The following is a 144,179-nucleotide window of genomic DNA, read 5'->3' on the forward strand; positions in this document are numbered from 1 at the left end:
TAATCCGGCCGAGACGACCTGAACGCACCTTCCCGATTTCAGTGGCAGGACTCCTGGGGAGGAAGATAGGATCCGAGGGTGCCTTCCCAGCTTCAGTGGCAGAACCCCTTGGAAAGAAGACCGCGGCAGTCAACATCATGGACAGGGAAAAGATGGCATCCAAACCACGAGGTGCAGCGCTACTGGAGCAACAACACATGGTTCCAAGCAAGGAAAACGATTGGGGTAAAAGTAGTAAGGCCATTTTAAAGGAGGCCAGCAACTCGCCATTTTTGAATGGTTACCAATTTCAAGCAGTTCAATGTAAAAGTCCAGTTGTAAGAGCAAAATGTTGTTGAGCGATGTCGGGTGCAAATTGCAATCAGCCAATGTAGCGGGCGAACACCTAACGGTCGTACACATGTCCAGCGGGCTACCCAATGCTGCAGCCTGCGTCCCAGGGACCAAAACGATGTATCATAAAGTGTCCCCACAGCTGACAGAAGTAGACAAGCCGCAGAGTAAACGATCCCCGAGAGCAGAGGCACCGGTAGCGATACCCTGCCTCAGATTGCTTCAACATTGCAGGCAACCGATGGCATAGAAACATAGAAAATAGGTGCAGGAGTAGGCCATTCGGCCCTTCGAGCCTGCACCGCCATTCAATAAGATCATAGCTGATCATTCCCTCAGTACCCCTTTCCTGCTTTCTCTCCATACCCGTTGATCCCCTTAGCCGTAAGTGCCATATCTAACTCCCTCTTGAATATATCCAATGAACTGGCATCAACAACTCTCTGCAGCAGGGAAAACCACAGGTTAACAACTCTCTGAGTGAAGAAGTTTCTCCTCATCTCAGTCCTAAATGGCCTACCCTTTATCCTAAGACTGTGTCTCCTGGTTCTGGACTTCCCCAACATCGGGAACATTCTTCCCGCATCTAACTTGTCCAGTCCCATCAGAATCTCATGTTTCTATGAGATCCCCTCTCATCCTTCTAAACTCCAGTGTATAAAGGCCCAGTTGATCCAGTCTCTCCTCAAATGTCAGTCCAGCCATCCCGTGAATCAGTCTGGTGAACCTTCGCTGCACTCCCTCAATAACAAGAACGTCCTTCCTCAGATTAGGAGACCAAAACTGAACACAATATTCCAGGTGAGGCCTCGCCAAGGCCCTGTACAACTGCGGTAAGACCTCCCTGCTCCTATACTCAAATCCCCTAGCTATGAAGGCCAACATACCATTTGCCTTCTTCACCGCCTGCTGTACCTGCATGCCAACTTTCAATGACTGATGAACCATGACACCCAGGTCTCGTTGCACCTCCCCTTTTCCTAATCTGCCGCCATTCAGATAATCTGCTTTTGTGTTTTTGCCCCCAAAGTGGATAACCTCACATTTATCCACATTATACTGCATCTGACATGCATTTACGCACTCACCTAACCTGTCCAAGTCACCCTGCAGCCTCTTAGCTTCCTCCTCACAGCTCACACCACCACCAAGTTTAGTGTCATCTGCAAACTTGGAGATATTGCACTCAATTCCTTCATCTAAATTGTTAATGTATGTTGTGAAAAGCTGGGGTCCCAGCACTGAGCCCTGCGACACTCCACTAGTCACTGCCTGCCATTGTGAAAAGACCCCGTTTATCCCGACTCTCTGCTTCCTGTCTGCCAACCAGTTCTCGATCTATGTCAGTACATTACCCCCAATGCTTTGATTTTGCACACCAACCTCTTGTTTGGGACCTTGTCAAATGCCTTTTGAAATCCAAATACACCACATCCACTGATTCTCCCTTGTCCACTCTACCAGTTACATCCTCAAAAAATTCTAGGAGAGTTGTCGAGCATGATTTTCCATTCATAAATCCATGCTTACTTGGACCGATCCTGTCACTGCTTTCCAAATGCGTTGCTATTTCATCCTTAATAATTGATTCCAACATTTTCTCCACTACTGCTGTCAGGCTAGTTATCTCTCTCCCTACCTTTTTAAAAAGTGGTGTTACATTAGCTACTCTCCAGTCCATAGGAACTGATCCAGAGTCGATAGACTCTTGGAAAATGATCACCAATGCACCCACTATTTCTAGGGCCACTTCCTTAAGTACTCTGGGATGCAGACTATCAGGCTCTAGGGATTTATCAGCCTTCAATCCCATCAATTTCCCTAACACAATTCCCCGCCTAATAAGGATATCCTTCAGTTCCTCCTTCTCACTAGACCCTCAGTCCCCGAGTACTTCCGGAAGGTTATTGGTGTCTTCCTTCGTGAAGACAGAACCAAAGTATTTGTTCAATTGGTCTGCCATTTCTTTGTTCCCTAATATAAATTCACCTGAATCCGACTGCAAGGGACCTACGTTTGCCTTCACTAATCTTTTTCTCTTCACATATCTATAGAAGCTTTTGCAGTCAGTTTTTATGTTCCCGGCAAGCTTCTTCTCGTACTCTATTTTCCCCCTCTTAATTAAACCCTTTGTCCTCCTCTGCTGAATTCTCCCAGTCCTCAGGTTTGCTGCTTTTTCTAGCCAATTTATATGCCTCTTCCTTGGATTTAACACTATCCTTAATTTCCCTTGTTAGCCACAGTTGAGCCACCTTCCCCATTTTATTTTTACTCCAGACAGGGATGTACAATTGTTGAAATTCATCCATGTGATCTTTAATCTTTGCCGTTGCCTATCCACCGTCAACCTTTTAAGCATCATTTGCCAGTCAATTCAAGCCAATTCACACCTCATACCATCGAAGTTACCTTTCCTTAAGTTCAGGACCCTAGTTTCTGAATTAACTGTGTCACTCTCCATCTTAATAAAGAATTCTACCATATAATGATCACTCTTCCCCAAGGGGCCTCGCACAACAAGATTGCTAATTAGTCCCTTCCCATTACACATCACCCAGTCTAGGATGGCCAGCTCTCCAGTTGGTTCCTCCACATATTGGTCTAGAAACCCATCCTTAATACACTCCAGGAAATCCTCCTCCACCGCATTGCTACCAGTTTGGTTTGCCCAATCAATATGTAGATTAAAGTCACCCATGATAACTGCTGTACCTTTATTACACGCATCCCTTATTTCTTGTTTGATGCTGTCCCCAACATCACTACTACTGTTTGGTGGTCTGTACACACCTCCCACTAGCGTTTTCTGCCCTTTGGTATTCCGTAGCTCCACCCATACTGATTCCACATCATCCAAGCTGATGTCCTTCCTTACTATTGCATTAATTTCCTCTTAATCCCTAAATGCCACCCCTCCTCCTTTTCCTTTCTGTCTATCCTTCCTAAATGTTGAATACCCCTGGATGTTGAGTTCCTGGGCTTGGTCACCCTGGAGCCATGTCTCCGTGATGCCAATTACATCATAAACCTACACGGGCCAGAAACAGTAAACTGCGCCTATGCTCGTAGTCGGCTACTATTGCCCACCACCCGGGTGGAAAAGGCGCAGCCCACAAACCCACTCCCCACCATGGCAATGCCCAAGAACGAAGGGTCACCCGCAACGGCTCCTCCGAACGGGACCTGGACCAGCCAGGATCCCAAACTAGAGAGTGCTCACAATGGTGCCCTCAAGGAAAGAGAGTCAGCAGTCCTCTGCGAACTGCTAGACAAGACGAGGCAGTCCCACCGTGGCTTAGACGAAATGCTCACTCGCTCAGACCGCTTCTCAGGGAGCAGCAGCAACACTGTGCAAACAAAAAGGACAGGGAGATCACAGGCACATCAGCTGTCTTTTGGGCCTGCCCAACACTAGGAGTAACGGCAAGAGCCCTGAGCTCCGGCAATTTGAGCAAAATGTGCTCACCTCGCCCACAGACCCACTAGCATGGGGCGCAGCGCTGCCACCAGACGACCCGGATCTCATCCGGCCGTGCTGGAACTAGACTGTCCTTGTGTACCTGTACTGATATACCTCTACTGATCCTGTAAATGTACCACACAAAAAGAAACACAACTGTAATCCACCCAATAAATATATCAAGATGTAAATGTAAAACCCATGTGATGAACTTGAATGCAACTTGCATGTAACGGGCCATTAGCCTGATCTCTGTGTGGGGGGAAGAATGGAATAGTCATGGACTCACAACCAGCAACCACGGGGACCTCCACTGGCAACAAATCTTACTACCAACCCACCCAAGCTAGAAGCGACCCTCCAATGGTCATCCAGGAAGAGCAAAGCCCAGGTCACCGTCAATGTACGAGTCAATTTGCATTCGTGAAGACAAAAGTAGGTCCCTTGCAGTCAGAATCAGGTGAATTTATAATGGGGAACAGAGAAATGGCAGACCAATTGAACAAATACTTTGGTTATGTCTTCACAAAGGAAGACACGAATAACCTTCCGGAAATATTAGGGGACAGAGGATCTAGCGAGAAGGAAGAACTGAAGGAAATCCTTATTAGTCAGGAAATCGTGTTAGGGAAATTGATGGGATTGAAGGCCGATAAAACCCCAGGGCCTGATAGTCTGCATCCCAGAGTACTTAAGGAAGTGGCCCTAGAAATAGTGGATGCATTGGTGATCATTTTCCAAGAGTTTATCGACTCTGGATCAGTTCCTATGGACTGTAGGGTAGCTAATGTAACACCACTTTTTAAAAAGGGAGGGAGCGAGAAAACGTGGAATTATAGACTGGTTAGCCTGACATGGGTAGTGGGGAAAATGTTGGAATCAATTATTAAAAATGAAATAGCAGCGCATTTGGAAAGCAGTGACAGGATCGGTCCAAGTCAACATGGATTTATGAAAGGGAAATCATGCTTGACAAATCTTCTGGAATTTTTTGAGGATGTAACTAGTAGAGTGGACAAGGGAGAACCAATGGATGTGGTGTATTTGGACTTTCAAAAAGCTTTTGACAAGGTCCCACACAAGAGATTGGTGTGCAAAATTAAAGCACATGGCATTGGGAGTAATGTATTGATGTGGATAGAGAACTGGTTGGCAGACAGGAAGCAGAGAGTCGGGATAAACGGGTCCTTTTCAGAATGGCAGGCAGTGACTAGTGGAGTGCCGCAGGGCTCAGTGCTGGGACCCCAGCTATTTACAATATACATCAATGATTTAGATGTAGGAATTGAATGTAATATCTCCAAGTTTGCAGATGAGACTAAGCTGGGTGGCGGTGTGAGCTGTGAGGATGCTAAGAGGCTGCAGGGTGACTTGGACAGGTTAGGTAAGTGGGCAAATGCATGGCACATGCAGTATAATGTGGATAAATGTGAGGTTATCCACTCTGGTGGCAAAAACGTGAAGGCAGAATATTATCTGAATGGCGGCAGATTAGGAAAAGGGGAGATGCAACGAGACCTGGGTGTCATGGTACATCAGTCATTGAAAGTTGGCATGCAGGTACAGCAGGCGGTGAAGAAGGCAAATGGCATGTTGCCCTTCATAGCTAGGGGATTTGAGTATAGGAGCAGGGAGGTCTTACTGCAGTTGTACAAGGCCTTGGTGAGGCCTCACCTGGAATATTGTGTTCAGTTTTGGTCTCCTAATCTGAGGAGGGACATTCTTGCGATTGAGAGAGTGCAGCGAAGGTTCACCAGACTGATTCCCGGGATGGCAGGACTGACATATGAGGAGAGGCTGGATCGACTGGGCCTGTATTCACTGGAGTTTAGAAGGATGAGAGGGGATCTCATAGAAACGTATAAGATTGTGACGGGACTGGACAGGTTAGATGCAGGAAGAATGTTCCCGATGTTGGGGAAGTCCAGAACCAGGGGTCACAGTCAAAGGATATGGGGTAAACCATTTAGGACCGAGATGGAGAAACTTCTTCACTCAGAGAGTTGTGAACCTGTGGAATTCTCTACCGCAGAGAGTTGTTGATGCCAGTTCATTCGATATATATTCAAGAGGGAGTTAGATATGGCCCTTATGGCTAAAGGGATCAAGGGATATGGTGAGAAAGCAGGAAAGGGGTACTGAGGTGAATGATCAGCCATGATCTTATTGAATGGTGGTGAAGATTCGAAGGGCCGAATGGCCTACTCCTGCATCTATTTTCTATGTTTCTAAAGACTTGGGAGGAAGTGATCGCATGTATGTAGACCATGTATACTAACTTTATAGTCACATAAGGTGTGCCACCAGAGGGCACTGTGGTGAGAGACCTGAGGGTCACCTGCATAGGTGTGCAGGGCCCAGTATAAAAGGCTTCCCACCATGCTTGTCCTCACTCTGGAGTTACAATAAATGGGACTAAGATCACAGCAGCTCAAGTACAAAACTAGACCTCGTGGAGTCATTCATAAGAGTATTCAAGAAATAACAGTTAGTGGAAGTAATATTTTCATTTATTCAATGGAATTGCAATTGTAAATGTGACCATCTGTATATGTCCCACCCAGCAGAAAGACACCCTCCCTAAAAAGTGATATTTTCATCTTTGCAGAGGAAGGTGGCACACAACAAAAGGGAAAGAACTCGAACAGGAGGAGCAAATCTACACGCACTGACACCCTCAGAAGAGAAGGTCGCTGCTTTGATGGGTCCTGCCTGGAGAAAAGCAACCACCACTGCACAAGCTGGGCCCACACTTGAGGGAGAGGGTAAGTCCTACAAATTCCACAGTCTGGCTTTGCTAAATGTTAAGTACTGCGCGGGCTAGCCATGCTTCGGTTCATGGGGATGTCTCTGTCAGCTACGTTTCGGTTGATGCAATGTGCTATCATTCATCATGGTCCTTCAAATGAGCCTGCTGCCTGCGCTGTGTGTGGCTACTGATAACACCCTGCCCCTCCTCTGCTGCTAACCATTTGTCTGTTCTGTTATATTTTGCAGGACTTGAGGCTAACCCTGACGAGGCTGAAACCGATGCAAAAGAAGATTCAGACGAGAGAACATCTTCCAGACCAGGGAGGTGATGGATGAAGCCCACACTGTTGTACTCACTCTGGAGGAGGTGCAGGTGCCACCCATTGAGTTGCCCGGCCCTTTCCTGAGTGGTATGAGTGTTGGTGGGACATTCCAAGGCTATGTGGGTACAATCAATGCAGCCCTGTACCTTTGGGAAACCAGCAATCCTGGGGAGGCCCATAGCCCTTTCACGCATTGCCTGGATGGTCATGGAGGACTTTATGTAGTCATTCCTGTTATGTATGCAACCCTATGTAACCAGCATTCTACCGCCACCAGGGGGCGTACCTGTTGGTGTCCCAAGGGATCCCAGCATCCCTTGGAAGCACTGTATATAAGCAGGCCTCTCATGCTGTACGAACACTCTGGAGTTAGAATAAAGAGACTAAGGTCACACTCAAGTCTACAGTACTCAATCACATTATTCTATTCTGGACGTAACAACTGGCGACGAGATGACGAACCATCACGCGAAAATGCAGAGAACTGTTGGTATCCTGAAGAAATTCTCAGAAGGGGACGATTGGGAGGCCTTCGTGGAGCGACTCGACCAATACTTTGTAGCCAACGAGCTGGAAGGGAGTATGAACGCTGCCAAACGAAGGGCGATCCTCCTCACCGTCTGCGGGGCAACAACCCATGGCCTCATGAAGAATCTTCTTGCTCCAGTGAAACCAACAACCAAATCGTATGAAGAACTGTGCACACTGGTCCGGGAGCACCTAAATCTGAAGGAGAGCGTATCGATTTTATACATGTCAACGGTCTGAAGGCCAGGAAGTGGTGAGCTACTTGCCGAACTAAGGCGCCTTGCTGGACATTGCGAATTTGATGGATTCCTGGAGCAAATGCTAAGAGATTTTTCTGTGCTTGGCATTGGCCATGAGATTATCCTTCGCAAACTATTGACTGTTGAAACACCGAACCTGATCAAAGCCTAACGATAGCCCAGCCATTTATGTCCACCAGCGATAACACAAACAAATTTCACAGCATAAAGATGTTTCGGCAAATAGTGTACACAAAGTAACATCGTTTTCAGGCAGGAATGCCTATAGCAGAATGTACATGCCTGCAGCTGCATGACCTCAGAGGACTCGGAGTCCGCCATCAAGCGGTAATGCGAGGCAGTTAACACCTTGTTGGCGCTGCAGAGGTGATCATCGAGCCCATCAACGCCGCTTCAAACGCTATGCATGCAAAGGCTGTGGAATAATGGGACACTTCCAGCGAATGTGCAGATGAGCTGCAAACCCTGCAAACCACCATGTTGCAAAGGAAGACCGATCCATGGCAGATCAAACTGAACTAGAGACTCAAACCGAGGAGGCAGAGGTGTACAGGGTGCACAGCTTCACCACGAAATGTCCACCGATCATGTTAAAAGTTGAACTGAACGAAATTCCAGTGTTATGTATGCATGCTTGTATTGTTATATGATGTCTGTAACACTGAATGTACCTTACACTGTACGCACCTTACTGTACACCAGAGGGTGCTGCTGCTGGAGACCTAAGGGTTACCTACACACTGCGGGTAACCCAGTATAAAAGGGAGCTCACAGCTTGGTGTCCTCACTCGAGGAGCTGCAAATAAAGGACTACAGTCTACACAGTTTAAGTACCATACCCTGCCTCGTGGCATCATTACCCCGGCCCGGAAGGTGGAGTTCGGACACTACATCCAGTATCCATGGAATTGGACACTGGTGCGAGTCAGTCCATCATGAGCAAAAAGGCCTTCGACAGGCTGTAGTGCAACAAGGCACACAGGCCCAAGCTGAGCCCCATTCATACCAAGCTGAGAACTTACACTAAAGAGCTGATCCCTGTAATTGGCAGCGCAGCAGTAAAAGTCTCCTATAATGGAGCAATGCATGAAACTACCACTATGGATAGTACCAGGAGATGGCCCCACACTGTTCGGCAGAAACTGGCTGGGAAAAATCCGCTGGAACTGGGTCGACATCCGAGCGCTTTCGTCCGTTGACGATGCCTCATGTGCCCAGGTTCTGAGTAAGTTTCCGTCGTTTGAGCCAGGCATCGGAAGTTTCTCGGGGGCGAAGGTGCAGATCCACTTGATTCCCGGTACACGACCTATACAACACAAGGCACGGGTGATGCCAAGTAGGATGAGAGAAAGTGGAGATCGAGCTAGACAGGTTGCAATGAGAGGGCATCATCGCACTGGTGGAGTTCAACGAGTGAGCCAATCCGATTGTTCCGGTTCTCAAGGGCGATGGCACGGTCAGAATTTGTGGGGACTATAAAGTAACGATTAACCGTTTTTCGCTGCAGGATCAGTACCCACTATCCTATTTGCCACGCTGGCAGGAGGGAAGACATTCACCAAGTTGGACCTGACTTCGGCCTACATGACGCAGGAGCTGGAGGAGCCTTCGAAAGGCCTCACCTGCATCAACACGCACAAAGGTCTGTTCATCTACAATGGATGCCCGTTTGGGATTCGATCAGCTGCGACAATTTTCCAAAGGAACATGGAGAGCCGGCTAAAGTCAGTTCCGTGCACTGTGGTTTTCCAGGACGACATACTGGTCACAGGTCGGGACACCATCAAACACTTGCAGAACCTGGAAGAGGTTCTAAGTCGGCTAGATCGTGTGGGACTCAGGTTGAAACGCTCGAAGTGTGTTTTCCTGGCACCAGAGATCGAGTTCTTAGGGAGAAGAATCATGGCAGATGGCATCAGACCCACCGACGCCAAGACGGAGGCCATCAAGAACGCGCCGAGACCACAGAATGTGACGGAGCTGCGGTCGTTCCTGGGACTCCTCAATTATTTTGGTAATTTCCTACCCAGGTTAAGCACCTTGCTAGAACCTCTACATGTGTTGCTACGCAAGGGAGATGACTGGGTATGGGGGAAATCACAAGAGACAGTTTTTGAGAGAGCCCAAAATCTGTTATGTTCCAACAAACTGCTTGCCCTGTATGATCCTTGTAAACGTTTAGTGCTAGCTTGCAATGCGTCTTCGTACGGGGTCGGGTGTGTGTTACAACAAGCAAACGAATCGGGAACATTAGAACCAGTTGCTTATGCGTCCAGAAGCTTATCCAAGGTCGAAAGGGCCTACAGCATGATTGAAAAAGAAGCTCTGGAATGTGTTTATGGGGTAAAAAAAATGCATCAATATCTGTTTGGGCTTAAGTTCGAGTTAGAAACTGACCATAAGCCGCTCATATCGCTATTCTCAGAGAACAAAGGTATCAATACCAATGCCTCTGCTCGCATCCAAAGATGGGCGCTCACGCTGTCTGCATATAACTATGCAATTCGCCACAGGCCAGGCACAGAGAACTGCGCTGATGCTCTGTCGGCTACCATTGCTCACCACCGGGGTGGAAATGGCACAGCCTGCAGTCTTGCTCTTGGTGATGGATGCATTTGAAAACGAAAAGTCACCTGTTACAGCCCACCAGATCAGGACCTGGACCAGCCAGGATCCTTTACTATCCCTTGTAAAAAAAACTGTGTCCTCCATGGGAGCTAGTCCAGCGTGCCAGCAGAGATGCATGAAGAGATCAAACCGTTCCAGCGGCGTAAAGACGAAATGTCAATATAGGCGGATTGTCTTTTGTGGGGTAATCGCGTAGTTTTGCCCAAGAAAGGCAGGGAAATGTTCATTCGCGACCTACACAGTACCCACCCAGGCATAGTAATGATGAAAGCCATAGCCAGATCCCATGTGTGGTGGCCCAGCATCGACTCCGATTTGGAGTCCTGCGTGAGTCAATGCAACACTTGCTCTCAACTGAGCGATGCACCCAGGGAGGCACCGCTAAGTTTGTGGTCATGGCCCTCCAAACTGTGGTCTAGGATCCACGTTGACTTTGCTGGCCCGTTTCTGGGCAAAATGTTCTTGGTTGTTGTGGATGCTTATTCTAAGTGGATTGTATTATGTATGTAGGCTACTTGTTAATGATCCACGAGGCAGGGGTATGGTACTTGAACTGTGAAGACTGTATTCCTTTATTTGCAGCTCCTAGAGTGAGGACACCTGCAGTGTGCAGGTAGCCCTTAGATCTCTGGTAGCAGCACCCTCTGGTGTACAGGTAAGGTGTGTACATGGCGTAGGTACATTCAGTGTTACAGACATCATATAATAATACAAGCATGCATACATAACAACACTCCCCCAAAGCATTTTTCAAGTCCTTATTGCCATGATCTAGGGAGGTGATCAGTAGTGGGCTGTGGGAGGTTGTGGTTGTGGTGTCCTTACACCTTACTATAGAGTCACACGAGGCATGTACTGCAGACAAAGTCACTACGTGATCTGAACCTTTATTCCCAGGACCAAGAAGTGCTGACCTTGTGTGGGACCTCCCTTTATATACCTGGATGACCAGGTGAGGAGTGTCTCCCACAAGTTCACCCCCTGTGGTCAAGGTGTGCATTACTTAGGTGTATACAATGTACAGTATTGTTACATAAGGGTTACAGTTATGTGAAGGTTATAAACATGACATCACCTCCCCCCAACGTCTTTGGGTCAAAGATTGAGTCTTTCAGGTGGTCGACGCTCTCGTGGAGTGCTGCAGTTGGGGCTCTAGTGGTTGGGCCTTGGCATGCGTCTCTGTTGCCTGAGATGAATCCGGCCTGTCCGGGCTGGCCGCAGGGACTGTGCATGCTGGTGAATGTCCTTGTTGCTCGTTCACTGGCAGTGGTGTGGGTGACATCTCATGATCTTCCTCAGGTTCCTCAGTGTCCATGCTGAACCTTTTCTTTACTTGGTCCAGATGTTTGTGGCATATCTGCCCATTGTTAAGTCTGACCACTATGACCCTATTCCCCTCTTTGCCAATTACAGTACCCTCAAGCCACTTGGGTCCCAAAGCATGATTGAGAACGAATACAGCGTCATTGATTTATATGCATCTCCCCACTGAGTTGCGATCATGGCACTAGATTTGGGACTGGCGCTTGCCCTCAACAATGTCTGACAGGGCTGGATGAATGCTGGACAGCCGAGTTTTAAGCGTGCATTTCATGAGTAGTTCTGCGGGCGGGACTCCCGTGAGCAAATGCGGCCGGGACCTATAGGCCAGCAGGAGGCACAATAGGCAGTACTGAAGTGAGGGTCCTTGAATCCGGAGCATGCCCTGTTTTATGATTTGAACCACACGTTCTGCCTGGCCATTGGAAGCCGACTTGAACGGTGCTGTCCTGACATGTTTGATGTCATTACCCGACATAAACTCCTGGAATTCATAGCTAGTGAAACACGGGCCGTTGTCGCTAACCAGGATGTCCGGCAAGCCGTGGATCGCAAAGGCCGTACACAGACTCTCCACTGTGGTGGATGTCGTGCACGAATTCAATATGATGCACTCGATCCATTTTGAGTATGCATCGACAACAATCAGGAACATTTTTCCCATGAACGGGCCCGCATAGTCTACGTGAATACGTGACCATGGCCTGGTGGGCCATGGGCTGAGCGGGGCCTCCCTGGGGGCATTTCCCAGCTGAGCACACGTCGTGCACCTGCAAACCCAGTGTTCCAGGTCTGAGTCAATTCCCAGCCACCATACATGTGACCGGACAATGGCCTTCATTAGCACGATGCCTGGGTGCTCGCTGTGGAGTTCCCTGATGAATGCTTCCCTTCCTTTCTGGGGCATAACTACCCGGCTGCCCCATAGCAGGCAGTCGGCTTGGATGGAGAGCTCATCCATCCGTCTGTGAAACAGCCTGACCTCCTCGGGGCATGCTCCGTGTGCAGGCACCCAATCCCCGGTAGGACACATTTCTTTTTCAGGGATAGGAGGGGATCTCTGTTGGTCCAGATTTTGATCTGGCGGGCTGTGATGGGGGAGCCTGCGGTGTCGAAAGCCTCAACGGCCATGACCATCTCGGCGCTTTGCTCCGATGCCCCCTCGGTGGTCGCCAGTGGGAGCCTGCTGAGTGCGTCAGCGCAATTTTCGGTGCCTGGCCGGTGCCATATGGTGCAGTCATATGCAGCCAGCCTGAGGGCCCACTGCTGTATGCGAGCTGATGCATTGGCATTGGCAGCCTTGCTGGCGGACAACAGGGATGTTAACAGTTTGTGGTCCGTTTCTATCTCGAACCTTTTGCCGAAAAGGTACTGGTGCATCTTTTTCACCCCGTAGACACATGCTAGTGCTTCCTTTTCAACCATCCCATATCCCTGTTCTGCCTGGGAGAGCGACCTGGAGGAATAAGCCACAGGTTGAAGTTGGCCCTCATCATTACTCTGCTGCAACATGTACCCAACCCCATAGGATGATGCATCACACGTTAGAACCAGTTTCTTACAGGGGTTGTACAAGGTCACCAGCTTGTTAGAACAAAGCAGATTCTGCGCTCAATTGAAAGCCCATTCTTGACAGTCCCCCCAAAACCATTCACAACCCTTAGGCAGGAGCACGTGCAGCGGCTCCAACAATGTGCTTAAGTTCGGCAGAAAGCTCCCGAAGTAGTTCAATAGTCCCAGAAATGACCGCAACTCTGATGTGTTGCCGGGCCTGGGCGCACGACGGATCACCTCCGTTTTGGATTCGGTAGACCGGATCCCATCTGCGGCAACCCTCCTGCCCAAAAACTCGACCTCTGTGGCCAAAAACACACATTTGAACTTCTTTAGTCGCAAGCCTACCCGGTCCAGTCGGTGTAGCACCTCCTCCAGGTTGTGGAGGTGTTCCTTGGTGTCTCGACCCGTGATTAGGATGTCGTCCTGAAATACGATTGTTCTGGGAATGGATTTGAGCAGGCTTTCCATGTTTCTTTGAAAAATCGCGGCCGTTGATCGAATGCCAAACGGACACCTGTTGTAAACAAACAGTCCCTTGTGCGTGGTGATGGTGGTCAGTAGTTTAGATTCGTCGGCCAGTTCTTGGGTCATGTAGGCTGAAGTGAGGTCCAACTTGGTGAACAGCTTGCCACCTGCCAGCGTGGCAAAAAGGTCCTCCGCTCTCGGGAGCGGGTATTGGTCTTGTAGGGACACCCGGTTGATAGTGGCCTTGTAGTCGCCACAGATCCTGACCATGCCATCCGCTTTTAGGACAGGAACGATGGGGCTCGCCCAGTCACTGAATTCAACGGGCGTGATGATGCCCTCTCTCAGCAACCGTTCCAACTCACTCTCAATTTTCTCCCGCATCACATACGGCACAGCTCTGGCTTTGTGGTGCACTGGTCTGGCGTCCGGGGTGATGCGTATCACTACTTTGGTATCTTTGAACGTCCCGACGCCAGGTTGAAATAGTGACTCAAATTGCTGTAGGACCTGTGAGCATGAACTTCGCTCCACAGATGATATGGTGTGCACATCCCCGATTTCCAGTTCATCTCAGCTAACCAGCTCCTCCCCAACAGTGCAGGACCATTGCCCGGGACAATCCAGAGTGGCAGCCGGTTCACCGATCCATTGTGTGTGACCGCCAACATTGCACTGCCTAGCACTGGAATGATTTCTTTGAATGTACATCTGTAATTGCATCTCAATGCATTCTAGTTTGGGTCTGCTGGCTTTGAGTGGCCACAGCTTTTCGAATTGTTGAACACTCATGAGTGACTGGCTGGCCCCCGTGTCCAGTTCCATGCGTACAGGGATGCCGATTAATAGGACTTTCATCATCATAGGTGGCGTTTTGTTATATGAGCTGTGAACGTTTGCCACTTGAACCCGCTGAACTTCAGCGTCCATCGATTTGCCCCAAGCGTCATCCTGCCTTGCAGACCCCTCATCTGCTTCATCCGCCTCGTATATTAGTCTGGTTGTAGGCTTTCTGCACATTCTGGCTAAATGGCCACTGAGATTACAATTTCTGCAGACGAACTGTTGAAACCTGCAAGTCCTGGCAGCATGTCTGCCCTCACACCTCCAGCATGAACTGAGATTCCCTTTGTGGTGAACAAAAGAGCTGTTGCAAAGCATTCTTCGCTGATTGTCCCTTTGACTGCTCTTGAGCACCCTGTTAGTGGGTGTCAGTGGCCCCATCCCAGGCCACATTGTCCACTGGGGGGGGGGGCGTAAATGTCCGTTCAGCCTGCCATTGTCTCTGTTGGAGACTTACTCTTGGGTCTATTGCTGCCTGGGGTGTCTTGAACTGCCCTTGCCTGCCTGCAGGGCTCTGTGTCGCGTTTATGATATTGACTCCCTGATCCGTCGCCATGTTGGAGGCAGAATTGCGCGCGTATATTATCTTGGTTTCCTCCTCCCCCACCATGAAAGTTTGAGCCATCAACGCCGCCGCTTCCAAGGTCAAGTCCTTGGTTACAATTAGCTTTCTGAAAATCCTAGCATGACCGATGCCCTCAATAAAGAAATCCCTTCGCATCTCCCCCCTGCAGGTGTCTGTGAACTTACAGAGGCTGGCGAAGCGCCGGAGGTCCGCTACGAAGTCCGGTATGCTCTGTCCTTCCCGACGTCAGTGGGTATAGAATCTGTGTCGGGCCATGTGTACGCTGCTCGCCGGTTTGAGGTGCTCACCGATTAGTTTGCTGAGCTCTTCAAAGGTTTTGTCCGCCGGCTTCTCGGGTGCTCGCAGGTCTTTCATGAGCGCATAAGTATTGGGTCCACAGCTGGTCAGCAGATGAGCCCTTCGCTTGTCGGCCGCTGCGACTCCCAGCCAGTCCTTCGTGACAAAACTCTGCTGGAGCCTCTCAATGAAATCGTCCCAGCCCTCACCAACACAGTACCATTCATCTGTGCTGCCGGTGGCCATTCTCGTGGGTCGTGGATTCCCGTTTCTCGTCGCTAATCTAAAGTCCTTACACAATACCACAAATCCACACGAGGCACATTCTATGGACAAGGTCACTCCATGACCTGAACCTTTATTCACAGGACCAAGAAGTGATGACCCTGCGTAGGACCTCCCTTTAAATACCTGGATGACCAGGTGAGGAGTGTCTCTCACAAGTTCACCCCCTCTGGTCAAGGTGTGCATTTCTTACTTATATACAGTATTGCAGTGTTGTTACATAAAGGTTACATACATGACATACATACTATTGTTTCTTGGGAACTTAGCTTTAAGAACATCTGTTATATCACTGGAAGACTTCCATAAAATAAAACCTTGTGAGAATTTGCCATTTTCATTATAAGAGAGAAGGGGAGAGAAAGAGAGGATGTCCAGAAAACTGAAAAACCTAAAGATGAGGGAGGACAAAACATTTCCCCGATACTGTATTGCTTTTCAGTTGACAGATTGATATTGCTCTTGATCTGCTGTTTCTAAACAAAGGTGGGTTTCGGGCCAGGACTGCAACCTATGATAAAGATAAAGCTGTACCTGAGTTTCAGTGGTGGAGCCCTTTTATAGCATTTGAAAAAGGAAAGGCTGTATTGTTTTATATGTAGCCTCCTATGATTCTCTAGTTGAATATTTTCCCATTTACTCTGTCATTTGAATCACTCACAGGCTTCAGTCACAAGTTTCTTATTGCTAGCTTGCGAGATCTCAAGCTCCAGTTTAACGGCGCTTATATTGACGCACCTCTTATATCTTCCTTCTCTGGCTCCCATGTTAACTGACATTGTTAACAGTTCTCTCTCCTCAGGTACTGTCCCCCTCTCCCTCAAATCTGTCATCATCACCCCTCTCCTCAAAAAACAAACCCTTGACCCCACTGTTCTTGTTAGCTACCGCCCCATCTCCAACCTCCCTTTCCTCTCGAAAGTCCTTGAACGTGTTGTCGCCTCCCAAATCCGTGCCCATCTTTCCCGGAACTCCATGTTTGAATCCCTTCAATCTGATTTCTGCCCCTGCCACAGTACCAAAAAGGTTCTCATCAAAGTCACAAATGATATCCTTTGTGACTGTGACAAAGATAAACTGACCCTCCTCGTCCTCCTCAACCTGTCTGCAACCTTTGACGCAGTTGACCATTCCATCCATCTCCAACTCCTCTCCACCACTGTCCAGCTGGGAGGGACTGCACTTGCCTGGTTCCATTCTTATCTATTTAATCATAGCCAGAAAATCTCTTGCAATGGCTTCTCTTTCCACATCTGCATCGTTATCTCTGGTGTCGCCCAAGAATCTATCCTTGGCCCCCTCCTATTTCTCATCTATATGCTGCCCCTTGGCGGTATCATCCAAAACCACGGAGTCAGTTTCCACATGTACACTGATGGCACCCAGCTCTACCTCTCCGCCACTCCATGGTCTCTAAATTGTCAGACTGCTTGTCCGACATCCAGTACTGGATGAGCAGAAATGTTCTCCAATTGAATATTGGGAAGACCAAAGCCATTGTCTTTGGTCCCTGCCACAAACTGTGTTCCCAAGTCACTGACTCCATCCCTCTCCTGAGCATCTATCTGAGGCTAAACCAGACTGTTTGCAACCTCGGCGTCATATTTGACCCTGAAATGAGCTTCAGGCCACATATCCGCGGCATAACTAAAACCGCCTATTTCCATCTCCATAACATTGCCCACCTTCGCCCCTGCCTCAGCTCATCTACTGCTGAAACCCTCATCCATGCCTTTGTTACCTCTAGACTTGACTACTACAATGCACTCCTGGATGGCCTCCCACATTCTACCCAACGTAAACTTGAGGTCATCCAAAACTCGGCAGCCCATGTCCTAATTCACCAAGTCCCGATTACCCATCACACCTGTGCTCGCTGACCTACATTGAATCTTGATTAAGCAACGCCTCGATTTCAAAATTCTCATCCTTGTTTACAAATCCCATCATGGCCTCGCCCCTCCCTATCTCTGTAATCTCTTTCAGCCTCACAAGCCCACAAGATGTCTGCGCTCCTCAAATTCTATCCTCTTGAGCATCCCTGATTATAATTGCTCAACCATCGGTGGCCGTGCCTTCAGCTGCTTGGGCCCTAAGCTCTGGAACTCCCTCCCTAAACCTCTCCGCCTCTCTATTCTTTAAGACGCTCCTTCATACCTATCTCCTTGACCAAGCTTTTGGTCATCTGCCGTAATTTTTTCTTATGTGGCTCGGTGTCAAATTTATTTGTTTTGTCTTATAACACTCTTGTGAAGCACCTCGGGACACTTTACTACATTAAAGGCACTATATAAATAAAAGTTGTTGTTGGAATGATCACTGTTCTGGTTTATATGTCCTCCTTGCATTGTTATTTTTACTGGATTGTATAAAAAATTAAACAAAGAAAATTATGAATGGCAAAATTTAGTGTGGCCAAGCCACAACAAACCAGCTTTGCTCTGATGGTGTCGGTTGTCAGTCTGTAGACATGTGTACAGACTGCAGGAAAACAGAGTTACAATATGTGCTCTGAAATGGTTCAATCATTGTGTTATGTAACAGTAAAACTTCAAACGGGCATTGATATGTTTGAGAGGGTTCAGGGAAGAGTGACAATGATGATCCTGGGACCAAGAGTTCAAATTGATAACGACTTGCATTTATATAGAGCAGTTAACATTGTAAATGTACCAAGGTGCTTCACAGGAGTGTAATCAGACAAACATTGACACAGAGAGGCGTAGAAGTTTATGGAGGGAATTCCAGAGTGTAGGGTCTCGATGGCTGAAGGCACAGCAGCCAACGTTGGGGTGAAGAAACTGGAAGAACGCAGAGTTCTGTGAGTGTTATAGCTTTGGGAAAGGATAGGGAGGGACGAGGACTTGGAGGGATTTGAACACGAGAATGAGAGCTTTAAAATCAAGACATTGATGAACTGGGAGCACAGGCATAGGTGAATGGGACAAGTTAGGACATGGGCAGTAGAATTTTGGATCAGTTTAAATTTATGGAGGGTGGAAGATGGGAGGCTGGCCAGGAGTGCATTGGAATAGTCAAGTCTGGAGGTAACAAAAGTATGGATGAGGGTTTCAGCAGTGGATAAGCTGAAGCAGGGGTAGCTGAGACAGGCAATAGTAAGGAGGTGGAAGATGGTCTTTGTGATAGCGAGTATATGGGGTTGGAAATTAAGGGTCAAATAGGACTCCAACATTGTGATCAATTTAGTTCAGCCTGAGATAGTAGCCAGGAAAGGGGATGGAATCGGTGGCAAGGGAACGGAATTTGTGGTGGGGGCCGAAGATAATGGCTTCAGTCTTGCTAATATATTACCCTTAAACCCATGAGTCCTAATTTTGTGTAATAACCTCTTGTGTGGCAACTTATCGAATGCTTTCTGAAAATCCAAATACACTACATCCACTGGTTCCTCCTTATCTACCCTGCTAGTTACAACCTCCAAAATGTCTAACAGATTTGTTAAACACTATTTGCCTTTCATAAAACCGTGTTGACTTTGCCTAATCATATTATGATTTTCTAAGTGCCCTGTTACCACGTTCTTAATAATTGATTCTAGCATTTTCCCTACTACTGATGTCGGGCTAACTGGTCTAAAGTTCCCTATTTTCTCTCTCTCTCTCCATTCTTGAATAGCAGGGTTAAATTTGCTCCCTTCCAATTCCTGGGGACCGTTCTACAATCTAGAGAATTCTTGAAGATCAAAACCAAAGCATCCACTATCTCTATAGCGACCTCTTTTAAAAGCCTAGAATGCAGGCCATCAGGTCCTGGGGATTTGTTGGCTTTTAGTCCCATTATCCAGTACTATTTCTTTACTAATAGTAATTTCTTTAAGTTCCTCATTCTCACTAGACCCTTGGTTCACCACTATTTCCAAAATGTTTTTTGTGTCTTCTTCCGTGAAGACAGATACAAAGTATTTATATATTTTCTCTACCATTTCCTTATTCCCCACTATAATTTCTCCACTCTCTGCCTGTAAGGGACCAGTATTTACTTTCATTAACTCTTAAGAACATAAAAACATAAGAAATAGGAGCAGCAGTAGGCTATTTGGCCTCTCGAGCCTGCTCCGCCATTTAATAAGATCATGGCTGATCTGATCATGGACTCGGCTCCACTTTCCTGCCCGCTCCCCATAACCCTTTATTCCCTTATCACTCAAAAATCTGTCTATCTTTGCCTTAAATATATTCAATGACCCAGCCTCCACAGCTCTCTGGGGCAAAGAATTCCACAGATTTACAACCATCTGAGAGAAGAAATTCCTTCTCATCACAGTTTTTAATGGGCGGCCCCTTATTCTGAGACTATGCCCCCTAGTTTTAGTTTCCCCTATGAGTGGAAATATCCTCTCTGCATCCAACTTGTCGAGCCCTCTCATTATCTTATATGTTTCGATAAAATCACCTCTCATCCTTCTGAACTCCAATGAGTACAGACCCAACCTACTCTAGCTATCTTCATAAGTCGACCCCCTCATCTCTGGAATCAACCTAGTGAAGCTTCTCTGAACTGCCTCCAATGCAAGTATATCCTTCCTTAAATACGGAGACCAAAACTGAACGTAATACTTGAGGTGTGCCCTCACCAATACCCTGTACAGTTGTAGCAGGACTTCTCTGATTTTATACTCCATGCCCCTTGCAATAAAAGCCAGCATTCCATTTGCCTTCTGATTACTTGCTGTACCTGCATACTAACTTTGTGTTTCGTGCACAAGGACCCCCAGGTCCCTTTGTACTGAAGCACTTTGCAATTGTTCTCCATTTAAATTATAATTTGCTTTTCTATTTTTTCTGCCAAAGTGGAGAACCTCACATTTTCCTACATTATACTCCATCTGCCAAATGTTTGCCCACTCACTGAGCCTGTCTATATCCCTTTGCAGATTTTTTGTGTCCTCACAATTTGCTTTCCCACCCATCTTTGTGTCATCAGCAAACATGGCTACATTACACTTGGTCCTTTCATATAAGTCATTAATATAGATTGTAAATAGTTGGGGCCCCAGCACCGATCCCTGCAACACCCCACTAGTTACTATTTGCCAACCGGAAAATAACCTGTTTATCCCGACTCTCTGTTTTCTATTAGTTAGCCAATCCTCAATCCATGCTAATATATTACCCCCAACCCCATGAACTTTTATCTTGTGCAGCATCTTATCGAATGTCTTCTGGAAATCCAAATACACCACATCCACTGGTTCCCCCTTATCCATCCTACTTGTTACATCCTCAAAGAACTCCAGCAAATTTGTCAAACATGATTTCCCTTTTATAAAACCATGCTGACTCTGCTTGATTGAATCATGCTTTTCCAAATGTCCTGCTACTGCTTCCTTAATAATGGACTCCAGCATTTTCCAACGCCAGATGTTAAGCTAACCAGTTTATAGTTTCCTGCTTTTTGGCTGCCTCCTTTTTTAAATAGGGGCATTACATTTGCGGTTTTCCAATTCGCTGGGACCTCCCCAGAATCCAGGGAATTTTGGTAGATTACAACCAATGCATCCACTATTTCTGTAGCCACTTCTTTTACGACCTAGGATGCAAGCTATCAGGTCCAGGGGACTTGTCCGCCTTTAGTCCCATTATTTTAATGAGTACTACTTCTTTAGTGATAGTGATTACATTAAGTTCCTCCCTCCCTATAGCCCCTTGATTATCCACTATTGGGATGTTTTTAGTGTCTTCTACCATGAAGACCGATACAAAATATTTGTTCAAAGTCTCTGCCATTTCCCTGTTCCCTATTATTAATTCCCCAGTCTCATCCTCTCGGGGACCAACATTTACTTTAGCCACCCTTTTCTTTTTTATGTACCTGTAGAAACTCTTACTATCTGTTTTTCTATTTCGTGCTAGTTTACTTTCATAATCTATCTTACCTCCATTATTTTTTTTAGTCGTTCTTTGCTGGCTTTTAAGTTTCCCAATCCTTTGGCCTCCCACTTGTTTTGGCCACTTTGTATGCCCTTGTTTTTAATTGGATACCATCCTTTATTTCTTTAGTTAGCCACAGTTGGCTATCTTTTCTTTTACACCCTTTCCTCTTACACCCTTTCCTCCTCACTGGTTATCCCTTCACTTACAGCCTTTTCTTTTCATTGGGATATATTTTTGTTGAGAGTTATGAAATATTTCCTTAATGTCTGCCACTGCTTGTCAACCATTCCATATTTTAATCTATTTTCCCAGTCCACTTTAGTCAGCTCTGCCTTCATATCTTTGTAGCCTCCTTTATTTAAGCTGAGGACACTGGTTTGAGTACCAACTTTCTCACTCTCCAATTGAATTTGAAATTCAACATGTTATGGTCACTCATTCCTACAGGATCCTTTACCAGGAGATAATTTATTAATCTGTCTCATTACACATTACCAGATCTAAGACAGCCTGTTCCCTGGTTGGTTCCACAACATACTGTTCAAGGAAACTGTCCCAGATACACACTATGAACTTTTCCTCAAGGCTACCCTGGCCAGTTTGCTTTGTCCAATCAATATGAAGGTTAAAATCGCCCATGATTGTTGCCATTCATTTTTTACAAGCCTCCATTATTTCTTGATTTATACTCCGTCTAACAAGTGTAGCTACTGTTGGGGGTCCTATAGATTACGCCCACCAGTGACTTTTTCCCTTTATTATTCCTTATCTCCACCCAAACTGATTGAACATCTTGATCTTCTGAGCCAATATTGTTTCTCATTAACGCACCAATCTCATCCTTTCATGGTCTAAGTGGAGTCTGTCACAACGGTTTAGCTCCCTCTTACCCCAGTACTGGTGCCTGTGGCCCATTAACCAAAAGTCATTTTTCCCACACCAGTCTTTGAGCCATGTGTTTAAATCTTTGATCTTATTTACCCTATGCAAATTTGCTCGTGGCTCAGGTCCAGAGATTATTACTTTGTGGTTCCGCTTTTTAATTTGGCCCCTAGCTGCTCATACTCCCTCAGCAGAACCTCTTTCATTGTCCTATCTATGTCGTTAGTATCCACATGGAACATGACAACTGAATCTTCCCCCTCCCACTCTAAGTTCCTCTCCAGCCCAGAGAAGATATCCTTAACCCTGGCACCGGGCAGGCAACACAGCCTTCAGGACTCACGCTCTTGGCTGCAGAGAACCTTATCTATCCCCTTAATGATACTGTCTCCTATTACTACAACGTTTCTTTTTACTCCCGCCTCTTGAATAGCCCCCTGTACCACAGTGCTGTGGTCAGTTTGCTCATCCTCCCTGCAGTCCCTGCTCTCGTCCACACAGGGAGTCTCGAACTTGTTGGACGAGAGCAAGGGCTGAGGCTCTTCCATCATTACCTTCTGGGTCCCCATACCTTCCTCACTTGTAGTCACACCCTCCTATCCCTGACCACTGACCAAATTTGAATTAATTAATCTAAGGGGTGTGACTGCCTCCTGGAACACTGCGTCCAAGTAACTCTCTCCCTCCCTGATGTGTTGTAGTGTCTGCAGCTTGGATTCCAGCTCATCAACATGGAGCTGAAGTTCCTCGAGCTGCAGATGTGGTTGCCGTGGACCTCAATGGGGTCAACCAGCTCCCACATGCAACAGCAGAAACACATCACCTGTCCTGCCATCTCTAATGTATTTAATTAATTAAGTTTTCAAGTTTTGTTTTTAATCCCAGCTCTTAATTCAAACCAATGCCCCAGAAAAGAGAGAAAAACTCACCAACCAATCACTTCCCTTCTTTCCTATGATGTCACACTTTGATTTTGGTTCTTTTTACCTCTTGTCTTCAGGTTAGTTGGTGTTTGGGCCGTTGGGCTCTCCCTCTCACACTGCTTGGTATGTCCCTGGGCTCTCCCTCTTACACCACATGGTGTATCCCTGGGCTCTCCCTCTCGCACTGCTTGGTATGTCCCTGGGCTCTCCCTCTTACACCACATGGTGTGTCCCTGGGCTCTCCCTCTTACACCACATGGTGTATCCCTGGGCTCTCCCTCTCACACCGTCCCTGGGCTCTCCCCCTCAAACCACATGGTATGTCCCTGAGCTCTCCCTCTCACACTGCTTGGTGTGTCCCTGGGCACTCTCCCTCTCACACCACATGGTATGTCCCTGGGCTCTCCCTCTCACACCACATGGTATGTCCCTGGGCTCTCCCTCTCACACTGCGTGGTGTGTCCCTGGACTCTCCCTCTCACACTGCGTGGTGTGTCCCTGGGCTCTCCCTCTCTCACTGTTTAAAGGCTGCCGCTCCCGCTCTGGTTTCACGCTGCTTTCTTTTTACATGCCTATATAAGCTTTTACAATCTGTTTTTATGTCTCTTGTTAGTTTTCTCTCATTCTATTTTCTCTCTCTTTATCAATGTCTTGGTCTTCATTTGCTGGATTCTAAAATCCTCCCAATCCTCAGTTTTACTACTCTTTTTGGCAACATTATAAGCCTCTTCCTTTAATCTAATACTTTAATTTCTCTTGTTAGCCACAGTTGGACCATTTTTCCCACCAGTGTTTTCTGCCCGTTGTTGTTTCTCCACCCAAAATTCTACATCTTGTTTTTTCAAGTTACAATCCTTTCTCTCTCTTTCACCCATCATTTATTATCAGGGCTACTCACCCCTCCTTTTCCATTCTGCCTACCTCTTCTAAAAGTAAAATATCCCAGAATGTTTAGTTCTATGTTGCAACTACGATCAGAATTTTCCGGTGGGTCAGCAGATGGGATTTGGTGGCGAGTCGGGTAGGAAATTTGATATTTTTTACAGCGGGTCATCAAGTCGCTGGCACTCGCCTTTCCTGATGTCGGTTCTGTCAGTGCTGAGCAAACCCGACAGGCAGCGGCAGCGACCCAATTCAGGTAATTGGTGGCTTGTTTAGAGACACTTGAGAATGATTTTCAGCTTACCTTTTGCATTTGACCGCTCGCCCACAGGGTCCACACTGGTTGTGGACCAGGTCTATCAAGCTGAGGCGGGAGGCCAGCCATTAAATCCGCTGATGAGTTGACAGTTTCAAATGTAAAGTAAAAGCTTCCACCTTACAGAGATATCTTCACTCAGCCATAAGCTGTTCCTCACTGCATTTCCACAACCGATTCAGCATGCTGCAAGTCTCCATCCAGTCTGACCTCATTACCCCTCTCACCATTGACAGATCACTTCTGTCATCTCTACTTCACCTGCCATCTATTCCATCAGCCTGGATGCCCTTTTATACTCTCTCACCTTGGTCCTCAGAATCCCATCACGATCATCCCCGATACCAGCAGCACCACCAACCTGCTCCGCAATTAACTGATGCTGCACAGGATACAGGGCCCCAGCACCCGAGCACATTGCTGGCCGGGACGCCTGGTTTGGCCTCACCATGGCCAGATTTACTTCACTTGATGCTGTACACTTTGGCTGCCACATGATGCGCCAGTTTGGCACCACGCCACAACAACACCATAAAGCATCCCTACAATGTCCAAGCCATTCCTTTCACACCCGTGGCCATTGCTGGCAGGGGCGGGGGGGGGGCTACCATTATGTCTCACCATTCACTGTAACTTACTAAGACACTTCCAAAGGTGCACACAAATTTGTCCAAGAACGCAAAGTGTTGAAATAAAGGTTTCAATATTTGACACCACATGAATAGAAACTTTACATGAACATTCGCATAAAAGACTCAAGTGCCTACCCTTGTGTGTTGTTAGTTGTTATGATTGCATTAGGATGAGGGTGAGTTTGAGAGGTGGCTAGTGAAATGGGGATGTGATAATGTAGATAGAGAGGGATGGGTAGAGGTGCAAGGCATGTTGCTGTGAGTAAGGATGTACAGGAGTAGAGTAGGAAAGGTAGAATGATGGGGATGTGATGAGAGGCACAGTAGGATGTGGTTTTGTACTAAAGTTTCATGATCTACTGAGATACTTGAAACGTTTGCGCCACTGCACCCAGGTCCTCCTGATCACATCCCTGCTTGTACCCTCCTCTGCAATGTGCAACCTGGCTGTGTTGCTCTCCTGGGGAGGTCTCTTCTGCCCATGCAAAGGGAAGAGGACCTCCCTGCATGCTTATGGAGGGAGTCATGGGAGAGCCTGAGTGCAGCCCTGTGCCTCTGTGCAGTGATTATCAATGTTTGCAGCACCTCAATGCTGTAGAACACTGACAGTACAGCTGTCAAAATAAATTTTGGCCATGGTCCTTTAAGGAAACCCGCTGGTGACAAGTCATCAAATGACATCACCAAACCCACTCCCTCTAATTTGCCAGGAAACGCGCTGGACTGGCTTAACAAGCCCAATTAAGGGAAATTCATTTCATACAGTGGGATGGAGCCAGCAGCAAGATCATGACCAGCCATTGACGGCTCCTGCTGCGGACCCACAAAATCCCAGCCGACCTCTCCGAAATGGCTATTATATCATACCCATTTGTTTCTATCTGTGCTATTAATTCATCTATTTTGTTGTGGATGCTTTCCACATTTAGATATAGTGCCCTTAGCTTTAACTTTTTTCTATTTTTCCCTGATGTCACCTTAGTCACTGATGCCCTATTATCTTTGTTAAGCTCTCTGTCCCGTCCTGACCGACTTTGCTTATTTTTACACAAATCACTAAAAAGTGTGGGCTTGAGGGACCAAATAGCTTTATCTTATTTCATGCTTTTATATGTTCATAAAATCTGACCTACTTAAAGAGATGTTGTACTTTGTTCTGATGAGAGCTCTCATAGCCATGTTCATCATCATAGGCGGTCCCTCGAATGAGGATCACTTGCTTCCACATGAGTTCACAGATGCCTCAATGAAGGATCCGATATTCGAGTCCTGAACTCCAATTGAAGGGGTGGAAGATGCCTGTGCATGGATTTTTTTAACATGCGGTGACCGTTGCACATCAGCCAGCAAACGAGCTTAACAGAGCTGGGCCTTTATCCAGTGGCAAAGGTTAACCAGGACGACTGGAGACCTGCTCTGCTCCATGCACACACATCACAGTGTGGGCTGGCCCATGCTGCCCCTGGGCCCCGTATATTTGCCGCACCTCCGCCACGAAACCTCCTGGGCACTTAAGGAAAACCAGCGCACATTAAAAAATCGGCGCAGAAAGACGCCATTGTTTTTATGCAAAGTTTTGGAGGGAGTCAAGAACACATAAATATGCACAATCAAACTTAAATTTTTGAAACTTAAAATGCAGGAAATGGAAGTTTAATGAAATTCTTTAAGTTTTGATTTTTAAAAAACTGACACGCCACCACCGAACGTCTCCAAACCAGACTCCAGGGTCGGATCGTCAGCCGGCAGAATCGGTCCCTTGCCCAGACACAGGGGCTCGGCTTGAAAAGAAGCCCGGGGCAGGGTGGATGACAGGGGGGTTCCCAATCATTGCGCCTGCTCAGACTTCGGTGTGGTCCATACTAGGGCACCGACCTTGGGGAGAGAGAACAAAGAACCTTGTCCTGCCTGCCATTTTGAGCTTCTTGCAAAGGTACAATTTAATCATGCTGCCAATACTGACAATGCCATACCTTGTGCAAGCCTTCTGCATGATGGTGCTGCGGAGGAGACAATTGATTCGCATCATCACATGAGGAACCTCAAGAGCACATAGGGTGATGGGCAGGAGACCTTACCCATGTCGGGTATATCGAGACAGGCATTTGTACCTGTACCTGAGTGATGCAGACTGTGACAGAAAGTTGTGTTTCTGCAAAGGAGTTGTAACTGAGATCTGTGAAAAGCAGACCTGCAACCGAGAAGTGTCAGGAGGACTGCTTTGTCAGTTGAAGTGAAGGGTACAGCTGCACTTTCATTCTATGTGTTATGTATGTATGTCAATGTATGTACTGTAACACTAGACCACTGAATGTACCTTCACCCTGTATACACTATACCTGTACACCAGAGGGTCTACTGCTGGAGACCTAAAGGTCACCTGTACAGTGTAGGTAACCAAGTATAAAAGGCAACTCACCTCTTGGTGTCCTCACTCTAAGAGCTGCAATAAAGGACTCAGGTCACTACAGTTCAAGTAAAACAACCTTACCTCATGGAATCATTACTAGAGAGTGCTTGCATACACAATAACTGGCGACGAGGTTACGAATTTCCACGCACAACATGTCTAACCTAAACAACTGCCAACAATTTGCTGATGGGGAAGATTGGGATGCCTTTGTGGAAAAGCTAGAACACTTTCATCGCAAACAACCTGGCTGAGGACTCACCGATCTCGCTGGCGGACAATCGCAGAGCTATCCTGCTCAGCAATTGTGGGCCCACTATCCACGGCCTCGTCAGGGACCTACTAGCCCCAGCGAAGACGACAACCAAGACCAATGCGGGGCTTGTAACTTTAATACAAGAACAACTTAAACCTAAAGAGAGCACTCTCACAACCAGGCACCGGTTCTACACTCAGCGGCAGCCCGAAGGCCAAGAAATTGCTAAATATGCTGCAGACCTGAGATGATTGGCTGCACCGTGTGATTTTGGCGACCACCTCACCTTTTGACTGTAGAGCCCAACCTTGAGTAAGGCCATAGCGATAGCCCAGGCGTTCATTGCCACCAGTGACAATACTAAGCAAGTGTCTCAGCACACAAGTGCTGCTCCAAGTACTGTGAACGAAGTGATGTTGTTTTTGAATCATAATGTATAGGGCAGGTCACACATACCTGCAACTACACGTCCGCAGATGTCTGAGTCCACCATCAAGGGTGATGAATGCAAGGCCATTAACACCTTGTTGGCGCTGCGGGGGTGATCATCGTTTCCATTCATGCCGATTCAAAGGATACGTTTGCAAGGGCTGTGGAACGATGGGACACCTCCAACGAGTGTGCAGGCAAGCTGCTAAGCCTGTTAAACCTGCAAACCACCATGTTGTAGAGGAGGACAGATCCATGGAGGATCACGATGAACCAAAGCATCAGATAGAGGAGGCAGAGGTACATGGGGTGCACACATTCACCACGAATTGGCCCCCGATAATGCTGAATGTTGAACTAAATGGACTCCTGGTGTCAATGGAGCTGGACACGGGCCCGAGCCAGTCCATCATGGGCAAAAAGATTTTCGAAAGGTTGTGATGCAACAAGGCCTCAAGGCCAGTCTTAACTCCAGTTCGCACGAAACTAAGAACTTACACAAAAGAACTGATTCCTGTAATCGGCAGTGCTACCGTAAAGGTCTCCTACGATGGAGCGGTGCACAATCTACCACTCTGGGTGGTACTGGGCAATGGTCCCACGCTGCTCGGCAGGAGCTGGCTGGGAAAGATACTGGGGCGACGTCCAAGCGCTATCGCCCGCTAATGACACTTCATGTGCCTAGGTCTTAAACAAATTTCCTTCGCTGTTCGAACCAACCAGCATCGTGAAATTCCAAGGAGCAAAAGTGCAGCTCCACCTAATTCCGGGGGCACGACCCATCCACCACAAGGCGAGAGTGGTACCGTACATGATGAAAGAAAGGGTAGAGATCGAGCTAGACCGGCTGCAAAGAGAGGGCATCATTTCACCGATCGAGTTTAGCGAGTGGGCCAGTCCTATTGTGCCAGTCCTCAAGGGAGACGGCACCGTCAGAATCTGTGGCGATTACAAAGTAACTATCAATCGTTTCTCCCTGCAGGACCAATATCCACTACCAAAGGCCGACGACCTCTTTGCAACGCTGGCGGGAGGAAAGATGTTCCCGAAGCTGGATCTGACTTTAGCCTACATGATGCAGGAACTGGAGGAATCATCGAAGGCTCTCACCTGCATCAAAACGCACAAGTGTCTTTTTGTTTATAACAGATGTCCGTTTGGAATCTGATCAGCGGCGGCAATATTCCAGAGAAACATGGAAAGTTTACTGAAGTCGGTCCCACACACCGTGGTCTTCCAGGACGACACCTTGGTCACAGGTCGGAACACAGTTGAGCACCTGCAGAACCTGGAGGAGATTCTTAGTCGACTCAACTGCATGGGGCTCAGGTTAAAACGCTCGAAGTGCATTTTCCTGGCGCCTGAAGTGGAGTTCCTGGGAAGGAGGATTGCAGCGGACAGAATCAGGCCCACCAACGCGAAGACTGAGGCAATCGAGACGCATTGAGGCCACAGAACGTGACGGAGCTGCGGTCGTTTCTGGGACTCTTGAACTACTTTGGTAACTTCTTACTGGGTCTCAGCACACTGTTAGAACCACTACGTCTTACTACGAAAAGGGAGCGAATGGGTTTGGGGCAAAAGCCAAGAAAATACCTTTGTAAAAGCGAGAAAATTGTTATGCTCAAACAAGTTGCTTGTGTTGTATGATCCATGTAAGCGTTTGGTACTAGCATGTGATGCGTCGTCAAATGGCGTCGGGTGTGTATTGCAACAAGCTAATGATTTTGGGAAACTGCAACCGGTTGCTTATGCATCCAGGAGTCTGTCTAAGACTGAGAGAGCCTACAGCATGATTGAAAAAGAAGTGTTAGCGTGTGTCTATGGGGTAAAGAAAATGCATCAATACCTGTTTGGGCTAAAATTCGAATTGGAAACTGACCATAAGTCACTTATATCCCTGCTTTCCGAGAGGAAAGGGATAAATACCAACGCATCGGCCCACATCCAGAGATGGGCGCTCAGGTTGTCCGCATACAACTATGCCATCCGCCTCTGGCCAGGCACAGAAAACTGTGCCGATGCTCTCAGTAGGCTGCCATTGCCCACCATGGGGGTGAAAATGGCACCGCCCGCAGACCTAGCCATGGTTATGGAAGCATTTCAGAGTGAGAAATCACACATCCGGCAGATCAAAACCTGGACAAGCCAGTACGCCTTATTATCTCTAGTCAAAAGCTGTGTGCTTCACGGGAGCTGGTCCAGTCTCCCAGTGGAAATGCAGGAAGATATAAAGCTGTTCCAGCGGCGCAAAGATGAAATGTCTATATAGACAGACTGCCTTCTGTGGGGCAATCGAGTAGTGGTGCCCAAGAAGTGCAGAGACACCTTCATCAATGACCTCCACAGTACCCACCCAGGCAACGTAATGATGAAAGCGATAGCCAGATCCCACGTGTGGTGGCCCGGTATCGATGTGGACTTGGAGTCCTGCGTTCACAGATGTAATACATGCTCGCAGTTAAGCAATGTACCCAGGGAGGCGCCACTAAGTTTATGATCTTGGCCCTCCAAACCGTGGTCTAGGGTACACGTCGACTATGCAGGCCTGTTCTTGGGTAAAATGTTCCTTGTGGTTGTAAACGCGTATTCCAAGTGGATTGAATGTGAGATAATGTCGGCTAGCACATCCGCTGCCACCACTGAAAGCCTGCGGGCCATGTTTGCCACACACGGCTTATCCGATGTCCTGGTGAGCGACAACGGGCTATGTTTCACCAGTGCTGAGTTCAAAGAATTCATGACCTGTAACGGGATCAAACATGTCACATCTACCCTGTTTAAACCAGCGTCCAATGGTCAGGCAGAGAGAGCAGTGCAAACCATCAAGCAAGGTTTGAAGAGGGTAACTGAAGGCTCACTGCAGACTCGCCTATCCCGAGTCCTGCTTAGCTACCGCACGAGACCCCACTCACTCACTGGGATCCCACCTGCTGAACTGCTCATGAAAAGAGTACTTAAGACAAGGCTCTCGTTAGTTCACCCTGATCTACATGAACAGGTAGAGAGCAGGCGGCTTCAACAAAGTGCATACCATGATAGAGCAAATGAAATTGAAATCAATGATCCTGTATTTGTATTAAATTATGGACATGGTCCCAAGTGGCTTCCTGGCACTGTCGTGGCCAAAGAGGGGAGCAGGGTGTTTCAGTTCAAACTTTCAAATGGACTCATTCACCGGAAACACTTGGACCAAATCAAACTCAGATTCACAGACTATCCTGAGCAACCCACCTTGGACCCTACCTTTTTTGATCCCCCAACATACACACCAGTGGCAACTGGCACTACGGTTGACCACGAAGCAGAAGCCATCATCCACAGCAGCCCTACAGGGCCCAGCAAGGCTAGCTGCCCAGTGAATTTTAACCAACAAATGATTCAACAACACCAGCTTTCACACCGAGACGATCAACCAGGGCAAGAAGGGCCCCAGCTCGACTCACATTGTAAATAGTTACACTATTGACTTTGGGGGTGGGGGCGGGGGGAGTGTTGTTGTGGACTTGTATTTACTCTGTACAGCCACCAGAGGGCTCATCCCCTGGAGTCCCAAGGGATCCCATAATCCCTTGGGAGCACAGGTATTTAAGGTGGCTTCACAGATTGGAGAGGCACTCTGGAGACCTGCAATAAAAGACTAAGGTCACACTTCCATAGTTCAGGCTGACTCTTTCTCCATACACATCAGAAACCCTTACCACTTTTAAGAGATGGTTGGATGGGCACTTAAAGTGCAGTAATCTGCAAGGTTATGGACCTAGAGCTGGTAATTGGGATTAGACTGGATGACCATTTGTTGGATGGCGCAGATATAATGGTAAGTACTGCAGGGAATTGAATATGGCCAGGGTGATGATCTGGACTAGTTTCGATCGCCTGGATGGGTTGGAGAGGAACTTTCCCAGATTTTTTCTCCCTAAATAGGCCTGGATTTTTATCTGGATTTTGCCTCTCCCAGGAGATCACATGGCTTTGGTTGGGATGGAGTGTAGAATGTTTCAATATAAGGGGTGTCACAGTTGTGTGAGGCGGACTGGTTGCTCTTTGCCTTTCTATCATTGTTCATAGGTTTATATGTAACCTTTTGGGCTGCTGACCAAGGGCCGTGTGGCTCTTTGTCGGCCGGCGTGGACACGATGGGCCAAAATGGCCTCCTTCTGCGCTGTAAATTTCTATGTTTCTATATTTCTATTGCAAGGCGAAGACTGCTGAATCCAGGAGGTAAGTGCCTTTACACTTATCTCCTGGATTCAGTGTCCCCCCCCATAACCCATCCACCACGATCGGTGACCCCCCACCCCAGACCATTGATCTTCCCCAGGACTCTGATCCCTGCCACAAGGAATCCCACTGCCGTTTCCCACCCTTCCCCCCCCCCCAATCCTCCTTCTGGCCACCGATCCTCACCCAAACTTGCTCCTCCGGCTCCCGTTCCTCATCAACTAACCCCCCCCACCATGCTAGTCCCGGCCCCTGCTCTTCACCCACCGTTCTTCTCTCACTGCCCCCCAGGGCTCCCACATGATCCCTCCTTTCTGTGGCCTAGTGTCGCAGGACTCCCCGCCTGGAGCCAACCATCCTCTCAATCTGACTGGCTGCGGGCGGGAAACAGGTTAAGTTCAGCAGGACCTGTAGAAAACCTGTTCTCCCAAGTTTCCTAACTGCTTTAGAGTCCCCACCCATTCTTAACCGCCCCCCCCCCGCTTCCTCATTAAAACTCAGGCCTATAAATCAAGTAGAATATTCTAGCCAAAAGGAAACATAGATGGAGGATGAACTGTACTCGATGGCTAGATTAAGTACTTCTATAGCTCTGCTCTTGAACATTTTGGTGAATAACTTATCATTGTTTTGAAGAGGTATAAAGCGTTTGATAGGATCTGCCGATAAGAACTTCACATCAAAAACTATCCAACTTCTTGTCAAATTGCTCTATGTGCTCTAGATGCTGTTCAAGACAAATTTTGATCCAGATATCTCTCTTGGCCATGGAAATGTGAATTAACTTCTGATCCCCTCAAGCCTCGGAGGATTCCTTTGGGGTCTATGCCTCGCCACCCCAGACCCAACCAGGATACAGGTTACTTGAGTTCATATAGATTGGGCTAACCAAACTATACAGTGGAGGAGGAGTTCCTCGAGTGCATAAGGGATGGTTTTCTAGACCAATATGTCGAGGAACCAACTAGGGGGGAGGCCATCTTAGACTGGGTGTTGTGTAATGAGAGAGGATTAATTAGCAATCTCATTGTGCGAGGCCCCTTGGGGAAGAGTGACCATAATATGGTGGAATTCTGCATTAGGATGGAGAATGAAACAGTTAATTCAGAGACCATGGTCCAAAATTTAAAGAAGGGTAATTTTGAAGCTATGAGGCGTGAATTCGCTAGAATAGATTGGCGAATGATATTTAAGGGGTTGACTGTGGATGGGCAATGGCAGACATTTAGAGACCGCATGGATGAATTACAACAATTGTACATTCCTGTCTGGCGTAAAAATAAAAAAGGGAAGGTGGCTCAACCGTGGCTATCAAGGGAAATCAGGAATAGTATTAAAGCCAAGGAAGTGGCATACAAATTGGCCAGAAATAGCAGCGAAACCGGGGACTGGGAGAAATTTAGAACTCAGCAGAGGAGGACAAAGGGTTTGATTAGGGCAGGGAAAATGGAGTATGAGAAGAAGCTTGCAGGGAACATTAAGGCAGATTGCAAAAGTTTCTATAGGTATGTAAAGAGAAAAAGGTTAGTAAAGACAAACATAGGTCCGCTGCAGTCAGAATCAGGGGAAGTCATAACTGGGAACAAAGAAATGGCAGACCAATTGAACAAGTACTTTGGTTTGGTATTCAGTAAGGAGGACCCCGGATATAAAAGGGGTCAGAGGGTCTCGTAAGGAGGAGGAACTGAGGGAAATCTTTATTAGTCGGGAAATTGTGTTGGGGAAATTGATGGGATTGAAGGCCGATAAATCCCCAGGGCCTGATGGACTGCATCCCAGAGTACTTAAGGAGGTGGCCTTGGAAATAGCGGATGCATTGACAGTCATTTTCCAACATTCCATTGACTCTGGATCAGTTCCTATCGAGTGGAGGGTAGCCAATGTAACCCCACTTTTTAAAAAAGGAGGGAGAGAGAAAACAGGGAATTATAGACCGGTCAGCCTGACCTCAGTAGTGGGTAAAATGATGGAATCAATTATTAAGGATGTCATAGCAGCGCATTTGGAAAATGGGTGACATGATAGGTCCAAGTCAGCATGGATTTGTGAAAGGGAAATCATGCTTGACAAATCTTCTGGAATTTTTTGAGGATGTTTCCAATAAAGTGGACAAAGGAGAACCAGCTGATGTGGTATATTTGGACTTTCAGAAGACTTTCGACAAGGTCCCACACAAGAGATTAATGTGCAAAGTTAAAGCACATGGGATTGGGGGTAGTGTGCTGACGTGGATTGAGAACTGGTTGTCAGACAGGAAGCAAAGAGTAGGAGTAAATGGGTACTTTTCAGAATGGCAGGCAGTGACTAGTGGGGTACCGCAAGGTTCTGTGCTGGGGCCCCAGCTGTTTACATTGTACATTAATGATTTAGACGAGGGGATTAAATGTGGTATCTCCAAATTTGCGGATGACATTAAGTTGGGTGGCAGTGTGAGCTGCGAGGAGGATGCTATGAGGCTGCAGAGTGACTTGGATAGGTTAGGTGAGTTGTCAAATGCATGGCAGATGAAGTATAATGCAGATAAATGTGAGGTTATCCACTTTGGTGGTAAAAACAGAGAGACAGACTATTATCTGAATGGTGACAGATTAGGAAAAGGGAAGGTGCAACGAGACCTGGGTGTCATGGTACATCAGTCATTGAAGGTTGGCATGCAGGTACAGCAGGCGGTTAAGAAAGCAAATGGCATGTTGGCCTTCATAGCGAGGGGATTTGAGTACAGGGGCAGGGAGGTGTTGCTACCGTTGTACAGGGCCTTGGTGAGGCCACACCTGGAGTATTGTGTACAGTTTTGGTCTCCTAACTTGAGGAAGGACATTCTTGCTATTGAGGGAGTGCAGCGAAGGTTCACCAGACTGATATATCAAGAAAGACTGGATCAACTGGGCTTGTATTCACTGGAGTTCAGAAGAATGAGAGGGAATCTCATAGAAACGTTTAAAATTCTGACGGGTTTGGACAGGTTAGATGCAGGAAGAATGTTCCCAATGTTGGGGAAGTGCAGAACCAGGGGTCACAGTCTAAGGATAAGGGGTAAGCCATTTAGGACCGAGATGAGGAGGAACTTCTTCACCCAGAGAGTGGTGAACCTGTGGAATTCTCTGCCACAGGAAGTTGTTGAGGCCAATTCACTAAATATATTCAAAAAGGAGTTAGATGTAGTCCTTACTACTAGGGGGATCAAGGGGTATGGCGAGAAAGCAGGAATGGGGTACTGAAGTTGCATGTTCAGCCATGAACTCATTGAATGGCATTGCAGGCTCAAAGGGCCGAATGGCCTACTCCTGCACCTATTTTCTATGTTTCTATGTTTCTAAGTCTTTCAAATATTCCCACATAAAAAGGACTAGAATACTTAGCTTTCTCACTTCCATGGGTGGCCCAGCTTCTACAGAATTTAAAATACCGAGGATGCTGGCTGACTGGCGAGATATATCTCAAATAGTTTAAAGTTGAAAATTGAGATACAGAAATACAAAACTTGTCTTCCATAGCTGAAACATCGATCAAATTAATGCGCTGGTTTCCTCAACTTTGCCCATATGCGAAACCGCAGTCCATTTTCGGCTGTAACTAAGCATGATAACGTGGATTTGATTAATTTTAGGACAAATAAATAAATTAGTGTTACATGGATTCTGCTTGCTTTGTAATCAAAATGTGTTTGTATAGGAATAATGCCACTGAAGTATAGTAGATGGCAACAACAACTTGCATTATATATTGCCGAAGAACAACCCAAAGCACTTCAGAAACACAAGAAAAAGTGGCAAGCTTAGAAAGGGTGTCCTTGGTCACAGAGGTGGATTTTAAAGGGAAGCTTGGAGATGAAGGTGGAGGGACCTATTAAGGTAATTCCAGAGAATGGGACCTGGCATCTGAAGATATGACTGCTAATGGTGGGCTGATGCGAGAGGGAGAGGCCAGAGTCAGAGGAATGGAGAGAGTTGAAGGAGGTTATAGAGATAGTGTGGGTGAGGCCATGGATGAGAATTTGAGATTTGAGGTGTTGGGGGACGGGGAGTTAATACAGGACTTGGTACAGGATGGGATAGGATAGACGCAGTGCAATTTTGAGGGAGCTAACGTTATGGAGGATAGGAGCCAGCCAGGAGCATCTTTATTCTCCCAGTATCCAGTGAACGACGGCAGGGGGGTTCTCATCACCATCTTAGTCACGAGAGAGGATCCTCGAGCACAAGGACTCCAGGTAATGGCACACGATTGTAGTTCAGAACTTGCGAAGCCTTAGACCCCCACACTCAGCACACTTAAAAGAAATCACCTCTCACACCGGAGTCCCCACAGACCTGAGCCGCTCTGACAAACAGCCCTTCAGTGTAACATATAATCAATCGATCAATCATTTAATTAATTACTGGAAGATTTGATTATTTTATACAGGGTGAACACCTCTTATCTGGCACCTGCGAGAACTGGCCTGTGCCGGATAAAGGATTTTGCCGGAGGAGAGGTCACGTTAAATTGGATGGTACAGGTACTGAACAAAAGGATCTTGGGGCTGGTGGATCGCGAGGTCAGGCCAGTGATTGTGGGAGTCGACAGCGAGGAAGGACTTCAATTTGTTCATGTTGGAGTGGCTGGGAATGGTGCCGGATGAGGGGTGGTGCTGGATAAGGGAGTTTCAATTTGTACTACATTTTGTGTATTTAAGATAGTATCTGAATTTATGTTTATAAATTATTGGGAGGGTAGAAATGGGAGTGATGATCAACACTATGGTAGAAATTAAATTCTGAGCCAAAGTACCAGTTGTTCCTGGAGTTTCGGAGACTTCTGGTCCTAGGCCTCTATGCGAAGACCTTTGTAGAAGCCCACGTATCCCAGCAGCGTATGCACTTTGTACGCATCACTGGGATCACGTGGGCCGGCCCAACCTATCAGAGTAGGGGTATTCCAATCGTCATAAGTATGAATGGGAATACCTCCAAAAACACACAAGCACTTAAGATTAATTTTAAATGTTTTTTAAATTTATCAAAATACAATTCAATTAATTATTTAAAACAAAATTCAATTTAATTAATTATTTAAAACAAAAATTCAATTTTTTGAAAAATAAATGTATATATTTTAAAGGGTCTAAACATAAACTTACCTTATTTAATAGGACTTTAAATCATTGAAAAAATTGTATTATTCTGTGCTTTAAAAGTCTTGCACTGATAAAAGCATGCCTTATGCATGCTTTTATCAGTCGTAAGAATTTGAAGGACATTCGCTGGGCAGGAGTTGGGTAAATAGCCCAATTCTCCAGCCACGGAAACCCTTTCGTTTCAGATTCTTGACGGATCACAAGTTCCGGGTTTAGGCGCATGCACTTCGCATGCCTAAATCCGGAACTTGCGGGAACCCCACGGGCGCACGTGCATCTCGTATGCACCTGTGGGGAGCGCGAATTCAGGCCTTGTTTCAAATTTATCAATTTAACACTTTGCTCTTACTAATAACTGTTAGTGGGGCTATTATTTCATGCACAATTATTCACTTGTTTTATTATCCCATTTAATTAGCATAGTGGAGGTATAACTAAATGGACCCGGCTATACTGGACATTGCATTTACTGCTTTAAATTTAAGCCCTTTATCCCCATACCATAGAATCATAGAATGGTTACAGCACAAGAGGCCATTCGGCCAATCGAGCCCGTACCTGCTCTCTGCAAGAGCACTTCAGCTAGTCCCACTCCCCTGCTCTTTCCTCATAGGCCTGCAAATTTGTTTCCTTCAGTTACTTAGCCAACTCCCTTTGGAAAGCCACAATTGAATCTGCCTTTATCATCCTTTCAGGCAGTGTATTTCAGATCCTAACCACTCGCTGCTTAAAGTTTTTCCTCGTGTCACCTTTGGTTCTTCTGCCAATCACCTTAAATCTTTGTCCTCTGGTTCTCGACCCTACCAAGACCAATTAAAGTTTGTCATGACTGGAAGAGGGTTGCAAAGATTTACAAAAGCAAAATACTGCAGATGCTAGAATCTGAAATAAAAACAGAAAATGCTGGAAATCTCAGCGGATAAGGCAGCATCTGTGGAGAGAAAAACAGAGTTAACATTTCGGGTCGATGACCCTTCGTTAGAAATTTGGGTAATCCTTGCCACTGGACTAAGACCGAGCTCTGTAAAGCCCGTGTAGTGGCTGGTGTGCAACGGCCACCACACGTTAAAAAAATCCACGCACAGGCATCTTCCACCTTTCAAGATGTAGTACGGGATCTGACTATGGTGTTTGTTGGCCAGTCCCACTAATAGCACTCAGGGAAGAAATGTATATTATAATGGTATATTACTTGTGCTCATTCTCAAGTGAGCACATTCTCAAGTCTGCAAACACTATATGCATCTTGGCTTTTCTCAGAAGTGATAGAGCATTGACAATGAACAAGCCTAATTTAATGGCTGATCATGGGCGCAATTTGCAGTAGAAATCATTTTCCAAGTCATCTAATCTTCTCAGCGAGGTTTCAAAAGCATCAAAATAGAAATTTCAAGTGCAATTTTTAAAGGTTGTACAAATAATTTTGTCCTTGACTGTGCCTTATACCTTGTTTAAAATTGCAAGTGATAGCAGAAGCGATCTCACATTTTCCACTCTAAGAATGCATTTACACCATTTGGAATAAACAGACCGTGCACTGTTCAATGTGACTCGTAAACCTGCATCATGTTTGTTAGCATTTATTAAGTGTGGAAATAACTTGAAGAGTTCTTTGTACAATAAATGCCGTAACAAATTTTTAATTGTAGCTGTTAACACAATTCATTTTACGTGTCTGCCTTGTGCAGTCCTCAACAGCTCACCAAAACTTAAGTGGCCCTCCAGCCCAAATGAATGCCCACCCCGATCTATTTTATTTGCCTCAACCACTTCCTGTGGTATTGAGTTCCATATTCTAACTACTCTGAGTAAAGAAATTTCTCCTCCATTCCCTATTGCATTCATTAGTATCTACTTGTCAACAAGGTAGATGCAGAGAGGATGTTTCCACTCGTGAGGTAATCTAGAACTAGGAGGCATAGTTTAAAAATAAGGGGTCGCCCATTTAGAACTGGGATGAGGATGAATTTCTTCTCAGAAGGTCGTAAATCTGTGGAATTTGCTGCCTCAGAGAGCTGTGGAGGCTGGGTCATTGAATATATTTAAAGTGGCGATAGACAGATTTTTGAATGATAAGGGAGTGAAGCAGGGAAGTGGGGAGCGGGCAGGGAAGTGGAGCTGAGCCCAAGATCAGATCAGCCATGATTTTATTGAATGGCGGAGCAGGCTCGAGGGGCCAAATGGTCTACTCCTGCTGCTATTTCTTATGCATCTTGTATTTATGACCTACATTCCCCCTAATGTGCACGGTGCATATATCGGGAGGGCCCGCACAGGCCGCTCGCAACTGGGAAGAGATACCGTGCATGCACGGCCGCGCAGCAAATTTAAAGGGCCCCACCTACAGAAAAAAATTAGAAGGAATTGTTTATGACCCCACTTTTTGATTCTCCCATAAATGTAAACATTCTCTTCACATCCACCTTGTCCAATCCATTCATAATTTTAAAGACCTCTATCAGGTCTCCTCTAAGTCTCTCCCTTAAGAAAAAAAGCCCAAACCTGTTCAAGCTTTCCTGATATCAGTTCTTTTTTGCAATTTCTCCAGTGCTTTTATGTACTTTTTAATTGTATGGAGACCAGAACTGTGCACAGAAGTGTGGCCTGACCAGGGTTCTGTACAAGTTTAACATTATTTAAATTCTTCTGAATTCTATAGCCCTAGAAACAAATCAGTGCTTTGTTAGTATCTTTAATTGCTCTGCTGACGTGCAATGGTGTTTTCAATGATTTTTTCACCTGTATCCCTAGAACTCTTTGCTGTTCTACCCCATTCAGTTTCTTATTTTCTAAGGTATAGATGATGTTTCTAATTTTCCAATCAAAGTGCATCACCTCACATTTATCTATATTAAAGTTAATTTCCGCATGACTTTCCTTCCATCATAAGGTCAGAAGTGGGGATGTTCACTGATGACTGCACAGTCAGTGCCATTTGCATGCGGCAAGAGCTGGACAACATTCAAGCTTGGGCTTATAAGTGGTAACATTCGTGCCACACAAGTGCCAGGCAATGAACATCTCCAACAACATGAAGTCTAACCATCGCCACTTGACATTCAACGGCATTACCATCGTCGAATCACCAACCATCAACATCTTAACTGGACCAGCCACATAAATATTGTAGCTACAAGAGTAGGGCAGAGGCTGGGTACCTTGCAGCGAGTGACTCACCTGACTCCCCAAAGCCTTTCCACCATCTACAAGGCAAAAATCAGGAGTGTGATGGAATACTCTCCACTTACCTGGATGAGTGCAGCTCCAACAACACTCAAGAAGTTTGACACCATCCAGGACAAAGCAGCCCTCTTAATTGGCACCCCATCCAGCACCTTAAGCATTCACTTCCTCAACTACCATGCCTGCAGTGTGTACCATCTACAAGATGCACAGCAGCAACTCGTCAAGGCTTCTTCGACAGAACCACCCAAATCTGCAACCTCTACCACCTACAAGGACAAGGGCAGCAGGCGCATGGGAACACCATCACCTACAAGTTTCCCTCAAAGTCACACACCATCCGGACTTGGAAATATATCATCGCACCTTCATCATCTCTGGGTCAAAATCCTGTAACTCCCTATCTAACAGCACTGTGGGAGTGCCTGCACTGCATGGATTGTAGCAGTTCAAGAAGGTGGCTCAGCCCCTCCTTGTCAAGGGCAATTAGGGATGGGGAATAAATGCTGGCCCACATTCCGTGAATGATTTAAAAAAAAAACAGCTCGCAGTGCTACATGACCAAATTGTGTGTGTCTAAAGTTACATTGGTTTGTAGTGAGCAAGGACCTATTTACAGGAGTAGTTTCTGATGCTAATCACAAGAGAAATATTTGGGTAAAGCCTTAAAGATGCAAGAAGAGAAAATCACTGAATTTTGACCCTTTTTAATACACAGTTGAATAATTCAAAACACTCGCTTTTAAAACTGTACTTCGAATAAATGAGTTCTTTCCGTTTATATAATAGCAATAAAGGTACGATATGGATTATAGTATCTTTGTCTGCTTTACAGCATTGTTTTAAGTTCTGGTTCAAAGGTAGCTGATAACTACAGATCAGCGTTGCACCTTTGCAGTTTTATCAGTCTTCTTTCCTTTCCACAAATTTCCAAGCACAATTCCGGAAAACAGTATAAATCCCAATGTGCGATTCAAACAGAATTTCTTCCAGCAATCTTGAGGGTTACTTATGTCCAGTGAGTATATCTGTTTTGGAAAGAACAAGGTTTGCATTTAGATAAATCAGCATAAAAAGGCACAAATTTTACAGTTTAAAAAAAATACATTTCAATAAAATTATTTTCTTATTTAAGAGGATAGTTGAAAGAGAGTTGGCATAAAAAAGTGTAGTATGATTGGTATAAAAAAGATGTGCATTTTATATAGCGCCTTTCACGACCGCCAGACGTCCCAAAGTGCTTTACGGCCAATGAAGTACTTTTTTTGGAAGTGCAGTCACTGTTGTAATATAGGAAACACGGCAGCCAATTTTCACACTGCATACTCCCACAAACAGCAATGTGATTGAGGGATAAATATTAGCCAGGGCACCGGGGATAACTCGCCTGCTCTTCTTCGAAATAGTGCCATGGGCTCTTTTATGTCCACCTGAGAGAGCTGACAGGGACTCGGTTTAACATCTCATCCAAAAGACGGCACCTCCGACAGTATAGCACTCTCTCAGTACAGCCCTGAAGTGTCAGGCTGGATTTTGTGCTTGATTCTCTGGAGCGGGACTTGAACCCAAAACCTTCTGACTCAGAGACGAGAGTGCTACCAAATGAGTCACTGCTGACACGCTGGGAATGATCCCTGCGCTTGAATGGGTAAGCCCAAGTCACATTTACAAAGACCAGCGAGCTGCAGACACCTGCTGGGTGTCCCCAGGCAGCTCGCCAGTGAAGAGGATTTCAATTGTGGGCTGCATAAATATTGAGACATCGTTAATTTCTATTCTCTTGTCTCAGTCTGATTTCATCCAACAGAAACAAGTTCAGTTCTTGCAATTTCTCCTCTGAATTCACGTTCCTAAATGCCAGATTTTGTTTGAACGATTTCAAATCTATCACTACCATCTTGTAGTTTCACTATTTATACAATGCACATTTGAAAATGAACTGTCATTGTATCACATTTCTACATCCAAGCCAATACTTTCTGCTAATATAGGCCCAGAAATTGAGGTCGAAGGCTTCCACTGAGCTGATGCCTCCAACCTGAACATTTTCAATGAATCTACCTGGTGGTCCTGGGTCTCTACGGGTAGGCCTGCATAGAGGCCCACATGTTCCAGGGAATTAGGCGCTTCGCACGCGTCCCTGGGATCACGTGGGCCGGCCCAACCAATCCAAGTCGGGGTATTCCTATTCATACTTGTGGTGATTCCGTTTGTCAGAATCACCGTAAGTATGAATGGGAATACCCCCCAAAACACACAAACACTTATTATTAAAAAAACATCACATTTAAAATTAATCAAAATGGAATTTAATTAATTAATTAAAACTAAAATTTAATTTTTTGAAAAATAAATATACATATTTTAAAGGGTCTAAAAATAAACTTTTATTTAACAGGATTTTAAATGTTTAAATTATTGGAAAAAATTTATTTTTCTGTCCTTTAAAAATCTTCATCATCATTGAAGAGGTAAATTACAAGTCTTTATAATAATTAATTGTGCTATTTTAAAATGGAACCCACAACGTCTGGGTTACAGACTGTGGGAACATTCCACAGAAAGCAAAAGTTTTAGTTCATAGACCAAAAGATCTTGGGAGGAAAGTAAAGACAGATAACATAGAAACTGAAGCCATAACAAGATAAGGGTAGAATAGAAATGGACACTATAGCAACTTTCCGGACTTACCATTTAAGGCATACGGAAGCCAGACTGGAGGAAGCGCTGTACCAATGTACTAATCAATCATCATGTATTAATTCTAACTTGCGTAATTACATAATGACTTAATCTGAAATTGTATAAAGGAAGATGCCTCCGACCACTTCTTTGAGCGTTCCTTACGGAATAGCTCCCCTGCTAGCTTGTAATTAATAAAACTGCATTTACTTTAAGGCTAACGGACTCCGAGTGGTGGTTTGAAGTTAACCCTTACAACGTGACGAGGTCGGCAGGATCTGCTGAATAGGCAAATATGACTCAAAAGCTGAACCAACCTAAAATCAAGTTAGTAGAGAATTGCCTTGAGAAATTCTCCTCCCAAGATCCCCGGCCAGAGATCCAACAAATCTGAAGTGGAGTTCGTGCAGCCGGTAAATCCAGTTGAGGGACGCGTCAGGGCACTGTAAGTAAATACGTGTGTCGGGAGAATAAGTACTTACACGAGACACCGGGAAGACACCGGGAAATCCCTGGTGAGGGCGGACTAGCTATTCAGTCAGAAATAAGATTCCACATATGTAAAGGCGGAAAAAGGCTCCGCCTAAGTAAAGGCGGACAAACGGGAACTGGGGAAAATGCTCCGGTGTAAGAAATGGCAAAGGAAACTGCCAAGGCCCTTGGAGGGGTGAGGTAGAAACTACCGGAAAAGTTTCTGAGATAAATATGAAAAGGTTAAGAGGAAGATGGTTAAGGAAGGATAAGATGAAGAAAAAAAAGATACCCTGGAAACTCAACTGGTGGTTGCAAAGAAAGGGAAACAAAGGGAAGGAGGTGGTTATAGTGTGTTTCACAAATGCAAGGAGAAAAGGAGGTGGAAAGATAGGTGTAGAAAGAAACAGAAAAAAATAAGAAAACAACCAAAGCAGGATTAATGGTAATAAGTCAGTGCCAATTACGGAGGTTAAGAGTAGAAGTAAATAGTTTGAGAATGACGCCAACCGGACAGTTGGGACAGAGATTACCGAAGAAAAACAAGGGAACCAGAAAATAAGTTGTTAAAAAAAATAAGAGAGAGAAAATAAGCTTTGTTGAATGAAAGTTGGTGTGAATGTCTGTCTTTAAAGTAAAGTGTCTGTTATGTTTGTTTAAGCTCCACCCACTTCTGTGCAGAAGCTAGCTGATTAACCCTTTTATCATGGATGTGGGAAGTTTTATATTCATCGTTTACCTAGAACTGAATTACATTTTAAGTTAGAAACGCAGGTGCGGATTTATTTTGATTATGATTTACGGAGCGATGAAATGCACAAAGGATGGGTTTGTTAAACAAAAGACCAAAAATAGAACCGACACAGAATCTTCAGCTCTTGGACGTTCTAATTGGATTACAGTTAAAAAAAAATGCGTGGTCTCGTTTTTTAAAAAATTCCGACCTGCTCACTTACTTGTCAAAAGAAAACACGTAATCATTGATTACACTGGGTTGAAAGGCAATAAATTTAGTCTAGGAATGAGATAAAGAAAGAAGGGAAATTGTAATGCCTTTAAAAAAAGCCTGCATGGGTCTCTCGAGGCTACGGGCTGGGGGAAGCTATGCCCCCGTTTTCCTTTGTGTAATATCTTTTGTTAAATGATGTGAAAGCTTCTAGCTCAGTAAAAAGAGTTTTATATAAAAGATTGGCAGTACAATATTTGATATTGAGGATTTTGAGATATTTCAGGTGATTCTCCTTGATAAACATTTTGGTTGTATTGGAAAATCTTGGGTTTGGAAACCTTTTTAAAAGAAATGATACTAAACAGTGTAGGAAAAAAACCCGAAAAAGTTTGGAAACAATCTAAAAATGTCATTTTCTCTGATAAGAGACAGAAAAACTATTTGGGGGAGACAAGATAAGTTAAGGAAGTGACCTTGGAAATGATTTGCGAGAACTTGAATGTTAAGATAGTTTATAAACTATCACTTGTCTTTGAATACAGGAAACCAGCCAATCCTGGCCAGAATTACTACCCACGATACTAATGAAGTTACACGCCACACCAAATTGAATGACAGGATTAACCCCCTATGAGCTAATAAGGGTACAACAACTATGTAAAGCAGCCCCTAGGAGGTGGCATCGAGTGTCAGGAGTGTTTAAGATGAGTGGGTATCAGAATGTTACCTGAACATTGTAAACCAGGGGAGTAAGGAAGGTATTAGGACTCTTTAATTATAGTCAGAATTTTATACCTCCATACACAACAAATGCAGAAATTAATTAAAGGAACCGGTGGACCCTACAGAAGATAGATTGGGAACTGGAACAGGAAGAGGCATACAAGGAACTAAAGAGCTTGAATGTCAGCCCCTGCCCTAGGATTGCCAGATCCCAATAAACCTTTCCACCTATATTGTGGTCAGGATGATGGAAGCTATTTCGCCGTGGTAATGCAGGAACATGGGGGCCGGCAAAGACCTATAGCCTATTACTCGACGAAGAAAGACCCACTTACCCGCCCGCTCCCCATAACCCTTAATTCCCTTATTGGTTAAAAATCTATCTGTGATTTGAATACATTCAACAAGCTAGCCTCAACTGCTTCCTTAGGCAGAGAATTCCACAGATTCACAACCCTCTGGGAGAAGAAATTCCTTCTCAACTCGGTTTTAAATTGGCTCCCCCGTATTTTGAGGCTGTGCCCCCTAGTTCTAGTCTCCCCGACCAGTGGAAACAACCTCTCTGCCTCTATCTTGTCTATCCCTTTCATTATTTTAAATGTTTCTATCAGATCACTCCTCATCCTTCTGAACTCCAAAGAGTAAAGACCCAGTCTACTCAATCTATCATCATAAGGTAACCCCCTCAGCTCCGGAATCAGCCTAGTGAATCGTCTCTGTACCCCCTCCAAAGCTAGTATATCCTTCCTTAAGTAAGGTGACCAAAACTGCACGCAGTACTCCAGGTGCGGCCTCATCAATACCCTGTAAGTTGCAGCAGGACCTGCCTGCTTTTGTACTCCATCCCTCTCGCAATGAAGGCCAACATTCCATTCGCCTTTCTGATTATCTGCTGCACCTGCAAACTAACTTTTTGGGTTTCATGCACAAGGACCCCCAGGTCCCTCTGCACCGCAGCATGTTGTAATTTCTCCCCATTCAAATAATATTCCCTTTTACTGCTTTTTTTCCCCCCCAAGGTGGATGACCTCACATTTTCCGACATTGTATTCCATCTGCCAAACCTTAGCCCATTCGCTTAACCTATCTAAATCTCTTTGCAGCCTCTCTGTGTACTAATCTTTGTGTCATCTGCAAATTTTGTTACACTACACTTTGTCTCCTCTTCCAGGTCAGCTATGTATATTGTAAACAGTTGTGGTCCCAGCACTGATCCCTGTGGCACACCACTAACCACCGATTTCCAACCTGAAAAGGACCCATTTATCCCGACTCTCTGCTTTCTGTTAGTTAGCCAATTCTCTATCCATGCTAATACATTTCCTCTGACTCCACGTACCTTTATCTTCTGCACACCGTGTGCTTTTTTAATGACCTTATCAACCTGAAAAGCTACCTTTAAGGATCTGTGCACATGCACGCCAAGGTCCCTCTGTTCCTCCACACCTCTCAATATTCTCCCATTTGTTGTGTATTCCCTTGCCTTGTTGCCCCTCCCCAAATGCATTACCTCAGACCTTTCCGATTGAATTCCATTTTCCACTTTTCTGCCCAACTGACCAGTTCATCGATAATGTCCTGCAGTCTAAAGCTTTCCTCCTCATTGTCAACCACACGTCCAATTTTCGTATCATCTGCAAATGTTTTTATCACAACCCCTACATTTAAATTTAAATCATTAATATATACTACAAAAAGCAAGGGACTGAGTTATTCAAGTGCTTTGAGGTACACCATGGTCTATTTTGGTTACATAGAGGGAAAATATACAGATATACAGACAGGCTTTAGAAATAATATATACTTTTCAGGTTTGCAACGGTGATTCATTGAAGAAGGCAATTAACCTGATCAATGATTCTGGAGTAGGCGTGTGACAAATTAGTGATTAAATTACAGAAGGTGAGATATCAATGTTACTAATTTTTAAATAAAGCTTCCCATCCCTTGTTCATAGTTCATAATAAGACTATTCCTGCATGTTGCAACAGAGCATCTGGGACATTGGTGAATGACAGCATCAACAGTCTATCTCCTTAATCAATGAGTTAAGGGATTGAAAAATAAACAGAGGAAGGACCGAAAAGGATAGAATAAGGGGCCGCCCATTTAAAACTGAGATGAGGAGAAATTTCTCTTGAGAGAGCTGTGGAGGCTGGGTTATTGAATATATTTAAAGCGGAGATAGACAGATTTTTGAGCAATAAGGGAGTAAAGGGTTATGGGGAGCAGGCAGGGAAGTGGAGCTCAGTCCATGATCAGATCATGATCAGATCAGCCATGATCTTATTGGAGCAGGCACAAGGGGCCAAATGGTCTACTCCTGTTCCTATTTTTTATATTCTTAAGAGGTTAGTGAAAAATAAATGTGGGTCCCTTACAGACAGAGACTGGAGAAATTATAGTGGGGAATAAGGAAATGGTAGAGATATTATATAAATACTTTGTATCTCTCTTCACAGAAGAAGACACAAAGAACATTTTGGAAATAGTGGTCTCTTGTTGCTCTTCTTAGCGCCCTGGAGGGGCAGCAATAGTGGCGGTAAGCACGTGCAGTGCTGGTTTCGAGGGGGCGCAGAGCATTATCACCCGGAAGAGGCGAGCCGGTGTGTAATGACCCTGTTTGCGACATCGGCTCGATTTTTAGCTCCCCGCCCCCCCCCCCACCCCGGTTTAGCTCGGGATTTTCACTTGCTCAGCCGGCCTAGCGCCATAAAAGAGGTGTGCACGCTTCCCTTAGCGTTCCGCTCCAAACTCTGGGCCCGGTTGATGAATTTTGCAGACGCAATCCATTTGCCGGCGCAAAATTTACTGCCACAACAGAGACATGACCAAATTTCCACCACAATGTGTAAGGGATTGCAAGTGAAAACCTAGCCAGTCAACAGATTAATATGCTACATTACTTGGGACATTTTTCTGCATTAAAAGTACTGTACAAATGCAAGTTGTTGTTGTTGCCACTGGGGAAGCAACCAAAACATTATTTTCATGAAAATGACATCTGATGGTATAACAGAAATCTTTTCATTGAATTTGCAAATATACGGGTCACTGCCCAACACAACACAGGCAGTATTTGCTTGTATTATGAATTCCAATTCAACGATCTTTTGTGTTAACTGATTATTCATTAATGACCATTATGTTCAATGTTAACTGTTGTGAGCCACTAAAGCTTTAAATTGTTACAGACCAACATTTGCTGTCCAAAACCAGAAGCCTAACTGCGAATTCATTGTTAAATTCTTGCAAAATACAACTTATGCAGGATCTACTGGCTCACATGTAAATGCTAAGTTTGTACATCTTCAGCACTTATTACTAATTATATGATTTTGACTAAATTTGATAACAGTTCCCCTTAAATTCCACTACTTTGTTATTGTATTACAGCCCTTTGTTGCAACTTGTGAGGGGGATTTGGCTTCATTAGAACAAACAAAATACTTTATAAAAGGACTATCAACAACGAGCAAAAGTGCAGCTGCTCTCAGTTTTCAGAAAAGGGTCAAAAAATAAAAATTAAAGCTATAATTCTAGCCCAACTCCAGCCTCATGTCATTTCAAAGGACATCTTTAGTACCATTCGTAAGTACTGTACTGAAAGCTGTAAAAGTTCATACCTGATGGGCCAGGTGAGCTCCAACAGCCACTACTGCAGCATAGTAGGGCAACGTCTGTTCACTGTTTAGTCCTACTACCGTCAATCCTGTCAGCATGATTGTGCTAAATCCCATTAGCCATTGTTTGGTCTGTTCTTGAAACCTCAGCGCAGTTGATTTCACTCCTACTAGAACATCGTCTGTTTTATCCTAGATCCAGAAACCCACAATAGCACAAGCTCAACAGCGGTCAGTCATACCTTAAAATATAGATAACTGTTATTTATCATCTCAGGATGCCCATGCACCCAAAACCAACGCAGTTAAGAGTTCATAAGTATCTAGAGACATGTCTCTCCAATGGAAAGGAAAAAAAAGTTTGCACCCAAATTTGGTTTATACAATATGCATGGTATGAGTCCAACTTCAATATTTAAAAAATAAAAATATCTACACATAGTATACACTAAAAGCTATGGCAATTTCTATAGATGTTGCTCTATTGCCACTCCTCCCATACCTAGCACAAAGGAAGATGGTTGTGGTTGTTGGAGGCCAATCATCTCAGCCCCAAAACATCGCTGTAGAGTTTCTCAGGGCAGCGTCCTAGGCCCAACCATCATGATTGCACAGTGTTCAGTTCCATTCGCAATTCCTTAGATAATGAAGTAATCCATGCCCGCATGCAACAAAACCTGGACAACATTCAGATTTGGGCTGATAAATAGTAAATAACATTCACGCCACACAAGTACCAGGCAATGACTATCTCCAACAAGAGAAAGTCTAACCACCACCCCTTGACATTCAATGACATTACCATCGCCAAATCCCCCAACCATCAACATCCTGGGGGCTCATCACTGACCAGAAACTTAACTGGACCAGCCACATAAATACTGTGGCAACAAGAGGTCAAAGGCTGGATTTTCTTTGGCGTGCATCTCACCTCCTAACTCCCCAAAGCCTTTCCATCATCTACAAGGCACAAGTCTGGAGTGTGATGCAATACCTGGACGAGTGCAGCTCCAACAACAAGTTCGATATCATCCAGGACAAATCATCATCATCATAGGCAGTCCCTCAGAATTGAGGAAGACTTGCTTCCACTCCTGAAGTGAGTTCTTTGGTAGCTGAACAGTCCAATACAAGAGCTACAGACTCTGTCACAGGTGGGACAGATAGTCGTTGAGGAAAGGGGTGGATGGGTGGGAGGGACTGGTTTGCTGCAAGCTCTTTCCGCTGCCTGCGCTTGATTTCTGCATGCTCTCGGCATTGAAACTTGAGGTGCTCAGCGCCCTCTTGGATGCACTTCCTCCACTTAGGGCGGTCTTGGGATGTCACACTTTATCAGGGAAGCTTTGAGGGTGTCCTTGTAGCGTTTCCGCTGCCCACCTTTGGCTCGTTTGCCGTGAGGGAGCTCCGAGTAGAGCACTTGCTTTCAGAGTCTCATGTCTGGTATGCCGACTATGTAGCCTGCCCAGCGGAACTGATCGAGTGTGGTCAGTGCTTCAATGCTGGGAATGTTAGCCTGAATGAGGACGCAGATGTTGGTGTGCATATCCTCCCAGGGGATTTGTAGGATCGTGCAGAGACATCGTTGATGATATTTCTCCAGCAACTTGGCACCCCATTGACCACCTTAAACATTCACTCTACCACTGGCGCACCATGTCTGCAGTGTGTATCATCTACAAGATGCACTACAGCAACTCACCAAGGTTGCTTCGACAGCACCTCCCAAACCGGCAACCTTTATCACCTAGAAGTATAGCAGATGCATGGGAACACCATCACCTCCAAGTTCCCCTCCAAGTCATACATCATCCTGACTTGGAAATATATCACCATTCCTTCAACATCGCTGGGTCATAATCCTGGACCTCTCTCCTAACAGCACTATGGAACCTTCACTGCAGCGGTTCAAGGCGACGGCTCACCAACAGCTTCTCAAGGGCAATTAGGGATCGCCTTGCCAGCAATACCCACATCCTCGGATCGAATACAAAAATGTGCTTATTTGTACTAACAAAATGGCCATCGTGTCTCTGATTGACTCTCCATTACCACATGACCTATTGATGATTGGTCGCGTTGGAAGATAAACCATACCCTGAAGTTTCTCTGGAATGTATAACTGGAACTGCCCAGCCCCCAAGTTCAGAGCGACTTTGCAAATTGTAATTTGATTTATTCTGACTTCAGAAGCCAGAGAGGGCAGATCGCGAACAACCCAGCAAAAGCCACCAAGTTCCAGCCGAAGTCCTTTACTCCCCCAGCCGATGTCCCTCACCACACCTTACCCACCCCCGCCATAGATGGGGCATTGTTTGCGGATTGTTAACAGGTTTATTGGGTCATCATCATCATCATCATCATCATCATAGGCAGTCCCTCGAAATTGGGTATGAAATGAATAGTGACAGTGTCTTCACATATGGATTTCATCCAATCCAATGATGTCCCTTGTAACACACGCACCGAGCTTTCCGAGAAATCGGGTGTGGGGGTAAAGGAGGTTGGAAGAATGTGATCCGCCTTCCCAGAGTTTCCCCCTCCCCCCGGCTCTCTCTCTCTCTCTCTCTCTCTTCCCCCCCGACACCGCCCCCCCCACCCGGCTCGATCTCTCCCCACCCCCCCGTCACCAGGCTCGCTCTCGTCTTCCCCCCCGCACAACCAGGCTCTCTCTCCCCCCAGGCTCTCTCTCTCTCTCTTTCCCCCCCCCTCACCCCAGGCTCTCTCTCTCTCTCTCTGACCCCCCCCCCCCCCCACCCACCCCAGGCTCTCTCTCTCTCTCTCTCTCTCTCTCTCTCTCTCCGACCCCCCCCCCCACCCCAGGCTCTTTCTCTCTCTCTCCGCCTCCCCCCCCCCCCCCACAGGCTCTCTCTCTCTCTCTCTCTCTCCCCCCCACCGGCTCTCTCTCTCTCTCTCTCCCCCCCCACCCCACAGGCTCTCTCTCTCTCTCTCTCTCTCTCCCCCACTCCACAGGCTCTCTCTCTCTCTCTCTCTCTCTCTTCCCCCCCCCCAACCCCACCCTCTTTCTCTCTCCCCCACCCCCCCTCTTTTTCTCTCTCCCCCCCACCCCAGGCTCCTTCTCTCTCCTCCCCTCCACCGCCCCCCCCCGCTCTTTTCTCTCTTCCCCCTCCCCCACTCTTTTCTCTCTTTCCTCCCCCCCCCGCTCTTTTCTCTTTCCTCCCCCCCCCGCTCTTTTCTCTCTTTCCTCCCCCCCCCGCTCTTTTCTCTCTTTCCTCCCCCACCCCCGCTCTTTTCTCTCTTTCCTCCCCCCCCCCGCTCTTTTCTCTCTTCCCACCCCCCCTCTTTTTCTCTCTCCCCTCCCCCCCACCCCACCCCAGCCTCCTTCCCTCTTCCCCCCCCCCCACCCCAGGCTCCTTCTCTCTCCTCCCCTCCACCCCCCCCCCGCTCTTTTCTCTCTTCCCCCTCCGCTGCCACCGCCCACGGGCTCTCTCCCCCGGCCACTGCCGCCCCAAGGCTCGGAGAAACAACGGACGGTCGGATAATTGCGGGGCCCACTTCTGGGCGGTGTCGGAGTCCAGAGGACACAGAAGGAACAGAAAAGCGTTAGTACAAATAGTCACCTCGATCTAAAAAAATCACCTTGGAACCTTTTCTATCTTAAAGGCTTTATAAATGCACGTTGTTTGCGTACTTTTTGGACTGCTGCAGTATGTTGAGATGCTGCTATAGCTGTACCTGACAAACATGGTCTGGTTTAGGTTTTAGAAACTCTTGTGGTGCTGCATGTCAGGAAGTTAGAGAACTGAGAGTTAGATGAACTTATAACGTTACCTGATGTGCATAAATAGTGTCATATATCAATGTCCACATGATACCGGAGATATAAAGTGGCAGGCAGATTGACCAATCACACGAACCCTTCACAGCAGACCATCCTAAAAGTGCTCCCCAGTTGAACGTAAGACCTAGAGACAATAATTCAGAAAACATTATACGTAAAGCTATTAAAAAATTGGTGCAAGAAATACCTCAGTGGAGTGAAATTGGCTGTGTAGGCAATCGTAAACTGACAGCCCATTTTATAACACCATGGGAAGTATCTTGGGCAAACAGAATTTCCCATATAAACGTGACATCAACAAGCAAGAAAATCTTCTCTAATAGCAGCCTCACCGAGGCAGAAGAGCTCCACATATACTTATAGAATCAGGGATAGACTTTCCACTTTGCTGGCAATGTTCCAGTCTTGGTGATATGTCAGCCTTACTGATCGCTGGCACATCGCCCATTTTTTGGTCCGCGATTTTCGCCTCGGCGATAGCCCAGCGATGTCAAATGGGCAAAGCGATAGGCCAGTGATGTTACGTGGGCCCAGCGATAGACCAGAGATGTGGAAGGCAAAAGCTTCCCTAGCAACGGCCTTCTGCGCATGCGATTTCTTTCCCCAGTAGACAGCTTTTCTCGCGTTTTGGGAGGTCAGGGATCATCCACACATGTGCAGGCGGCCGTTTGTGGTGGTGGGTGGGGGGGGGGGCGGGCGGGGAAAGAGAGAGAGAGAGAGAGAGAGAGAGAGAGAGAAGAGAAAGCAGTGGAGGAAAGAGAGTGAGTGAGAAATAAAAGAGGAAAAAGAGATAAAGAAAACAGATTAGAAGTGATTTGATTTAAAAAAAAACAGAGCACACAGTAACAGAAGGGAATAGTGATATAAAAGGCAAAGAGAAAATATAGATAAAAAGGAAAATACAATATGTCCTCATCGAATAGTGTGGAGGGCGCAAGAGGGCAAAGCCTTTTTCTGACGAGGCGAACGAGGACCTCATTCAGGAGGTGCACTCCAGGTGAATCGAGTTAACCTGGGGTGGCACTGGGAAACCTCCACCCCGGGCCTACAGAAAAATATGGAGCCAGATTGCGGTCGTCGTCTCCTCAGCGTCCCACAAGACGAGGGGGCCCAGTCAATGCCGCAAGCGTTGGAACAGCCTGGTTGAGTCAGCAAGTGTAAGTTTGATGAACATTGTAATTATAATATTAAATCTCCTGAATTGAATTATATTTTGTACAGTGGGACAATTTTGTACATTAGCTCCTGTCATTGCTGACTTCAATGGAGATTGTATTCGAGAGAGATGTTTGTGTCAGTCATTAACTCCTATCCCTGATATTTGTTATAACTATGCATAAATTGTGGATAAAAACTCCATTAGCATATACAGTTGGAAAATGTTGTCTTTCCCTGATAGTACCTATACCTATAGCTTATGCCATGCACTCTGCAATTTTTGCAGAGGAAGATATCAAACAACAGGGCGCAGCAGAGGCACACCGGAGGGGGCCCTGCTGCCATACAGCAGCTAACTGGGATCGAGGAGCGTGCGGCGGCTCTGGTTGGGAGCCACAGTCGAGTGGTCACCGCCCATGGTGCTGCAAACCCCTCTAATGTGTCACGTGAGTAATGTGTCAAGCAGTGTTAAAGTAATGGAACGTCATTTCATTACAATTTACAAATGTACGCTCCTCTTAATCAATCTGTCTATCTCCGACTGATCCTGCCTCCACAGCTCTGTGTTACTCAATTCCACATAGATGTACTACTATATGTACTAACATATGATGCATTGTTATGTAATGTTTCTTGGTCTCATTTACTGTAGTAGTCATGCTCCTACCTCGTATGCCAGTGCAGCGCAAAAATGTACCCTTCCATTCCAATAAGCTCAGTTATGTTTTGCAGGTCCTACAATACCGATGTGCATGAAGGCAAAACTGCTGAACCCTCATTCATGCAAGTGGTCCTAACGGGTGGAGAGGAGGAGGAAGAAGACGACTATGAAGACCAGGCCAGATCACCAACTTCTGAACTGGAAGCAGATGCAGAGGAGGAGGACTCGTCACCTGTTGGACCTGTGGCCATAACGTCAGCATCTTCGACAGAAGAAGCAGCGGGACCAAGCGGCGTGCAGCTGGTGATGCCAAGGCGAACATTAGTGCTCTCGCAGACCCCACAGAGCTCACGTCAGCGAGTAACGTACACGCCTACTCTGGCCGATTGCATGGAGGGCTTGGCTCAACTGTGTGAGGAGACCGTCGCGATAAGTTGCGACCATCTCCAGGCGTTTGGCCTTCATGGAGGCCTACTCCAGGGTGTCACAGCAGACGCTCGTGGAGATGCGTGAGCAGACCGCCGCCACCAATGCCTTGCGGCATGCTTTGTTGGCGGAACACGGTGCTGCACCTGAATGTGCTATGATGCCGCTGACTGCAAACGCCAGCACGCAAACAGGTCAGGAGGAAGCAATTCCTTCTGACTCGGAAGGCGAACCCCCTGCTTCGCCTTCCCCTCCTACACCCCGCCCCCGACCAGGCGATCGCGCCACCAGCTCCACCACTACGGCAGGAAGTCTTGCCATTGCCAGTTACACGCCCACGATGTCTTGGTGCCAACCGGGGATTAAATTGGGTGGGTGGGGTTAATGTACGGGGTGGCAGAGGATCTGGAGGGAAACGTGGCCGCAGGTGCTGACATCGTTTGGTTATTGTTAATGTTTGTTATTGTTGTTGTTTTACTGTTGGGGTGTGGTTTGGGGAGGTTGGGTGGGTGGGTGGATGGTGGATGTTGAGTGGGTGGGTTGTTATTATAATATAAATTTTGTTTGTTAGGTAAATTTTTTTTTTACAATTTACAATTGTGCATTTTCTTATAATGTAATAACGCATTAACGTAAGTTACGCAAAAACTGTTGTAAAACAATGGCCGACCAGACCAGGCAAGGATGTAACATAACTCAATGCAAACGCAACCGTTGTTTTCGATAACTGTAACTGTCCACAATGTAAGTTCATGCAAAGCGTTCACTTATGAGCTGCTCACGCAACAGTTTTGCAGCTGCGTAACTCCCAAGGGGTTTTTCCAGTCTTTCGGTGGGTGTGGGGGCATGGGTTCATCGCCAGCTTGATTGTCTTCCCAGAAGTGCTCATCAGCCTCCTCCTGCTCCTCGTCGTCTACCTCTTCCGCCTCCAATCCTTCTTGAGGTGGACCGGCAGCCCCATCTGGCAAATGGTTGTTCTCTCCTTATAGCCAGGTAATGTAACACGCAACATACAATAAACTCAGCGACCTGGTCAGGATGGTAATGTAGACTGCCTCCAGAGTGGTCCAGGCATCTGACGTGCTGCTTTAGGACTTCAACTGTTTTTTTCGACGATGTTGCGTGTAGCTATGTGGCTTTCGTTGGAACACTTCTCAGCTTCATTAACGGGATTACGCGGGGGGGGGGGGGGGGCAGGGGTCATGAGCCAGCTGGCAGAGCCATATCTTTTATCCCCCAGCATCCAACCATGATCTTGTTGCTGACTGTCAAACAGGTCAGAGACAGCACTCTAATCCAGCATCCCCACTACCTCCTCTTTCACTAAGACTTTGGCAGCATCTTCTTCCTTGGTGAAGACAAATGCAAAGTACTCATTTAGTGCCTCAGCCTAATATTTGGATAGCTAGCTGGACTGAGAAGTCAGTTCAAGACCAATATCCATGGACATGAAAAATCAGGGGGATGTAAAACGGGCTGCCGATTCACAATCGTACATTTTACGCAACCGCCCAACACCAATTTCACTCCCAGTGTCTAACAAAAGAAAATCTAGTCCCAGTTCTGAGAAATGACTTATTCAATGTGTATTTGTAGAATATGTGTGCATTGACTCACTAAAAAAATGTGACTATTGAAACACCAAAACTGGACAACTCCAATGTAATTATTTCTACATGCACGGATGTGACTAACACCATAACATAATGAAAGGCCCATGTGAATGACTCATAATGCAACAACAACTTGCATTTATATGGCGCCTTTAATGCAGTAAAACATCTCGAGGCGCTTCACAGGAGCATTATAAGGCAAAATGTTTGACACCAAGCCACACAAGGAGAAATTAGGGCAGGTAACCAAAAGTTTGGTCAGAGGTAGGTTTTAAAAAGCTGCTTAAAGGAGAGAAAGGTAGAGAAGCAGAGAGGTTTAGGCAGGGAATTCCAGAGCTTAGGGCTTCGGCAACAGAAGGCACGGCCACCAATGGTTGAGCGATTATAATCAGGGATGCTCAAGAGCACAGAATTGGAAGAATGCAGATATCTTGGGGGGTTATAGGGCTGGTGGAGATTACAGAGATAGGGAGGAGCGAGGCCATGGAAAGATTTGAAAACAAGGATGAGAATTTTGAAATCGAGGTGTTGCTTAACCAGGAGCCAATGTAAGTCAGCGAGCACAGGAATGATAGGTAAACGGGACTTGGTGCAAGTTAGGACACGGCCAGCCGAGCTTTGGATGACCACAAGTTTACATAGGGTAGAATGTGGGAGGCCAGCCAAGAGTGCATTAGAATAGTCAAGTCTAAAAATAACAAAGGCATGGATGAGGGTTTCAGCAGCGGATGAGCTGAGGCAATGGCAGAGACGGGTGACGTTACAGAGGTGGAAATAGGCGGTCTTAGTTATGCCACGGATATGTGATTGGATATGCAGTAAACATTGCCTACAAGCAGTGTAGGAATAACACAACGGCCCCACGTTGCCACATGATTTGCTCCGGATTTTTAGGAGCAACTGGTGTACAACGGAGTATCTTAGAAATCGGAATTCTCCACATTTAGTTTCCTCCAGTTCTAGTCAGGTAGAACAGTTTCACTTTGGAACAGAATTTTTTTTTCCAAAAGGGGGCGTGTCCGGCCTGATTTCAAAGTTTCGTGAGTGAAAACGTACTCCAAACTAACTTAGAATGGAGTAAGTGAAGATTTTTGTACGCTTGAAAAAACCTTGTCTACACTTTAAAAAATCAGGCGCAGGTTACAAATTAGGCGTAGGGAACGAGGTGGAGGGGGGGGGGGGGGGGAAGGGAAGTCATTAAATTCTACAATCAATCCTTAGTTATACTTATACAAATATTATACAAATAAATCCAACCTGAATAAAAATTCATAAGCAAAGAAAAGATTAAATAAACCATGTTCCTACCTGTGTGAAAGTGCTTCAGGCAGGCCTTTCAGGCAGCGGTGTGGCGTCAGTGTCTCGACGGCAGCGGCAGCAAACAGCCTTCGAGCTGAGCTGCAGTGCTTGAGGCAGGCCTTTCATGTTGGAGACAGGCAGGGGTGTGGCGTCAGTGTCTCGTCTCGACGGCAGCGGCAGGCAGCAAGCAGCCTTCGAGCTGAGCTGCAGTGCTTGAGGTAGGCCTTCATTCCCCGCGAAGATGCAGCACCCAGACTGACTTGAGGCCATTCGGCCATGGGATTGCAGCGGCGTCAGTGGCTGGCCGGGAGCCGAAGAATGAACACAGGACACACGCAGCTGCAGATTTAAAATTCTTTAGGCCGTTCGGCCACGCTTATGGGGCGGCGTCAGTGGCTTGAAGGCAGCCGAAGAATCAGGAGCAGACATGAGGCCAATCGGCCATGGGATTGCAGCGGCGTCAGTGGCTGGTCGGGAGCCGAAGAAAAAACAGCAGCAGTCTTCGAGCTGTGAGGGGGACTGACTGAGGCCATTCGACCATGGTATTGCAGCGGCGTCAGTGGCTGGTCGGGAGCCGAAGAAAGAACAGCAGCAGCCTTCGAGCTGTGAGGGGGACTGACTGAGGCCATTTGGACAGGGAGAGGCAGCCACATCGACATCTTTATATTTAAATTTGCAAAATGGGTGCTGCATTGTCAACACCACATATTATGCAATGGTTTGCTTCCTCATGCAAGAAATTCTTTCTTCTTGGTGAACGTTGATCCATTGCAAAGTTGAATTGGCACTTTTATTTCTCCAAACACACAGTCCTTAATTTGCAGGCACCGGTTCTGCAAGTTTAGCAGTGAAAAGCTGAACTCACTGATTTCAGCAGGTGATTTATTCAGCAGTGCTGCTAAAAGCACTCCCTCACACACAGAAATATCAAGAAAATTAAAATACAAGCCTTTGCAGGGGTCCAAGAAACAAATCTTCACTTTTTCTGCAGTACTTTTAAAAATGGCCGAGTGCCAATGTTTACTTCAGACTACGCATGCGCGAACGCTCCAACACGCACGCGCAGGGTTGCCGGCACCAAGAAGCCTCATTTCAATTGTACCCGCCCCCTCCTACTTACAAAATCGGCGCGAGTGGTAGGCTCCACCCCCTGTGCGCCGCGCCAAGCAGACATCGAGCTCCAAGGAGCTCGAGAATACCGCACTTTTTTTCCGGCGCGAGAAACAGGCGCCCAGCTCTGAGGTGCGCCTTTTTCGCCGCGTGTGGAAACTTGGGGCCTTTGTTTCTACAATGCTTTTGTCTTTTAAAAAAAGAGACAAAACTATTCAAGGACTGTTAAAAAAAATAAAGTAAACGGTACAATTATTAAAGGTGAATTAAACTGTTTGCACAGCAATATACACAGCATCCAAAATAAAACGGAGGAACTGAAAGCAATAATCTGTATCAACGAACCAGATGTAGTAGGAATAACTGAAATATGGCTACATCAAAAACTGGACTGGCAACTAAATATTGCAGGTGAGAACATAATCAGAAAGGACAGGAAAGGAAGGAGGCGGTGGGATAGCTGTACTAATTAGAGGTAACATCACGTCGGTAGAAAAAAGGGACATAACCAACAGGTTACAAACATAATCCATGTAGATTGAAATAAAAACTAAGAGGGACTGGTCACGCTAATACTTATATACCACCAAAGTAAATATTTATACTGCATTCTTTTGACAGACAGCCCTACCCTGCCCGTACTGCACTGTTTTTGACAGACAGGTGACGAGCCCCGCCCCCTGTCAAGCTCCAGCCGCCCGCCCCAAATCATTCCTTCCACGTGATGCCAAGAAGCAGAACCTGAGGCCCGAGACTCCACTGATTTCTCTGTTGCCACTGATTTCCCGAGGACTCGCCCTCGCTCGGCACCGACTCCCCACCACCGACTCTCTTTTCCCCGCCTTCAGGACTCGCTAGGTCCTGACTCGCTCCCTTGCCGCTAGCGACGGTCCTGGACCCAAGAGAGGCGCTGGGTGGGAGAGAGAGAGAGAGAGAGAGAGAGAGGGAGGGAGGGGTGCTGGGGGGAGAGTGAGAGAGAGAGAGAGAGAGAGAGAGAGAGGGGTGCTAGGGAGAGAGTGAGAGAGAGAGGGGCGCTGGGGGTGGAGAGTGAGAAGGCATACACTAAGTGCATGGAGAGGATGACAAAAGACAATACAAAAAGGTTAGGAAAGAAGTCAAACAAACCATTAAAAAGGCAGAGAGAAACTGCAAAATTAAATTATCATGGAATATAATAAGTAGTAGCAAAGCATTCTACAGACACGTAAATAACAAAAGAGAAATCAGGGTAGGCATTGGGCCACGAAGGGATATACATAATAATCTCTCAGATAATGACAGCGAAATGACAGAAATATTAAATTACTTTGCCTCGGTATTAACCAGGGAGACTAACATGGTGGACATAACCTTAAAAGCAAAGACCAAGGAGGGAGATAATTGATAAGCTAAACTATTAAACTTACGAGAGAATAAAACCCCTGGTCCAGATGGATTGTATTCACTCATATTAAAGAAGTTAGGGAAGCAATAGCAGAGGCACTATTACAGATATATAATAAATCATTAGTGAATAGTGTGAGAGGACTGGCGGACAGCTAATGTGATTCCTATATTTAAAAAGGGAGTTGGAACAAGTCCAGGGAACTATAGACCAATTAGCTTAACATCGGAGGTAGGAAAGATAATAGAATCCCTACTCAAAGATGTAATAGAAAAACATCTAGAAATTGAAAATATAATAAAGACTAGTCAACACGGATTCCACGGGAAGGTCATACTTGAAGTAAAAAAAAAAAAATCAGGGAACTATAGACCAGTCAGCTTAATATCAGTGGTAGGAAAAATAATGGAATCCCTACTTAAGGAGAAAATAGAAGAACATCTAGAAGTCAAAAATATAATACTGAATAGTCAGCATTGATTTCAAAAGGGAAAGTTTTGCTGACTAACCTCATTACATTTTTTGAAGTAGTAAGAGAGAATAGACACGGGTAATGCAGTAGATGTAATTTATCTAGATTTTCAACAGGCCTTCGATAAGGTACCACTTAATGGGCCCAAGTTTCCACACGATAAAAAACGAAAAAAAACTCGTGATTCTGGAGCGTTCTGCAGCTCCTTGTCTGCCTGGCGCAGCGCCCAGGGGGGCGGAGCCTACACTCGCGCCGATTTTGTAAGTGGAAGGGGGCAGGTATTATTTAAATTAGTTTTTTTCCTGCAGGCAACGCTGCACGTGCGCATTGGAGCGTTCGCGCATGCTCAGTGTGAAAAAAACATTGGCACTCGGCCATTTTTGTAGTTCTTTGTAGCTGTTTAATTTTTGAATTTTTTAAAAATAAAAGCACATTGCCATCAGCACTTGCAGCCTTCTCACTGTCTCCTTTCCACCCCCCCCCCCCCGCTGGAAAGAACGGGCGCCTCCTCTCCCTCCCCCCCCCCCCCCCCCCACGGGAAGAACGGGCGCCTCGCCCCCCCCCCCCCCCCGCGGGAAAGAATGGGCGCATCCTACCCCCCCCCCCCCCCCCCCACGGGAAGAACGGGCGCCTCCTTCCCCCACCCCCCCCGCGGGAAGAACGGGCGCCTCCTCCCCCCCCCCCCCCGCGGGAAGAACGGGCGCCTCAGGCTGACTGCAGCATTCTCCGTGCCTGAAGCACTTTCACACAGGTAGGAAGATGGTTTATTTAATCTTTTCTTGGCTTATAAATGTTTATTCAGGTTGGATTTATTTGTATAATATTTGTAGAAGTATAAATAAGGATTTATTGTAAAATTTAATGACTTCCCTTCCCCCCCCACCCCCTCGTTCTGGACATCTAATTTGTAACCTGCGCCTGATTTTTTAATGTGTAGAACAGGTTTTTTCAGTTCTACAAAAATCTTCACTTGCTCCATTCTAACTTAGTTTGGAGTACGTTTTCACTGTGGAAACTTTGAAATCAGGTGTCAGTGGCCGGACACACCCCCTTTTGAAGAAAAAATTCTGTTCCAAAGTAGAACTGTTCTACCTGACTAGAACTGCAGAAAAAAAAATGTGGAGAATTGCGATTTCTAAGATAGTCCGTTCTCTACCAGTTGCTCCTAAAAATCAGGCGCAAATCATGTGGAAACTTGGGCCCAATAAGACTAATGAACAAGGTCAGAGAATGCAGAATCAGGAGACAAGTAGCAGAATGGATTGCTAGGTGGCTTCAAGACAGGAAGCAGAGAGTAGGAGTAATGAGTAGCTATTCAGTGGCAGAAGGTGGGTAGTGCTGTTCAACAAGGGTCAGTGCTGTTGTTCACAATTTATTTAATGATTTAGACTTTGGAATCAAAAACATAATTTCTAAATTTGCAGATGACACCAAATTGAGGGCGATAGTTAATACTGTGGAGGACTGTAACAAATTATAGGAGGATAATAATAAACTTGCAGAATGGGCACATAATTGACAAATGAAATTCAACATAGATAAATGTGAGGTATTACATTTTGGTAGGAAGAATAGGAAGGTCACTTAGTACTTGGAGGGTGCGAGTCTGGGTAGGGTAGAGGAGCAAAGGGATCTCGGAGTCCAAATACACAAATCACTAAAAGCGACACAGGTTAACAAGGCCATAAAAAAAAGCAGACACTAGGGTTTATTTCTAGAGAGGTAGAATTGAAAAGTAGAAGTTATGCTAAACTTGTATTGAACCTTGGTTAGACCACACTTGGGAGTACTGCGTACAATTCTGGTCTCCATATTATAAAACGGATATAGAGGCAATGAAGAGGGTGCAGAGAAGATTTACAAGGATGATACCAGAAATGCGAGGGTATACCCATCAGGAAAGGATGAACAGGCTGGGTCTCTTTTCGCTTGAAAAAAGGCTGAGGGGTGACCTAATAGAGGTCTTTAAAATTATAAAAGGGTTTGATAGAGTAGATACAGAGTGTTGCCACGTGTGGGAAAGAACATAACTAAAGACCATCAATATAAGATAGTCAACAAGAAATCAAATAGGGAATTTAGAAGGAACATCTTTACCCAGAGAATGGTTGAAAATGTGGAACTTGCGACCACAGAGTAGTTGAGGCAAAGTAGTGTAGATGCATTTAAGGGGAGGGTAGATAACCATATGAGGGAGAATGGAATAGAGGGTTATGCCGACAGAGTCAGATGAGGCTCAAGTTGAGCATAAATGCCGGCATGGACTGGTTGGGTCGAATGGCCTGTTTCTGTGCCATATAATCCTTTGTAATCCTATGTAATGTTTGTGGAACCCATTTATTGTGGACAATCTGAAGTCAGCACTGATCAATGAGTTCAGCCAGTTCATTTCAGTGTACTTATTTTTCAGCTTCAATGTAACAGGACTTTTATCTTAACACATTTGTCAAAAAAAATTCCCGTTCATAAAACCGTATTGAATCTGCCTATTCATAGTGATTTTCCAAGTGCCTTGTTACCATGTCTCTAATAATAGATTCTAGATTCATCATCATCATCATAGGTGGTCCCTTGTATCGAGGATGACTTGCTTCCACACCAAAAAGGGATGAGTTCACAGGTGTTTCAATGAAGGATCCAAATATTCCAGGTCCTGAACTAAATAGTGAAGGGTGGAAGATGCCTGTGCGTGGATTTTTTTTAACATGTGGTGGCCGCTGCACACCAGCCACCACACGGGCTTGACAGAGCTAGGTCTTGGTCCAGTGGCAAGGATCAACCAAGACAACTGGAGACCAGCTCTGCTGCACGGACCTAGTGCGCACACATATTGCAGTGTGGGCTGGCCCGTGCTGGGCCCTCACCCACACCTCTCCTGGGTCCAGATCACGTTGCTCTACAATCACTCACCGCTCCTGCGCCCCAACCTCGCCTCTCCTGCTGTACCTGCCCATGCTCCAATCAGTGACCTGGAACTTGATGACATCCAATCCGGTCGCTTTCTTCACAGCCGTTGCTCTCCAGCACGTGCTGTACCTTGAAGTGGTAGGCCCCGACCTGCTGATGGTCCTTGCAGGTCGGGGCTGCCGCACTTAACGGCGGGTCGGGCCACACACTGCTTCTTTGAAGGCCCCGACCTGCTGATGGTCCTTGCAGATCGGGGCTCAGTTGGGTCGCACATACTGCAAATGCGGTTGCTGTCGATCAGACTTGTGTCCACCAGCTTCCACATGTTGCAGCTGTAACACATCACCAACCCTGCCATCTCTAATGTATTTATTTAATTAATTAGTTTTTCAAGTTTTGAATTTTTAAGTTTTGGATTTTTAATTATGTGTGCATAGTTTTAATCTGTAATCCCAGCTCTCAAGTTAAACCACTGTCCAAGTTTAGAAAAACAAAGAGATAAATACTCACCAATCACCTTCATGTCACAATTTGATTGGATTTTTCTCTCCCCTCGCAGGTCCGTTTGTGCTGCTCGCAGCTAGCTCCTTTTGTAGTCCCGGATTCTCCTACTCACAGCTAGCTCCTTTTGTAGTCCCAGATTCTCCTGCTCTTGGCGCTCCTTTTGTAGTCCCGGATTCTTCAAGTTGATTATGTCAAAAAGAACACTGAGAAGCACGTCTAGAAACAGTCAAAGAGACTGCGCTATCCAAATACTGTCCGAGATTTCACTACCAGAGCCCCAAGATGTGGGTATGGAACCAGGTCTGATTCCACACAGGGGTGCGAGTGTAAATAGTTGTTGTTGTACCTGGTTGATTATTTGTTTGTTTGTTATAATCACGTGTGTCTGTTATAATAAAACTTCGTATGCATCAGATGATGACTAAAGGGCGATTACCCTTAACCTCATGCAATGACTCAGTTTCACCTCTACCCTGGCGGTGACTTCTATGCTTGATGAGACCTATGCTGGCCGCCTGTATTCACAAAAATCTACCTGGTCCTCCCTAACACCCGAGTACCCGCAGCCCCCCTTGGCCTGTGATGATTCATTAGACTTTACACTGTGGACAAGCCACATAAAGACTCGAAATAGGCACTCATTTAATGGGACCCATCCCACGAGCGTATCCAAATAGTCACTAATAAATCCAATAGTGAATTCAGGAGAAACTTTTTTAACCAGAGGGTGATTAGAATGTGGAACTCGCTACCACAAGGAGTAGTTGAGGCGAATAGCATAGATGCATTTAAGGGGAAGCTAGATAAGCACATGAAGGAGAAAGGAATAGAAGGATATGTTGATGGCATTAGATGAAGAGGGGTGGGAGGAGGCTCGTGTGGAACATAAACACCGACATGGACATGTTGGGCTGAATGGCCTGTTTCTGTGCTGTAAATACTTTGTAACTGTAATATGGAAGGGATTTGTTTAAATTATGTTCTCAAAAATCCTGTTAATACTGCTGATAAGAAAACCTTTTGAAGCACAGGCTTTTGTCACAGCAGGAATGCTATGAGTGCATACATCAAAAGAGTTGTTGACAATAGGGCCATGTGAACATGAAACACAAAACGTTAGCATGCAGGTACAGCAAGTAATTAGTAAGGCAAATAGAATGATAGCCTTTATTGTAAGGAGGATGGAGTATAAAAGCAGGGAAGTCTTGCTTCAACTGTACAGGGCTCCTATTTCTTATGTTCTTATGTTTTTAAGAGCCACAATAAGAAGTGACAGTCTGGTGTGAAAAGGCGTGGGGCTTTTCATCTGTGTTTGGCAAACTATCTGGGTGATTGTAAAACACAAGATAGGGTTGCAACCAGCAGAAAGAGAACCATAAAAGAAAAAGGATATAAAGACAGATGCCATGTTTTTATTTAGTTAGAATGAAAGAGACTGCTTGCTACCTTCAAAACTCTGTGGTGTGAACAGGCTTGGAGAAGCCACCTTCACGATTTCTCATTAAATCAATGCACAGTAAGTTTTTGGCTGCAGGACCGAGGTGTGCTACTCTGTACAGTTTGTTAAGGTCTTTACAAGTAGTGTTTTGTCAAACAGAAATGAAGCGAATTAACATATTACCATCTCTAATTGTTTGAATCTAATTAAAAAGGATAAGCAAGGAATTAGCCAACAAGTAGGAAGGAGGAATAATTCAGAGCAGCAGGAGACAAGCCAGTTTCCCACAAAAACTTTTAGAAATGGGTCAAATGTGTGATTACTCAGACCTAAAAAGGAAAGTGAAAGAGTTATCTTCAATAATTTATGTCCTATCTTCTTGTTGCAAATTCCATTTACGCTACGGGACAAGTTTCCAAAAACAGGAGGGCGGGGGGAAAGGGGGAGAAGGGCTGGACATCAGGAATTTGGGCATGGAGGTCAGTGGCTGATGCTCACTTTTCCATCCATCATATAAGAACAAAAAAAATAGGAGCTGGAGTAGGCCATTTGGTCCTTTGAGCCTGCTCTGCCATTCAACAAAATCATGGCTGATCTTCGACCTCAACTCCACCTTCCTTCCGAAATCCCTTAATTCTCTTAGTTCCCAAAAATGTATCGACCTCGGTCTTGAATATACTGAATGACTGAGCATCCACTGCTCTCTGGGGTAGAGAATTCCAAAGATTCAGAACCCTTTGAGTGAAGAAATTTCTCATCTCAGTCCTAAATGGCCAACCCCTTATTCTGAGACTGTGAGCCCGTGTTCTAAATTCTCCAGACAGGAAAACATTTTCTCAGCATTAACCCTGTCAAGCCCCTTAAGAAGTTTGTATGTTTCAATTAGATCACTTCTCATTCTTCAAACCTCTTAGGAATATAGGCTTAGTCTACTCAATCTTTCTTCATAGCGCAATCCTCTCATCGCAGAAACCAGTCTAGTGAACCTTCATTGCACTCCCTCTGACATTGGTCGTGAACTGACATCTCAATCTAATTTCTGAATTGTTTTGAACCTGTGATCTTAATCTTTAATTGTTAGTAGTACTGCTAGCTTTGGTGTTGTCATTAAAATGAATAGAAGAATAATCCTGGTGCATGAAGCTCGAAATATTTATTTTAAGTTATTCGAGAGTGGAATTGGAATGGTTTATGTTCAGATTAAGTCTGACACTGTAAATGCTGATACAGTTTGAACTCTGGAGCAAACCATTAGGGAAACTCAACTATTTGTGATATCATTTTTGATAATTAACTGTGGAGCTGGAAATTGCTTTTCAAAGTTACTGCTGAATTCCTAAGCAACAAAGCATGGCAGTTTCCTGGCAACACCAAAGCTAGCAGTACTACTAAGAATAAAAGGTTTAGATCACAGGCTAAAAACAATTCAGAAATCAAATTGAGAAGTCAGTTCATGACCAATGTCAGAACAGACTAAGTAACAAAAGATGGTACCTTTCAGAATCTCTTCTCAAATAAAGACACCATACCATGCCAGCCCAATGAAGATGTACATGAGATTCTGCTGTAACATTATCATATCCACTCCATCACCAACACTGCCCATTTCCACCTCTGTAACATTGCCTGTCTTTGCCCCTGCCTTGGTTCATCTGCTGCTGAAACCTTCATCTATGCCTTTGTTACTCTAGACTCAACTAGTCCAATGATTTCCTGGCCAGTCTCCCACCTTGCACCCTCCGTAAACTTGAGCTCATCCAAAAAACTGCTGCATATATCCGAACACACACCAAGTTCCATTCATCCATCACCCCTGTGCTCGCTGACATACATTGGCACCCTGTGTTCAAATTTTCATCCTTGAATGCAAATCCCTCCATGGCCTCGCCCCTCACTATCTCTATGGGAACAATAGCATAGTGGTTATGTTACTGGACTAGTAATCCAGAAGCCTGGACTAATGATCCAGAGATGAGAGGTCAAATTCCACCACGGCAGCTGGGGTATTTAAATTCAATTAATTAAATAAATCTGGAAGAAAAAGCTTGTATCAGTAATAGTGACCATGAAACTACTGGATTGTCATAAAAACTCATCTGATTCACGAATGTCCTTTAGGGAAGGAAATCTGCAATCCTTACCCAGTCTGCGCCTATATTTGACTCCAGACCAACAGCAATGTGGTTGACTCTTAACTGCTCTCTGAAATGGTCTAGCAGGCCACTCAAGGGCAATTAATGGGCAATAAATGCTGGCCCTGCCAGCAACACCCACATCCAGTGAATTAATTAAAATACATCTCTGTAACCTCCTCCTGCCCTACAACCCTTCAAGATTTCTGCATTCATCCAATTCTGGCCTCTTGCACATCTCCCATTTTAATCACTCCATCATCGGCGGCCAGGCCCCAAGCTCTGGAATTCCCTCCTTAAACCTCTCCGCCTCTCTTCTCCTTTAAGACACTTAATACCTACTTCTTTGACCAAGCTTTTGGTCATCTGTCCTAATATCTCCTTATGTGGTTCAGTGTCAAATTTTGTTTGATAACGCTTCTGTGAAGCACCTCGGGACGTTTTACCACATTTAAAGCACTATATAAATGCAGGTTGTTGTTTTTGAGAGAACTTGATGACTGTCGTTATCAAGTAACCTTTGAACAAATGAAAAAAAATTGAAGGCGAATAAGCCCTTACGGGGTTAAAGTAATGCTTCTGACACCACTGCATGAAAAGGCGCAAATGCACAGGTTCTTGAACAAATGTGCATGGGTAGATCAACAATTGCTGAGAGCTCTTTTCCTAGTACATACAGGAACTGTTGAATTTAGGGCATGATATTCATTCTCAATGCCATGTATTGAGCCTGGATTGCTGTGAAGCAATCCATTTTAAAGCATGGTCCTGCATGACACCAGACCACCCATGAAAAATAGTTCCAGTGCAAACTGTATCTGGAACTTTATCCACCCAATGATATTTCTCAGGGGTTCAGTAGTCTGGACTGCTTCCCCCAATAACTCCACCAAACACACTTGGATCAGCCAGGCATCCAAATAGAAGTATATGTGGAGTTCTTCCTACCTCCACGAGGCTGCTACCAGAGTGCATTTTATTGCTTCTTGATGCCACACTTGTCTGCAAAATTCTCTTTCTCCAAGATACTTCCTGTGGGATTCCCTGCTCCCAGTGCACAGGTAGGGATCCTTCAGGTCAATTGCACATAGTCAGTCTTCTAGCTTGATTATGTAGATGATCTACAGGAGAGTGACTGACATGTTACTAGTCAGCCTGAAGACATCAAACATCTATACAAAAAGCAAGATACTGCTGATGTTGGACATACTCTGCAGATCAGACAGCAACTGTAGAAAAAGGAAGGTGGGGTTAATGTTTCAGATTGATCTTTTGTCATGGGTTGTGACGATAGGTCATCAACCCGAATCATCCATACATGCTTCTAAGGAGCTCAGCAAAGCAACATAAAGCTTTGAAAGCCACACACTGAACAGCAAACCTTCCACTGAACTGTGCCTCACCTGATGTGTAACAATTGGATCTAGTTCCCCATTTGACATCCTCCTGTAGTTAGGAGTGCAGTAGCAAGGAGCCACTTAGTGGGCAAAGGTGGAAAGAAGCAGTTTTATTTCTCCCATCTTGTTGATAGCCTCGAAAGGATATTTTGTTTACTGGCTGAATCCCTTACATGGACAAAAAAGCTATTAAGTTGAGGCCCAGAAATCCGGAAGGGATGCTGATCCTGTCTAAGCTGAGCCTCGCCTCGGTACAATACATGTTAGAAGTTTTTTTTAAGTCCGCAGGGAGTGCTGCTGGACACTTGCAAAGCCTCGGATGGTAATGCAAGGCCTCGGATGGTAAAGCAAGACCTCTGAGAAACAGGGTTCACGCCTCAGGTCGAGATGTTGCCTGACCTGCTGAGTATTTCCAGCTTTTATTTCAGATTTACAGCCTCTGCTCGCAGAGGAGGAAGACGCAGAAGGAAGGATACAACCCAGCCAGCCATTGGCCGGGATATCCGGGAAGGAATCATCCGCCTGCGGTACCAGTGACCACAGCCCCAATTCCCCTTTTAACATTTGTCCCACACCTTATCATCCCTCTGGTACTGACCATCACAGCATCCTCTTGGCCACAATGCTGAAAAAATAGCCACCACAAAGCAAACTTTCCCATCCAACTTTATATATCTATCCATCCAATAAGACATCAAGAAATCAACTCATCACTCTTATGCATTCCCTTAGTGACTGTTTTGTGTGTGCTTTTGCCTAGCCTACTGATGTCACACAGTGCTACCCCAGTGGCTGCAGTATGGCTGATGGAAGGCAGGACACTGCAAATGGCAATGATGGTCGACCTTAAGGAGCTAGTGGCTGAGAATGTCAAATCAAATGACGGTGTTTCTTCTTTTTCTCTCTCTTCTCCCTCTTGGGTCACCCACTGGCAGGGTAGGCTGCATTTCGTGGATGTGTGATATGAGGAAGACACAAGGGTGAAGTTGAGGTGAGGGAAAGGTGGGAAAGCAAGAGATGCATGCGAGAAGGAGGATAACCTGAGGATACCAGCATCTTGCATCTTTTCAGCCCCGCCGCTGACCAAGGGCTCAACCATGCCCTGCCAAGAATGGTCAGCAGCATCTCCTCCAAGGGGTGAAGTGAAGCTAGGAATAGGAGGAGTGCCTCGTGATTGGTACAGATTGTTGGTCGGTGAGTGAAGGGGTTGCGGGGGTGGGGGGGGGTGGTGCAGAGTCGTGCATTGAGAAGTGTGTGAGGCTAGTGATGCAGTTTTTAGGAGATGGCTTTTGAAGATGCATCCACTGACCTTGACCACTGGTCTGAGGTCATGAAGCTTCTTTAGGCACTGGAGCCAAATTGTGGGGGTGACAATACTGGCAGTGACTGCCTTGGTGATCTGGTCCCACATTGTTCTTTCTGGGGGGCCTCCTGGCCCCTGCGGATAGAGGACCTCTCTTGGTATTGACCACCTGCAAAAACCTGGAGTGCTGCCTGCTGGACCCTGGGTGTTCCTTCCCTGGCTTGCTGAGCCATTTGTGTTGATGCTGAAGCACTTTTCTGATTTTCTTTTTAGGTGGGGAAGGCAATTCAGCTTTAAGAGCGGACGATTCCCATTTGGGAATTCTTCTTAATGTTAATTTTTTTTTCAAAAGGAAGTTGAGCTGTAAGGGCTGAAAACTGCATATTTTTATCATTTAGAAGACATTGCCCTTTTAAGAAAACAACACTGCATTGCCTTTTTAGATCCCATAATGCTTTGTGAAATCATAGCTTTGTTTTCAGAGGCTGCAACGCTGCTTGGGCATGTCAATTGCGGCCCGATGCCAGGCGAACGACATCAGGAAAGCGTTAGAGCGCGTTTAGCACTGGGCTAATAATCATTCGTCTCCAGTGCCAATTTTTCAGTCCCACCAGCACCATCACTTTCAGCAGCCGTTAATCCTTGGCTGCGGTGGCAACTACAGCTTTCGCGGTGGCCACAAATTTCTAGGCCAGTGAACCTTCCATGCATCTTTGATTCAAATACCATTTTCCATTGCAACAGACTGAGAAACCAACTAAAATGTTTCAATTCCTTTACTCCTCTGTTAATCATAAATTAAAGTTAATGTAGAAGATCATAAAAGTCCATTAAACATGTTTGCGTGAAAGAATTTGACATTACACTCAGGTACGCACACAGTTCACTCACATACAACTTTAAAGAATTACACATGTTAATAAGTTAAACACCCGAGTAGAGTTCCAGTAAAACTACAGGAATAAATTCTTCTGGAGAAGGAAGTACTTTTAACTTAAGGTACTCTCCTTCTATGCCCTCGTGTTTTGCAATTGTTTACTCTTCTACCCTTTGGGAGAAGTCATATGTTAAATCATTCCTTGGCAGCTTGATAGAAATGCACCACGTTGGGTTAGTTTTAGGGTTAGGGTTATCCCTAATGCAATTAATTGTCAGATCCCCCAACCCCACCGATGTAGATGGCAAATCATTCACCAAGTGGCTTCCATTGTAGGAATAGGGATCTGACTCTTCCTTGGTCCATAATGTAAATCTAGGAGTTGTAGAATAATTAACTAAATATTGGTCTCAGCTTACTGAATTTTTAAAATTGTTTTGGAGCTCATGGAACCATTCGCTATTCAACGTAACATGTATGCCAGAAACTGAATGAGTAAACTTTATAAAAAAAAGAACTATCCTTGTTTCAAACATAATGGTCCTAAAATTCTGTCAAAGATTTCTCTGAACAGAACCTCCGCATCCCCGGGAGAAGGACATCTGCATGGCAGCGATTGGGCTATTTGCCCAACTCATGCCGAGCGAATGTCCTTCAAACTTTTACACCTGGTGAAAGCAGGCGCAAGAGTTTTAAAACATATAAAAATTAAATTTAAATACACATTTTTATAGTAAAAACCTTGTCCATTAAGGCAAGTTTATTTTTAACACTATTAAAACACATTAAAAAGAATTCCAAAAAATATATTTTTTTTCTAAAACATTTAATTATATTGAATTTCAAATATGTGAGGTGTTTTATTTATTATGCTGTGTTTGGGTGTTTATGGAATTTTTCTTGTTGATAGTAATGGGAACTCGTACAAACAAAGTTCCCATTTTTATCAATGAGAATACTGATTGGTTGTCCAGGCCCACACGAGTCCAGCTTGGACTTACATACCTGAAAGACATTTCCCCATGTGCTGCGCAGTGAATCTTACATTCCTCCGAGACCACCAGGTACTTCCATAGATTTTTTTCGGGTCAGAGGCATTCGTTCAAAGGAAGCCTCCGATCTCAATTTTAGGCCCTTTATCTACAGCTATGTTTTTAAGCGTTACTTATTTATTGTCAGATAAGCTACTAAGAAATCACAAAGTCCTTACATACCCAGAATTAATTGTGGCCAATACGTCAGCCTCTTCATCAGAGGATAAGTGACCACCAGACCCAGCGATGCAGCTCCAAGCGCAATGCTGTCAATAGAAAGAATTGGGCATTCCATATTATTTAGAAAAGTATAGGATTACTAGAGTCTACTATATTTAGACTGGCATTTTCGCCAAACAGTTTTTAGATTGTTCTTTCCATAAACACATTCACCTGTAATCTTTCTGGGGCTGTTTGCACCATTTCTCCAAGCTTTCTGTCAAAGTTACGACAGATCGGCATTAAGTTCTTGCTGCTGCACACAGATTTGGTTTGTCATTAATGATCTTTGTTAACTTTAAAAAAGGACAAACCAGTACAAGTCCACAGAAGAAGATATTGTTCAAATCTAAAGACTCTAACAAGTTGGTACATGAATAACAAATGTTACCTTTTTATACAAGTCCTATCAAAAGGTCTTATAAAATGTTATTTATCTTTATATAACATAACTTAAAACCATCTGCAATCTTTTCCAGCACGGAAATAGATCTATTCTCTATTTATATAGTTGCATTGCTCAAATTAATGATTCACTTAAAATTAATGTAAATTGGGTTATAGAAAAAAGTGTTCAATAACACCGCTTGATCTGCATTTCATCCACTAGCCTAAACATACACTGCCTTCAACACTAGCTGCAGTGTGTACAACAGGATTTACTGCAAAAACTCGACAAAGGCTTCTTCGGCAGCATCTCCCAAACCCACAATCTTCACCACCTAGAGGGACAAAGGCAGCAGGCGCATGGGAATACCATCACCTCCAAGTTCCCCTCCAATTCACATACCATTTTGCCTAGGACATGTATTGCTGTTTCTTCATTGTTGCTGGGTCAAAATCCTGGATCACCTCATCTCACAGCATTGTGGAAGCATTTTCACCATATATACTGCAGTGGTTCAAAAAAAACCAAAGGGCCACCACCACTTTTTCAAGGGTAACTAGTGATGGGCAATAAAAACCAGCCTTGCTAACGACACCCATATACCAAAAAAGCAACAAGACTTGGATTTATATTGCGTCTTTCACGGCCACCGGATGTCTCAAAGCGCTTTACAGCTAATGAAGTACTTTTGGAGTGTAATCATTGTTGTAATGTGGGAAACGTGGCAGCCAATTTGCACACTGCAAACTCCCACAAAGAGAAATGTGATAATGACCAGATAATCTGTTTTTTTTTGATATGTTGATTGAATAATAAATATTCGATGTGACTATTTGTACGAACGATTTTCTCATCCTCCTGCGCCTGCAACCTCCGGACTGCATCCCTACCCGAAACCGGCACCGGATGTGGGGCCCCGCAATTGGCAACATTGATTCTGACCACGTTGCCCAACTGAGCTGCAAGTCCCCCGCCCAGCCCTGAGCCTCCGTTCGAGCCCAGGGAGAGGAGGAAACGAGACAGAGCCTTGAAGCGGGGGGGAAGGGGGCGGGAGGAAGAGAGATGGGGGTGGGGGGAAGAGAGACGCGGGTGGGGGGGGGGGGGGGAAAGAGAGACGGGGGGGAGGAAGAGAGATGGGGTGGGGGGGCGCGGAAAGAGAGACGGGGGCGGGGGGGGGAAAAGAGAGACAGGGGCGGGGTAGGGGGGAAGAGAGACGGTGCGGTGAGACCATGTGCGCAAATCACTGAAGCTTAAAAGCAGATACAGCAAGCAATTAAGAAAGCAAATGGTTTGTTGGCTTTTATTACAGGTTGAGCATCTGAAATCCGGAGATCCGAAATTTGGAATGTTCCGGAATCGGGGCCGATCCATGGTGGGGTCGTCCGAAATCCGAAAAATGTTCCGAAATCCGGACATTTTAAAAAAATGATTACCAAGTTGGGTTTAGAGAGGGGGAAAAACACCCAAACAAAATACCAAAAAACAAAAAATAAAAATTCACAAAATCCTTACCTACTAAATCGCTGAAAAATAATTTAAAAAATAAAATCTTTAACTTGCCTTTTTTGCAGGTCTTCAACACAGGTTTTTCCCAGCCACCGACCTCTAACCCAGAACCGCCAACCCCTTAACCCGCAGCCGATGCTGCCGAACCCGGAACCGTCGACACTCCTACTCCACCGCCAGACTCCCCAGTCCTCCGCCGCCAGACTCCCCAGGACCCCTTCCCCCTCTCCTTACCTCGGCCCAGGCATTTCTGGATTTGGGATGTCGGAAAGACGTTCCGAAATCCAGAACGGCTTCGGTCCCGAGGTTTCCGAATTTCGGACGCTCTACCTGTACAAGAGGATTTGAGTATAAGAGTAAAGACGTATTACTGCAATTATATAGGACCCTGGTGAGACCACACCCGGAGTATTGTGTACAGTTTTGGTCTCCTTACCTAATGAAGGATATGCTTGCTATAGTGGGAGTGCAATGAAGATTCACCAGACTGATTCCTGGGATGGGGGGGATTGTCCTATGAGGAGAGATTGAGTAGACTAGGCCTATATTCTCTAGAATTTAGAAAAATGAGAGGTGATCTCATTGAAACATACAAAATTCTTAGAGCTTGACAGTGTAGATGCAGGGAGGATGTTTCCCCTGGCTGGGGAATCTAGAACCAGAGGTCACAGACTCAGAATAAGCGGTCAGAAATTTCGGACTGAGATAAGGATATATTTCTTCACTCAGATGGCTGCGAATCTTTGGAATTCTCTACCCCAGAGCTGTGGAGGCTGAGTCATTGAGTATATTCAAGACAGAGAGATCAATAGATTTTTGGATATTAAGGGAATCAAGGGATATTGGGATAGTGCAGCAAAGTGGAGTTGAGGTAGAAGATCAGCCATGATTTTATTAAATCGCAGAGCAGGCTCGAGGGGCCGAATGGCATACTCCTGCTCCTATTTTTTATGTTCATATGTAATACAACCATTTTCCTTTGGACCAGGTATTATTCCAGCCACTGGAGAGTTTTCCCCCTGATCCCTATTGACTTCAGTTTTACTAGGGCTCCTTGTTCAGGCTCAGTTAAATTCTTCCTGATTTCATGCCTGAAAGGCCTGGCCCAAATTTTAAAATTTTGCCCTCTTGTTCTGGATCCTCCACCAAAGGAAATAGTTTCTCTTTATCTACCCTGTCGAATCCTTTGATCATTTTAAACACCTTGATTAGATCACCCCTCACTCTTCTGTACTCTAGGGAATACAAGCCAAGTTTGTCCTCATAATTTAACCCCTTCATTCTAATGTTGCACTGCTCAAGATGTGGTACCCAGAACTGAATGCAGTACTCCAGAAGGAGTCTGACCAACGCTCTATACAACTGAAGCATAACTTCCTTAACTTTGTATTCCAGCCCCCTGGAGATAAAGACCAATAGTTCATTAAACTTTTCAACTGCTTTTTGTACGTGTCCATGAGCTTTGAGTGATTGGTGTACATGGACACCCAAATCTCTTTGCTCCTCCACAGTTCCTAATTTCTCACCATTTAAAAGAATTGTCTTTCTTGGATCCAAAGTAGATAACCTCATAGTTCCCCACACTGAACTCCAATTGTCATGGTTTTGTCCACTCTCTTAATCTCTCTATGTCCCTCTATAACTTCCTGCTCCCATCTGCACTACTTACTATGCCTCCCAACTTAGTATGATCTGCAAACTTAGATATACAACTCATTATTCCTTCATCCAAGTCACTGATAAATATGGTGAAAAACAGGCCCCGATAGATCCCTGGGGAACACCACTTGTCACATTCTGCCAATCAAAGAGCATACCCTTTATCACTACTCTTTGTCTCCTACCACCCAAACAATTTCCAACTCTAATCACAAGGTTGCCTCCGATTGTTTACAATTTCCATTTTGTTAATAAACTCTTGTGCAGATCCTTATCAACTGTCTTTTGGGAGCCCATATTGACAACATCCATAGACGCTCCCATATCCTTCATGCAAGTGATCGCCTCAAAAAATTCAACTAAACCATCACAAATCCATGCTGACACTCTCTGATCAGCTCGTATTTATCCAAGTGCTCAGTCACTCTGCAGATTCTAGTAACTTTCCACAGGTCTGTAGTTACCTGAATAACTCCCTCCCTTTTTAAATAACAGATACAACCCCCAATGCTGTTTGGTTCCTACTCTTGTGGGGAGAGGGAACATGTGATAAGAGGATCTTCCACAGACTGGGATGCTTCCTGGCAGATGTCTCAGATTGAAATTGGTAAAGCCTGACAGCAGGTCCCCTTGCCAGCCTCATAACCAGAGTGTTGAATGGACTAGAGAAACTGGATGACTGAGCCCCAAAAAATTAAAAAGAAAAATGAAATAAGTTACAAATAAGTTATGGGAAGATGTAATGAATTGATACCATGTATGAACGGAATTGAAAACTCACAAGTATCGCAGATACAACTGAAGTTGCATAATTTCTACTCATGCAATAAATTCTATATTCAATGGTTTACTGTTGAATATTCTGTTTACTGTATACACGAATGCAGTATGTAAAATGCATAACACAAAAACACTTTTAAATCAGTTGCATTTTAATCTGAAATGTTTATAAAAGAAATAAACATTAAATATCCAATCCTGTCTTTGTGAGGCAACTTTATCCTTGACCTGCAATATTCTGGGAATTAAACTTACGGTCAAAAATTGTGGCTGCAGTATCTGAATATGTTAATAACTTGTCATGATGCTCTATATATTATAACCTAAATAAAGTTATCAGTATCAAAATGAGGCATTACTGCTGACTACTATTACCAGAGAGAACCTGCCCACTTCAGGCCCTTTACAAAAGGACAATTTTAGAATTAATTTAATGACAATGTTGTTTCAGAGCCAGCTGTTTAAACCGTCATCGATATAAACAGTACATTTGAATTAGTTGAGAGTATTAACTGAGACAATTTGGAGAGTAAGATAGAAAATAAGTCTCACATCTCACTTTCATCATCATAGGCAGTCCCTCGGAATTGAGAAAGACTTGCTTCCACTCCTGGTGGCTGAACAGTCCAATACGAGAGCCACAGACCCGGTCACAGGTGGGGCAGACAGTTGTTGAGGGAAGGGGTGGGTGGGACTGGTTTGCCGCACGCTCCTTCCGCTACCTGCGCCTGACCTCTCCACGCTCTCGGCGTTGAGACTCGAAGTGCTCAACGCCCTCCTGGATGCACTCTCTCCACTTAGGGCAGTCTTTGACCAGGGACTCCCAGGTGTCAGTAATGATGTCGCACTTTATCAGGGAGGTTTTGAGGGTGTCCTTGTAACATTTCTGCTGGCCACCTTTGGCTTGTTTGCCGTGAAGGAGCTCCGCATAAAACACTTGTTTTGGGAGTCTCGTGTCTGGCATGCGAACTATGTGGCCTGCCCAGCGAAGCTGATCGAGTGTGGTCAGTGCTTCAATGCTGGGGATGTTAGCCTGGACGAGGACACTGATGTTAGTGCGCCTGTTCTCCCAGGGGATTTGCAGTTACTGACTTGCAATTTACAACATGCAAGTCAGACTTGGTTAAATATTGCCTGATCTCTATATGATGTCGATCTATTTTGCTAATAAATGAGGAGTTTGTATATCTGCAATTCTGCTAGAAAGAAGCCTCAATACAGCACAACGTTTAGCTTAAAAAGGTAGAAAAAATAGTCAATGTAATTCTCTCAATTCCATTTAAACTCATTAAAATATATACCAACATTTCACCTATTTCACACATAGGAATAGGAGCTTCACTTGCCTGTAATAATTTAGGCACAAGAGAACAGCAAATGCCAAACTCAGCTGACCTCCCAAAAACACCAGGGCCTGAAAACGACTGATTTCTTCAGCAGCTATGGGCCGATTTTCAGTTCTAGCAACCTGTTCGAGTCATCAGAGGAAGACATGACAATTAACAAGAATCCTTGCGAACAGAAATTTTAAAGACTGCACAGCAAATGAAAGCAGGCATTATGACAATAGTCAGTACAGGTACAACATCTGAAATCTGGAATCCTTGGGACTGAATCCGTTCCGGTTTTTGGGTTTTTACGGATTTCAGACAAGAAAATCAATAGTCTGAAATCCGGAATCCTCGACTGAATCTATGCCAGGTTTTGAGCGGCAAGGTCCAAAATCCAGCATGGATTCTGTCGAGGATTCCAGATTTCAGACTTGATTTTGTCTGAAATCTGGAATTTTCAACAGAATCCGTGCCGGATTTTAGGTTTTGCCTCAAAAATGTCCGTTTTTCAGACAATAATTCCGGACGACTCCATCAGCTATGCGCAAAATGTCCGTTTTTTGGACAATTCCGATTTTCAGAGTTCCGGATTCAGGACGTTGCACCTGTATTCACTTTCCAATAAAAACAGAAAATGTTGGAAATATTCAGCAGGTCAGGCAGCATCTGTGGAACTTATGTGAGAAAATTATTCTGTTTCCATCCTACAATGCTCCCACAAATTCTCTGTTCCTGATTCTAGCTTTTTGTGCAACCCCCCGCCCCGTCCCTATACTCATCCACCATATGCATCAGTGCCTTCAGCTGCCAGGCAAGTGGTAAGTATTCCATTACACCCCGGAATTTTTTTTTGTAGTTGGTGAAAATGCTTTAGGGAGCCAGGAGGTGAGCCACTCACCGCAGAATACCCAGTCTCTGACTAGCTCTACTGGTCACAGCATTTATGTGGCTGATCCAGTTGAGTTGCTGGTCGATGATGACCCCCAGGATGTTGATGGTGGGGGACTTAGCAATGATAATGCCACTGAATGTCATGGGGTAGTGGTTAGACTCTCTCATGTTGGAGTTGGTCAATGCCTGGCATTTGTGTGGCACAAATGTTGCTTGCTACTTATCAGCACAAGTCTGGATGCTGTCTACTTCTGGCTGTATGCGGGCATGGACTGCTTCAATATCTGAGGAATTGCGAATAGAACTGAAAACTGTACAATCATCAGTGAACATCCCCACTTCTGACCTTATGATCGAGGGAAGGCCATTGATGTCGAAGACTGAAAACAGACTGTTCACAACCTCAGTGTCCTATTTGACCCCGAGCTGAGCTTCCGACCCCGTACGCTTTCCATTTTTAAGACCACCTACTGCCAACTTCGTAACATCACCCGTCTCCGCCCCTGCCTCAGCTCATCTACTGCTGAAACCCTTATAGAATCATAACAACTTACAGCACGGAAGGAGGCCATTTCGGAACATTGTGTCCATGCCGGCTGACAAAGAGCTAGTAAGCCTAATCCCACTTTCCAGCTCTTGGTCAGTAGCCTTGTAGGTTACGGCACTTCAAGTGCATATCCAAGTACTTTTTAAATGTGGTGAGGTTTTTGGACTCTACCATCCTTTCAGGCAGTGAGTTCGAGACCTGCACCACCCGCTGGGTGAAAACATTTCCCCCTCAAATTCTCTAAACCGCCTACTGATTACTTTAAATCTATCATCATCATAGGCAGTCCCTCGTATCAAGGATGACCTGCTTCCACACCAAAAATGGATGAGTTCACAGGTGTTTCAATGAAGGACCTAATATTCCAGGTCCCGAACTACATGTTGAAGGGTGGAAGATGCCTGTGCATGGATTTTTTTTAACGTGTGGTGACCGTTGCACACCTGTCACCACACGGGCTTGACAGAGCTAGGTCTTGGTCCAGTGGCAAGGATTAACCGCTACAACTGACTGGAGACCAGCTCTGCTGCACGGACCGCCCTCGCCTCTTCTGGGCCCAAAACTCATGCTTATCCTGGGCCCTGATCACATCGCTCCACGATCACTTGCCGCTCCTGTACCCCAACCTCGCCGCTCCTGCTGTACCTGCCCACGCGCCAATCAGCGAGCTGGATCTTGGTGATGTCCAATCCAGTCGCCCTCTTCACAGCTGACGCTCTCCAGCACGCACTGTACTTTGAAGTGGCTCCTTTGAAGGCCCCGACCTGCTGATGGTCCTTGCAGGTCGGGGCCGACGCGCCGAATCTATACCCACTGGTTGTTGACCCTTCTGCTAAGGGAAATAGGTCCTTCCTATCAACTCTATCTAGGCCCCTCATATTATACACCTCAATAAGGTCTTCCCTAAGCCTCCTCTGTTCCAAAGAAAACAACCCCAGCCTATCCAATCTTTGCTCATAGCTAAAGTTCTCCATCCCTGGCAATATCCTCATAAATCTCCTTTGTAACCTCTCTAGTGCAATCACATCTTTCTTGTTATGTGGTGACCAGAACTGCACACAGTACTCTAGCTGTGGCCTAAATAGAGTTTTATACAGTTCAAGCATAACCTCCCTGATCTTGTATTCTATGCCTCGGCAATAAAAGCAAGGATTCCGTATGCTTGCTTAACCACCTTATCTTCCTGGCCTGCTACTTTCAGGGATTTGTGGACATGCACTCCAAGGTCCCTTTATTCACATACACTTCTCAGTGTTCATCTACACTTCTCAGTGTCCTACCATTTAATGTTTATTCCCTTGCCTTTTAGCCCTCCCCAAATGTATTACCTCATACTTCTCCGGATTAAACTCCATTTGTCACTGTTCTGCCCACCTGACCCATTCATTGATATCTTCCTGCGGTCTACAGCTTTCTTCTTCATTATCAGACACATGGTCAATTTTTGTATCATCTGCAAACTTTTTAATCATACCCCCTACATTCAAGTCATTGATACCTCTCTTATCTGGGACTCCCTTATCCGGCACCACCCCTCACCCGGGACCATTCACGGTCGCTGGGTGGCGCATGCGCAGAACGCAACCATCAAAATCCTACTCACCAATATAATCTTTCTCCTCGATCGGCTGCCGCCTCCTCGTCGCCCTGCTGGAACTCCTGCAACCACAGTCCTCAGGCCAGCCACTCCTCCCCACAGCGCTCCCTCCGGGGGGTCGGGACAACTCTTCGAGGCCCCTCAGGGCCCGCCGACTCTTTGGGGCCCATCGGGATCTGCAAGGGTCCGCCGGCTCTTCGGGGCCCCCTGTACACTGATTGGCTGGACCAACTGTCAGTCAGTCAGCTAGCCCATCAGCGCGCACACATACTTTCCCCAGCAACAGCACTTAAAGGCGCAGTCCATCCAAACACATGACCACCCCTCATCCGGCAAAATCCCTTGTTCGGGACAGTCCAGGCCCCGAGGGTGCAGAATAAGGGAGGTTCAACCTGTATATACCACAAAAAGCAAGGGACCTAGTATTGATCCCTGTGGAACCCCACTGTAAACAGCCTTCCAGTCACAAAAACATCCATCGACCATTACCCTTTGCTTCCTGCCTCTGAGCCAATTTTGAATCCAACTTGCCACTTTGCCTTGAATCCCATGGGCTTTTACTTTTGTGACCAGTCTATCAAAAGCCTTGCTAAAATCCATAAACACTACATCAAACGCACTGCCCTCATCAACCCTCCTCAAAAAAATTCTATCAAGTTAGTCAGACACAATGTTCCCTTAACAAATCCATCCTTGATTAATCCATGTCTTTGTTACCTCTAGACTTGACTATTCCAACGCACTCCCAGCCAGCCTCCCATTTTCTACCCTCTGTAAACTTGAGGTCATTCAAAAGTCTGCTGCCTAAGTCCTAACGCGCACCAAGTCCCGCTCACCCATCATCCCTGTGCTCGCTGACTTACATTGGCTCCCAGTTAAGCAATGCCTCAATTTTCAAATTCTCATCCTTGGTTTCAAATCCCTGCATGGCCTCATCCCTCCCTATCTCTAATCTCCTCCAGTGCTACAACCTTCCGAGATATCTGCGCTCCTCCAATTCTGGCTTCTTGGGCATTTGCGATTTTAATCGTTCCACTACTGGCAGCTGGAATTCCCTCCTTAAACTCTCTGCCTCTCTTTCCTCCTTTAAGATGCTCCTTAAAACCTGTATCTTTAACCAAACTTTTGGTCACCTTCCCCAATGTGGCACGGTGTCAAGTATTGTTCAATAACGCTCCTGTGAAGCATCTTGGGACATTTTATTACATCAATGGTGCTATATAAATACACGTTATTGTTGTTAACACCCACCTCTTTGAGCAAGTTTTTAGTCAACCCTCGTAATATCACCTTTTTTGGCTTGGTGTCTGTTTTTGCCTGTTTACACCTCTGAAGTGCCTAGGAATGTTTTTCTACAGCAAAGGAGCTATATAAATGCAAGTTGTTTTTGAAGAGATCCATGAACTCCTTGCACTTGATGGCAACATGAAGTGCGGGGAGAAGGGTTTAAGGAGGTGCTTGGTGGTTCTTTCGTGTAATATTAAAATATAAACAGTGCTTTCCTCACAATATTCTTATGCACCATCTGAAACGTCCTCCCACCAAAGACTATGGGGCCGAAATTGCCCTCAGCGGGAAATTGGGGAGGGCACTTTGAATTAACTGGAAATTTGTTGCCCGGCGGTAGTCCGAGGGAAGAACCAGAAAATTTGGTTCTTTACCTCTGACACTGCCTCCCAGGGCTTTGGAGCACTGTTTGAAGCATTGTAGGGGCGGGTTGGCGAGGGAACGGGCCAGTGTCCATCACCGCCGCGCTGACCACTGGGCCACCAGGGAGGGGGCTGCCTGTTGCCGGCCTGGTTGAACCAGCGGCCGCCACTGTCAGGCCAATTCAGGAGTTGGCCGACAATTAAAGTAAAGTGGCGGCTGCAGCGCCCAGCCGCTGGCAGCTTCCTGCTGCGTGAAGCGTGGGCAATTTCCCCTGCAGGGCGGTAAGGGGTCACTACTGGGTGGTAAGGGGCCGGCGTACCAGGCAAAAACACGGGGCGCAGCGGAAACCCGGTCCCGCCATCCCTGGCTCGGGGGCAATTGCGACTGACTCGGCCCCGCCGCCTGCCCCCGGATGGAAAGGCCTTACCGCCCCATTAGAGGCGGTAACATAAGGCCCTATATGTATTTCTACAACATGGATAACTTGTTTTCCAGTGTTTGCTTGGTTATACAGAATAGCATAATATAGAAACAATTTATGATGTTTGTTTACAATATCAAGGCAATTCACAGGATCTTTAAAGCATATAGGCATGTATTTTCACTGGTTAGTTTAAATGGAAAGATTACTACGTTTATATTTGTTGTGTCAAAAATGAGGACTATATACTTCAAAGAAAATTATCCTTGTTATAAATAGTTTACACAGGAATGAATGAAAATCTGTTCCAGTGGAGTTACCTTTCTATCAATGTCTTTATCCCACATGTCATTGATTGTACACCCAGCTCCTCGCATCAGTATCGCCCCTGTTCCAAAAAGTGCAAGCAAGGATAGATCTGGAAGACAGCCTGGCTCTGCTGCTAAGCCGATACTCCAAGTGCAAGGCAAATACAACAACCAGGTTCCTAAAACATCAAATTGTAACAAATTAAAACTTTCTGTGTACCAGTACCTTGTTATCCTGCTAAGATTGTACTAGTAAACTGGCAGTGCAAAACCACTCAATGCACAAAGTTGTAATATTACTTTACAATGGTTTAAAAATACAGAATTGAATTACCAGAAAACCTAGTTTAATGAAGGGTTACATGAACATAAGAGCATAAGAATTAGGAACAGGAGTAGGCCATCTAGCCCCTCAAGCCTGCTCCGTCATTCAACAAGATCATGGCTGATCTGGCCGTGGACTCAGCTCCACTTACCCGCCCGCTCCTCATAACCCTTAATTCCCTTATTGGTTAAAAATCTATCTATCTGTGATTTGAATACATTCAATAGCTAGCCTCAACTGCAGAGAATTCCACAGATTCACAATCCTCTGGGAGAAGAAATTCCTTCTCAACTCGGTTTTAAATTGGCTTCCCCGTATTTTGAGGCTGTGCCCTCTAGTTCTAGTCTCCCCGACCAGTGGAAACAACCTCTCTGCCTCTATCTTGTCTATCTCTTTCATTATTTTAAATGTTTCTATGAGATCACCCCTCATCCTTCTGAACTCCAACGAGTAAAGACCCAGTCTACTCAATCTATCATAAGGTAACCTCCTCATCTCCGGAATCAGCCTAGTGAATCGTCTCTGTACCCCCTCCAAAGCCAGTATATCCTTTCTTAAGTAAGGTGACCAAAACTGCACGCAGTACTCCAGGTGCGGCCTCACCATTACCCTATACAGTTGCAGCAGGACCTCCCTGCTTTTGTACTCCATCCCTCTCACAATGAAGGCCAACATTCCATTCGTCTTCCTGATTACCTGCTGCACCTGCAAACTAACCTTTTGGGAGGACCCCCAGGTCCCTCTGCGCCTCAGCATGTTGTAATTTCTATTGCCCAGAATTAATCCTGTCCTTTCTCTTTCCAGATGCTGATTGATCTGCTGTGCATATCCAGCACTTTTAAAAACATCTACTTTGTCCCCTCTGCTTGTTTTTACAATCTCAGCAATTTTATCGACTGGTAATAACTGATCAAAGCACTAAAATGGGATGTCACTTGCACAATGGATCTTACAAGATTTGCAAGTGACTTGGCAAAACTTGCACTTGTTCCCGTCTATTATAGAGATTTGCCAAAGAATGAGCAAGCTGCAAACTGGGATTCTGTCAGTACTGGGTCCCTGATTGACAGGAGCCAGTCTCAAGAGCCGCGTGGTGCCCGGGCCGTGACCAGCAGTCAAGACGCTGCCTTCCCCTTAGCAACCCGTCCCTACGGTATTCTGATAGATTTACCGATGGGTTTGTCCAATCTCATCAGCTTCAGGTAAGGCTGCACCGCCAGGGGCGCTGAGCCCACCAGCCCCGCCGCTGATAGGCCGCTGCTGCGCCTGAGCTTCCCGCTCGACAGCGCGCGGGCATGACAAGCTGGCGCAGCGAGCGCGGCCGTTACCCAGCAGCTCACGCGCCCCTTCGGCACCGCGAGCCCGGCCAGCAACCGGCGCGAGCTCGGCTTCAGCAGCAACAACATCTCGTGCTGCTCCTCTGGCTGCCTGGCGAACCAGGGGCGCCGCACGTCACCGGGGTATTCCCAACACGCGTCATTAAGGAACCCCCCCCCCGCCCCCCACTGAGAATGTCAGGCCTTCCTCCGCGCGAACTGGAGAGCATGCGCGGCACCGCACAGACATGCGCATGCGTGATTCCGGAACGTGCCAATCAAAATCAGAATGTTGGTCAAAGGTAAAAGAAACCGTGAGAAATCTGAGAAAGGAGGAGAGGGGAGGGTGGTGGGATCATGCTGGAGGAGATGGAAATAGGAGAAGATGATTTGGTGAATGTGGAGGCTGGTGAAGTGGAAGGTGAGGAAAAGAGGGACCCCATGATGTTTGAGAGTGAGGTGAGCAGAAACAGGGAAATGGGATTGACTCAGTCAAGAGTCCAGTCTACCGTGGCAGAGGGCTGAGAAAAAATGGAGCTGCCATCATGAGCAGATGCGATAGAGAAACTGGGATCAAAGAATGGAGTTTTACAGAAAGCGAGATGGGAAAAGAATAAGAATATAAGAAATAGGAGCAAGAATAGGCTCCTTGAGCCTGCTCCGCCATTCAATATGATCTGATCTGATCTTGAGCTCAGCTCCACTTCCCTGCCCGCTCCCCATAACCCTTCACTCCCTTATCATTCAAAAATCTGTCTATCTCCATCTTAAATATATTCAATGACCCAGCCTCCACAGCTCTCTACGACAGAAAATTCCACAGATTTACAACCCTCTGAGAGAAGAAATTCCTTCTCATTTCAGTTCTAAATGGGCAACCCCTTATTCTTAAATTATGTCCCCTATTTCTAGATTCCCCCACGAGTGGAAATATCCTCTCTGCATATACCTTGTCGAGCCCCCTCAGTATCTTATATGTTTCAATAAGATCACCTCTCATTCTTCGAAACTCCAATGAGTATGGACCCAACCTGCTCAACCTTTCTTCATGAGTCAACCCCTTCATCTCAGGAATCAACCTAGTGAACCTTCTCTGAACTGCCTCCTTAAATAGGGAGACCAAAACTGTATGCAGTACTTTAGGGGCTCAAAATTTATCGACATACCGCCCGCTTTGTCAAAAAACAAGTACATACCACCAGGTGGAGAAAGCTCAAGAAATCCAGCAGCTAACCAACAACCACAACGTGCAAGGATTCTTCAGCGCAATCAAGATGACCTACGGCCCAAGCCCCACTACTGGCCAAGAACGGAGAGGTGCTCATCAAGGACAGAGCGGCAGTCAGTGCCCGCTGGAAGGAGTACTTCGAGGATCTCCTCAATCGAGACTCTGACTTCGACGTCAGTGTCCTCAACTCCATCCCACAGCATGGCACCCGCCACCATCTCAGCACAGCCCCAGCCCGGTACGAGGTTGAAAAGGCCATCCGACAACTGAAGAACAACAAGTCATCAGGAGCAGATGGAATCCCCGCCGAAGCACTAAAACATGGCGGAGAAGCACTACTGGCACGGATCCATGATCTCATCTCTCTTATCTGGAAGGAGGAGATCATGCCAGGAGATCTCAGAGACGCAGTAATCGTGACCATCTTCAAGAAAGGTGACAAGTCCGACTGCGGTAAATACAGAGGAATCTCCCTGCTATCGACCACCGGGAAAGTCATTGCAAGAATCCCCCTGAATCGCCTTCTTCCTGTGACTGAAGAACTCCTCCCAGAGTCGCAATGCGGATTCCGCCCACTAAGAGGCACAATGGACTTGATCTTCACCGTGTGGCAGATACAAGGGAAATGCAGGGAACAGCACCAGCCCCTGTACATGGCCTACTTCGACCTCACAAAAGCCTTCGACACTCAACCATGAGGGATAATGGAGCGTCCTCAAATTCGGCTGTCCTCAAAAGTTTGTCACCATTCTCCACTTGCTCCATGATGACATGCAAGCCATGATCCTGACCAACGGATCCACCACAGACCCATTCCACGTTCGGACCGGGGTCAAGCAAGACTGTATCATCGCACCAACACTCTTCTCAATCTTCCTTGCTGCAATGCTCCATCTCACCGTCAGCAAGCTCCCCGCTGGAGTGGAGCTAAATTACAGGACAAATGGGAATCTGTTCAATCTCTGCCGCCTCCAGGCCAGATCCAAGGTCATCTCATCCTCTGTCATCAAACTACAGTACGCAGACGATGCCTGCGTCTGCGCACACTCTGAGGCTGATCTCCAAGCCATCGTCAACACCTTCACCGAGGTGTATGAGAATTTGGGCCTTACACTAAACATCCATAAGACAAAGGTCCTCTACCAACCTGCCCCCGCCACACAGCACTGCCCCCCCCCTCCCTGCTGGTTATCAAAATCCATGACAGGGCCTTGGGCAACGTGTACCATTTTCCATACCTCAGGAGCCTACTGTCAACAAGGGCAGACATCGACGACGAAGTCCAACACTGCCTTTAGTGTGCCAGTTCAGCCTTCGGTCGCCTGAGGAAGAGAATGTTTGAAGACCAGGACCTCAAACCCAGCACCAAGCTCATGGTCTACAGAGCAGTGGTGATACCCGCCCTTCTATATGATTCAGAGACATGGACTATGTACTGCAGGCACCTCAAAACACAGGAGAAGTACCACCAACGCTGCATCCGCAAGATCCTGCAAATCCATTGGCAGGATAGGCGCACCAATGTCAGTGTCCTCGCGCAGGCCAATATCCCCAGTATTGAAGCACTGACCACGCTCGATGAGCTTCGCTGGATGGGCCACATCGCCTGCATGTCTAATATGAAACTCCTAAAACAAGCGCTCTACTCGGAGCTCCGACATGGCAAGCGAGCCCCAGGTGGGCAGAGGAAACATTTCAGGGACACCCTCAAAGCCTCCTTGAAAAAATGTAACATACCCACCGACACCTAGGAATCCCAGGCCCAAAACTGCCCAAAGTGGAGGAAAGCATCCGGGAAGTCTCTTCGCCGAGGGCAAGCTGAAGCCAAGCGTCAACAGCGAAAGGAGCGCATGGCAACCCAGGCACCCCACCCACCTGTTCCTTCAACCACTGACTGCCCCACCTGTGACAGAGACTGTAGGTCCCGCATTGGACACTTCACTTGAGAACTAATTTCTAGTGTGGAAGCAAGTCATCCTCGACTCCGAGGGACTGCCTATGATGATGACATACCGCCCGGTGGAAGATTTATCATTGACATTCCGCCGAGCGGTATGCACACTGTCTGCCATGTATAACCGCCTGCATACCACCCAAAAAGTGCAAGTTTCATGACATACCACCGGAGCTGCATACTATCCTGGAGAAGGTAGTTTTACTCGATCTTAAGTGGGTGGGAATGGACAGTAGTGCTCAGTGCCACCATTTTGAAATCGGGAACAGTCAGTAAAAGCAGCACCTCAGTATTTCAGAGGTGAACAGTGACTTTACAGTGCGATTTACAGTGGGAAAGGTATTTTTATTGGTACTGAGTACATTATTAAGATAGAAGGCATTTTGAGTTCATATTTTTTTCATTGAAAAATCATTTGAGTTTATCTCAGGATCTTTGAGGAGATTCTGGAGATTTAAAAATTATGGGGCCAGTACTATCTCAGTCTGTATTACTGACTACTTATCTAATGCAGGATCAAGATGGGAGAAGGTTTATTGAGCAGAATTATCAGAGTAATGGAGGGGGTTGCAGACTGATGAGGAGGAGGCCTTACCCCCAGAGGATTTTCAGGGAGAAGCGTTCATACTTGGACCTGACCGATCGACAGTGCGTTCGAAGACTGCGCTTCCAAAAAGAGGTGATCAATGAGATTTGCCAGCTCATTAGGTAGACCTGCAGCCCAGTACCACCAACATTACCGCACTCTCTGTCGAGATGAAGGTGACTGCGACACTTTCCTTCTATTCATGCGGCTCTTTTCAGGCATCTATTGGGGACATATGCTGTATTTCTCAGCACGCTAATCACTGCATTCGACAGATAACCGAAGCACACTATACATGCTGGATGGAATTTATTAACTTCCCAATGACCAGGGAGGCACAGAGTGAGAGGGCTTTAGGTTTTGCACGCATTGTCGGCTTCTCCAAGGTGTAGGGTGCTGTTGACTGTACCCATATTGCCCTGTGAGCATTATTACAGGAAGCAGAGGTGTACCAAAACCGTAAGGGATTCCATTCCCTCAATGTGCAGCTCGTCTGCAACCATACACGGCGCATAATGATAGTGAATGCCTACTTTCCAGGGAGCATCCATGATGCGCACATCTTACGTGAGAGCACTGTGTCTGACCTGTTGAAGTCCGAGCCACAAGGTAAATGCTGGATGTTGGGAGACAAAGAGTACGGCCTCGCCACCTGGCTCTTCACCCCCTCCCCACTGCGGAACCCTCAGACAGAAGCCGAGCAACGTTATAATAAGAGCCATCTAGCCACACGTAATATTATCGAAAAGACAATTGGAGTGCTGAAGCAGCGCTTTCGATGCTTGGACCACTCGGGAAGCAGGCTGCAATACCACCCTGAGCAGGTTGCTCAGTTCACAGTGGTGTGCTGCATGTTGCATCATTTAGCAATCATGCGGGAAATGCCACAGGGACCTGCAGGTCCACCTGAGGAAAGAGTGCAGGAGACGGAGGAAGAAGAAGAGGAAAATGAGAGGGAGGACGATGAGGAGGAGCTTCCAGACGAACCCCCCCCCCCCCCCCCCCCCCCCCACACACACAAACACCACAGCAGAGGGCACACAGAGCATATGCTGCTGCAAAATTGTTATGTCAGTAGCTCATAAATGAAAGCCTTGCTTGAATGTGGAGAGCTGCATTTTGGGACCCTGATGACTGTTACCCCAAAAGTTTGACACTGTACAAGGGTGCTTAAATTCAATTGAAACGTTTATGTAAAAATGTAAAAAAAATATACAACAATTGTAAAAGTTTGTAAAAATTATAACTATAACTGAACAACTGTAGCAACTTTAAAACTTTAACAACTTGAAATAAACTTTTAAAAATCAAACTTCAACTAGTTTAAATTAACAATGAACACTTAACTACAACAAAGCACCCTTTACTGTCCTTGACCTCAACCGCATATTCCCCCACCCTTCGGACTCATCCCCCTTTTCTTATTCCCGCCCTTCCCTTTCCCACTGCCCCTGAGCCTGCACCTCCCCGTGGTGGTACCAAGCCGGCGTGCAGCAGTGCACCCCGAGTGCTGTTGCTGTCGTTGGGGGAGTGAAACATTGCAGACACAATGAATGGGGCGGCAGGAGAAACTCGGGATCCGGAAGGCATGGCTTCAGGGCTGGAAGCTGCTGGCAGCTCCCCACCCTCAGGTGCTGTCGACCTGACTACTATGGCACGGGGGGGATTCCGCACCATGTCCCAATCCCGTCGATTGCCGTATAGCACCGACTGAGTCGGCGGTTCGCTTCATTGCGGTGATCAGACGCGACGTATCCTCCGACTGTCGTTCTGAACGCGCCGCGATGTTTCTGGCTATCGTAGCGATGGTCTTGAGCAGCTCTCGATCTATGTCTACGCTGGCCTGTGACAGACGCACCATGTCTTGGTACGCGCCTATCTGTCTTGCAGCAACGGACCTTTTCTGCACCAACCTCCGTCACTGCAGCAAAGGCGCTGCAACGCTGGGGGTACATGGCTGCGCAGAGCTTGGTCCTGCAGAATCAGAGGAGGCATGGGGGAATCCTATGACTATAGAGTCGGTGGTGGAGGATGTTCCAGCTGGCCCACATGGAACTGTTATATCCTCCTCTGTCTCCACCCCCACCTCCCCCTCCACTGGCTCCAGGATGAGCTGCTCTTCCTCTTCTTCGTCATCATCTCTGGCAGGGGTGAAGTCGGGAGAGAGCGGTGTGACATAGAGGTGGAGGCAGTGGGTCTGTCGCCTGGTTACTCTGCGGAGATCTGGTCTGAATCCTCCGATTCTGGAAGTACAAAACAACATTTAAAAGTGCTTGGCACCAGGAGTGTGGTCAGGGTTACATGAGTACAGTCACGTAGCGCAGTCTTAATTAAATGTCCATCACTGCTGCATTACTGCATTACACATCGCAGACAGACAATACATATATACATATATACATATATGCATTGTGTTACATGCCCCCAACATTGCAGTACATCACATGAGCCCAACATTACAGTGCAATAAATTTACATTACATTACATGAGGCCAACATTACAGTTACATTACATGACATTATAGGACCACAACACAGACCGGGGATTGTTTTGAACTGACCGTCCTGTGTGGGTGGATCAGCTCCAACGCGGGTGGTGGCACGGATCTCAATCTTCGTCAAGGGTTCTTGCGTTGGGGGTCCTCCCCCTGTACACCGCTGATCTGCTGCTATTGCAGATGTCTTCTTCTGCAAAAAGTGAAGCAAATAAAAGTAAAAATCTTCAATCCATTTAACATCGCAGACACACAGGTTCACACGCACACAAATCAAAACACTGGGTTGATCCTCTTGTCATTGCCTCAAAGCATAAATACATTGCCATAACCTTGGGATAAATAATATCATCCGTGTGACACTGAACCTACATTTACATGGTACATGGCACATGGGGGGTGCATAAATAAAATCATTACTCTTGCTACCCTTGCCAGGTCGTTCCACCTCTTACGACACCTTATTCCAGTGCGTACCATTGTACTTGAGGAGGAGACAGCCTCCCTGATCTCGTCCTATATTCTGTTGTACTCCTTCGGGGGAGGGGGGGTGGGTGGGGTGGAGATGGGGGTGGCCTTTCCATGACCACCCTTAGTTAAGTCGGATTATCTCTCTGTGATATTCTCCAGCAGGGCAGGTAGCTCCGTCTCGTCGAAGGCGGGCGCCCTCAACCTACCGTCCTTCTCGATGTTCCTGTGCTTCAACTTTTTCAGCATTTCCATTATATTTATATTTATTATATGTTTCTTATTTATAAAATATGTATTATTGATATTGTATAATTATTTATTATTAATATTATTTGACTCTGGAATCTCTGATGAATACAACTAACCCTTGAATACTTTGCTGCTTCTTCTCACTCTCTCTCCCACAACTTCAACTCTCTGTACATGTGCCTGACCCCCATAATCGTGGGGAAAAATCATCTGAAAAAAAAGAAAACATTTGCGCATGCACAGTGCAGTGCCGCATTGTCCAGTGACAAGAAAGTCGATCTTGATCGACTATAATACTGCATATTGCCCGCTCGCATACCACTCGCATACCGCCAAAACAAATGTCACCAAACTAGCGCTCTTCAGTCTCCAGCAATTTTAAACGACACACCGCCGGAATACTGCCAAGAAATGGGCGGACCTTACATCCTAGGTGTGGTCTCAGTTGTAGCAGGACTTCTCTGCTTTTATACTCTATCCCCCTTGCAATAAAGATCAACATTCCATTTGCCTTCCTGATTACGCTGTACCTGCATACTAACTTTTTGTGCTTCATGCACAAGGACCCCCCAGGTCCCTCTGTACTGCAGCATTTTGTAATCTCCATTTAAATAATAATTTTTTAAAAATTTTTCATGCCAAAGTGGATGACCTCATATTTTCGCACATTATACTCCCATCTGCCAAATTTTTGCCCACTCACTTAGCCTGTCTATATCCCTTTGCAAATTCTTGGTGTCCTCCTCACAACTTGCTTTCCCATCCATCTTTTTATCATCAGCAAACTTGGCTACATTACACTTGGTCCCTTCATCCAAGTCATTAAAATAGATTGTAAATAGTTGAGGCCCCAGCACCAATCCTTGTGGCACTCCACTAATGTAAGAATAAAAGTGTTTAGTAATGATAAAATTGATTCTGTATATATATATATATGTTAAAAGTGTAGATTATACGAAAATGCATGTTTGAAGTGACAAAATGGATACCTGCCCCAAGTTCATGTCTCCTGGCTGGGCAGAGCTCAAGTTACAAAGGAAGCATGGCTTTGAAACTCACCAAACTACAAAAGATGTTAATTGGAAAGCCATTAACCTAATCAAGGAATGGCACCGGCCCTCCATACAGTCACATGTATGAGGAGAAGCCAATCAAGAACAGCTCTGGCAACAATACCCAATCCTGAGGCTTTCAGAGAAAGAATGGCCTTAAGGGATATAAAAAGATCAAGCCAAAGATTACTGGGTCTCTTCTTCGCATATGGCAAAGCAGGAACCTCCCTCCACAGCAGAAATAAGGTTGAACGCCGTGTGCTTGTGCTTTGCCAGAGGGAAGTAAAGTATACCTTTTTATTGTAACATCATTGTATCTGTTGTAACTAAGTAGATCCGTAGGATAGCTGAGGGCTGCTGTTTTTCTGATAGATGTGCAAGTGTGTGTGTGTGTGTGTGTGTGTGTGTGTGTGTTTAATAAACTATTCCAAATTGTTTTAAAAGAATTGGTCTTGCTGTCAATTTAATGCCAGAGATTTAGAAATCTTACGAAATTGAACAATTGGAAATCTCGGGAATTGTGATTCTAACCTGTGTTGCGAAATGTAAACTATAAACTTTTAAATGGATCGGGGGAAGTTGCGTCTTAATGAGCAGTCATCTCGATAATTGGAACTGTTTAAGTGGGGACCCACCAGTAGTTAAATTCAAAAGACACAGGATGAAAGGAATGGTCATGTACAAAAAAACAGCAAAAGATATACAGATATATACAGATATAAGAACAAAGTATACGAAAAGGTACCCTTAAAGGACATACAAGAGTTACTGGCACAGGCAGCGTACTTCTGCAAGTGCCAACATGTGTCCTTTGGGGAGCTCGTGGCATTTATCCAGGAGAAAGTAAATCAAGGAGAGCTAAGGCCAAAATGGGTAAACTACTCCAAATTGTTTTAAAAGAATTGGCCTTGCTATTAATTTAATGCCAGAGATTTAGAAATCTTACCCTAGTTATCGTTTGCCAACCAGAAAAAGACCCATTTATCCTGACTCTCTGTTTTCTGTTACTTAGCCAATCCTCTATCCATGCTAATATATTACCCCCAACCCTATGAGCTCTTACCTTGTGCAGTAATCTTTTATGTGGCACCTTATCGAATGCCTTCTGGAAATCCAAATACTCCACATTCACTGATACCCCCTTATCCACCTTGCTTGTTACATCCTCAAAGAATTCCAGCAAATTTGTCAAACATGACTTCCCTTTCAAAAAACCATGCTGACTCTGCTTGACTGCATTATGATTTTCCAAATGTCCTGTTATTGTTTCCTTAATAATGGACTCCATCATTTCCCCAACGACAGCTGTTAGGCTAACTGATCTATAGTTTCCTGTTTTCTGTCTCCCTCCTTTTTAAAAAAGGGGCGTTACATTTGCAGTTTTCCAATCTGCTGGGACTTCGCCAGACTCCAGGGAATTTTGGTAGATTGCAACCAATGCATCCACTATCTCTGCAGCCTTTTTTTTATAAAGACCCTAAGATGTAGGCCATCAGATCCAGGGGACTTGTCCACCTTTAGTTCCATTATTTTACAGAGTACTTTTCCCCCTTCCCTATAGCCCCTTGATTATCTATTGGGATTTTTTAGTGTCTTCTACCGTGAAGACCGATACAAAATACTTGTTCAAATTCTCTGCCATTTCCCTGTTCCCCATTATTAATTCCCCAGTTTCATCCTCTAGGGGATCAATGTTTACTTCAGCTACCCTGTTCCTTTTTATATACCTGTAGAAGCTCTTACTATCTGTTTTCATATTTTTGCTAGTTTACTCTCATAATCCATCTTCTCTTTATTATTTTTTTAGTCGTCCTTCGCTGGTTTTTTAAAATGTCCCAATCCTCTGCCTCCCACTAATCTTGGCTACATTGTATGTCATTGTTTTCAATCTGATACCATCCTTTACTTCTTTAGTTAGCCATGGATGATTCTCCCTTCTCTTAAAGTCTTTCCTTCTCACTGGAATATATTTTTGTTGAGAGTTATGAAATATCTCCTTAAATGTCTCTATAGCAGGAAGCGGGTACTGAAATTTCATGTTCAGCCATGAACTCATTGAATGGCGGTGCAGGCTAGAAGGGCTGAATGGCCTGCTCCTGCACCTATTTTCTATGTTTCTATGTCTGCCACGGCTTATCAACCATCTTACACTTTAATCTATTTTCCCAATCCACTTTAGCCAACTCTGCCTTCATACCTTTATTTAAGATCAGGACACTGGTTTGAGACCCAACTTTCTCACCCTAACTTAAAATTCAACCATGCTATGATCACTCTTTCCTAGCGGATCCTTTACTATGAGATCATTAATTAATCCTGTCTCATTACACAGTACCAGATTGAAGATTGCCAGGTAGTTATGGGAGTCTGAGCTTGTAATAGATGTTAGTGGAAAGTCCATGCCCCAGTGAGCAAGAGAAGTCCAAGAAGAGAGGGAAAGAGTCACAACCTGATTAACTCTATCACCACCTCAGTGTAAGCTCGAGGAACAGCAACTTCTCTTTCTATTAGGCATTTACTGCTCACTGTCCTTATTAATGACTTGAATAATTTTAGACCTTAACTTTAGCTCCCACTTTATATGACAACTTGTATTTTATAGCGCCTTTAACGTAATAAAACATCCCAAGGTGCTTCACAGGAGTGTTATAAGACAAAAAAATAAATTTGACACCGAGCCACATAAGAAGAAAATATAGAAACATAGAAAATAGGTGCAGGAGCAGGCCATTCAGCCCTTCTAGCCTGCACCGCCATTCAATGAGTTCATGGCTGAACATGAAACTTCAGTACCCCCTTCCTGCTTTCTCACCATACCCTTTGATCCCCCGAGTAGTAAGGACTTCATCTAACTCCCTTTTGAATATATTTAGTGAATTGGCCTCAACTACTTTCTGTGGTAGAGAATTCCACAGGTTCACCACTCTCTGGGTGAAGAAGTTTCTCCTTATCTCGGTCCTAAATGGCTTACCCCTTATCCTTAGACTGTGACCCCTGGTTCTGGACTTCCCCAACATTGGGAACATTCTTCCTGCATCCAACCTGTCCAAACCCGTCAGAATTTTAAACGTTTCTATGAGGTCCCCTCTCACTCTTCTGAACTCCAGTGAATACAAGCCCAGTTGATCCAGTCTTTCTTGATAGGTCAGTCCCACCATCCCGGGAATCAGTCTGATGAATCTTCACTGCACTCCCTCAATAGCAAGAATGTCCTTCCTCAAGTTAGGAGACCAAAACTGTACACAATACTCCAGGTGTGGCCTCACCAAGGCCCTGTACAACTGTAGCAACACCTCCCTGCCCCTGTACTCAAATCCCCTCGCTATGAAGGCCAACATGCCATTTGCTTTCTTAACCGCCTGCTGTACCTGCATGCCAACCTTCAATGACTGATGTACCATGACACCCAGGTCTCGTTGCACCTTCCCATTTCCTAATCTGTCACCATTCAGATAATAGTCTGTCTCTCTGTTTTTACCACCAAAGTGGATAACCTCACATTTATCCACATTATACTTCATCTGCCACGCATTTGCCCACTCACCTAACCTATCCAAGTCACTCTGCAGCCTCATAGCATCCTCCTCGCAGCTCACACTGCCACCCAACTTAGTGTCATCCGCAAATTTGGAGATACTACATTTAATCCCCTCGTCTAAATCATTAATGTACAATGTAAACAACTGGGGCCCCAGCACAGAACCCTGCGGTACCCCACTAGTCACTGCCTGCCATTCCGAAAAGTACCCATTTACTCCTACTCTTTGCATCCTGTCTGACAACCAGTTCTCAATCCACGTCAGCACACTACCCCCAATCCCATGTGCTTTAACTTTGCACATTAATCTCCTGTGTGGGACCTTGTCGAAAGCCTTCTGAAAGTCCAAATATACCACATCAACTGGTACTCCTTTGTCCACTTTATTGGAAACATCCTCAAAAAATTCCAGAAGATTTGTCAAGCATGATCTCCCTTTCACAAATCCATGCTGACTTGGACCTATCATGTCACCATTTTCCAAATGCGCTGCTATGACATCCTTAATAATTGATTCCATCATTTTACCCACTACTGAGGTCAGGCTGACCGGTGTATAATTCCCTGCTTTCTCTCTCCCTTTTTTAAAAAGTGGGGTTACATTGGCTACCCTCCACTCGATAGGAACTGATCCAGAATCAATGGAATGTTGGAAAATGACTGTCTATGCATCTGCTATTTCCAAGGCCACCTCCTTAAGTACTCTGGGATGCAGTCCATCAGGCCCTGGGAATTTATCGGCTTTCAATCCCATCAATTTCCCCAACACAATTTCCCGACTAATAAAGATTTCCCTCAGTTCCTCCTCCTTACTAGACCCTCTGACCACTTTTATATCCGGAAGGTTGTTTGTGTCCTCCTTAGTGAATACTGAACCAAAGTACTTGTTCAATTGGTCTGCCATTTCTTTGTTCCCCGTTATGACTTCCCCTGATTCTGACTGCAGGGGACCTACGTTTGTCTTTACTAACCTTTTTCTCTTTACATACCTATAGAAACTTTTGCAATCCGCCTTAATGTTCCCTGCAAGCTTCTTCTCGTACTCCATTTTCCCTGCCCTAATCAAACCCTTTGTCCTCCTCTGCTGAGTTCTAAATTTCTCCCAGTCCCCAGGTTCGCTGCTATTTCTGGCCAATTTGTATGCCATTTCCTTGGCTTTAATACTATCACCGATTTCCCTAGATAGCCACGGTTGAGCCACCTTCCCTTTTTTATTTTTACGCCAGACAGGAATGTACAATTGTTGTAATTCATCCATGCGGTCTCTAAATGTCTGCCATTGCCCATCCACAGTCAACCCCTTAAGTATCATTAGCCAATCTATCTTAGCCAATTCATGCCTCATACCTTCAAAGTTACCCTTCTTTAAGTTCTGGACCATGGTCTCTGAATTAACTGTTTCATTCTCCATCCTAATGCAGAATTCCACCATATTATGGTCACTCTTCCCCAAGGGGCCTCGCACAATGAGATTGCTAATTAATCCTCTCTCATTACACAACACCCAGTCTAAGATGGCCTCCCCCCTAGTTGGTTCCTCGACATATTGGTCTAGAAAACCATCCCTTATGCACTCCAGGAAATCCTCCTCCACCGTATTGCTTCCAGTTTGGCTGGCCCAATCTATGTGCATATTAAAGTCACCCATTATAACTGCTGCACCTTTATTGCATGCACTCCTAATTTCCTGTTTGATGCCCTCCCCAACATCACTACTACTGTTTGGAGGTCTGTACACAACTCCCACTAACGATTTTTGCCCTTTAGTGTTCTGCAGCTCTACCCATATAGATTCCACATCATCCAAGCTAATGTCTTTCCTAACTATTGCATTAATCTCCTCTTTAACCAGCAATGCTACCCCACCTCCTTTTCCTTTTATTCTATCCTTCCTGAATGTTGAATACCCCTGGATGTTGAGTTCCCAGCCCTGATCATCCTGGAGCCACGTCTCCGTAATCCCAATCACATCATATTTGTTAACATCTATTTGCACAGTTAATTCATCCACCTTATTGCGGATACTCCTTGCATTAAGACACAAAGCCTTCAGGCTTGCTTTTTTAACACCCTTTGTCCTTTTAGAATTTTGCTGTACAGTGGCCCTTTTTGTTCTTTGCCTTGGGTTTCTCTGCCCTCCACTTTTCCTCATCTCCTTTCTGTCTTTTGCTTTTGCCTCATTTTTGTCTCCCTCTGTCTCCCTGCATAGGTTCCCATCCCCCTGCAATATTAGTTTAACTCCTCCCCAACAGCACTAGCAAACACTCCCCCTAGGACATTGGTTCCGGTCCTGCCCAGGTGCAGACTGTCCGGTTTGTACTGGTCCCACCTCCCCCAGAACCGGTTCCAATGCCCCAAGAATTTGAATCCCTCCCTGCTGCACCACTGCTCAAGCCATGTATTCATCTGCGCTATCCTGCGATTCCTACTCTGACTAGCACGTGGCACTGGTAACAATCCCGAGATTACTACTTTTGAGGTCCTACTTTTTAATTTAGCTCCTAGCTCCTTAAATTCTTTTCGTAGGACCTCATCCCTTTTTTTACCTATGTCGTTGGTACCAATGTGCACCACGACAACTGGCTGTTCTCCCTCCCATTTCAGAATGTCCTGCACCCGCTCCGAGACATCCTTGACCCTTGCACCAGGGAGGCAACATACCATCCTGGAGTCTCGGTTGCAACCGTGCCTATCTATTCCCCTCACCATCGAATCCCCTATCACTATCGCGCTCCCAATCTTTTTCCTGCCCTCCTTTGCAGCAGAGCCAGCCACGGTGCCATGAACTTGGCTGCTGCTGCCCTCCCCTGATGAGTCATCCTCCCCAACAGTACTCAAAGCAGTGTATCTGTTTTGCAGGGGGATGACCACAGGGGACCCCTGCACTATCTTTCTTGCACTGCATATGGCAGATGACCAAAAGCTTGGTCAAAGAGGTAGGTTTTAAGAAGCGTTGCATAAGAGGAAAGAGAGGCAGAGAGATTTAGGGAGAGTTCCAGAGCTTGGGGCCCAGGCAGCTGAAGGCACAGCCACCTCAAACAACATTTTTTTTTCCTTCCTTTCAGGTGTCGAGGATCGTAAGCTTCAACAACTCTTGGACATCATCACCATCATCATCATAGGTGGTCCCTCGTATCGAGGATGACTTGCTTCCATGCCAAAAAGGGATGCGTTCACAGATATTTCAATGAAGGACCTAATATTCCAGGTCCTGAACTACATGTTGGAGGGTGAACCTTCTTCCCCTTCACTTCCCTTTGATCCCATTCCTTCTTCCAATCTTAACCCCTGCCGTGTTTTCACTTCTCCTCTCTGATCCTGAACGATCAGTCCTCAGCAAAGGCTTGAGCTTAAATCCCTTACACCTCAATGAATTTTGAGCTTGGCACGAAGTGGAGCTCTTTTTCCGCCACCTTCGCCTACGTGCCCACTTCTTCGGCCAGGAGTCTTCCCCCCCCCCCCCCCCGCCTCGCACAGCTTTCTCCCATTTTCAAAATTCTTGCTCTACCTGAACCCCTCCCTCTGGCCTCTTACCCTCTCTTGATAGCTTCATTGCGAACTGCCGACGGAAATCTGCCGTCTCAATTTCTCTGCTCACCTCACTCACTCCAACCTATCTCCCTCTGAATTTGCAGCACTCCGCTCGCTCAGATCCAATCCCAACTTTGGCATTAAACCTTCTGTCAAGGGTGACACTGTTGTTGTTTGGCGAACTGACCTCTACCTTGCAGAGGCTGATCTGACACCTCCTCCTACCATCCCCTAGACCATGACCCCACTACCGAATATCAAGCCATCATTTCCCAGAACATCACTGACCTCTTCTCCTCTAGAGATCTTCCCTCCACAGTCACCAACTTCATAGTTTCCCAACCCCGCACAGCCTGCTTCTACCTCCTTCCCAAGATCAACAAATAGGACTGCCCTGGTAGACCCATCATTTCAGCCTGTTCTTGCCCCACGGAACTTATTTCTTTCTATCTCGACTCTATTTTTTTTCCCTTTGTCCAGTCTCTTCCCATCTACATCTGCGGCGACTCCGACGCCAGACGCCACTTTAACAGTTTCCAGTTTCCTGGCCCCAACCGTCTCCTTTTAACTATGGACGTCCAATCCCTCTACACTTCCATCTCCCCCCAGGATGACCTGAGGGCGCTCCGCGTTTTCCTCAAGCAGAGACCCAACCAGTCACCACCCTCCTCCACCTGGCTGAACTTGTTCTCACATTGAACAACTTCTTCTTTGACTACATTCACTTTCTTCAAATTAAAGGTGTTGCTATGGGAACCCGCAGCTATGCCTGCCTTTTCATGGGATATGTGAAACATTCTTTGCTCCAATCATACTCTGGTCTCCTCCCTCATCTCTTTTTCCGGTACACTGATGACTGTATCGGTGCCGTTTCCTGTTCTCAACCTGAACTAGAAAATTTCATTCACTTAGCATCCAATTTCCACCCTTCCTTCACCTTCACATGGTCCATCTCCGACTCTTCCCTTCCCTTTCTCGACTTCTCTGTCTCCATTTCGGAGGATAGACTATTGACAAACATTCACTATAAGCCCACTGACTCCAACAGCTACCTGGACTACACTTCCTCCCACCTGCATCCTGTAAGGACTCCATTCCATTCTCCCAGTTTCTCGGTCTCTGTCGCATCTGTTCTGACGATGCCACCTTCCACACTAGCGCCTCTGATATGTCTTCCTTTTTTCTCAACCGAGGATTCCCCTCGCCGAGGTTAACATGGCCCTCGACTGTGTCCATTCTATTTCCTGCACCTCTGCTCTCACCCCTTCCCCACCCTCTCAGAATCATGACAGGGTTCCCCTTGTTCTCACCTTTCACTCCACCAGTGTCCACGTTCAATGGATCTTCCTCTGCCATTTCCGCCACCTGCCAACGTGATCCCAGCACCAATCACATCTTCCCCTCTCAGCATTCCGAAGGGACCGCTCCTTCCATGACATCCTAGTCCATTTCGCAGTCACCCCCAGCACCCCCTCCCAAGGCACCTTCCCGTGCAAGCGCAGGAGATGCAACACCTGCCCTTTTACCACCTCCCTTCCTACTGTCCAGAACTCTAAATACTCCTTCCAGGTGAAACAGCGATTTATTTGTACTTCTTTCAATTTAGTACACTGTATTCGCCGCTCACAATGTGGTCTCCTCTACATTGGGGAGACCAAACATAGATTGAGTGAACACCTCCATTCAGTCCGTAAGCGTGACCCTGCCCTTGACATCAAGGCAGCATTTGACTGAATGTGGCATCAAGGAGCCCTAGTGATATTGAAGTCAATGGGAATGAGGGGGAAAACTCTCCACTGGCTGGAGTCATACCTAGCACAAAGGAAGATGGTTGTGGTTGTTGGAGGTCAATCATCTCAGCCCCAGGACATCACTGCAGGAGTTCCTCAGGGCAGTGTCCTAGGCCCAACCATCTTCAGCTGCTTCATCAATGACCTTCCCTCCAACATAAGGTCAGAAGTGGGGATGTTCGCTGATGATTGCACAGTGTTCAGTTCCACTCCCAACTCCTCAGAAAATGAAACAGTCCATGCCTGCATGCAGCAAGACCTGGATGACATTCAGGCTTGGACTGATTATCATCATCATAGGCAGTCCCTTGAAGCCGAGGAAGATTTCTTCCACTCCAAAAGTGAGTTCACAGGTGACTGTACAGTCCAATGTGGGAATCACAGTCTCTGTAACAGGTGGGGCAGACAGTGGTTGAAGGAAAGGGTGGGTGGGGAATCTGGTTTGCCGCATGCTCCTTCCACTATCTGCGCTTGATTTCGGCATGATCTCGACGACGAGACTCGAGGTGCTCAGCGCCCTCCTGGATGCTCTTCCTCCACTTTGGGCAGTCTTGGGCCAGGAATTCCCAGGTACCATTGGGGATGTTGCACTTTATCAAGGAAACTTTGAGGGTGCCCTTGAAACGTTTCCTCTGCCCACCTGGAGCAATGCTCCTTGCTGCAATGCTCTATCTCACTCTCAACAAGCTCCCTGCTGGAGTGGAACTAAACTATAGAACCAATGGGAACCTGTTCAACCTTTGTCGCCTCCAAGCTAGATCCAACATTGTCCCATCCTCTGTCATCGAACTACAGCATGCAGACGACGTTTGCATCTGCGCACATTCAGAGACCACACTCCACGCCATCATCTTCACTGAGGCATACGAAAGCATGGGCCTTACACTAGACATCCGTAAAAAATGGTCCTCCACCAACCTGACCCCACCACACAGCATTGTCCCCAGGTCATCAAAATCCATGGCGCAGCCTTGGACAACGTGGACCATTTTCCATACCTCGGGAGCCTACTATCAGCAAGGGCAGACATCGATGATGAGGTCCAACACCATCTTCAGTTTGCCAGCGCAGCCTTCGGTCACCTGAGGAAGAGAGTGTTTGAAGACCAGGACTCAAATCTGGCACCAAGCTTATGGTCTACTGGGCAGTAGTGATACCCGCCTCCTATATGGCTCAGAGACGTGAACTATATACAATAGACATCTCGAAGCACTGGAGAAGTACCACCTTGCTCCTTAAAAACCACCAGCGCTGCCTCCGCAAGATTCTGCAAATCCACTGGGAGGATAGATGCACCAACGTCGGTGTTCTTGGACTGATAAGTGACAAGTAACATTCACGCCACACAAGTGTCAGGCGATGGGCATCATCATCACCGCCAGACAGGAGGACTAGGCAGGTAGTGCAGGAGTCCCCTGAGTCCATCTCACTCTCCAACCGATACTCTCTTCTGAGTACCAGTGAGGGTGATCGTAGTTTTGGGGAATGCAGCCAGAGCCAAATCCACAGCAATACGGTTGGCTCAGCAGCACGGGGGGAAGGAAGAAGAATGGAAGAGCTATAGTGGTAGAGGATTCAATAGTCAGGGGGGCAGACAGGAGTTTCTGCGGCCGCAGACGTGACTCCAGGATGGTATGTTGCCTCCCTGGTGCCAGGGTCAAGGATGTCATCGAGCGGCTGCAGGGCATTCTGGGAAGAGAGGATGAACAGCCAGATGTCGTGGTCCATATCGGGACCAATGACATAGGTAGAAAAAGGGATGAGGTCCTGCAGGCAGAGTTTAGGGAGCTAGGAGAGAGATTAAAAAGCAGGACCCCAAAGGTACTAATCTCCAGATTACTCCTGGTGCCACGAGCTAGTCAGTATAGAACTAGAAGGATAGAGCAGATGAATGCGTGGCTGGAGAGATGGTGTAGGAGGGGGAGGGCTGTAGTTTCCTGAAGCGTTAGGACCGCTTCTGGGGGAGGTGGGACCTGTACAAGCCGGACAGGTTGCACCTCAACAGAGCCGGGCCCAATATCCTCACGGGGGGCGTTGCTAGTGCTGTTGAGGAGGGTTTAAACTAGCTTGGCAGGGGGATGGGAACCTGAGAATAGATTCAGTAGAGAGGGGAATAAAGTTGGAATTAGAAAGCAAAAATAAAGAAAGTGAGTTTGAAGGAGAGAGGAAACAAGCAGGAAAAAAGGGTAAAAAAACAAATTTAAAGGCTCTTTGTTGAAATGCACATAGCATGCATAACAAAATAGATGAGTTGACGGCACAAATAGATACAAGTGGGTATGATCTGATAGCTATTACAGAGACGTGGTTGCAAGGTGACCAGGACTGGGTACTAAATATTCAGGGATACTTGACAATCCAGAAGGACAGACAGAAAGGAAAAGGAGGTGGGGTAGCTCTTTTGATAAAGGATGGAATCAATGCAATAGTGAGAAATGATATTGGCTCACATGATCAGGATGTTGAAACAGTTTGGGTGGAGATAAGGAATAATAAGGAGATAAAGTCACTGGTGGGCATAGTCAATAGGCCCCCTAACAGTAGCAACTCTGTTGGTCGGAGTATAAACCAAGAAATAGTGGGGTAAAAAGGGAACAGCAATAATCATGTGTGATTTTAACCTCCACATTGATTGGACAAATCAAATTGGTCAGGGTAGCCTTGAGGAAGACTTCATAGAGTGCGTAAGGAACGGGTTCCTTGAGCAGTATGTAACGGACCCAACCAGGGGGCAGGCTATCTTAGATCTGGTCCTGTGTAATGAGGCAGGATTAATAAACAATCTCCTCGTAAAGGATCTCCCTGGAATGAGTGATCATAGCATGGTTGAATTTCAAATTCAGATGGAGGGCGAGAAAGTTGGATCTCAAACTAGCGTACTAAGCTTAAATAAAGGAGACTACAAAGGTATGAGGGAAGAGCTGGCTAAAGTAGACTGGAAAAATAGATTGATGAATAGTGGCGTACATTTATTTCTTAACTCTCAAGAAAAATACATTCCGGTGATGAGGAAAGGGTGTAAAAGAAAAGATAGCCATCCGTGGCTAACTAAAGAAATAAAAGATGGTATCCAATTAAAAACAAGGGCATACAAAGTGGCCAAAACTAGTGGGAGGACAGAAGATTGGGAAGCTTTTAAAAGCCAGCAAAGAATGACTAAAAAAATGATAAAAAAAGGGAAGATAGACTATGAAAGTAAGCTAGCACAAAATATAAAAACAGATAGCAAGAGTTTCTACAGGTAGATAAAAAGAAAGAGTGGCTAAAGTAAATGTTGGTCCCTTACAGGACGAATTAGTGATGGGGAACAGAGAGATGGCAGAAACTCTGAACAAATATTTTGTATCAGTCTTTACGGCAGAGGACACTAAAAATATCCCAACAGTGGATAGTCAAGGGGCTATAGGGGGGAGAAACTTACCACAATTGCAGTCACTAAGGAGGTGCTACTCAGTAGGACTCAAGGCGGTTAAATCCCCTGGACCTGATGGCTTGCATTCTAGGGTCTTAAGAGAAGTAGCGGCAGGGATAATGGATGCATTGGTTGTAATTTACCAAAATTCCCTGGATTCTGGGGAGGTCCCAGCAGATTGGAAAACTGCAAATGTAACGCCCCTACTCAAAAAAGGAGGCAGACAAAAAGGAAACTATTGACCACTTAGCCTAACATCTGTGGTTGGGAAAATGTTGGATCCATTATTAAAGAAGCAGTAGCAGGACATTTGGAAAAGCATAATTCAGTCAGGCAGAATCAGCATGGATTTATGAAGGGGAAGTCATGTTTGACAAATTTGCTGGAATTCTTTGAGATTGTAATGGATAAAAGGGAACCAGTGGATGTGGTGTATTTGGACTTCCAGAAGGCATTTGACAAGGTGCCAAATAAAAGGTTACTGCACAAGATAAAAGTTCACGAGGTTGGGAGTAATATATTAGCTTGGATAGAGGATTGGCCAACTAACAGAAAACAGAGAGTCGGGAAAAATGGTTCATTCTCGGGTTGTCAATCAGTAACTAGTGGGGTGCCGCAGGGATCAGTGCTGGGACCTCAACTATTTACAATCTATATTAACGACGTGGATGAAGGGACCGAGTGTAATTTAGCCAAGTTTGCTGACGATACAAAGATGGGAGGAAAAGCAATGTATGAGAAGGATATACAAAACCTGCAATAAACAGGCTAAATGAGTGGGTAAAAATTTGACAGATGCAGTATAATGTTGGAAAGTGTGAGTTTATACACTTTGGCAGAAATAATCGAAGAGCAAGTTATTATTTAAATGGAGAAAAATTGCATAGTGCTGCAGTACAGCGGGACCTGGGGGTCCTGGTGCATGAAACATAAAAGGTTAGTATGCAGGTACAGCAAGTGATCAGGAAGGCCAATGGAATCTTGGCCTTTATTACAAAGGGGATGGAATATAAAAGCAAGGAAGTCTTGCTACAGTTATACAAGGTATTGGTGAGGCCACACCTGGAATACTGCGTACAGTTTTGGTTTCCATATTTAAAAAAATATATATTTGCTTTGGAGGCAGTTCAGAGAAGGTTCACTAGGTTGATTCTGGAGATGAGGGAGTTGACTTATGAGGAAAGGTTGAGTAGGTTGGGCCTCTACTCATAGGAATTCAAAAGAATGAGAGGTAATCTTATCAAAACATATAAGATTATGAGGTGGCTTGACAAGGTGGATGCAGAGAGAATGTTTCCACTGATGAGGAGACTAGAACTAGGGGGCATAATCTTAGAATAAGGGGCCGCCCATTTAAAACTGAGCTGAGGAGGAATTTCTTCTCGCAGAGGGTTGTAAATCTGTGGAATTCGCTGCCTCAGAGAGCTGTGGAAGCTGGGTCATTGAATAAATTTAAGACAGAGATAGACAGTTTCTTAAACGATAAGGGAATAAGGGGTTGTGCGGAACGGGCAGGGAAGTAGACCTGAGTCCATGATCGGATCAGCCATGATCGTATTGAATGGCAGAGTAGGCTCGAGGGGCCGTATGACCTACTCCTGCTCCTATTTCTTATGTTCTTATAGGCAGTCCCTCGAAATCGAGGAAGACTTGCTTCCACTCTCAAGTGAGTTCTCAGGTACAGTCCAATATGGGAATTACAGTCTCTGTCACAGGTGGGACAGATAGTCGTTGAAGGAAAGGGTGGGTGGGGAGCCTGCTTTGCCACATGCACCTTCCGCTGCCAGCTTGATTTGCACATGTTGTCGGTGATGAGACTCGAGGTGCTCAGCACCTTCCCGGATGCTCTTCCTCCACTTAGGGTGGTCTTTGGCCAGGGATTCCCAGGTGTCGATGGGGATGTTGCACTTTATCATGGAGGTTTTGAGGGTATCCTTGAAACGTTTCCTCTGCTCACCTGGGGATCGCTTGCCGTGTAGGAGTTTCAAGTAGAATGATTGCTTTGGGAGTCTTGTGTCAGGCATGCAGACAATGTGGACCGCCCAACGGAGCTGGTCGAGTGTGGACAGTGCTTTGATGCTGGGGATGTTGGCCTGATTGAGAACACTGATGTTGGTGCGTCTATCCTCTCAGGGGATTTGCAGGATCTTGCGGACACATCATTGGTGGTATTTCTCCCGCAGCATGCTACACGCCACCATCTCAGCAAAACCCCAGCACTGCACGTGGTAGAAAAGGCCATCCATCAGCTCAAGAACAACAAGTCATCAGCAGCAGATGGAATCCCTGCTAAGGCACTAAAGTATGGCGGAGAGGCACTATTGGCGCGAATGCATGACCTCATCTGGAAGGAGGAGTGCATGCCTGTAGATCTCAGATGCCGTAATTGTGACCATCTTTAAAAAAGGGGACAAGTCCGACTGCGGTAACTACTGAGGAGTCTCCCTGTTGTCGGCCACTGGGTAAGTCATCACTAGAATCCACCTCAACCGTCTTCTCCCAGTGGCTGAAGAGCTCCTTCCAGAGTCACAATGCGGATTCCGTTCACTACGGGGTACAACGGACATGATCTTCATGGCGTGACAACTGCAAGAGAAATGCAGGAAACAGCACCAACCCTTGTACATTGTCTTCTTTGACTTCACAAAGGGCTTTGACACTGTTAACCGCGAGGGACTGTGGAGCGTCCTCCTCCATTTCGGCTGCTCCCAAAAGCTTGTCACCATCCTCTGCCTGCTCCATGATGACATGCAAGCCGTGATCCTGACCAACGGAACCACTACAGACCCAATCCATATCCGGACTGGTGTCAAGCAGGGTTGCGTCATCGCGCTAACCCTCTTCTCAATCTTCCTCGCTGAAATGCTCCATCTCAGGCAATGACCATCTACAATCAGCATCAACAGCTCCTAATCATTTGCTGCAACCTTTTTTACCAATCGCTTCCTCTATGCAATGCAAGAGATGCTTGTTGGCACTGCCTGGTTTTGATGTGACTTTTGTATCCAGTGATTTGTGATGTGATTGTGTCCATTTTACCAATTTGGAATTTACATTTCCTGGAACGCTAACCTTTAAAGCTGATTTCTATCCAGCAAAAACCCTTTTTTTAGTTTAAAAAATTGCTCCCATCTCCAAATTCTGGTGATAGCAGAGCAGATAAGAAGAAAATTAAAATGCAAACTTTAAGAATGGTCAGGAAACTTTAATTTTTTTATTTTAAAAAGTGAATAGAAAGGAAGTGGGAACTGGATGTAAACATTTTAATTTTTATGTAAAATTGTTATTTAGGTTTACTATTTTAGTAATAAATGAGCATGTAACTGAGCCACAGAGACCAGAAAGTCCCAGGTTCGTTTCCTGAAGAGGGTAGAGGTAACTGATCATCGGAACAGGAGTAAGCCATTTAGCCCCTCGAGACTGTTTCGTCATTCAATGAGATCATGGCTGACCTGTAATCTAACTCTGTACCCGCCTTTGGCCCATATCCCTTAATGCCTTTGGTTAACAGAAACCACATCAATCTCAGATTTAAAATTAACAATTGTCCCAGCATCAACTGCTGTTTGCGCAAGAGAGTTCCCACCTTCTACCACCCTCTATGTTTTTAGGCTATACCCCCTAGTCCTAGATTCCTCAACCAGCGGAAATAGTTTCTCTCTATCTACCCTATCAATTCCACTTAATATCTCAGCAGCCTAACTGTAAGTAGGAATGCTACAATTAAGACTTTGCATAAGAAGGGGGGGTGGGGGGGTGGGAAATGAGTCTGGGTTTCAGCTCCTACTCACTAATTGATGACCCTGATGGAAAATGTGTGTATAAGGACAGAATCAGGCTCAGCTGTGATACCCCCACAACTGAATAGCCTGCTTTACACATAGAAAAACGACCACAGAGGCGCTGTACCATAACTCTAGCAGGAGTAAAGAAACATTGCCAAGACTTAAAAAACTGCGGTAGCGATTCCTGAAGTTTGAACAGCTTTATTGCATTAATGTTTATTTCAGGGACTTGTTTATTCGTAACACCAAAAGCTCTTATTGGTCCCCTTGGATGACAAGTCCTGATTGCTGATTGGTCCCCTTGGAGGACAAGACACACCCAGCAGTTTCTCTGGAATGTGTAATTAGATCCTCCCTGCCTATGTAACCCGTTACTTTGCAAAGTGCAATTTGAGCCATTCTGAATGCCGACTACAGACAGAACAGCGCTCACTTGAAACAGACGGGGCTCACCCTCGCGGGTTAAGACCTTCTCCCACCCACAAACAATCAATACCATTCTACCTGGAATTCTTAACAGGAAAAATAAATGTCATTATTGTCAGAGACATAGGTTTATGATTACCAATTCTCCAAGCTATCATAGTAGTAAAATAACAACAAATTAAATTAACATGATGATTAATTCCATAAAAATAGAGCTTATTAGCGATTGGAATTTTGATTTCAGGGCTAAGTAAAGACCTACATGATCAAATACTCATTGAAACATAGTGGTTCTGTACTGTTGAGACTATGGAAATATCATCTGTGGAAAGGAGTTAACCACGTTTGAATAATGAGGGTGTAACTGTACATAGATATTGTGGAGTTAAGCTTGAGTATCTTTGAGACTGTAGAACATTTTCAGCATTGTCCCTCTGGAGAATAAATATTTGATGCAAAGCCAATGATAAGTCAGACTGTCGGTAGTCCAGGAAACAGTGGACTTGATGGGGATTAGCCGCCTATTGCAGAAGCTGCTCATTTTCCTTTCCATCGATTTCAATGGAACAGAAATCAAGCGCTTTCTACAATGGGCAGGTGATCTGTTCTGTTGGGTCAATGTCCAGGTGACAAAATTGAAAATTAACCCCAATTTGTCTTATTGCATGCTTCTTTGTTTTAAATTCATTCTCAGGATGTGGGCGTCACTGGCAAGGCCGACATTTATTGCTAATCCCTCGTCGCCCTAGTTTTAAGAAACACTCAAAGTCAAAAATGGAAAATAATGCGAGTAATATAAAGAAGAAAACAACTTCAGCTCTAAATTCTAACTCCAAAGAAATTTTAATTAATGAATTAAGGATTTCTATTGATAAATTTTGGCTTTGGATTGTATTTATATCTGTACCGTTGTTGTCTTCACTGTTCTTTGTTTTGGTCAACTCTATAAAGGGGCTCGCTATCCTCCCTATACTAGTTCTGACAGAGGTCTGCACCTGAAATTTGTCTTTAGATGCTGATGGACCTTGTCTATCATCAGTATTCTCTTTATTTTCAGATTTTCTTTTAAATCTCTTTTGTAGCATGTTTTTGCAGGTTTTCTTCAGGCTGTCACCAAGATATTTGAGTTATTTTTGTTTTACCCTCAATATCCTTCATTTTGTTTTACAAAGTGTTATGTATGTGAACCTCACCTGTGTGTAAGACTTGCCACCAGAGGGCACACCTGTGGGAGACCTATGGGTCACCTGTGTGTACCCTGGTGCAAGCAGGGTATAAAAGGCAGGCCACCACGTTGCTGCCTCACTTTTGGAGTTATATTAAACAGACCAAGGTCACAATGGTTTAAGTTTACAACATAGCCTCATGGAGTTATTCTAAACATAACACAAAGTGTTTTATAAAGTAAACCAGATTTGCAGATGTTTTTCTGGATGATAAAAATTAAACTGCATTTGAACTGGACATTGGAAACTCAGAAACTTCTCATCGAGGCTTTGGCAACATTAACTATTACATATTGAAACAAAACTGATTGAATTTTTGATGACACAGATCTCAGTGCTCAGTACAAGCTGCCAGATAATAAATTCATTATACACTATAACTATTTATCAACTAAGTGCACTCACTCCAAGCACAGCTACAACCAAGGAAAACAATGTCCGGAATTTTCCCATGTGGTAGCGAGCGTGATCGGAAGGGGTTGGGTGGGAAAGTTGTTATTTTGGAAGCTGGTCGGGAGCTCGCTGTCATCCCGCTCCAACCTGCCTTTTGCCCAAGTGAGTCTGTTAACACGGACCCGCCCCGACCGGCAGAGGCAGGCGACCCAATTTAAATTATTACTAATTGATTGTCAGTCCTTTAAGTGTGGTTTAACCTTACCTTTTCAATTTAACTGCTGCTCGGGAACTATGTCTATCAACCTGAGGTGATTAGTTGACAGCATCAAATGCACTATAGAAACTCCCACCTGACAGATGATCACCTTCCTCAGCAGAAGCTGTTTCTCACTGCATTCCCAGCACAGATTCCGCAGGCTGCAGTCTTTCCAGCAAACTCTCCATCTGTCATGTATTCAACTGTCATCGTAACCCATGTATAAATTTACCTAAGTTGTACACTGTGAGAATATGACCACTAGATGGTGAAGTTGTGGGAGACACTCCTAACCTGGACTTTCAGGTATAAAAGGGGAAGCTCCACCCACCTTCATCACTTCAGTGCTGACGAATAAAGGTTACTGGTCACAGAGTGACCTTCTCTCAAGTATGGGCCTCGTGTGCATTTATACTGTATAGTAAAGACATATTGTTGCCGATTGAGAAACTGGGATTTAAACCACGCGAGCATGGCCACTAGCAGCACAGATGAGAGGTACTGTGTTAGAAATGATTGGGACAAATTTGACTTATTATTTCAACCCGGCATTGGCACTTTCATGGGCACCAAGGTAGTGATTCACATAAACCCAGACACCAGGCCAGTACACCACAAGGGCAGAGCGGGGCCGTACGTGATGCGGGAAAAGATAGAAGGTGAATTGGACCGCCTGCTGAGGGAAGGCATCATCTCGCCAGTCGAATTCAGTGACTGGGCGAGCCCGATTGTGCCGGTGCTGAAGGCGGATGGGTCGGTCAGGATATGTGGTGATTACAAGGCCACCATCAATCGTGTGTCACTCCAAGACCAGTACCTGCTACCGAGAGCGGAGGACCTCTTTGCAACGCTATCTGGTGGCAAACTTTTTTCAAAATTGGACCTGACCTCAGCTTACATGACCCAGGAGCTGGCGAGTGAATCAAAGAAGCTGACCACCATCATGACACACAAGGAGTTGTTTGAGTACAACAGATGTTCGTTCGGGATTCACTCGGCTGCCGCGATCTTTCAACATAATATGGAAAGCCTCCTCAAGTCGATTCCAAGGACAGTGGTTTTTCAAGATGACATCCTCATCACAGGTTGCGATACTGAAGAACACCTCCACAATCTGGGGGAGGTGCTACGCAGACTGGACTGGGTAGGGCTGCGACTGAAAAAGACGAAGTGCATCTTCCTAGCTCGAGAGGTAGAATTCCTGGGGATGAGGGTAGCAGCAGTCGGGATCAGACTTACTGCGTCCAAAACGGAAGCGATCCAGAGAGCACCCAGACCCCGTAACAAGATGGAGCTGCATTCGTTCCTGGGGTTCCTGAACTATTTTGGTAACTTTTTTCCCAAATTGAGCACGCTGTTAGAGCCCTACACGTGCTCCGCGCAAAGGTCGCGATTGGGTCTGGGGGGACAGCCAGGAAAGGGCTTTTGATAGAGCACGCAATTTGTTATAGCATTAACAGATTGTTGGAGCATATGACCCATGTAAGAAACTTGTTTTAACGTGCGATGCGTCGTCCTATGGGGTCGGGTGTGTGTTGCAGCATGTCACTGCCAAGGGTTAGTTACAGCCGGTAGCTTATGTCTCCAGAAGTCTGTCCAGGCAGAAAGGGGCTACGGGATGGTAGAAAAGGAAGCATGTACATGTGTATATGCAGTAAAAAAAATGCACCAGTACCAGTACCAGTACAGGAAATTTGAGCTGGAGACAGATCACAAACCCCTAACGTCCCTTTTGGCCGACAACAAGGCCATAAATGCAAATGCATCGGCCCGCATACAGAGGTGGGCACTCACGTTAGCCACCTATGACTATACAATTCGGCACAGACCGGGCACTGAAAACTATGCCGATGCACTCAGCAGGCTCCCAATAGCCACCACCGAAGGGGCAACCGAGCATGCTGCTGAGATGGTCATGACTGTTGAAGTTTTCGAAAGCGAAGGCTCACCCGTGACAGCCCGTCAGATCAAAGTCTGGACAAATAGAGACCCGGTACTGTCTCTAGCCAAGAAATGTATCCTGAATGGGGACTGGGCAGCCACATACAGGGCATGCCCTGAGGAATTTAAACCATTTCACAAGTGCAAGGATGAACTCTTTATTCAGGCCAATTGCCTACTATGGGGTAACCGAGTAGTCATGCCCCAGATGGGCAGAGAGATGTTCATCAGAGAACTCCACAATGAGCACCCGGGCATTGTCATGATGAAGGCAATTGCCAGGTCACACGTTTGGTGGCCAAGGATAGATGCAGACCTGAAACTTTGTGTTCGCAGGTGCAACATGTGTGCCCAGCTGGGCAATGCGCCCAGGGAAGCCCCTCTTAGCCCCTGGTCGTGGCCCGCCAAGCCATGGTCACACATCCATGTGGGCTACGCAGGTCCTTTTATGGGAAAAATGTTTTTGGTTGTAGTAGACGCCTACTCCAAATGGATCGAGTGTGACATTCTTCATTCAAGCACATCCTCTGCCACGGTAGAAAGTCTATGGGCAATGTTCGCTGCCCATGGTCTACCGGATGTCTTGGTCAGCGACAATGGCCCGTGCTTTACAAACATTGAATTCCAGGACTTCATGGCAGGAAATGGTATCAACCATGTCAGAATGACACTGTTCAAGCCGGCCTCAAATGGCCAGGCGGCACGAGCAGTGCAGATAATCAAACAGGGGATGCTCAGAATCCAAGGGGGTTCCCTACAAAGCCGCTTATCACGCCTCCTGTTGGCCAATAGACCCTGACCACACTCACTCACAGGGGTTCCACCCACAGAGCTGCTAATGAAAAGGATGCTCAAAACCAGGTTATCCCTTATACACCCCACCATGAAAGAAATTGTTGAGAGCAGGCGCCAGTCACAATGTGACTACCATGACAGGAATGCGAGGGTGCGATGTATTGATGTCAATGACCCTGTCTTTATCCTCAACTACGCTGCAGGGCCCAAATGGCTCGCAGGCACTGTGATTGCCAAAGAGGGGAGTAGGATTCTGGTAGTTAAACTTACCAATGGAAAAATCTGCTGCAAACACGTGGATCAAACAAAAAGGAAGTTCAGCAACCCCATAGAAGAAGCAGAGGAAGAACACGATGTAGAGTTCATTCCACCACAGGTGACTGAACACCAGAACCAAGTGGAGGAGAGCCCAGTCACTGTGGGCAGTCCGGACAGGCCTGAGGCACCGCAAACAGCAGACACTCAGGCCAGCACCCAACAACCGGAGCCCCAACTCAGGTGCTCTACAAGGGAGCGTAAACCACCAGAGGGACTTAACCTGTGATCCCAATAAGACTTTGGGGGGGAGGTGATGTCATGTATTCAACTGTCATTGTAACCCATGTATAAACTGACCTAAGTTGTACACCGTGAGAACATTGACCACTAGGTGGTGAACTTGTGGGAGGGCACTCCTAACCTGGACTTTCAGGTATAAAAGGGGAAGCTCCACCCACCTTCATCACTTCAGTGCTGGCTAATAAAGGTTACTGGTCACAGAGTGACCTCCTCTCAAGTATGGGCCTCGTGTGCATTTATACTGTATAGTAAGGACATATTACCATCCAGTGTCACTTTATTGGAAGAACCTCTCTCACCATTGACAGATTACTTCTGTCATCTCTACTTCACATGCCATCTATTTCATCAGCATGGATGCCATTTATACTGTCCAACCTTGGTCCTCAGAATCTGACCACAATGAGCCCCAACACCAGCAGCACCAGGCACACTAGCAGCACCAACAACACCACCATCAACCTTCTCTGCAATTATCTGATGCTGCACATACAGAGGGCATCAGCACCCAAGAACATTGCTGCCCGGGAGGCCAGGGATGGCTTCATCATGGCCAGATTTACTTCACCTGGCTCTGTAGAACCTGCACACATCTGTCCAAGACCGGAAAGTACAGAAAATAAAGATTTTTATGTTTGACAACACATTAACGGAAACTTTTCATAAACATTAGATAAAACACCCAAGTTGCTAATCTTGTGCATCTACTTTTGTGTCATATTTCTCTTCCACGTGCTTCTAGGAGGTGCTAGCCTGTGGCTTCAGCAGAGGTAGAGGCAGCCTGCTCACTTCCCTGTCTACGCTGACATCCATCCTAAAGAGGAATGGGCCAAAATTACCCCTTTGCACAGGGCCAGTTAGTGCTGACGGCCGGCGATAAGGGTGCGCTAAAGGGTTTTCACTCGGGTGCTCCGCACAGAGCACTCCACCCGGAATTGCCCCCAGGGCTCCGCCGGTGAAATGGGATTTGCGCTGCACCATGACTATAACATCGCTGTGTGTGTCGTCCCCTTATCACCCTGCGCCGGCACCTTTGCGCCCCGTTGGGGAGAGATCACGGCTGAAAACACGTCATCAATGACATCACCAGACCCGCACCATTTAATTGGGCTGGGTAACGCACAGTGTGGGCTTAATAGGTCATATTGAGGGAAAGTTGTTTTCAGCACCGAGATGGAGCCAGCAGCGGGGTCGTGACTCGCCATGGCCACTGCCCGCACCGGACCCACCCAGATAGGCATTGACTTGTTGTCGAGGCTATTGGAGGTCGCAGTCAATTTGTGGGACCTATCATAGGGAACAATAAAACAAAGACTTTTTAGCACAGGAACTTGTCATTTGGCACTTCTTGTCAGCACTGAGTTTAGCTCCCTGTTGCAGGTTGATTTTACACAGATTCATTTTCCTTCTATCTGCCCATGTCCTTTTACATTCATCTTCTTTAAGTAATTAGCCAGTACCTTTCTGAATATTGTCATTTATTTAGCATCAATCACTATTTGTGGCAAAGTATTTCCCATTCCAAATGCATGAAAAAGTTTATTTTAATTGTCTCTTAATGCATCTAGTGTTTATTTTAAAATTGTGGTCGCTTGTCTTTAATTTATCAATTAATGAAAATAATCTATCTAATGTTTAATTACATTATTAATAAAATTATACTTTGCATAACATTCCCTCACCATACCCTGTTGTTTAATAGTGTCCCCAGTGACCTTTGTGCAATTAAATGAGTTAGCATTAAAGGATAATATTGCAATGTAGATATATTTACTTATATAAAATGGAATATTTTTTAGGGCAATAATCAGATCATCATCCTGAGGGGTTTGTACAAAGAAGTACTTTTTAAACCAAGAACCCACTAATGCATAGGAAGATGCTTACAAACCATTATATTAAAGAAGCAAACACTCGTGAAAATGTAGCATAGAAAGGAATTTGGTACCAGCACATTAATTGTTCACACGAGAACAGCGTTAATTGTAATTTGAAATAATGATTCAAATCTCACGAAAACAATCACTCGGGCTACCTCTAATTAGTAACTATGGCTTGGGTGTTCCTCTCATTATTGAATATGTTACCTGATGTACAGTTGTGTTTTATTTGGTGTGAAAGTGACCAGCAATTCAAATCTGCTTCTCTTACTCATGCACATTGAGTTAAGGATGCATTATTGCAGAATAAATAAATTAATTAATTAATTAGAAAAATTACCTTCTGTCTTCCTGCCTTCCATTTTTATCATGACAAAGTTGCTAAGGTCAACCAGAGACTGCTCCCAAAATCACACCATTGAATTGTATCTATTAAATGTCCCATCACCTCTTCCTCACACTCCTCAACAAAGTAAGATTCCACCTGCTTTTAAGCAAATTTCAACATATGGGCGATTGCTGAAATCAAGACACCTCGGGGATGATTTTCAACTTTGTCATGCCATCATAGAAAGTCCCTCAAAGTGAGGATGACTTGCTTCCACGCCAAAAAGGGATGAGTTCACAGGTGTTTCAATGAAGGACCTAATATTCCAGATCCCGAACTACATCGTGAAGGGTGGAAGATGCCTGTGCTTGGATTTTTTTAACATGTGGTGGCCGTTGCACTCCAGCCATCACAAGGGCTTGACAGAGCTAGGTCTTGGTCCAGTGGCAAGGATTACCCAAGACTAACTGGAGACCAGCTCTGTTGCACAGACCGAGCGCGCACACATATCGCAGTATGGGCTGCCCCTGGGCCCTCGCCTCTTCTCGGCCCCAGATTCACGCCTCTCCTAGGCCCCGGTCACTTCCCTCTATGGACTCTTGTCGCTCCTTCGCCCCTCCTTCTGTGCCTGCCTGCACTGCAATCAGCGACCTGGCTTTGTAGCCGTCGCCCCCCTGGAGCAGCACGCGCTGCTCCCTGCAGTGGTATGCTGCTGCTCGCTGCTCCCTCCAGTGGTCCCGGCCTGCTGATGGTCTTGCAGGCTGGGACCGCGCCGATTTCCAGGCTGGGCCGCTGCATGCTGTTCCCTCCAATGGCACAGGGCTGCTGATGGTAACCGAGGCCCCGTCTGCTCTCTCAGGTGGACGTAAAAGATCCCATGGCACTATTTTGAAGAAAAGTAAGGCAGTTCTCCCCGGTGTCCTGGCCAATATTTATCCCTCTCACATCATCCTGAGACACCCAGCGCCAGCTGCTCCCTCTCCCTCTCCCCTCCCGCCTCCACAGCCTGCGCGGCCAGGCCCCGCTCGTGGGTGGTAATCAGCACCCAATGTACTTACTAGACATTGACCATAGAAATTTAAAGGGGATGGAGTATAAAAGCACGAAGTCTTGCTACAGCTATATAAGGTATTGGTGAGGCCACATCTGGAATACTACATGCAGTTTTGGTTTCCACATTTACGAAAGGATATACTTGCTTTAGAGACAGTTCAGAGAAGGTTCACTGGGTTGATTCCAGGGATGAGGGGGTTGACTCATTGGAATTCAGAAGAATGAGAGGTGATCTTATTGAAACGTACAAGATTATGAGGGGGCTTGACAAGTGGATGCAGAGAGGATGTTTCCATTGATGGGGGAGACTAGAATTAGAGGGAATGATCTTAGAATATGGGGCCACCCATTTAAAACAGAGATGAGAAATTTCTTCTCTCAGAGGGTTGTAAATCTGTGGAATTCGCTGCCTCAGAGAGCTGTGGAAGCGGGGACATTGAATACATTTAAGACAGAAATAGACAGTTTCTTAAACGATAAGAGATTATGGGGAGCGGGTGGGGAAGTGGAGCAGAGTCCATGATCAGATCAGCCATAATCTTATTGAATGCCAAAGTGCAGGACTTCATACTTTCCAACATTATACTCCATCTGCCAAATTTTTGCCCACTCACTTAGCCTGTCTATGTCCTTTTGCAGATTTTTTGTGTCTTCCTCACACATTGTTTTTCCTCCCATCTTTGTATCATCAACAAACTTGGCTATGTTACACTCAGTCCCTTCTTCCAAGTCATTTATATAGATTGTTAATAGTTGGAGTCCCAGCACTGATCCCTGCGGCACCCCACTAGTTACTGGTTGCCAACCAGGGAATGAACCATTTATCCCGACTCTCTGTTTTCTGTTAGTTAGCCAATCCTCTATCCATGCTAATATATTACCCCCAATCCTGTGGACTTTTATGTTGTGCAGTACCCTTTTATCTGGCACCTTGTCAAATGCCTTCTGGAAGTCCAAATACACCACATCCACTGGTTCCCCTTTATCCACCCTGTTTGTTACATCCTCAAAGAACTCCAGCAAATTTGTCAAACATGACTTCCCCTTCATAAATCCATGCTGACTCTGCCTGACCAAATTTTGCTTTTCCAAATGTCCTGCTACTGCTTCTTTAATAATGTACTCCAACATTTTCCCAACCACAGATGTTAGGCTAACTGGTCTATAGTTTCCTGCTTTTTATCTGCCTCCTTTTTTAAATAGGGGTGTTACATTTGCAGATTTCCCATCTGCTGGGACCTCCCCAGAATCCAGGGAATTTTAGTAAATTACAACCAATGCATCCACAATCCCTGCCGCTACTTCTCTTAAGGCCCTCGGATGCAAGCCATCAGGTCCAGGGGATTATCTGCCTTTAGTCCCATTATCTTACTGAGTACCACCTCCTTAGTGATTGTGATTATGTTAAGTTCCTCCCCCCCCCTATAGCCCCTAGACTATATTGTTAGTATCCTCTACCGTACAGACTGATACAAAATATTTGTTCAAAATATTTGCCATCTCCATGTTCCTCATTCCCCGCTCTTGTCCTCTAAGGGACCAACATTTACTTTAGCCACCCTTTTCCTTTTTATATACCTATAGAAACTCTTTCTATTTGTTTTTATATTTTGTGCTAGTTTACTTTCATAGTCTATCTTCCCTTTCTTAATCAGTTTTTTAGTCGTTCTTATTGTGTCTATAAGCACCCTAGTAATGGCTCCATGAGGCGAGGTATTGTACTTAAACTGTGGTGACCTTAGTCCATTTATTACAGCTCCTGAGTGAGGGTTCAGCATGGTGAGCTCCCTTTTATACTTGGTTACCTGTTGTGTACAGGTGACCCCTAGGTCTCCACCAGTTGCACCCTCTGGTGGTACAAGCATAGTGTATACAGTGTGAAGGTACATCCAGTAGTCTTATGTAACTGTACATTGAGTGCAGAGGGAGCATACTTATGTTATACATACACAACATCACTCTCTCCTAAGTCTTGTGCCACTGGCCTTTGCATCGTGTGCTCTAGCCCTAGACTTGAGAGCCCAAATCCCTTACACCTTGTCTATACTTTGGCTTGGCTCTCTCCCTGTTGACCTCCAAGTCCTTATTGCCACAACATTGGGAAATGGTCAGCAGTGGACGGTTTGAGGTTGCAGTGGGGGTTGAGTGGGTTCTGGGTGTGATCTATGTGTGTCCATGGCTACACATATCCATTTCCCCCCCCCCCCCCCATACATAGACCATGTGTGTGGCTCAACAACTGCATGTGCATACATGTACAGAAAGAAAGAACTAAAAAAACATAGGATTAATTACATCACTGTTGGGGTTCTGCAGTAGTGGAACAAGTACATTTTACAGGTAAGGTACATACGTGGTATCACAATCTTGCCCCTGGGTTGTGTAGATGCAGGTAGGTGAGGACACTAGTTTCAGAGTGACCGGACTGTGTCCAGGTTGTCTGATGGCGGCGCTACGCCCCCTGCCAGCTGGGTGAGCTCGGATCGCTCACCTGGCTGAGTCTCAGGGCCTTTGCCGTTGCGTAGTGGTGGGCAGAGCCACAGGAGTGTATGGCCTCCCTGTCCTCCTTTGAGGGCTGCGGTGTCTCTTTGCTGTCCTTCAGCAATAGTGGGAGCCTGGTCATCCCAGGTCCCGTTGGGAAAGCTGGAGGGTGCTAGCCTCTTGCTCCTGGCCCCTGGTGGCCAGAGACGCAAGGCCAATCAGAGGCAGGGTACCGGTAGTGGTGCCTTTGCCATCCGCTGATCGCTGGCCCTGCAGCTGGTATGCTCCCTCTGTGTGTGGCCACGCTCCCTGGGGCATCACATTGGTCCCAGAGGTGCAGGCTACATGGTCGGATAGCCCGCTGGACCTGGGTGCTTTCGACGGGAGGTTGCCCTTGGTTTTGTCGGCATGCATGTAAATCCTGGCATTGCACTTCATTACTTCATTTACTGTCATAATACATTGGTTCTGACCGCAATCATCCGACTTTTCATGGTTAGTTACATTCACAAACTTGAATTTGTCAGTTACATCTCTTACATATGTATCACCGGCATCGCTGTGTAAAGAGTGGAACTGTGTCCCTTTAATTGTGATGGGTTGCCAGTCTCCTTTAAGAGGGCCTTGAAATCTTTACCCCAATCCGGTTCGCTGCTCGGCATCATGTGTTGCTCCATCAACGCTGCCCCTCGTGGTCTGGCCGCCGCCATCTTTACTACCAGCGCTTCACCTCGTGGTTCGGGCACCATCTTTCTCTCCACAAGGTAGGCCGCAGTGATCCTTTCCTCCCCAGGCTCTGCCACGGAAGCAGGGAAGTTGCCTTCTGCGCCGATTTTCTTCCTCTGGAGTCCTGCCACCGGAGCCTGGAAGGTGAGGTCGGGTCGTTTCGGTTAGATCATCTCGTCGTTGCGTTGAGCTGTCTGGGTTGTCTCTATGCAGTCGAGTTGAGTGGCTGGTTTTTCAGATGCTGTGCTGGATCCAACTTCGGGGCCATGGAGGACGTTGATTGCTGGAGGTTGGAGGTTTTCCCACCTCCAACGGATCTTTTTCATCCATCTTCTTCCTAACAGCATTGGACCATCCCCAGCAACAATCCACAAAGGTAACTTGTGCATCGCGCCATCATGGGACACCTGGACATCCACGCTGACAACGACTGGGATGGTGTCGTTTGCATAGGTGAGCAGCTTCACTTGGATCGGGATCGTTTTAGGTCGTTCGATTGGATTGTCTCAGAATTTCTCAAAGGCCGCCTGATTCATCAGTGACTGGCTCGCCCCTGTGTCCACCTCCATCGTGACTGGAACACCGTTGATTTCGACTTTCGACGGGGAACTCTCAGTGGTGCAGGTAAACACTCCGTACACCTCATCGTGGGGCTGAGCTGTCTCATGGACTCTCTCTTCATCATCACTGGAGTCCGGTTGATCAGCCAACTCTTCATCGACTCGGTGAGTATGATTTCTCTTACACATTCGTTGGAGGTGGCCCTTCATGTTACAGCCTTTGCATGTGTAGTCTTTATAGCGGCACTCATGGGCCCTGTGGTTTCCTCCACAGCGCCAGCATGGGGTTAGCCGGTTGGCCCCATGTGGCGGACTCAGAGTTGCGGGACTTGGGGTTCTGTTCTCTCTTCCCTGAGAGAGATTGCTTGCAGCAGCCCTGCCTCTAAAAGACGCAAGTCAGTTCACAGTACTTGCTGAGTTAGAGTCCTGGGGGTGAGACATCCGCTTGGAATCGCAGGCCGAGATCATGAACGCCTGGCTCACGTTAATTGCCTTTTTCAGGGTGACCGTAGTATCATAGAAACATAGAAAATAGGTGCAGGAGTAGGCCATTCGGCCCTTCAAGCCTGCACCACCATTCAATAAGATCATGGCTGATCATCACCTCAGTACCCCATTCCTGCTTTCTCTCCATACCCCTTGATCCCTTTAGCCATAAAGGCCATATCTAACTCCCTCTTGAATATATCCAATGAACTGGCATCAATACCTCTCTGCGGTAGGGAATTCCACAGGTTAACAACTCTCTGAGTGAAGAAGTTTCTCTTCATCTCAGTCCTAAATGGCCTACCCCGTATGCTAATACCGTGTCCCCTCATTCTGGACTTCCCCATCATCGGGAACATTCTTCTCGCATCTAACCGGTCCTGTCCCATCAGTATTTTATATGTTTCTATGAGAACGTCCTTCCTCAGATTAGGAGACCAAAATTGAACACAATATTCCAAGGCCCTGTACAACTGCAATAAGACCTCCCTGCTCCTATACTCAAATCCCCTAGCTATGAAGGCCAACATGCCATTTGCCTTCTTCACCGCCTGCTGTACCTGCATGCCAACTTTCAATGACTGATGTACCCATGACACCCAAGTCTCGTTGCACCTCCCCTTTTCCTAATCTGTCACTATTCAGATAATATTCTGCCTTCGTGTTTTTGCCACCAAAGTGGATAACCTCACATTTATCCACATTATACCACATTATCCGCAGAGAGCAGCCTGTGGAGAAGGCCCTTGTTGCCGATTCCAATAACGAAGATGTCCCGCAGCGCTTCGGTGAGGTGGTCGCCAAAATCACATGGTGCAGCCAATCGTCTGAGGTCTGCAGCATATGTTGCGATTTCTTGGCCTTCGAGCCGCCGGTGGGTATAGAACCGGTGTCTGGCTGTGAGAATGCTTTCTTTAGCTTTGAGTTGTTCCTGTATCATCGTTACGAGCTCCACATATGTTTTGGTCGTTGTCTTCGCTTGTGCCAGCAAGTCCCTGACGAGACCATAGACAGTGGGCCCACAACTGGTGAGCAGGATAGCTCTGCGCTTATCAGCCAGCGAGGTCGGGTTGTCTCCCGCCAGGTCGTTCGCAATAAAGAAGTGTTCGAGCCTTTCCACAAAGGCCTCCCAATCTTCCCCATTGGCGAATTGTTGAAACGTGCCACGGTTAGCCATTTTCGCATGGAAATTCGTAATCTCATTGCCAGTTATTGTGTCTATAAGCACCCTAGTAATGACTCCACGAGGCGAGGTATTGTACTTGTACTGTGGTGACCTTAGTCCATTTATTACAGCTCCTGAGTGAGGGTACAGCATGGTGAGCTCCCTTTTATACCTGGTTACCTGTCGTGTACAGGTGACCCCAAGGTCTCCACCAGTTGCACCCTCTGGTGGTACAAGCATAATGTATACAGTGTGAAGGTACATCCAGTCATCTTATGTAACTGTATATTGAGTGGACAGGGAGTATACTTATGTTATACAACAGTTTTTTGCTGGCTTTTAAAAGCTTCCCAGTCTTCTGTCCTCCCACTAGTTTTGGCCACTTTGTATGCCCTTGTTTTTAATTGGATACCGTCCTTTATTTCTTTAGTTAGCCACGGATGGCTATCTTTTCTCTTGCACCCTTTCCTCCTCACTGCAATATGTTTTTCTTGAGAGTTGTGAAATATCTCCTTAAATGTACACCACAGTTCATGAACCGTCCTACACTTTAATCTGTTTTCCCAGTCCACTTTACCCAACTCTGCCCTCATACCTTTATAGTCTCCTTTATTTAAGCTTAGTACGCTGGTTAAAGATCCAACTTTCTCATTGTCCATCTAAATTTGAAATTCAATCATGCTTTGATCACTCATTCCGAGGGGATCCTTTACTAGGAGATTATTAATTAATCCAGTCTCATTACTTTTATGTATGCAATAAAGGTTCAAACTGAGTACTGTTTAACTAAGCAAGGTACATCCTTGGCTCTGCTTTATTTAGGCCCAAAGTGCCTGACTCACAAAATGGCTGGCCTTTTATACCAGAGCAGCACCATGTGCATGTTGTTCAATGGCCTCCAACAATGACACCATCTGGTGGCTACAAACAGCATGTACATACATAACAATACCCTCCTCTGAGATCTTATCACAGTCTTTCACAGGTTGAGACGGTCCAGTGCTTTACGCTCCCAGGTTGACCGTCTCAGTTCGATTCTGGCCTTGAGTGAATGTGCAGAGTCTGTTATGGCTGGTGCCTGGATGGCTGACTTGTTGGGGGTGGCAGTGGCCATGTCAGGAATTGCAAGTCCATTTTTATTGAACAAGTCCGTGATGGAAATTCCAGGTTCACTGATGACCCTTGAGTCCACTGATGGTTGCTGGTAGGTTGGTTGGTCATCGACGGTTTCTTTGTCCGACTGCTCTGGCTCATCTGTGTGCCTCAGCTTTGTTTGATCCATGTGTTTCCTGCAAGTTTGCCCATTCTTGAGCTTAATAACAAATACTCTGTTGCCCTCCTTGGCCATGACCGTACCAGCGATCCATTTGGGACCCTGACCATAATTCAACACATATACAGGATCATTAACAGAAATCTCACGTAACATAGTTGCGTGATCATGGTATTTTGTTGACTTAGTCTTAAGACCTCTTTTCATCATGAGTTCAGCAGACGAGGCCCCTGTGAGTGTGTGTGGTCTTGTCCTGTAACTCAGCAGTATGCAAGACAAGCGGGCCTGCGTGACCCTTGGATTACTCTCCTCATGCTTTGCTTGATAAGTTGTACTGAACGTTCTACTTGCCCGTTGGACGCAGGCTTGAATGGTGCTGACCTTACATGTTTTATGCTGTTAAATTTTACAAACTTCTGAAACTCCTGACTGGTGAAGCATGACCCATTGTCACTCACCACTATGTCAGGCAGACCATGTATCGCGAACATGACATTGAGATTCTCTATGGTTGCTGTGGACATACTGGATGACATGATTATGCATTCTATCCACTTCGAATAAGCATCCACCACCACTAAAAACAACTTGCCCAGGAAGGGACCTGCAAAATCTACATGGATCCTGGACCAAGGTTTGGATGGCCATGACCACAGACTCAGCGGCGATTCCGCTGGTGCTTTGCTGAGCTGCATGCAGGTGCTGCACTGATGCATGCATGCTTCCAGCGCAGAATCAATTCCTGGCCACCATACGTGGGACCTGGCGATGACCTTCATCATTGCTATACCAGGATGTGTGCTGTGTAACTCTCGCACAAACTTCTCTCTCCCTTTCTTAGGCATTACAACTTGATTGCCCCACAATATGCAATCTGCTTGAATAGACAGTTTGTCGTTGCGACGAATGTACGGTTTGGCCTCCTCGCACATTTGCTTAGGTATGGCAGACCAATCCCCTTTGAGGATGCAACCCTTTACCACCAATAATATCGGGTCCAGGTCTTAACTTGTTGAGCTGTGACAGGGGTACCTTCACTCTCAAAAGCATCCATGATTAACATTAAATCTGCCGGTTGTGGCATTTCCACCTCGGGTGTGGACAACAGCAACCGGCTCAAAGCATCGGCACAATTCTGTATCAGGTCTGTGGTGAATGACATTGTTATGTGTTTAATACTCTTATGACTGACTCCATGAGGTCTAGTATTGTATTTGAGCTGTTGTGACCTTAATCCTATTTATTGTAACTCCAGAGTGAGGCACAAGCATGGTGGGCAGCCTTTTATACTGGGCCCTACACACCTATGCAGGTGACCCTCAGGTCTCCCACCGCAGTGCCCTCTGGTGACACACCCTATGTGACTATACAGTTAGTATACATGGTCTACATACATGACAGACATAATCATAGGCAGATAATGTCAGCGCCCACCTTTGGATGCGGGATGAAGCGCTGATGTTGATACCTTTGCTTTCGGAAAACAACAAAATGAGCGGCTTGTGATTGGCCTCTAATTCAAACCTCAGACCGAACAGGTATTGATGCATCTTTTTAACACCACAAACACTTGCTAAAGCTTATTTTTCGACCATACTGTAGGCTTTTTCTGCTTTAAGCAAACTTTTGGATGCATATGCGACAGGTTGAAGTTTCCCCGACTCATTGGCTTGTTGTAACATGCAACCAATTCCAGGCCAAAACTAAACATTTACATGGATCATAATGCACCAGCAGCTTGTTCGAGCAAAGCAGGTAGGTGGCTTTCTCGAAAGCTCTGTCTTGCAATGTGTCCCAGACCCAGTTGTTGCCTTTTCTCAATAGCATGTACAGTGGTTCAAGTAAGGTGCTCAATTTAGGTAGGAAGTTACCAAAGTAGTTGAGTAGACCCAGGAACAAATGCAGCTCCGTCACGTTCTGCGGCTTGGGTGCATTCTTGATGGCTTTGGTTTTCAATAAGTCTGATGCCATCAGCGCCGATTTTCCTCCTGAGGAATTCGACCTCCGGTGCCATGAAGATGCACTTTGAGCGTTTAAGTCTGAGTCCCACTCTGTCCAAATGCAGTAGAACCTCTTCCAGTTTGATGTTCCTTGGAGTCATGACCGGTGATCAGGATGTCACCTTGGAACACGACGGTTGTGGGAACGGACTTCAGTAGACTTCCATATTTCTCTGGAATATTGCTGCAGCCGAGCGAATTCCAAACGGGCACTTGTGGTAAATAAGCAGTCCTTTGTGAGTGTTGATGCACATAAGTCTCTTCAACCTCTCGACAAACTCCTGCGTCATATAGGCCAACGTCAAGTCCAGTTTTGTGAACGACTTCCCTTCGGCTAGCGCCGCAAACAAGTCAGCAACCTTCGGTAACGGGTACTGATCTTGTTTCGAAACCCTGTTGATCGTAGTCTTGTAGTCTCCACAGATTCTAACTGTGCCATCACTTTTCAGCACGGGAACAATGGGGCTGGCCCATTCATTAAATTCGGTGATATGATCCCTTCACGCTCGAGTCTGTCCAGTTCAATTTCGACCTTCTGCCTCATCATATACGGCACTGTACGAGCTTTATGGTGGATGGGTCTTGATAAGCTCATAACAAAGGATGAAACTAAGTACCGTGTACAATGAGCAAGTGTGACCTTAGGTCCTTTAATGAGACTCCAGAGTGCAGGTACCTCATGGGTGGCCTGCTTAGATACTGTGCTCCCAAGGGATACTGGGATCCCTTGGGACTCCAACAGGTAGGCCCTCTGATGGTAGGTTGCAAGGGGTTAAATATATAACTTCACTCCCCCGTGAAGTCAATAGTACACGTATTTACAAGGTGAAACGATCTGGGGCTTTTCGCTCCCTTGTCGATCATCTCGGTACAAATGCGGGTGTGGGTGAGTTGGTTGGTTCTTCACTGGGCTGCTGGGCAGCCAGCCTTGCCGGGATGCTGGGGATGGTGAGTTCGGCTTCGTGGTCAACCATGATGTCGGTTGTCACTTGTGTGTGTGTTGGAGAGTCAAAGTTGGTGGTGTCTTCTTCGGTTTGTTCGTAGCTGTTGGTGAACCGCAATTTGATTTGGTCCCAATGTTTTCTGTGCGTTAGTCCATTGGCCAATTTGACCTGAAAAACCCTATTCCCCTCTTTGGCTGTGACCGTGCCAGCGAGCCATTTGGGACCATTTCCATAACTGATAACACAGGATCATTGATCTCAATATCGCGTGACAAATTTGCGCGGTCATGCTACACACTTTGTTGATGCCGCCTGCCCTCCATGTGATCATGGAGATCAGGGTGGACAAGAGAGGGCCTTGTGTTGAGCGCCCTTTTCATGAGTAGCTCGGCTGGGGAAACTCCGGTGAGTGAGTGAGTTTGGTGCGGTAGCTGAGCAGCACTCGGGACAGCCGGGTCTGCAGGGAGCCTTCTGACACACGTTTCAAGCTTCGCTTGATGGTCTGAACTGTGAGTTCTGCCTGGCCATTGGATGCGGGCTTGAACGGGGCAGATGTGATGTGCTTGATCCCATGAATTCCTTGAATTCAGCACTAGTGAAACACGGCCCATTGTCGCTGACCAGAAGATCAGGCAGGCCGTGCGTGGCAAACATGGCTTTGTAGGCTTTCAATAGTGGCCATGGACATGCTTGCAGACATTATCGCACATTCAATCCATTTTGATTAAGCGTCCACGACAACCAAAAACATTTTGCCGAGAAATGGGTCCTCATAGTCCACGTGGATCCTCGACCACGGTTTGGAGGGCCATGATCACAAACTTAGTGATGCCTCTCTGGGTGCATTGCTCAGCTGAGAGCAAGTGTTGCACTGGTGCATGCATGACTCTAAGTCTGAGTCGATGCCAGACCACCACACACGGGATCTGGCTATGGCTTTCATCATTACAATGCCTGGGTGGGTGCTGTGCAGTTCACAAATGAACGTATCTCTGCCTTTCTTGGGCAAGACCACGCGATTGCCCCACAACAGACAGTCTGTTTGCAGGGACATTTCGTCTTTGCACCTGTGGAACGCCTTAATCGCCTCCTGCATCTCCACTGGGACGCTGGACCAGATCCCATGGAGGACACAGTTTTTTACCAAGGACAGTAAAGGATCCTGGCTGGTTCAGGTCCTGAACTGGTGGGCCGTGACGGGGACTTCTCATTCTCGAATGTATCCATTACCATAACGAAGTCCGCTGGCTGTGCCATTTCCACCCTGGTGGTGGGCAATGGCAGCTGATTAAGAGCATCTGTGCAGTTCTCTGTGCCCGGTCTGTGGCGGATTACATAATTGTATGCCGACACCGTGAGCGCCCATCTTTGGAATCGGGCAGAGGCATTGGTATTAATCCCATTGCTCTCAGAGAACAGCGATATGAGTGGCTTGTGGTCAGTTTCAAGCTCAAACTTGAGGCCAAATAAGTACTGTTGCATTTTTTTTACCCTGTAAACGCATGCCAGAGCCTCTTTTTCAATCATGCTGTAGGCTCTTTCGTCCTTGGACAAACTCCTGGACGCATAAGTGACCGGTTGCAAAATCCCCGTTTCATTAGCCTGTTGTAACACACACCCGACCCCGTTTGACGACGCATCGCAAGCTAGCACTAATCTTTTACAAGAGTTATACAGGGCAAGCAGTTTGTTTGAACACAACAGATTTCTGGCTTTCTTAAAGGCAGCCTCTTGTGAATTCCCCCATACCCAGTCGTCCCCCTTGCGCAGTAGCGCATGTAGGGGTTCTAGCAGGGTGCTTAACCCAGGCAGGAAATTACCGAAATAGTTCAGCAGTCCCAGGAACAACCGCAGCTCTGCCACGTTCTGTGGTCTCGGCGCGTTCTTGATGGCCTCCGTCTTGGCTTCGGTGGATCTGATGCCGTCTGCTGCGATTCTTCTTCCCAAGAACTCGAACTCCTGCGCCAGGAAAACACACTTCGAGCATTTTAACCTGAGCCCCATGCGATCCAACCGACGAAGAACCTCGAATTCAAACCTCAAACCTCAGTACATTGGGGGTAATGTACTGACGTGGATAGAGAACTGGTTGGCAGACAGGAAGCAGAGAATCGGGATAAACGGGTCCTTTTCAGAATGGCAGGCAGTGACTAGTGGAGTGCCGCAGGGCTCAGTGCTGGGACCCCAGCTCTTTACAACATACATTAATGATTTAAATGAAGGAATGAGTGTAATATCTCCAAGTTTGCAGATGACACTAAACTGGGTGGCGGTGTGAGCTGTGAAGAGGATGCTAAAAGGCTGCAGGGTGACTTGGACAGGTTAGTTGAGTGGGCAAATGCATGGCAGATGCAGTATAATGTGGCTAAATGTGAGGTTATCCACTTTGGGGGCAAAAACACGAAGGTAGAATATTATCTGAATGGCAGCGGATTAGGAAAGGGGGAGGTGCAACGAGACCTGGATGTCATGGTTCATCAGTCATTGAAAGTTGGCATGCAGGTACAGCAGACGGTGAAGAAGGCAAATGCATGTTGGCCTTCATAGCTAGGGGATTTGAGTATAGGAGCAGGGAGGTCTTACTACAGTTGTACAGGGCCTTGGTGAGGCCTCACCTGGAATATTGTGTTCAGTTTTGGTCCCCTAATCTGAGGAAGGACATTGTTGCTATTGAGGGAGTGCAGCGAAGGTTCACCAGACTGATTCCTGGGATGGCGGGACTGACATATGAGGAGAGACTGAATCAACTGGACCTTTATACACTGGAGTTTAGAAGGATGAGAGGGGATCTCATAGAAACTTACAAGATTCTGACGGGACTGGACAGGTTAGATGCGGGAAGAATGTTCCCGATGATGGGGAAGTCCAGAACCAGGGGACACAGTCTTAGGATAAGGGATAGGCCATTTAGGACTGAGATGATGAGAAACTTCTTCACTCAGAGAGTTGCTAACCTGTGGAATTCCCTACCGCAGAGAGTTGTTGGTGCCAGTTCATTGGATATATTCAAGAGGGAGTTAGATATGGCCCTTACGGCTAAAGGGATCAAGGGGTATGGAGAGAAGACAGGAAAGGGGTACTGAGGGAATGATCAGCCATGATCTTATTGAATGCTGGTGCAGTCTCGAAAGGCCGAATGGCCTACTCCTGCACCCATTTTCTATGTTTCTATGTTTTCTATGTTTCTTCCAGGTTCTGCAAGTGTTCGATGGTGTCCCAACCTGTAACCAGTATGTCGTCCTGGAAAACCACGGTGTGAGAAACCGACTTTAGCAGGCTTTCCATGTTCCGTTGGAAGATTGCTGCGGCCGACCGAATCCCGACCGGGCATCTGTTATAGATGAACAGACCTTTGTGCGTGTTGATGCAGGTGAGGCCTTTCGAAGACTCCTCCAGCTCCTGCGTTATGTAGGCCGAGGTCAGGTCCAACTTGGTGAACATCTCCCCTCCAGCCAGGGTCGCAAATAGGTCGCCTGCCTTGGGTAGCGGGTACTGGTCCTGTAGCGAAAAACGGTTAATCATTACTTTATAGTCCCCACAAATTCTGACAGTGCCATCCTCTTTAAGTATCGGGACAATCGGATTAGCCCATTCGTTGAATTCCACCGGTGCGATGATGCCTTCTCACTGCAGCCTGTCCAGCTCAATTTCCACTTTTTCACGCATCATTTACGGTACCGCCCGTGCCTTGTGGTGGATGGGTCGCGTACCGGAAACCAAATGGATCTGCACTTTCACCCCCGAGAAACTTCCAATGCCTGGCTCAAACAACGATGGAAACTTGCTCAGAAGCTGGGCACATGAGGCGTCGTCGATGGACGAGAGCGCTCGGATGTTGTCCCAGTTCCAGCAGATTTCTCCCAGCCAGCTTCTGCCAAACAATGTGGGGCCATCCTCTGGCACAATCCACAGCAGGAGTTCACGTACTGCTCCATCATAGGAGACTTTGACTTCAGCTCTGCCAATTACAGGAATTAATTCCTTGGTGTAAGTCCTTAGTTTGGTGTGAATGGGACTGAGCTTGGGCCTGTGTGCCTTGTTGCACCACAGCCTGTCAAAGGCCTTTTTACTCATTATGGACTGACTTGCACCCTTGTCCAGTTCCATCGCTACTGGAATTCCATTCAGTTCAACTTTTAACATTATTGGTGGACATTTCGTGGTGAAGTTGTGTACTCCGTACATTTCTGCCTCCTCGGTTCGAGTTTCCGATTCTGTCTGATCCACAGTGGATCGACCTTCCTCTGCAGCGTGGTGGTTTGCAGGGTTTGCAGGGTTTGCAGCTTGTCTGCACATTCGCTGGAGGTGCCCCATTGTTCTGCAACTGTTGCACGCATAGTGCTTGAAGCAGCATTGAGGGGGCTGATGATCACCTCCACAGCACCAAAAAGTTGTTAACTGCCTCGCGTTAACGATTGATGGCGGACTCTGGGTCATCTGAGGTCGTGCAGCAGCAGCCGGCGTGTACGTTCTGCCATATTCCTGCTCAAAAACGACGTTACTTTGTTCACAGTACTGGCCGAAACTTCTTTACTCTGCAAAATCTGTTTGATGTTGTCGCTGGTGGACATAAATGCCTGGGCTATCGTTATGGCTTTACTTAGATTCGGAGTTTCAACGGTTAACAGTTTGCAAAGGATTGCCTCATGGCCAATACAAAAAAATCTCGAAGCATTTGTTCTAGGAATCCCTCAATGTCCTGCAAGGCACCTTAGTTCGGCGACATAGCTCGCCACTTCCTGGCCCTCAGACCGTTGACACGTGTAGAACCGATATCTCGCCATCAAAACGCTTTCCTTAGGATTTAGGTGCTCCCGCACCAGCGTCCACAATTCATCATAGGACTTAGCTGTTGGCTTTGCCGGAGCTAGGAGATTCTTCATGAGGCCATAGGTTGTTGCCCCACAGACTGTTAGGAGGATCGGCCTTCGTTTGGCAGCGTTCTCGTCCCCTTCCAGCTCGTTGGCCACAAAGTATTGGTTGAATCTCTCCACGAAGGCATCCCAATCATCCCCTCCTGAGAACTTCTCCAGGATACCAACTGTTCTTTGCATTTTCGCGCGGTTACCTCGTCGCCAATTGATAAGCTTTATAACAGAGGATGAAACTGAGTACTGTGTACAATGAGCAAGTGTGACCTTAGCTCCTTTAATGAGACTCCAGAGTGCAGGTACCTCGTGGGTGGCCTGCTTATATACCGTGCTCCCAAGGGATGCTGGGATCCCTTGGGACTCCAACAGGTAGGCCCTCTGGTGGTAGTGTAATACAGGTTGCAAGGGGTTAAATACATAACAGGTCTTGCATCTGAGTCCATGTGGATCTGTACCTTGGCTCCCATGAAGTTGTCGATACCCGGTTCGAACAGCGAGGGGAACTTGCTCAATACTTCGGCACATGTATCTTCCTCCAACGACAACGCCTTTATGTCATTCCAGTCGCATCTGATTTTCTCCAACCAGCTCCTGCTGAGCAGCGATGGGCCATTGCCTGGAACAATCCACAGCGGTAACTCGTGAACCACACCGTTATATGACACATTAATTTATGCACTGCCAATCAACTTTATCAGTTCTTTAGTGTACGTGCGCAGCTTGGTGTTAACAGGGCTCAGCCTGGGCCTCATAGTCTTAGTATCCCACAGCTTATTAAATGCCCTCTCATTCATGATCGATTGACTTGCCCCTGTGTCCAGTTCCATCGATACCAGTATCCCGTTAAACTTCACATTAATCAAAATTGGTTTACTCTTGGCTATGAATGAGTACAGTCTATACACTTCCTTCTCTGGCATCTCGGATTGCGTATCCGGATCCGCGCTAGTCTGACTATCATCCTCCACGTGGTGTGTCGCAGCTCGCTTGCTCATCTGCAGACACTTGCGCTGGAGATGCCCCACTCTCAGACAGCCTTTGCAACTCTCTTGCTTAAATCGTTACTGCTGGTGCCGATGATTGTTCCCACAATGACAACACGGAGAAGTCGGATACATTCCCGCTGGCGGACTTTGGGCAGCCACAGGTTTCACGAACGCAGCCGGATAGACCCTGCCATGTGCCGCTCTGCCGAACGCCGAATTATTCGTAAACACAGCCGGATAGACCCTGCCTTGTGCCGCTCTGCCGAACGCCGAATTATTCGTAAACACAGCCGGATAGACCCTGCCTTGTGCCGCTCTGCCGAACGCCGAATTATTCGTAAACACAGCCGGATAGACCCTGCCATGTGCCGCTCTGCTGAACGCTGAATCATTCGTGAATGCAGCCGGATAGGCCCTGCCATGTGCCGCTCTGCCGAACACCGAATCAATCGCATTTACAGTATTTGCTGAGGTTCAGCTCATGATTGAGCGATCTGGTTGGCCCTTTTTAAATCCAACTCCTCCGCCGCCAGAAGTTCGCACAGGATCACCTTGTGGTTGATACCAATAAAGAAGAAGTCCCGCAGCATGTCTGCCAACACCATCCCGAACGTGCACGGTCCCGCTAGATGTCTCAGGTCGGCAGCGAATTCCGCCGCGCTCTGGCCCTCCGATCGAACGCGTGTATAAAACCTGTATCTCGAGATGATGATGCCGTCGTCTGGCTTGAGATGCTCCCGTACCAATGTACACAACTCCTCGTACGTTTTCTCTGTTGGATCACTAGGCATGAGTAGATTCTTTATCACACCGTAGATCTTTGAACCACACACAGTGAGGAACACAGCCCAGCGCTGATCTGCATCGTTGAACCCCTTCAGTTTGTTGGCCACAGAGTACTGGTTCAAATGGCTCACAAAGTCTGCCCAATCTGCTCCCTCCACGAATCGCTCTAAAAATCCAATCGTGCTCATTTTGCAAACAAAGGTTCTTGTATTCTCGTCGCCAAATGTTATGTATGCAATAAAGGTTCAAACTGAGTACTGTTTAACTAAGCAAGGTACGACCTTGGCTCTGCTTTGTTTTGGCCCAAATTGCCTGACTCACAAAATGGCTGGCCTTTTATACCAGAGCAGCACCATGTGAGTCGGGAGTCGCGGCGGGAGTCGGAGGAGGCGGCCTATAAAAGGCCCAACAGTCAGGGAGCAGCATGGTGAGTCAGGAGGCACGGTGGGAGTTGGAGGAGGCGGCCTATAAAAGGCCCAACAGTCAGGGAGCAGCATGGTGAGTCAGGAGGCATGGTGGGAGTCGGAGGAGGCGGCCTACCCAACAGTGGGGGAGCGGCGTGGTGAGTCGAGAGGCGAGGCGGAAGTCGGAGGAGGCGGCCTATAAAATGCCCAACAGTTGGGGAGTAGCGTGGTGAGTCGGGAGGCGCAGTGGGAGTCGGAGGAGGCGGCCTATGAAAGGCCCAACAGTCGGGGAGTGACAGCATCGAGAAGGAACCAGCTGGTGCAGCTGCAGGGAGAGAAGGTGAAAAAGAAGTAGAAAGAAATCGAAGGGTGACGTCACAGTCAAGGGGTAAGTGATTGGCTGGTGATTGGTGAGTAGTATTTCTTTTTCTTTTCCTTTATCAGTAGGTAACCTTTATCATTGTTGTTGCCAAATTAAGTTAATCTAGGAGTTACGTCATGACAGGAGAACTCGGAAACGTGTCATGCTCCTCCTGTGCTATGTGGGAACTCAGGGACGCTTCCAGTGTCCCTGACGACTACATGTGCAGGAAGTGTATCCTGCTGCAGCTCCTGACAGACCACATTGCGACACTGGAGCTGCGGGTGGATTTACTCTGGCGCATCCGCGATGCTGAGGATGCCGCGAATAGCACGTTTAGTGAGTTGGTCTTACCGCAGGTAAAGGTTACACAGATAGGGAATGGGAGACAAACAGGAATAGCAGTAGAAGGAAGGTAATGCAGGGGTCCCCTGCGGTCATCCCCCTCCAAAACAGATACACCGTTTTGGGTACTGTTGGGGGGGATGACTCATCAGGGGAGGGCAGCAGCAGCCAAGTTCATGGCACCGTGGGAGGCTCTGCTGCACAAGAGGGCAGGAAAAAGAGTGGGAGAGCTATAGTGGTAGGGGATTCTATTGTAAGGGGAATAGATAGATGTTTCTGCGGCCACAATCGAGAATCCAGGATGGTATGTTGCCTCCCTGGTGCAAGGGTCAAGGATGTCTCGGAGCAGCTGCAGGATAATTTGGAGGGGGAGGGTGAACAGCCAGTTGTCGTGATGCATATAGGTACCAACGATATAGGAAAAAATGGGATGAGATCCTTCAAGCTGAATTTAGGGAGCAAGGAGTTAAATTAAAACGTAGGAACTCAAAGGTAGTAATCTCAGGATTGCTACCAGTGCCACGTGTGAGTCAGAGTAGGAATTGCAGGATAGCTCCGATGAATACATGGCTTGAGGAATGGTGCAGGAGGGAGGGGTTCAAATTCCTGGGACATTGGAACCGGTTCTGGAGGAGGTGGGATCAGTACAAACCAGACGGTCTGCACATGGGCAGGACCAGAACCAATGTCCTTGGGGGAGTGTTTGCTAGTGCTCATGGGGTGGGGTTAAACTAATATGGCAAGGGGATGGGAACCGATGCAGAGAGACAGAGGGAAGTAGAATGAAGGCAGAAGCAAAAGATAGAAAGAAGTAAACATAGAAACATAGAAACATAGAAAATAGGTGCAGGAGTAGGCCATTCGGCCCTTCTAGCCTGCACCGCCATTCAATGAGTTCATGGCTGAACATTCAACTTCAGTACCCCATTCCTGCTTTCTCGCCATACCCCTTGATCCCCCTAGTAGTAAGGACTTCATATAACTCCTTTTTGAATATATTTAGTGAATTGGCCTCAACAACTTTCTGTGGTAGAGAATTCCACAGGTTCACCACTCTCTGGGTGAAGAAGTTTTTCCTCATCTCGGTCCTAAATGGCTTACCCCTTATCCTTAGACTGTGACCCCTGGTTCTGGACTTCCCCAACATTGGGAACATTCTTCCTGCATCTAACCTGTCTAAACCCGTCAGAATTTTAAATGTTTCTATGAGGTCCCCTCTCATTCTTCTGAACTCCAGTGAATACAAGCCCAGTTGATCCAGTCTTTCTTGATAGGTCAGTCCCGCCATCCCGGGAATCAGTCTGGTGAACCTTCGCTGCACTCCCTCAATAGCAAGAACGTCCTTCCTCAGGTTAGGAGACCAAAACTGTACACAATACTCCAGGTGTGGCCTCACCAATGCCCTGTACAACTGTAGCAACACCTCCCTGCCCCTGTACTCAAATCCCCCTGCTATGAAGGCCAACATGCCATTTGCTTTCTTAACCGCCTGCTGCACCTGCATGCCAACCTTCAATGACTGATGTACCACGACACCCAGGTCTCTTTGCACCTCCCCTTTTCCTAATCTGTCACCATTCAGATAATAGTCTGTCTCTCTGTTTTTACCACCAAAGTGGATAACCTCACATTTATCCACATTATACTTCATCTGCCATGCATTTGCCCACTCACCTAACCTATCCAAGTCGCTCTGCAGCCTCACAGCATCCTCCTCGCAGCTCACACTGCCACCCAACTTAGTGTCATCCGCAAATTTGGAGATACTACATTTAATCCCCTCATCTAAATCATTAATGTACATTGTAAACAGCTGGGGCCCCAGCACAGAACCTTGCGGTACCCCACTAGTCACTGCCTGCCATTCTGAAAAGTACCCATTTACTCCTACTCTTTGCTTCCTGTCTGACAACCAGTTCTCAATCCATGTCAGCACACTACCCCCAATCCCATGTGCTCTAACTTTGCACATTAATCTCTTGTGTGGGACCTTGTCGAACGCCTTCTGAAAGTCCAAATATACCACATCAACTGGTTCTCCCTTGTCCACTCTACTGGAAACATCCTCAAAAAATTCCAGAAGATTTGTCAAGCATGATTTCCCTTTCACAAATCCATGCTGACTTGGACCTATCATGTCACCGCTTTCCAAATGCACTGCTATGACATCCTTAATAATTGATTCCATCATTTTACCCACTACCGATGTCAGGCTGACCGGTCTATAATTCCCTGTTTTCTCTCTCCCTTCTTTTTTAAAAAGTGGGGTTACATTGGCTACTCTCCACTCTATAGGAACTGATCCAGAGTCAATGGAATGTTGGAAAATGACTGTCAATGCATCCACTATTTCCAAGGCCACCTCCTTAAGTACTCTGGGATGCAGTCCATCAGGCCCTGGGGATTTATCGGCCTTCAATCCCATCAATTTCCCCAACACAATTTCCCGGCTAATAAGGATTTCCCTCAGTTCCTCCTCCTTACTAGACCCCCCGACCCCTTTTATAACCGGAAGGTTGTTTGTGTCCTCCTTCGTGAATACCGAACCAAAGTACTTGTTCAATTGGTCCGCCATTTCTTTGTTCCCCGTTATGACTTCCCCTGATTCTGACTGCAGGGGACCTACGTTTGTCTTTACTAACCTTTTTCTCTTTACATATCTATAGAAACTTTTGCAATCCGTCTTAATGTTCCCTGCAAGCTTCTTCTCATACTCCATTTGCCCTGCCCTAATCAAACCCTTTGTCCTCCTCTGCTGAGTTCTAAATTTCTCCCAGTCCCCAGGTTCGCTGCTATTTCTGGCCAATTTGTATGCCACTTCCTTGGCTTTAATACTATCCCTGATTTCCCTTGATAGCCATGGTTGAGCCACCTTCCCTTTTTTATTTTTATGCCAGACAGGAATGTACAATTGTTGTAGTTCATCCATGCGGTCTCTAAATGTCTGCCATTGCCCATCCACAGTCAACCCCTTAAGTATCATTCGCCAATCCATCCCAGCCAATTCACGCCTCATACCTTCAAAGTTAGCCTTCTTTAAGTTCTGGACCATGGTCTCTGAATTAACTGTTTCATTCTCCATCCTAATGCAGAATTCCACCATATTATGGTCACTCTTCCCCAAGGGGCCTCGCACAACGAGATTGCTAATTAATCCTCTCTCATTACATAACACCCAGTCTAAGTAAAAGTGGAGGGCAGAGAAACCTAAGGCAAAAGTCAAAAAGGGCCACATTACAGCAAAATTCTAAAGGGGCAAAGTGTGTTAAAAAGACAAGCCTGAAGGCTCTGTGTCTCAATGCGAGGAGTATTCGTAATAAGGTGGACGAATTAACTGCACAGGTAGCAATTAATGAATATGATATAATTGGCATCACAGAGACATAGCTCCAGGGTGACCAAGGCTGGGAACTCAACATCCAGGGGTATTCAACATTCAGGAAGGATAAACAGAAAGGAAAAGGAGGTGGGGTAGCGTTGCTGGTTAAAGAGGAAATTAACGCAATAGTAAGGAAGGACATTAGCTTGGATGATGTGGAATCTGTATGGGTGGAGCTGCAGAATACCAAAGGGCAGAAAACGGTAGTGGGAGTTGTATACAAACCACTAAACAGTAGTAGTGAGGTTGGGGACAGCATCAAACAAGAAATTAGGCATGTGTGCAATAAAGGTGCAGCAGTTATCATGGGCGACTTTAATCTACATATTGATTGGGCTAATCAAACTGGTAGCAATAAGGTGGAGGAGGATTCCCTAGAGTGTCCAATATGTCGAAGAACCAACTAGAGGGCTGGCCATCCTCGACTGCGTAATGTGTAATGAGAAAGGATTAATTAGCAATCTTGTGCGAGGCCCCTTGGGGAAGAGTGACCATAATATGGTAGAATTCTTTATTAAGATGGAGAGTGACACAGTTAATTCAGAGACTAGGGTCCTGAACTTAAGGAAAGGTAAATTTGATGGTATGAGACGTGAATTGGCTAGAATAGACTGGCGAATGATACTTAAATAGTTGACGGTGGATAGGCAATGGCAGACATTTAAAGATCACCTGGATGAACTTCAACAGTTGTACATCCCTGTCTGGCATAAAAATAAAACGGAGAAGGTGGCTCAACCGTGGCTAACAAGGGAAATTAAGGATAGTGTTAAATCCAAGGAAGAGGCATAGAAATTGGCCAGAAAAAGTCACAAATCTGAGGACTGGGAGAAGTTCATAATTCAGCAGAGGGGGACAAAGGGTTTAATTAGGAGGGGGAAAATAGAGTACGAGAGGAAGCTTGCTGGGAACATAAAAACTGACTGCAAAAGCTTCTATAGATATGTGAAGAGAAAAAGATTAGTGAAGAAAAACGTAGGTCCCTTGCAGTCAAATTCAGGTGAATTTATAATGGGGAACAAAGAAATGGCAGACCAGTTGAACAAATACTTTGATTCTGACTTCATGAAGGAAGACACAAATAACCTTCCAGAAATACTAGGGGACCGAGGGTCTAGTGAGAAGGAGGAACTGAAGGAAATTCTTATTAGGCGGGAAATTGATGGGATTGAAGGCCGATAAATCCCCGGGACTTGATAGTCTGCATCCCAGAGTACTTAAGGAAGTGGCCCGAGAAACAGTGGATGCATTGGTGATCATTTTACAACAGTTTATCGACTCTGGATCGGTTCCTATGGACTGGAGGGTAGCTAATGTAACACCACTTTTTAAAAAAGGAGGGAGAAAGAAAACGGGTAATTATAGACTGGTTAACCTGACATCAGTAGCAGGGATAATGTTGCAATCAATTATTAAACATGAAATAGCAGCGCATTTGGAAAGCAGTGACGGGATCACTCCAAGTCAGCATGGATTTGTGAAGGGGAAATCATACTTGACAAATCTTCTGGAATTTTTTGAGGATGGAACTGGTAGAGTGAACAAGGGAGAACCAGTGGATGTGGTGTATTTGGACTTTCAAAACGCTTTTGACAAGGTCCCACACAAGAGATTGGTGTGCAACATTAAAGCACATGGAATTGCGGGTTATGTACTGTCATGGATAAAGAACTGGTTGGCAAACAGAAAGCAGAGAGTCGGGATAAACGGGTCCTTTTCAGAATGGCAGGCAGTGACTCGTGGGGTGCCGCAGGGCTCAGTGCTGGGACCCCAGCTCTTTACAATATACATCAATGATTTAGATGAAGGAATTGAGTGTAATATCTCCAAGTTTGCAGATGACACTAAGCTGGGTGGCAGTGTGAGCTGTGAGGAGGATGCTAAGAGGCTGCAGGGTGACTTGGACAGGTTAGGTGAGTGGGCAAATGCATGGCAGATGCAGTATAATGTGGATAAATGTGAGGTTATCCACTTTTGTGGCAAAAACACGAAGGCAGAATATTATCTGAATGGCAGCAGATTAGGAAAAGGGAAGGTGCAACAAGACTTGGGTGTCGTGGTACATCAGTCATTGAAAGTTGGCATGCAGGTACAGCAGACGGTGAAGAAGGCAAATGGTATGTTGGCCTTCATAGCTAGGAGATTTGAGTATTGGAGCAGGGAGGTCTTACTGCAGTTGTACAGGGCCTTGGTGAGGCCTCACCTGGAATATTGTGTTCAGTTTTGGTCTCCTAATCTGAGAAAGGACATTCTTGCTATTGAGGGAGTGCAGCGAAGGTTCACCAGACTGATTCCCGGGATGGCAGGACTGACATATGAGGAGAGACTGGATCAACTGGACCTGTATTCACTGGAGTTTGGAAGAATGAGAGGGAATCTCATAGAAACATATTAAATTCTGACGGTACTGGACAGGTTAGATGCAGGAAGAATGTTCCCGATGTTGGGGAAGTCCAGAACCAGGGGACGCAGTCTTAGGATGAGGGGTAAGCCATTTAGGACTGAGATGAGGAGAAACTTCTTCACTCAGAGAGTTGTTAACCTGTGGAACTCCCTACTGCAGAGAGTTGTTGATGCCAGTTCATTGGATATATTCAAGAGGGAGTTAGATATGGCCCTTACGGCTAAAGGTATCAAGGGGTATGGAGAGAAAGCAGGAAAGGGTACTGAGGTAAATGATCAGCGATAATCTTATTGAATGGTGGCGCAGGCTCGAACAGCTGAATGGCCTACTCCTGCACCTGTTTTCTATGTTTCTATGTTTCTATGTGCGTGATGCTCAGTGGCCTCCAACAATGACACCATCTGGTGGCTACAAACAGCATGTACATACATGACAATTACACAGGACCAGATCTAAAATAGCCTGCCCCCTGTTTGGTTCTGTTACATACTGTTCAAGGAACCCGTCCCTTACGCACTCTATGAATTCCTCCTCAAGACTACGCTGACCAAATTGATTTGTCCAATCAATTAAGTCAGACAAGGACCTGTAACAACATGTTCCTTGAAGTGTAATGATTAGTCTGCATGACTTTTCAGCAGACTGCTGCACACATTCACATTGTTTGTAGTGCAAAAAGCTTTAATTTTGTGTGATCAAAATGTCCACCTACAGAGACCACACTTTAAATCTGGTACCTTATTGGTCTGTATAGTTCAGTACCACACATGACCGGGGGGGCAGTGCTGTGTGGCGGGGTCAGGTTGGTGGAGGACCTTTGTCTTACGGATGTTTAGTGTAAAGCCCATGCTTTCATATGCCTCGGTGAAGATGTTGATGATGACTTGGAGTTCAGCCTCTGAATGTGCGCAGACGCAAGCGTCGTCTGCGTACTATAGTTCGATGACAGAGGATGGGATGACCTTGGATCTAGCCTGGAGGCGACGAAAGTTGAACAGGTTCCCATTGGTTCTATAGTTTAGTTCCACTCCAGTGGGGAGCTTGTTGAGCGAGAGATGGAGCATTGCAGTGAGGAAGATCGAGAAGAGCGTTGGCGCGATGATGCAACCTTGTTTGACCCCAGTCCGGACGTGGATTGGATCTGTGGTAGTTTGATTGGTCAGGATCACGGCTTGCATGTCGTCGTGGAGCAGGCGGAGGATGGTGACAAACTTTTGGGGGCAGCTGAAACGGAGGAGGGCGCTCCATAGTCCCTCGCAGTTAACAGTGTCAAAAGCCTTTGTGATGTCAAAGAAGGCCATGTACAAGGGTTGGTGCTTTTCCCTGCATTTCTCATGTAGTTATCACATGGTAAAGATCATGTCCGTTGTACCCCGTAGTGGACGGAATCCGCATTGTGACTCCGGGAGGAGATCCTCAGCCACAGGGAGAAGATAGTTGAGGATTCTAGCGATGACTTTCCCAGTGGCCAACAGCAGGGAGATTCCTCTGTAGTTGCTGCAGTCGGATTTGTCCCCTTTTTAAAAGATGGTCATGAATACGGCATCTCTGAGATCTCCCGGCATGCTCTCCTCCTTCCAGATAAGAGAGATGACGTCATGCATTTGTGCCATAGTGCTTCTCCGCCATACTTTAGTGCTTCACCGGGGATTCCATCTGCTCCTGATGCATTGTTGTTCTTGAGCTGATGGATGGCCTTTTCTACCTTGTGCAGTGCTGGGTTTTGCTGAGATGGTGGTGAGTAGCATGCTGCTGGGTGGAGTCGAAGACACTCGTGTGAAAGGCAGAGTATCGATTAAGGAGATCCTCGGTGCTCCTTCCAGTGGGTCCTGACTCCTTCTGTGTCGTTAATGAGTATTTCCCCATTCTTGGCCTTAGTAGGGTGGGGTTTTGGGTGCTTGGGCCGTAGGTGGACTTAACTGTGGTGCAGAATCCTTGCACGTCATGGTTGTCGGCCAGCTGCTGAATCACCTGTGCTTTCTCTAGCCACCATCTATTCTTTAAGTCATGAGTTTTTTGTTTGACCTCGGCCTTCAGCCATCTGTAGAGTCTTTAGAACTTAAACTAGAAGTGGGACCAATGGTGGAAAGTTCAGTAAATGGTGGGATATAAATCCAGTCTCCTTTTGTTACACATTTCCAAATCAATAGGATGAAAATTAGACAGGTTCTGCAATGGGTTCTCTGCCAGATTACTGCCCAGCCTCTGAAGGTGAGAAATAACCCCCCTTTAAAGAGTTAGGTCCTCAGCAGACATTTAACAACTATTGAAATGATAGTTATCTCATAACAAGGTCAATCCTCACAGGCATTGAAACACAATTGGGAAATACTATTTTTATTTTATTTGTACGAGAACCATTTTCTGTTTCAATGTATTCAGGAGATTCTATAGAT

General features: G+C 46.1%; 1 protein-coding gene across 1 annotated transcript; it reads right to left on the reverse strand.

Moving 5' to 3' along the window:
• Positions 1–41,453: 41,453 nt before the first annotated feature.
• coq2 (coenzyme Q2 4-hydroxybenzoate polyprenyltransferase) lies at positions 41,454–85,835 on the reverse strand. The gene is made up of 7 exons (XM_070871023.1): positions 85,518–85,835; positions 84,034–84,200; positions 78,623–78,744; positions 72,905–72,990; positions 53,000–53,133; positions 49,214–49,402; positions 41,454–41,790 (listed from the first exon to the last, which is right to left on the reverse strand). The coding sequence occupies exons 1-7, from the start codon at positions 85,750–85,752 to the stop codon at positions 41,641–41,643; spliced, it is 1,083 nt and encodes a 360-aa protein (XP_070727124.1). The 5' UTR covers positions 85,753–85,835; the 3' UTR covers positions 41,454–41,640.
• Between the last annotated feature and the right edge of the window lie 58,344 nt (positions 85,836–144,179).

This window comes from Pristiophorus japonicus, chromosome 2 (genome assembly GCF_044704955.1).
Source record: "Pristiophorus japonicus isolate sPriJap1 chromosome 2, sPriJap1.hap1, whole genome shotgun sequence".
Taxonomy (NCBI): domain Eukaryota; kingdom Metazoa; phylum Chordata; class Chondrichthyes; family Pristiophoridae; genus Pristiophorus; species Pristiophorus japonicus.

Excerpts from the sequence above, each read along its gene's own strand:
- coq2 (XM_070871023.1), bottom strand. The coding sequence starts at position 85,752 with ATGTTGTTGCTGCTGAAGCCGAGCTCGCGCCGGTTGCTGGCCGGGCTC. Across the intron at positions 53,134-72,904 it reads TTGGCCACAATTAATTCTGG|GTCTTACGTTCAACTGGGGA; the intron begins GTATGTAAGGAC and ends TATTGTCTCTAG. Across the intron at positions 41,791-49,213 it reads GAGCTCACCTGGCCCATCAG|ATATACTCACTGGACATAAG; the intron begins GTATGAACTTTT and ends TTTCCAAAACAG.